At 37.4% G+C, this 113,425-nt stretch overlaps 4 protein-coding genes across 4 annotated transcripts; 3 read left to right on the top strand and 1 right to left on the bottom strand.

The window, feature by feature from the left end:
- Positions 1-4,875: 4,875 nt before the first annotated feature.
- Positions 4,876-82,523, bottom strand: SLX4IP (SLX4 interacting protein). The gene is made up of 9 exons (XM_074150548.1): positions 82,389-82,523; positions 80,980-81,152; positions 76,030-76,078; positions 45,227-45,316; positions 41,693-41,816; positions 25,337-25,414; positions 22,481-22,569; positions 8,191-8,300; positions 4,876-6,697 (listed from the first exon to the last, which is right to left on the bottom strand). Exons 3-9 carry the CDS (start codon positions 76,054-76,056, stop codon positions 5,884-5,886), a joined length of 1,332 nt encoding a protein of 443 aa, XP_074006649.1. The 5' UTR covers positions 76,057-76,078; positions 80,980-81,152; positions 82,389-82,523; the 3' UTR covers positions 4,876-5,883.
- A 176-nt stretch (positions 82,524-82,699) lies between these two features.
- Positions 82,700-90,677, top strand: MKKS (MKKS centrosomal shuttling protein). Its single transcript, XM_074150554.1, has 6 exons — positions 82,700-82,795; positions 83,926-84,155; positions 85,064-86,497; positions 87,026-87,201; positions 87,898-88,008; positions 88,474-90,677. Exons 3-6 carry the CDS (start codon positions 85,507-85,509, stop codon positions 88,912-88,914), a joined length of 1,719 nt encoding a protein of 572 aa, XP_074006655.1. The 5' UTR covers positions 82,700-82,795; positions 83,926-84,155; positions 85,064-85,506; the 3' UTR covers positions 88,915-90,677.
- On the top strand, positions 83,932-84,134 carry LOC141466554 (uncharacterized). Its single transcript, XM_074150555.1, has one exon. It carries the CDS (start codon positions 83,943-83,945, stop codon positions 84,132-84,134), a length of 192 nt encoding a protein of 63 aa, XP_074006656.1. The 5' UTR covers positions 83,932-83,942.
- On the top strand, positions 85,114-85,266 carry LOC141466555 (uncharacterized). The gene has a single exon (XM_074150556.1). It carries the CDS (start codon positions 85,114-85,116, stop codon positions 85,264-85,266), a length of 153 nt encoding a protein of 50 aa, XP_074006657.1.
- Positions 90,678-113,425: the final 22,748 nt, after the last annotated feature.

The following is a 113,425-nucleotide window of genomic DNA, read 5'->3' as shown; positions in this document are numbered from 1 at the left end:
CAGAGGCTTTAAAAAAAATAAAATAAAAATATCTCCCCTTAGTGCCCTCAGCTTTACTCTACCTACAGCTAATGGAACCTGTCGAATCTGTGTTTGGTTCAGCTCGAGCTGAATGCAGCCACATCAAAGCTGCCACACCTCCGCATGGAAAGGGCCCGTCTTACGGAGAGGTAACCAGCAAAAAGATGCTGACGGTGCACCTTACATCAGCCTTAACGCCAATACATTCATGTCACTGGGGGAAGGACGGCCTTGGGAACAGCTATTTCTGCATTGCTAGTAGGAGCAAATGACAGCCGGCCCGCGCTTGTACATCTGCAGCCCGGCAAGGGAGCAACATAAACCAGTTCAGGGCCTAAACACGAGATGGGCATCTTCACGCAATGTTGCTGATGAAGCTATGTTTCTTTCCACAGAAACAGCACTTGTTCTTACACCAGCTGATGCACCTGCACAGCAAGAGTTAATATTATTAATCAGCTCTCTGCCAAGCTAGAAAATGTACAAGGTTACGCTCTCCATTGCTCCTAAAGGACTGCACAGTTGAGCTACTCCTGGGCCAGCCCCCAGTGCAGGCGCTCTGGCCGTCAGCTGAAGGCAGCCCTGGCCTCCTCAGCCATCCAGGGACCCAGAGTCCCTCTGGAGCAAGTCACAAGGCAGGGGCTTAATGTATTAGCATATGCAAAGATGAGAAGTTCTGACAGGGGAAGTACCAAATTCAGCCTTTTTCAACCCAGAAGATGGAAGTGATTGCGCAAGCTCCCCCTCCCCTTTCTAAACAGAGCAAAAATATTAAAGAATATTTAGGAATTTGTCAACTTCCTCTTTTTCAGTATTGACACCAGTGCACACAGAGTTTGCATTTAAAGGTTAGCTATTGTTCCAAAAAGAGGGGGGAAAAAAGAGTAAAACAACTGTGCAATGATTAATTCCAATTTCTGGGGGTGAGGAGGAGGAAAGCGGTGAAGGTTCTGAATGGTCTGTTGGCCACCAGACGGAGGTTCAACAGAGGGCTTACCTAGCAAGCACTGGGGCAGCACTGGAGCCGTGTGGTATCAGACAGGGCGTCAGACCGGAGTTCCAGCCCAGATCTTCCAGCGAGCGCCTTCCCTGTGATGTGCAAATTGTTTCAACCAGCTTCTCTACAGGGTGGAGAAATACATCTCTATTCTTTTCATTCTAGCACTATGAGATCATATTAATATTAAAAAGGTGCATGCCCATCTCTAGAATTATAGCTCAAGACACTTTTCTTTAAAGATCTGATGCATAAATCAAAAAGATAATTATTATGGCATCAAATAAAGCAGTTATGGAGTGGATTACCAATTCCTTCTACTGGGTTACTCTGTCTCATCTACACTAAAGGATCTAACTTTGACAGAACGGGAGCAAATCAGTGAAATTCTCATTCAAAAAAGGTGCATTGTCAGCTCTCACAGGAACGAATTCCCAGCTCTGGAATAATTGAAATGGATAGTAAACGAGGTAGGGTGGTAAAGGTTAATTCCCTGGACAATTTCCAGGTTACAGCTGAAATGCTCTGTGACACTACATCCTTTTCACAAGTCTCTTATGATTTCTCAGCATAAGCCAACACCAAACAAACAAACAGTCCACATCTGAAAATGTCACCTTACTGCCACCGTGGAAAGGTCACACACTACCAGGTTCCATTTAAAGTATCTGGAAAAAAAGAGTGAACGAGAACTGTGTTCAAAAATACTTGAACGAGTTGATGAAAGAATTTGCAGTGGGAGTTCCTTAACCAGCTTGCTTTACCTTGAAGAAATTGCTTACCCTCAGCGCTGCCCCAACTGTCAAAATAAGCATATGCATATTCCTCCCAGGTTCAGCTGCAGAACGCTTTGATATCCCTTTGATGAAAGGCTCCGTGTGCTGCTGTTCCCCCATCCCACATCACCTTGTTCACATAGGGGTTTGGATGCTACTTAATGCTTATTAGAGAAGAAAAAAGCAGAAAGCAAAGAAGTGAGGAGTGCCTTTTATTAAAGCTAATTTCTGAGGCCAACCCACACTTCCCACTGCTGGCTAAAAGACTCTTGATACTATTAACTGTTTGCTCAAGCTTGCATTAGAGTGTTTAATACAGCATGAACCCTTTTATTAGATACTGATATGGGTCAGGAGATAACGGCTCATGACATGCAATCTGGGATATTCTAACTACATTTTACATCTTTCTTGTTCAAATTGCAAACAAAAAAAAAAATATTTCCTACCTCTTTTTCCTTAAAAATAAACCATTTTTTCAGTCAAAAGCCAATGAGATGATAATGTAAAAATGTCAATTACAACTCAGCCAATGCGACCTACATGCAGAGTGGCGAGAGGGAAGGAAGTTCACACTGACAAAATAAACGCCTTCAGATGGCTACTTAACACCTCACTTGGGCAAAACTTTCTGCAGCAAGGGAAGTTTTGGTTCTTAAAATTTTCCTTTTTTGTTAGAAACAGGTACTCTTCAAATTATTGAAGCCAAGCGTAACACAGAAATGCGGCTTTGCAATTGTAATAACATGCTAACATCTGTTCTAGGCCCTGGTATGCCCAGCTACAACCTGACAGATAATATCAGAACTGGCACAAAGCTTATTGCTCAAAATAACTCTTGTGATAGTTAAAACCTTCCTACTGATCAACACTGGGCAAGGGAGATTTGACATCAGCCCGCTTCCTCTTTATAAATAAACATATGAAAGGCAGGTCTAGCTTTTGATATGTGTTTAAACACAAAAGTTAACTAAGCAAATATTTTTTAAGTACTGTGATGTAAAGAATAATGAAAACGATAGCCTGCATACATCAGAAAGTGTTTGGTTAGGAAAGGATTGTTTCACTATCAGTAAACAGCACAGACCAAATCAACCAGATGATTCATTTAAAAAAAAAAAAAAAAGCACCAAAAAACCCACCAAAGCTGCCTGGTTTGGAATAGACAGTTGTTCCTCTTTAAGACAAATATGTATTTTTCAACGTAAACTCTGCATTGCAGGCTTTAGCCAGTCTCAGATCTACACATATTTCATAGGAGTTCAAAGAAGCTCTGTAAAAAAGGAAACCCCAAACCAACACAACAAACAAATCCACATGAAAGAAAAATGAACCAAAGAATTAGTTTCTATGCTTCAATGGCAGTTTCAGAACAGGAGTCTTAAATATTTATTACTTTTAACAGAAAGGTGTGCTAATGCTGTTCTGTAGCAAATTGGTAACAGAAAGCCAAGGCAAAGGCTTGCAAATTGCTAATTCTACTCTAGCTCAGTTTCCAGCCTCTTTCCCTCCCCCCTCCCTGAAACTTGATTTAGGAAATCAGGTTTGTGGTTCAAGAGCATGTCAGAGCACACCTCTCCCAGTGATCTGGGTGCAGGTGGGTTGTAGATAAAGAAAAACACAAAGACTGAGAAGACAACCTTGGGCTTATAGTACAGAGATAACAGAGGCATATGGTAACGATACAGCCTGGATGTCACAGCGTCATGTAAAACACCCAAAAGGTTTGCAAAAGGGAAACTTTTACAGTAGTCCTACTGCACAGACAAAAGAAAGAACAGTTTTGAGCAGCGACACCATCTAAAATCCAGAAATGACCATGAATTCAAAGCTTTTTCCCTGAATAACTGCCTTTCTGAGAGGATCCAGGAGACAACCTTTTCAAGTAACTGAGCTCTAAATACACGGCTACAAAGAGCCAAGGAACCTAACGCATCAGTAATTACACCAAGAACGATGCAACTACGAGCTTTTGAGAAACCCCACTTGTATTTGATCTGACCCTCTGGGCTCTAACAGCTTTAATCAATCTAGCCCTACATTTCTTACTGTTACAAGATCACCATTTTAAAAAAAGGATGTTCCCATGCTATCAGCAAGGCTATGGGAAACAGCATTGTAAGTAACGTAACAAAATATCCTAAAGGAAAAATCAAGTGTTCTTAACTACGTAGACAATGATTTAACCTACCTCAGTTCCCTATGAATGTATAACATTAATTTGTAAGGTGCATGCAGGTATGTTATTCAGTTCAGATTAAAACTAAATTGTAATTATAAGGTTGAACTATATATAATAACAGCATGTGATGATACAAACTACATATGCAGTTGCCCTCTGGTTTCTAATACTCAAGTTAAATGGATCTGGAGAGGAGAGAGGCAAGAAGGGAAGCTTGAGAATCCCAAACTGTTAGTAGTAATAGTTTGGGGCATACTTGCTCAAGACCATCCCCAATTTTCACGCATACAATCAGTGTGATTACCAGTTTGGAAAAGCAAGCATAAGCCATCCAGAAAATACATGCTAAAACTTTAATATAAACTGATAAATACTTAATTAAATGCCCTTATTCCTAAGTCCATCAAAAAGGTGCTTTTTACTCCCTTCCTGGCCCAGTATCTCATGCCCATACCAAAGACAACAGTAAACAGACCTCAGGCTATTCTTCCTCCATACCCAGGTTCATTTGCAGCCTCGGTTTTGCTTGTTATTAGGAAAGACGTTTTTGCAGAGCCTGAAGATTGGTAAGCATTATCTACTGCAAAGCACCGTGAGAAACATCACACAAACAGGCTGAAAGAAAAAAGAGAAAACGGCTTATAGCATGCATGCAGAATCTTTTTGATTTATCGCAAAAGCAGAATTTGTTTATAGCAGAAAGATGCTGCTCCATTGGCAGTGTCTTGCTGTCAACTGCTGAGCTGCTAACTCTCTTAAGGACCTGCATTACACTACCAATCTAATGCTTATGGATGGGAATCCTCTTCTTAACCTAAAAGAGGATACCCACACTCATAAGTGCATGTCAGTAGGATTTTTCAAAATTGCTTCACAAAAGATGTTTTTGAGAGAGTGATGAAAGAAAATTGCTTATAATTTTATTTTAAACATTTTAAAAAGATAAGCATGAAATAAAAAGTTACATTTCCTTAGTACATCGGTATACAAGTTACAAAAGCAGTATTAAAAAGCACTGTACATTTAAAAATTATTTCTATCTTAAAATAAGAAATAACTTGGGTATCGCTAACACCAGAAAAACAGTCATTGCAGACTAAAAGGCCTGATTTTGAAACATGAATGCACGATGATGAACTTTTCCCAACAGCAATATTGCACATCCAGGTGACTACACATATAAAATTAATCTTCTTTTTCCAAGGAGCGAATGCATGATCACTTGTGCCCACAACTTGGTTTAGTTGTTACAGGTTCATATTGTTTGTACTGCATATTATTCGTTTCGTCGTGCATTAAAACTGCACAAGCACAAACTATAGTTATTTCGAAATCTCACTGAAAAGGTGGGCCTCAAATTATCAGCAACATTAAATCCTGGTTAAAGATTTATTTGAAATAACCTCAGTTCGCCTTACTGTTGTAAAGATATATGAATAAACCATGAACTTCCTAACACAGAGAAAGAAAGGATTAATTTTTACTAAAATAAACTACGGGTTCAGAAACAAGCCAAACACTGAATAACTGCAGCTGCTAACAGATCATGAAAGCAGTTTTAACTTTTGCTGTCATCAGCTGCTATGACTTTTTAACGGTACTAAAACATAGATAGATCTAAAGTTTTGCTTAGTAAATATTATAAGAAATTTTTCTTTCTATAAATATTACACCGGTTCATACAATATTTATGACTAATTTCAAAAGACTGGACAGAATTACCTTCATTACAGTTCCAAATGACTAAGATACTCCAGTTGACTACGCTTCCTTAAAAAGTTTTATCTAATTTTGACTTTGTACTTTTATTATTGTTCAATATTTTGAATTGCTCCCTACTTTTTGCATATGCTTTCCAAACACAAATTTGGCTGTCCACCCATGCCATCAAGGTAATATTTCAGACTCTATGACTTCTTAAGCCTTTGCAGTTTTAACTTCCTGAGACCATTTTCAACTTCTTTTTTTCTTTTTTGGGCAAGCTTCTCTGAAGACTCAGGCTGCAGTTCTAAACAAGATGATGGCATCACAGGCAATTCTTGTATGGTTGTGCTTGGCTCAGTTTTGTTTGTCTGTACAATATTGTTCCTCACAGAAAGAGGCCGGGAGAGGATTTTTCCCAAAGTTAGTGACTCCTCATCAGACGTGGTACTCTTTGTCATGTCTTGTTTAGAAAACAATCTTGAATTAAGCGGGGTCTTCTCCTCCAGGAAAGAACCTAAACAATCATCATTGCATTTACTCATTTCTGTATTGCTAGGAATTAAAGAAGCCCCTTCAGAGGACACTTTTTTCCAGAAGTTTCCTTCTGAACCACAGCTCTTTTGTTGAGCCTGTGTTTTGGTCACTTTTTGACTTTGTTTTGGACCTAGCAGTGCTGACTCATAGCTACAAGGGGGGTTCTCGCTTAGAAGACTCGACTTCAACCACTCCACAGAGTGAGGTTTTTGCTGGCTGCTAACATCATCTGGCTGTCTCTGATTAACATGATTTTCCAGCTCTAAAACAGGAAGCTCCAAGCTGCTCACAGCTGTAGTTATGCAGTCCTTTAGCTGTCCTGTACGCCTACATTTCACTTCAGATTGAGGACTGAGAGAAGTTTGACAGTCGTTCTTTCTGTTCCCTGTCTGCGAGTCCACTGAGCCAAGATACGCTTTCTTGGAGTCCTTGGTGATTTGAGGTTTGCTTGTGCTACATTTCCTTGTTTTTGTCCTTTTCACACTGCAATAAAAAATAATTTTGTTTTTAAATTAAAAAAAGAATCTTTAGTGCCTCAATCCTCCCTTTTTATAAACTCTGAAACACCACTAGGGCAACCCTCTTTCTGAATGTGGAAAAAAGCCCTGTATATCATGTTGACAAGCAGTAATGTTTGTCTAGCGTGGGTAATATCAAGTGTTATCCATCTGATTTTCCAGTGCACTAGGGGAACCCTATTTATTAATGACTAAGCCATTAAGGAGTTCTCATTCTATTCCAAGAGGCAGAACTGGATTCATTACAGATGTTAAAGGTCAACACTGCATAAGTATATTGAATTCCTTCCCAAACAGGCTAGATAAAATAGTATTTCATAAGTGCCTAAATGATTTCAAACCATTCCCATATATTCACATGCATAATGTGTATCTAAAGAAGAGAGGGGGGCAGGCACGGAGATGCAGCATGTGTGTGTCTGTGTGAGAGTTTCTAATCTCTATTTTAGAATGTTCCTCTGGAATTTTTCCCAGGACATTTCAAAGCATTACTTTAAAGTTAACCACTACTCATCTAATATCAAGCCCATTCATCTGGGAAAGACTTAGGTAATGCAAATAGATGACATTCTAAAGGAATAGGAATCACAAGGGACATGATGGAGTGTCAGTACATAAACGCTCCTCAGCAGTGTGTTACCTAGAAATCTGGATTTCACATAGGCTGTAAAATGAACTTTATGCACAAGTATTGTAGCTGCCTACATAAGACTTTGAGTCTAAAGATACTGCTATAGATTGTCCCATGCTGAGACCGCTGCTCTGCTGATGCCAAGCAGTTCCCAGGTCAGCATATCTAACTCTTCAGAAAGGGGTCTCCTCCAAAATAGATAGAGGCAGCATACCTCCAAATCTAATCTCATTTCTAAAGACAAAATAGATGAGACAACACAGGTAAAAAGAAAAGTTGCCAGGGCTCACAGCAAATCCCTGATTCCACAGTTGATTTGGGGCTACCGGCAGCTTGCGCAAGTAAGAATGGCATCCTAGTACAGCAGAGGACCAGGAAAATGTTCAGCTGACCAACTAACCCTCTCCATCCACTACATGAGGACACACTTTAATTGTGACCAAAGATCCAGACTAATACAGTGGTACACTGCAGACTCTCAAAATGAACAAAATCTGGTGGTTTTCACCAGATTCTAACATCACGTTTATTTTGGCTCAGAGCTTCATTCAAGGAAAAAACACCCTGTTTTTATTCTGCCTAGTGCTATGCAAGATTTGGATTCTAATATTTTTTTTCATGCTGTACAAAACAATGATGATCATTTTATGTGCTTATCCACACTAGAGTAAATAAGCTCCACTACAATAAATAGTTTCTTAGTAATTTAAAATAATCTTTCATAAAGGAGTTTATAGTATTTGAAGTTTTATTACATGGGCTAGATTCTATTTACCAAAATTTTACCAGATTATAAATTTAACACCTTACAAAGAATAGTGACATACATTTCTTTCAAGATGTCTTGCTTTGTCCGTTCATTCAGACTAATCTTAAGCTTCTTGTTCTCAGCAGACTCCGTAAAATATTCAGACATCCCATTGGAAAGTTCTTCTTTCTGCTCCAAAAGAAAATACAGGTTTAAAACATCAAGCTATGATTATTCAACATAAAACTCCATTTCTAATACTAAGACTTACAGATGTTCTTTATTATTTTGATCTGAGCAGTCTAAGAGAAACAGAATTATTTTTAATCTTTTAATATTTGTTAGTCTAGTCAGTTCCCTCCCCTTTCAGACTCCCAATGAACATATTTCATATGCTAAAATATACCGCAAACAAACAAGACTGCAATGTAAAGGATCTAGCTTTCCAAACCATCTGAGGAAACTGTTGGCAAATATTTGACATCTTTGTGGCTCAAACTGTGACAAATGCCAGGAATCTCTCTTGCAGACAGGAGCATGTTTGTCAGGTTTTTTTCTGAAGAGACTGACTGGCGCAGTGGTCTATACACTTATTCTCAGAAGAATTCCCATAATTTTCCATACTTACAAAAAAATATAGAGAGTGTTATTTGCTCATATAAGAAGGTAAGGGTTAAAACTTTTAATACTAACATTCAAACGCTCACAGCTTGTAGAAGTTGGCTACCACAGGACAACAAGGGAATTCTTTCTGGTCTCAGCTAACAGCAACACCATGGTTTTATATAATACGAGATTGGGGCGAGAGGGAGGGAAGGAAAATGCTCTTTTTCTTCAAGCTGTGAGCATTTCCTTTCACAAGGAAACAATCTCAATGAGAGAAGAGCCATTTACTGACTTCACTATTAACTACCACATACTTAAAAAAAAAGTACTATCTCTGAGGCTACGGAAAGGAGAGAAAAAATGTGGCAAAGTCAAGAAGAGAAGAGACTTTGTGCGTCTCCTTTTATTTGGTAGCATTTTTCTTCATCAGCCTGCATGATGCAACTTCTGATCAAGGCTCATCAAACGCAGGGAGTACTTATTCATACAGTTTCTTGCTCTGCACTATGAAGCCAGCACACTGGAGCTGGGTGGTATGAAAGAACTGAAGAAAGTAGAGAGGGACTGTGGAGGAGCAAGGCCAAAGCGTGTACATGACCGCTGCCTGGAACACCACTCAGGAACCTGTCACCTACAGGGGATTAAGTCCTGTCCATTTTAATTTTTATTCCTATTTTAATGGAGAGGGGGTAAACCTCACCACTCTTTCCAGAAGAATAAGCCAGTGAAAATAATTTCCTATTTTGTAAGCAGAAAGAGGGTAGTCAGGCAAAGAAATAAAGCCATTCCGGCAGTTTAAAAAACTATAGCTGTGTGGAGCCTTCCTTTCAGAGGCAAATTACGCAAACGTGCTTGTGTGTATTGCTAGATGCATGAAGTTCTGTCCACTAAAGGTGCAACATGTGTGTTTATGGCAGGCAGAAGACACGAGACATACATGCAATGTGATTTCAACCTCAGAAATCAAGCCTAACTAGTTTAATCTGAGGGATTAATTGCTCCTTCTATTGTTGTTAGAGGTATGGACTCCCCTAATTTGACTAAATACATTTTCATATTTTGTAAACTATTAAAGAAGGGAATATTATTACTATACTCAAGAGCTTTGCCAATTTTAAGAGAAGACACGTACTCTTAACTGTAAAGTCTGTAGAAACTATTCTGATTTCCAGTAACGCTAACACAACTCAGGCTGGAGGATCTTGCACAATCATGCTGCATGGAAGCAGCTGGAGAGCACTCTTACTTAGCCAGAGAACAGGAGCACAAGCAGAAGCATTTGAATTTCTGCTTTATGGTAACTGGTAAGGCTAATTCTATTAAATCTTCTTCAGTCCTTGACACAGCAGACCGTGACAGGATCACCAGTCCACTACGGCAATCCTTGTAGATATGGTAAGCAATGCATGGAAAGTACCACTTTGTACAAAACCCACAGGAGGGCTGGGGACAGTTCCTGTCCACACGTACTCACTACTGCAGGTAAGCAATAAACCTCAGTTCTAACTTGCATCTGATTATGAACAGTGCATGTTCATTGCCTGGAGTGTACCGTCATGCCACGGTGTGAAGAGCAGACCCCGGAGAGAGGCAAAGATGACGAAGCCATGTCACTTGTGAGTTGAGTCAGACTGGAGTCAATGGTCCAGAGTTGAAGGACTAACACATTCCCTCACTATGCCATCGTCAACCTTTTATTTTATTTTCAAATGACTTATCACATAAAGCAGTGACAGAAAAGGGTTAAGGCATTAAAAAAATTAAAAATCAGAATGATTTATATGTGAAACACTTCTGAACATGCCCTCTAAGTACAGTAGATTTTCCCCTTGGAACCACACCCTGTAAGTGCTGTATTTTGAGAGCTGAACAATTAACATAAGGCATATGAGTCAGTCTTTGAAAGACTCTGTGGGAACCAGAGAGCCTTTTGCTATTAGGAGTGATGTAAACTCCCTAAGGCTGGAATAAGTCCACAATAGAAGGCAGAGAGAGTCATAAATAACAACAATGGGCACTCCATATACTACTAAGACACTCAGCCATTATTGGTGATACTTCCTTTATTTTCTTTATTAGACTTAATAATTTTAGTTTAATTAAAAAAAAATAAAAAACACTGTCTGTTTTGGGAATACTATTTATTTCCTATGGGAACCTCAGGACTTGTTAAAGAAAGAAAAAAAGCTAATCTGCTCTCATCCTGTCTAGTAATCCCAAATTCCTTTTAGGCAGTGAAATAATTAAAGAAAAATATTCCAGGCATAAAAAGGAGGACAGCAGAAGCAGACATCATATAAACAATGACACCATGACAGAGAAAAACGTCAAAGCACCGCCAGACTTGTGACTTGACTCTGAAAGAGCTGCAGGGAGTGGGACTGCTGCTAACAAATTAAAACCACATTTCTTGGCAAATTGTTAAAGACAGACATATTTACATTTGTATGGAGACTGGGTGGGCACAAAAGATTAAAATGCTTCTTTAGCCCTTGAACTGCCAAGTTCTATTAGAAATATGTGCTCTTAAAATCCTAGGATAAGCTCACTCCTTTTTGTCACTAAAACTGGGCAAAGAAGGGCCTGAAGAAATGCAGCTTACAGAGTCTTGCTACCTTACCAGCTCATAATACTGGCCTCTCAAAACTTGATTTTAAGATCCCTAGTATTTATCCAAAGAGATGTCTGGGGAAAAAAAAACACCCTCCATTAAGACCTACAGAGAAACATGACCATTAGGCACGCAATATACTTGCTTTAAGGCTCATCAAATTGAAAATTCTTTCACTCTCTTACTCAACTTACTATCTCACTCAAAATGAAAAAGAAATGCTCAAAAATATAAAAGTGGTGACTGCCATCTGCAGATCTCTCCAGGCAGATGAATTCAGCAATACAGCATTAAATACCTGTAAAAGAACTGCTCATGGATGTGCATTTGTGAAGAATCCTTACAACTCGTTATCCTGAAAAAGAGTGAAAGGTTTGGCCTTTTCAGCCTCACAATAATACTCATACAAATATTGATTTTTTTTCAGTCTAGGGTTTGGAATGCTGGGCTGAAAGAAAGATTTCTCAAGTGAACAACACTGCCCCCCTTCCTGCCTCTCATATGGTTTCATACTTTCTAGTTGTCTCTTACTATGCTCAGGATAACAGTTGCACATGCTTGTGTACCAATGCAGTAACATTAAGGGATAATTAAGTATCGTGTCTGGTTAACAACAAAAAAAACCAAAACAAAACAAAACCCAAAAAAACAGAATAAAAAGCCACACATTATTTCTGAATTGCATTTATCAACGTGGTTCAACTTGCTCATCAAAAAACACTTAATAGAAAACATCAATGGGTCCAATAAATCAAATTTAGCATCAGTGCGCCATACAGAAGGAGACTCTCAATATAATAATGTAGATGAAGAAATGAAATAAAGTATTATAGTAGGCACACACAAGTGACTAAAATTATAGTAACTAGACTATATATACTACAGACCATAGTACATTGACTATATATATACTATATATAGACATACTATACTATATATAGCTATATATATCTATCGATATACTATACTATATATAGACTATATATATACTATATATATATACACACAGTATATATATACTATAAACTAGTAAAAGGAACCAGACAGAAACCGTTATTTAGGGGAGCTTTACGTGAGCTTGCAATTGCATGATTTCTCTTAATGTCACTCTAATCAGTATCATGAGCTCAACCATCTAAGATAACCTTTAGGGCTCAGAACATTTCTAATAGATGATTGGCAGATAAGAGAGGTCAGACAGGACTTTTCCAATCTGATAAACAGAAAAGGGCTCCTAAAGCAAGTGCGGAGGCTTGCCGGTGAAGGATGGATCAGATACTATCATCTAACTGATAGAAAATCGACAGAGACAGGACTTTGGGTCTAGTCTTCTGCGCTCTCCCATCCCACATGAAGGAAAAGCTACCCACAATTTCATGACAGATTTTTCAGCTTTACCAATGTAGTGATGTATCTGTCTTAGCAATTCTACTTATGAACTCCTACCACATCATAAAACATTCACAGAAGTTTTCCAAGTACGGAAATGCATGTTATTCTCAACATGAAATACAGTTCTTTGAGTGGACTTGTAGAACATTGCTCTACATTTTAAAATGGACTGTCCTGCTGTATATGTCAGTAAGTTCCACTAAAAAAACATTAAGGATCATTCCATGTTATGTATGGGAGTACTGATTTTCCATTTGAAATAGGTATTTTTAAGGAATGCTGGTGGTTTTAAAAAATTCATTCTTTCCAAGATTGAAATTGAAGAAAGAACCAGAGAAAACTGCATCTGTCCGGTAAGAAGCAGAACTGTATAACCTGTCTGTGTCCTAGCACAGAAAGCAAAATCTAACTGCTGGATCAGTACAGTCTTCACTATCTGCTACCAAAACTCATTTTGATTTGACATCATGGATTTTTAACTATTATGTTTTTGCTTGTCAAGAGTCCCTATGGTCTGTACTATTTAGTCCAAGAGCTGGCCCAATCTCGTACAAGACCCTGTGATGCACATTCCACTTTCTCAAAATACAAGGTGTGAACTCAGGTTTCTCACTCTATACATAAGTCCTGGCAATTCCAAACTCTCCAAAGGTCCCCAAAGCATCATCAGATTACCTTAACACATATGACTTCTGTGAGGAAAATGCCTTCTTGCTTTTGAAGTCTTTTGTTTGGATTTTAATTGTATTTTACATCTAGCAGGAATCCCAGACTATTCTGAATGTAGGAAAAACAGAGTTATCCAGTTTTGTGTTTGAATGCTTGCTAGGTAATGGAAAATAGAAAAATTACTAATAAGCTGTCAATGGCATAAAACAACTAAGTTACATGGGGGGCGTTTTACAAATTGATACACATCTGTAACAGATAGCAAGAACATACATAACACTTTCTAAAGCCACAGAAGGTTCTTCTGAAACAAACGATTTATTTACATACTTAGAAGCACGTGATACATGCTGTGTGTATGTGCTTGAAGGCAAAAAGCGTTAAAATTAATGTTAAGTAATTGAGCTATTAATCATTCTGATTTTATATACTGATGCTACAAGACTCAGATTCTATCTTCAGAGAAAATGTCCACTGATAAGAAATGGAGGAAAAGACAATAGCTTTTCAACCAAAATAACTTCTCTCAAAGACACTGACAAAAAACGTAAAGCGTACTAATGCTGAATTTTATTTTTTTTAAGAAAACCAATGTCTTAGAAGAATGCATCTTTAGCTAGCCTTTCCCCTCAATTTTAAGGTTCCTGCTTCCAGTAGTTATGAAAGAGGACGTGCATGCAGGATATACTTTAAAGACTTAAAGACTTTTTTTATAAATTAAGAAGATAGCAATTTTATGTGGAACTTGACCCCTTTCACCAACTTACAAACCATGAGGGAAGGAACCTACAACTCAATTGTCACATGAGTATCTGAAATAGCAAGGCACTCCTGGTATCCTGTACTACAGCTTCTAACAGTCTGACATGAGGATCCTCTATCTGCCTACCAAATCTAAATGGGTATCAGAGTCAGCCAGTACAGATGTCTGAATACCTACCAGTAATACTGAAGTAAACTTTCTATTTATCCTTCCAGATACAGCATGGGTTATATGACATAACAGAAGACTACTTAGAGTAGATGATGTATACAACAACGTGATTCATATACTTAAACCTTCAATTCTTGCAGAAAAAAAAATATGGAAAAGAATACGTTAATTTTAAATAACAACTGTTCTCTTTAAACAATTACAACACTGTTTAACAACTGCAGGAGGTCTTGGAAAGAATAACTAATACTCTTGATCTTGCTGGTTATACAGAAGCAAAATATGTAAAATAGGCAAAACTGCACAGCCCAGGAGATAATTACTCTTCAACAATTTAGTCAATGTTTTAGCTTGGTTTCCAAAACAGAGCCCACTACTCCTAAAGCCCCCAAGATTTCTGAGCTCACACTGAGGATGTGTCCCTCCAAATAATTTCATTACAAATTGTTAAAAAATCCTCTTGTGAACTTTGCCATCATATATTTCAGCTTACTGTTCAGTCAAGTTATGAAATTCCTACTAGTCATAACCAATTTCTGCTGAAGGCTGAGGAACTGATTGCTCTTTAAAACAATTAAAAAAAAATAATCCGTCAAATATTCTTTGCCCAACAGCAATACAGACAGTTATTATCAAAACCTGAAGTGATTTAAATATTTTTAATTCCTAGAGTCATCAAAATCTAACAGATGCACAGGAGCTAAATAAAAACTTTAGCTCACTGTAGCTTTAAAGATTATTACTGCCAGCCTTCCACCCTGCACCTTTGCTGGAGGTGCCCGTCCTCTCAAAGTCCGCAGAGAGGAAAGAACATCATTCAGGGCAAATTCCAGAAACTCAGCTCAACTCTGCATTAACCACCAGCATAAGCTGTGACAGCAAGAGGGTGAGAGGGGAGAGGAAAATGAGGGAGGTGAAGGGATGATGACAGATGATAATATCTTAAATAACCACAAGACTTTGACAAATGAGATCTTGTGAACGCTGCTAAGTAGTTACATTTAAATCAACTGGAGCACTCATATAAGAAGCAACTACCAAAATCAGTAAAAGATTACTCAATTTGTCCCTACTTTTTCAAGATTGCTTCACATGGAAACCATTTTATGAGCTTAATCATTTATACTGCAGTTGCAGGACCTTTTGCATTTCTGCTATCCTTCATTTGGGCTTTGCACAATGAGAAGCACATAATCTTTTACTGAAGATGTATTCAACTCACTGGCTTTAAGACAATTTAAGTATTAATTTTTGTTTCATTCCATATATACTCTAATATTCTGTCTGCTCTTCAGATAAATAATGCCTCGGAACAAAGATTTTCAAATCAGTTACTTATAGCAATTTCTCGGCCTTTTTCCAGAGATCGTACAGTTAATTCACTCAGCAGTATGCATGAACACTGTAATTGCTCTTTTCAGTAAAAATGCTGTGCATTTATCAACAGATGATTTTAATTTACAGTCCTAATGCCCCTCTACCCAGCTCTGAGAAGTTTCTCTGAAATTCTCCACAGCCTTCTCTAGTCTTGACTAATTGAAATAATTGTGTCAGATTTCATTTCATCATTTGTCCACTTCTCTGGATCATTAATATAACAAACAGCAGACAGCTATTAAACTTTTGCCATGCAGAAAATAAATCAGTCAGTTTGTAAGCTATAAGAAGAAACTAAGACAAGTTCAGACAAATCTCACTGAGGCAACTCACAGCATTACTGCTCTCGGGTATCCTCCCTCCCCTTTTGCAGGAGGTTCCTACCCCCACTGCAGGGTTGGCAGAAGGGAGCGCACACACCTGCCCCAGCTGCTCCCACCCGCAACTCAAGGCGCTAGCTTAAAAACCAGGAAAGTTTGGTTTGCATGAATCCACAAGACCGTGATATGCAGCAAGATGAGATATAGGCACACAGCCCTTTTGGCAAACTCAGCTATAGGAGTGGTAATCTCCAAGGAGAAGAGGCAGGCAGCTGGGACAAAAGGGAATATTGTAAAACTGCTGAAGCATTCTTCTTTATGACCAAGTCAAAGATGTTAGTATCATTACTTTGCGATGTAGTTTCTCAGAGAAAGCAGTTTTATGATTCAAGCTAATTTAAAGCTATCCTAACATTGAAAGGGAAATCTCACCCTTACCCAACAGATGGTCCTGCCAAGTCTCTGTATCAACACTAGCGTTTATGCAGCCATGCAGTGAGAGCCTGACCTAAGTGATCCAGCTGAAAGCTAACCACACAAACAAAAACCCCCAAAACAAAAAAACCCCAACCTTTGTTTTCAGAGGGATCAATGAATTAACCCAGCTTCCCACACTTGCCAGCACTGTCAGACACTGAGGACAACAATGCATGGCCAAGAAAAGAGAAGAGAAGGTGGGAGGGACTGCATGTTTCAGTACCATCAATCTTACATCAGCTCTAGCAGAATATGAAGGATGAGTAGAAAAAAGCTTTAAGTGTCAAAAGAGAAAACTCACCAAAGAGAAAAGCAGTTCTTTAGTCTTTTCCACTATGAGGTATATAGGGAACTACAGGGTTCATTAGTCTGCAGTTTCTCCTCTCTATCTTTCTGAAAAAAGTAGTGAACACTGTTTGTACAGTTACCAAACTACAGTTTAATATCAAGTTAATATCAAGCTAATAATTAACTTAATATCAATATTAACTTGATATCAAGTTAAAAGAATTAAGCACATTATCTGAAATCACATGAAAACTAGATTTTATGAAATTTAAAAATGATAATGAAATCAAAAACCATCATACAACAAATGTAACATTAAAGTGTTTTGGATGCTGCTTCCAAACCAGGGGAACTATCAGCTGCTACCTAAAGGAGTGGTTCTGCTCTCTTTATCCAAATCCTGGCTGCACGCTCCTGCAACATTTTTTGTGTCACACTTGGCAACTGTGTGGGTACAGGATGAGTTGAATCAGTGAACTGACATGACAGAAAACTAATCCTCTAATAAAAAACAGAGAAACTCCACAAACAAATAGTTTTCTGCTGGATCAAGTCAATGAACTAATTCATTCTCAACTGAAGAATCACTTAGTCCTTTGTAACCAGAAAGGAAAAGAATATATAGCTGGAACTAGAGGGGATGTGGACTGACCTTTTCAGTAGTAGCCCACTATTACAGTAGTTTAACTGTGATCTTTTTTACATACATATTATATACACACACACGCATATATACACACATAGTTCCATGCCAAGATTAGTACTTACACAGTGTGAATTGTGCAATTGTATTTCAGAGCATTTCCTTCTTCCCCTACCCAATCTGATATCACTTAACAATAGTCTTCAAAGTATTTAAGATAACTAAATTCCACACAAAGTCTTCTACTAATATTTACAAATTGCTGCTATCTGAAAAGTTTTCGTTCTACCTCCAATAGACACGCTATTCTAGCAACATATACTCTAATGTTGTCACCTGTTAATTACAGTTAAGTGTATGTTTTCATGAAAGAGCGGGAAGACTCTTCCCAGCATAATCAAAATCCAAGCAAATCTTGTCACTGATGGTCTTACAACACGAGTTTTAAGAAAGAGAACCGTCTAATGTACCTGAAGTATGCTACAATGACACGATTTATAAAATCAGACTTGTATGAAGATGATTAAATAGTTTGCTTTTATTTCTCTGTTGGGGTTTTAATAAGCAGAGGGCATATCTTTAGCGTTTTTCTCCTCCTTGCATACCTACGTAGGTGTTTTTGTTCTTTTTTTTTTTTTTTTTTTCTTTAAGAGACTAATATCCTGTTTGGAAAATAATCTTTTTTTTTTCTGGTAAAATATTCTACGTAACTTCTTAACAAGGCTCAGTGGAAACTTTGAGATCTTTTAAATCAAGATAGGCTCTCCTACTCCCCATTTTCTTTTCTGATTTCATATGATTTGTGATTTCAAATTTCCACTTTAATATCATCATTAGCTTAACTTCCTTCATGCTTTCCCTATAACTGCTTCCTCTCATAGATTCTAGTATAAAGCCAATGCGTTATCAATGAATACTGCATTGTTAGCATATTTTCAAATGCTCGCAAGCCTCCAATAAGCCTTCCACCCATTTCCATTTCCACTGTTTCTTCAGATAACCTGTTTTCAATTTTCCATTTTAACTCTCTACATAATAATCATCAAGAAAATGTCGTCATTGACAAAAGATGACTAATCTCTCCAGAGCTCTTACATATTGCCCTGGGTTTCCTCTTTTGCCATGTTCCCAAAACTGTCCTCTTTTTCAAGATAAAACTATTAAAGATTACAAACATAGTTTGGCAAAAGAGGAAACAATGGTTTTATGTTTAAACTCAGCATTAATCAGCCAAGCTATTCTTCCATCTTTTCCTTGAGACTTCCAATTTGCTTATGTATTTTCAATAACTTGCTGTATTGTTTCTGTAATACAGCAAGTTCTTCAAGAGTGACTTGCAGTTCTTGCAGTGACTAGTGGTGTCCCTCAAGGGTCCGTCCTGGGACCAGTACTGTTTAACATTTTTATCAAAGACATAGACAGAGGGATTGAGAGCACCATCAGCATTTGCAGATGACACCAAGCTGTGTGGTGTTGTCGATACACCAGAGGGACGGGATGTCATCCAGAGGGACCTGGACAGGCTGGAGAGGTGGGCCCAGATGAACCTCATGAGGTTCAACAAAAGCAAGTGCAGGATTCTGCACCTGGGAAGAAACAATCCTCAGTATAAATACAGACTGGGGGATGAGGTATTAGAAAGCAGCCCTGAGGAAAGGGACTTGGGGGTGCTGATTGACAAGAAGCTGGACATGAGCAGGCAATGTGCTCTCGCAGCCCAGAAGGCCAATCACATCCTGGGCTGCATCAAGAGATGTGTTGCCAGCAGATCCAGAGAGGTGATTCTGCCACTTTACTCTGCTCTGGTGAGACCTCACCTGGAGTACTGTGTGCAGGTCTGGAGCCCTCAATATAGAAAGGACATGGACCTGATGGAGCGGGTCCAGAGGAGGGCCACCAAAATGATCAGGGGGCTGGAGCACCTCTCCTATGAGGACAGACTGAGGGAGCTGGGGTTGTTTAGCTTGGAGAAGAGGAGGCTCCGGGGAGACCTAATAGTGGCCTTCCAGTACCTGAGGGGGGCCTACAGGAAGGCTGGGGAGGGTCTGTTTACAAAGGCCTGCAGTGACAGGATGAGGGGGAATGGTTTTAAGTTGGAGAAGGGGAGATTTAGATTGGATATTAGGAAAAAATTCTTTACCATGAGGGTGGTGGAACACTGGAACAGGTTGCCCAGGGAGGTGGTTGAGGCCCTTCCCTTGAGATACTCAAGGTGAAGCTCGACGAGGCCCTGGGCAACCTGGTCTAGTTGGGGGTGTCCCTGCTGACTGCGGGGAGGTCGGACTAGATGACCTTTGGAGGTCCCTTCCGGCCTGGACCAATCTATGAATCTATAAGAGATTCTTTAAGAGACTTCCCTTCTTCCAAAATTATTATTACTGCCTGTAGCCTGATTTTTAGATATGACCACAGGAACACTTGTTTCTAAATAGATTTTAGAACACAGAAAATTACATATCAATAGATTTTCTTTTATTTTATTTTAGAAGTGCTCTCAAATCTTTTATTAGTTTATGCTTAAAGTTAATTTGAGAGACTGCCTAAGCCACCTTTTCCTTGGTCTTACATGATGCATCACAGAAGGCTTCAAATTGCTTCTCTCAGCAATTGATGCTAAGGTTTGTGCTTGTGAATATCTCAAAAGCAATCTAATTATGATCTTTCCTAAGATGTAGGACATAAGTATTTCATTTCATATCTGGCTACATCCCTTGAAACTCTTGGTTCAATCACAGTCTATTTCAGAGATATAGAGAATATCTGTAAAAGGAGGTGAAAATGCAAAGAATAAAGTGCTGAAGATTGGTGAAGAAAGAGAGAGTTGCAACGAATTAAAGAAATGTGTCTGTATCAGGCTGACATAAAACCAGTTCCAAGTAATGGGAAAGAAGGGCATTGAGCCTGACTTGTCTTGACAGAGCCAAGGAATGAAAGCTTGACCCAAACTGTAAAACAACATAAAAGCAGTTAAAAAAAAAAAATAAACCCAACCCAAAAGACTGTTAAGTCTTGACTAAGTCAATCACAGAGACATTAAGCAACACTGAAAAAGTGACAAAGTTACCATTAACATATAGTCAACTACTTCTATAAAACACAGATAGGCCCTCAAAACCAAGGGTGTGAGCTGATTAAACATTTAAAAGAACTTGCATGCAACATTATGAAAATATTCAAACCTAAACAACATACAGAGGAAAACAAAACATATGCCTCATTTTTTGCCCATGACAGAATACACTGGAGTATATCAACAGAAAGGTCTTCTGGGTGGTCTTTTGTAGTCTAGTTTAGAGTTCAAGCATACTTACTGCTAAATTGCCTAGAGAAAAGTACACACACAAAGGCAGAGCCTTAGCCTTTACTTCTGGAGTGCCAAAAACTTGAAATTAGCTCTCAGTGGCAATCAAACACTCCTCTAGTTTGGCAAAGTACTGAGCTGGAGTATATGACAAAGCTGGTACTAACATGCGGTAGAAATTCTGGATCAACAAAAGAGTCTGGAGTGGACCTTTTAAGATAGAGTGGCAAGAATTAAAAAGATACTTCAAAACGCTTCCTGAGAGTCTGTTCACATCCTGCTAGTTCTTCAATTCAGGAAAGATGGCTTAGGGATAACTTTTTCTTATTCTCTCCTACCAACATAGTACACTGACTGTTCCAGACAGTTCTGTGCACATGTATTGCATCTGCAAGCAAAGCAAACTCCCAAAACTTTATTATTGCTTAGGTCATGATCCCAGTAAGAGATTTATTTATTTTAAAATATTAAAATGTTTATACTCCCTTTTTCAACAACAAGTTTCCATAGACAAAGACCAAATTTTGAAATAGTCAAGCTAAAGTCCATAATATTATATTTTTCATTTGCCGCCTTCTTACTATGCAGAATCATGTGAAAGAAACTAAAGAGAACTTCTCATCTCTTATGGAAGATTAAAAATACCAAATGGGGGAATTGGATATCTCATAAGAGATACTTAAGCAAGAAAAAAAAAAAGATAATTATTTCTCAGTCAAAATGCAGAGACAGGATTTTCTACTTAAAGCATCTAAGTAGTTTTCAAGACAAAGCTGAGAAAGTAATGATTTTCAATGTAGTAAAGTACTTCTAAAGCAGTTATTTTTTTTTTCTGAGAGAGAGAAAAACATTTGCTTGATCCTTTGACGTTTAAGGATACTTACTAATGTAGGAATAAAGATAATAAAACTGCACTTACTATAATAAATAAAAACTTGATTGATATTAAAGGAATAATAAGTTGAATGAGTAGAAGAAAAACTTTTTTTTCAAGGGTCAAATGTTCTTTAATACATCTAAAATAAAGTACTAAAATACACATAGACCTCAGCGTGTAATTCTGACTGTGAGCACAGAAGGGACTGCCTGCCATGTAGCAGCCACCTGGGTCAATGTGAGCTCTCCTGAGACAATCAGCAGTTAACTGCAACATAAAATTTATAAGCCTTTGACACTGATAAAGCCTTCAGGATACAATATTTAAGTAGAAATTTTTATGGGATTTTACTACACACCAGTGTCTTTTTCTCCATAAATATCTGTTTCGGATTTTTTTGGGGGGGGGGGGGGTATTTTTGTTGGGTTTTTTTTTTTATCCCCAGCAGGTTTAGCACTTATCTATTTGAGTTGTTTTGCAGAAAAGATGCTAAGAAAATACAGAAGAAACCCGCAGACATTAAAAACTTTGCCACTATAATTTTGGAAAGTAAAACTTCACACAGACAAAATACAAAGGAGAAAAAAGATCCTTAAAACAAGGTGCTAAAATCACACCTAGCTTTCTAAATATGGGATCTTTTTCTATGAGGCTTATATGGTTCAGAAAATGCTGAGCTTCCAAAAATTACCATTTTTGTCTGTTTCAGAGTCACTTAAGGATCTCTTTTTGAATACTTTGGTGCAACTGTTAATGTGACTTTCTGTTTCCAAGACGACAGTCACAAATATGTCAATAACTACATCTGTATACAAACATTCATCTTACTACTATAAAATAAACCAGCAAATTTACAGAACAGTTTTATACATACCAATACACCATTTTCACATGTCCAAGCACTTGGATCACATTCAAGTTTACTGACACAAACTATAAATCTTTCTGGAAACACGCGCAGCTCTACACAAAAAAAATTGAAAAGAAGATTACAAAAATTATATGCATGTTGAAAAACACACACAACAACCTATATACATGTTATTTTAGTAAACAAAATGATTTTATTTTTAAATTGCACACTAACTCACTCCAGACACTCTACTAGTTTCTTACCTACTCTCTTCACCATCACATCCCTCCTTTTGTTTTGCTTTTTTAAACCATCCAAAAAAAAAAAATCAGTAAGTCAGAATAAGTTTAACTCCCAAGAGGATAGTCATGGCTGCAAATTAGTCCACCTGCACCTCTGGACAAATATACCAGACAGAACCACTTAACAACCATTTCTTTTGTGCTATTCTGGTGATGAGTCTTTTCATCACAAAAGCTGTAAATCATGTTTGTAATACAACACATTCAGTCAGGAATTGGCACAAAAACTCAGCATAAGGCTAAGCGTTTCAAACTCTGACTACAGTGATTTTTGAAGTCATTAAAAAAATTAGTTAACTACTACTGAATTACGTATTTTACTCAAGATCACATGGTTTGTTGTGAACATGACAAAGTTTCTATTTACAAAGAATTAAAAATTGAAGGATTTTCAGATTAGAATAGACCAGACAAAGCTTTATTCAGTACTTAGCAATGCTATGAAAAAAGCATAGCTGGGTATTTTGTTATTTTATACATCAGATTATTCCCAGATTAATATCTTCGTATTTTCAGATCAGATTTTTTTGTTGGTTTTTGCTTTGGTTTGGCTTTATAAAAAGAGACTTGCTAATTTTTGAAGTTTGTTATACCTCAAAAACAAGCCATAGCACCCTATTTTCTGGGAAAGAAAGAGGCAAGGCGTGCTGAAAGAACACGAGGTTGATCTCATAGATTTTCTTTGGTTGATCTCATAGATTTTCTTTCGCAGAATAGCTCCTCACAATGAAATTGAGTATAGGCATGATGTGCACAATTTGCCAGTGATGATCAGGTCATCCTTATGGGTTATTACCTCTCTACAACGTACTGCTCCTTCACCAACAGCGTATCTCCATTAGTATGGGACAAATCCCTCTAAGTTTGTACCAGCAGCAACTCTTCTAGGGCCATTACAACGAAAGACTGAGATGTTGAAACAGATTACCTTGCATTTGCCATTGGTCGAAAAAGCATACACAGAGACCTCAGATGCATCTCTACTGGCACAACAGCTTGCTAAGCTACTATAACTTGCTAATGAATATAAGCCTTTCATAATCCTTTCAGAAATGTCAACTCTGTTAGCAAAACTGTGTCCAAAGTAGTATTTCTGCTGTGCCTTATGTGCAGACTATCGTTTCTCTGTTTGAATCCTCAAGACCTGAAAAGCCACCTCCAAAGGTCTAGTACAACGGCTTTCAAACTGCATGTAATCTACGGACATCTTCCAAATGGGCTATAAAAGAAAAGCCGGACAACTGTTACAAGGACTGAATTTGTTATGTGTGGTTCCAGTAATAGCTCTTTGGTAAATTTACTTCAGATATTGAGTGAGCATCACCAATATAAAGTATACAAGATTCTTCTTCTATTGGGCTCAACATCTGGTTTTTGTTTGTGAAATACTAGGTGTATCTTATAGAATAGAAACATTGGTGCAAAATTATTTCTTTTTGATGATATGTGCTTATTTTGCTATTTATTGGAAGCGAAACCCACCAAAATTAAGTTCCTTTCTCATTAGGAACTTCATGGGGAAGCAAAGTTTTGACTGCAGCATCAGAGCCTCTCTTTCCTCTCTTTTTGGCAGCGCTAGTAGGGCAAGTTCATTCCAGTTAGACATTTTTATTGTTACATTTTATAACAATTTCACTTGCTGGCTAACAAAATGAAAGTATCTTTAGGTATTCGTTGATGCTTAAAAAAAGTTCAATTTTAATATACAGAAACCAATATTGAGACACCAATGCAGACACTCCGCTATTCTACTCTAACTGTTCTTCCAGGAGGCTGGGAGAACATCTTTGGTGAAATATTTAAAATCAACACTCCAATCTCTTCAACCAATATGGCCTTAGAAAACAACTAGCTGGTATTTGAAGAGAGATTTAAACATTTATGAATATAAAGAATTCCTATAAAAATAAGAAATTATTTTTAAATATCCATTCGAGTATTCAATATTTTTAAGGGCACTAATTGATTTATTTTGCTTTTTTTAATACGAAAACCTCAACACAAAGGGCAATGATCATTGTAACTTCTTTTTATTGCTGTTGGCGGAACAGGATTGATATCACTTCCTTACAGAGCATCTTGGCTTGAGAAAACATGAAAAAAAGATCTGGTCCAATGACATCAGCTATGTAAAGATTTTATAGCACTGAGGTGAATGAAAGCCTTTTCTTGCATACACTTGTACTGTACAGTTGATGTCACAAGACACTTGAACAATAATGAAGTGATTCATGCTGCAACCTCTGGTTGATTCACGCTGCAGAGACTCAGTAAAATGCTGAGTCTCATCATACTTACAGAATTTGGTGTGGCTTAGCTGATTACCCTGGGGCAAGGCATACACAAATTTAAAATTAAGTTTTAAAAAAAAAAAAAATCCATCATACATTAAGAAAAACTTCTCTTTTTTTTTTTTAGCAAACATCCTCTAGGGAAAAAGAAGAAAAAAAATCAAGCTCTGAAAAAAATTTTGATTAAGTAGACCTAAATCTGACAAAGTATTAGCTTATGTTCCCTTTTTTTCCTCCCAGAAATGCAAAGTTCTAAGTAACACTATAAGAAACTGATTTCTTACCATGATAACGTTTCCCTACAGCACAACGGAGATTAACCCATCTCTTCATAAAGTAGGCAGTAATGTGAAAACTGTTGGCTGCAACATAAAACAAAGGGATAATAGTAACTGCAAGGATATCTTGGGCACTGCAGTCTCAAAGTGTTGCACATCTGCAAAGACAGGACTGAGAGAAAGCAGCAGCTCAAGAATACAAAAGAAAACATAACTTTACAGTAATACATTTAAAAAGAAACTGTTCATACTGAAATCTCAATAAATTGATATCTGAAGCAGGAGAAAAATCTAAACAAATTACTAACCACTGAGTTCTGGTATCCAACCACAGAAATAAATTTAAATCAATTAATTGTTCAGAGATGTAATCCACTTAATAGCCTAATGTCAGGGTGACTAGTCCAACAAGCTAGAGTCCTATTCACTATGATGTTTTCATACATATTTCGACAAGAACACTACAGATCACCAGTTACTTAACTGCCTTGTAGAGAAAGGTGACATACTCAAAGCTGATAGAAAAAATGCTGGCTACAGAAAAAAAAAAAAAAAACAAAACACAAAGGAACATGAAAGGTCTTAATGATCTGCAATTTGAATTAAGTGAGAAATGCATACATTTAAACTCCTCAATATCTACAAGTAGACAGAGCTAGTCTGGCTAACCCAGCAGATACCTGTAACATACACAGAAGTTTCTTCAGTTCCTATTCCTGAGAATGACAGAAATCCTTGTGCAGCAGGAGCATAAGAAAAGGACATAAAGGATTATATTACACCAAAAAGACTATTAGAGTATGGTTAAGGAAATAAGCTTTTACTTTTGTTCTACTTTAATTCCCAAATGAGTAAATCAGTTAGGACTTGATTCATAAAGGTATTTAGCAACCTAACTCCCACTGAAATGGAAAGAAGTTAGCATCTGGGACTCCTCCTCCTTAGTCTCTCTGTACACCTCACTAAAATGAACGTGCAAAAGAGGGTATTTCCCCTAACTCTGATGGGTTTTGCAAGGCTTTAATTATTGCTGCTTCCAAGACCGTCAGATACCCTAGGTGCAATTACCACAGAAAAGTTAGAAAATTAAGTGCTACTGTTGTTCTTCTAATCTAACCATTTAAAAAGAAGAAAAACTTGCTTGTTCCAGTCTCAATCTCTACTGAGCAAACGCCAAGACATGCCTTATTCCTAAGTATAAGACCCAAAATGCATGTCTGCAGAGTCTACAACTCTCCTACTTGTAAAAGGTCTCCCGGAGCTCACCATCAAGTGCTGTTCAGCATCACCTCTCATTAAGAACTATAGTTATTGATCACAATCAATCCCTTTGAAATTTATCAGCCATCTTTTTTCCTTCCCCTCAGGAAGATACCTAAAATTTGACTTCCCTTTAGAGATCAAGTCAAGATGTGACAAGTTGAACCATCCCTTAGAAATGATGAGTGTTAGAGAAAATTTTGGATGTAATCCACCAGCTTTATTAACTGTATATTTACGAGCACAATTAAAGAATATTACTTTTAGCTATTTCCAGTTTGGCATCCACAGTTATTTAGCATTGTTCATAGCGTTAGCCAAATCAAGGAATTTGCCCCGTATATAAATAAGTTATTACTGTGATAATAGCATCTTCCACTGTGACCTCTGTAATGCTGAAAAAGTAACACTCATAAAAGTACAACTTTGCAAACAAATATTCAAACAGAGAATAAATATTATTAAGAGTCTTTCCACCTCCATTTGTCTGGGATATTCCAAATGCATTTGTCTTGAGAAGACCTTAAAATACAAAAGTGTGAATCTTTTGCTTTTCACAAAGCACGATACTTCATTCCTGAAATTCTTTTATGAATCAGTGACATGTACATCTGTTTATTTTTCTTGCTATCCTGGTATTCTCTGAGAGGTTAAATGTTTAATCATATTTGATTGACTAATGGCCTGAACAAAGTTTGAAATTCCTCTTAAAGGCCCTTAATTCAGCTAGCTACTGTTGTGTGGAAGAAAGCACCTACCTCAAATCTAACAAAATAAATAATTATGTAAGAGATCAAGACACCTCTACACTATTTTTGCTGTGTCAGCTCAAGTCTGGAAGTCTTACAAAGCCTTCACAGGGAGTCGCACCTGAGCTAATAAGCTCAGCCCAGAGGGACCAACACTAGAAAATAATTTTTGTTTCGATGACTACTTGACTCTGCTGAAAAAGCCTGAACAGATGATTTACTGTTACTTATTATTAACTGTGAGAAAATGTTAAGATGCATTACAATCAAGATACCTATATTTTGAAAGTATCACACAGCTACGCTCACCAAATGTTTTGAAATCCTCTTGTATGTGACATCTGATCTAATCCAGTCAGCTGGAGTCTGCAGAACTTCCCTAATTTTAAAGTTGCCAGTTACCGCAGAACTATAGAAACTGTGATATCACCTTTCTGCTTCCTTCAAGAGAAATATATTATCCAATTAACCATTTTGATTCATGAAATAAGAAACTAAAAAATAAGCCCTACAAGAAAACCTTCTTATCCAACAACCTCATGCAACTTGCAGCTTTTTAAACTTTCTCCACAGTTACTCAGCATGAGTCTAAGTCTGTTCCCAATTCCAGATTTGTCCACCATCAACACTGGTTATACACTAGCAGAGACTAATGCTGGCTTTGGGCAAGCTGTGGATTACGCTCCACGGAAGGAGCTACTTAGTGTATATTCAGCAAGGACCAAAATCTGCTCTTCACAATATCTGGAAGGATGGACTGATAAGTACCAAATGATCCAGCAGTAACTCCTTTTAAGCACCCTGTAAGTTCTAACCTTGAGCTATGAACACTGTTTTGCAGCCAGTAATACAGAGAGAAATTTCACTGATCTTAGGCTCAGCAAACCCACTCAGCCCAATCTTCAATTTCCTCTTCATCATGCAATGTAGACAAAGATCCATTTGTAGGTTACCAACACAGTGGCAGAAATAAAACGGCTGACAGTGATGTGGAGTTTTGTTTTTCTTATTTCAAAACTGTACCCAGGTACCAAAAATAAACAAGAAAAAAATAAAATAAAAAAAACCCCTGAAACCCAAAATGTGACAGAGTAAAAGTGGTTCTTGAAAAACCACAGTTCAGTTTCAGCTGAAATATGCACCAGTGAGTGCTACCTTCTAAGGGAAGGGTAATTTGCCCTGCTCATTACATTTCATAGCCCCATGACACTGAGAGGACGTATCAGACACTGTCTCTTAGCTGTAAGACTATCCAGCAACACTTGTTTTCCAAAGGAGTCCAAGCCAAGCTGACTTGCGCTTCCAGAAGGCTGCCAAGAAGAGGCTGTGGTACAGTGTGGAGCAGTGGGAAGCCCTCTCCCACGGCTATTACAGACCATTTATCTGGGAGCCTGGGAAAATGCCTATGAGCTGCTGAGTTATCTGGAGCCGCCTGGCAGGTGTTCACTTCCCAGCGCAATCTGGCACCTGCATGGCTCTGAAACTAAATTCAGGCGAGTCTTCTCCAAAGCCACAGTACCAGCCTAAGTAGTCCAGCTGACCTCCAAACATTTCTGTATCTGACAGGCACCTATTTCTCATCGCACAATATTTTTATACCATCTTTTAAAAAACACCAATTTTTCCTCCCAGCCTAGATGTTTCACATTTCTGACAGGTTGTTCTGGATTAGGATCACCTCTACCTTTGGAAAGTAACAACAAAGTAATTCATTGCAACACATAGATATTTAAAAAAAAAAAAAAAAGATGAATTTTTTTATGTTACAATGTAGAAGTAAATAAATAGGTGCATTAGACTTGCTGAAACACTATATTGTACATTAAAAAAAAAAATCTACATTTTGCTTATGCTAGATTAATTATTCCACATAGATGAAGCTATATTAGTAATAATGTTTACAGTATATGGAGCTTTTCATCTTCAAAGTGCTCTACAGACATATAATTACTTTGCTTTTTAGCAGTTATATTTCTCCACTTACAAATTATTCACCACCAAATCCAAATTCCCGATCATTTGTAAACAAAACAAAAAAGAAACATTTTATTTTAAAACTACTGTTAGTCATGCAGCTTTCCTTCATCAAAACTAATGTTCATATCATGTGCTCCATAGTAGGTTACCATTTCTAATTTAGAAGAGATTCAAAACCAAACGTTGGCTTACAAGTTGAAGTCCAAGTCCAGGACAGACCAGGGACAGCAGACACAAGTCAGCAGATACAAGAAACTATCAAGATTTCCTGAGTCTTTTCTAGTTTTCAGAATGGGTACAGAATTTCTGTATCACTATCTCACACCACAAGGAAAAAGTCAACTTCATAGTTAATGGCAACAAGCATCTTCATTTAGTGAAAATTTTTATACACCAAGTAGTGGGTTTAAGCCGAGGATGTCATCCATTCTTTCCATCCAGTCTGCCTTCAGGTCAGAGAAGTTTTAAATTACTTTTAAAATTGTTGTTATTATTTCTAGTGAGAATTACAAGCAAATAGACGGGAAAATGTACACTGATCAATGCAAAATAAAGCCCATAAACTTTTTATAAAATGTTTTATACTTAAGAAAACACATTCTAGCCATTAAATTTACATACCTAAAGTGCGGACAAAAAAAATAAATACAAGATTTTGCAATTTGCCTCTGTAAGGCACCGTGGAAGAAGACAATCAGCTTAAACCACGTATAGACAAAAAAAAGATTACTGATTTTTTTCCTCCTTACTTTTTCACATTTTTATTAGTATTAGAGCTATTCTTCTATCAATTCTTCTATCCACTAAATCTTTGGAACACAGGCCAGTTGCCAGTACAAATAGGTGAGAGATTGGTCCCGTCAAGGATGTTGGGGCAAGATTTAGTTACTATAAGGAACAAGGTCCCTGACTGGAACAAAGACATTAACCTTTAAATGAATCTGATGAGGACAGGATGAGATACGCCCAGCAGAAACCTCCCTGCTATCAGAATATTGATAGCTGGACTAAAACCTTCACGCTGTCTAAAACCTTCAGAATACGACCCATTATCAGTAAAACTGAGCCATTTTATGAAAACCAAGAGGAAGGTTGTAGGGCTCTCCTCTAGCAGGAGAGGTGCAGAATTCACTCTGAAATCAGAACTATACTGGCCAAACTGGATCCAGGGTAAGGCATTTCTTAGGCTGCTTGTCATGGGTATTCTAGAAGAAAGAACTGAGAAGAAAAGCAGATATGAGACCGTCTGGCCACAAGATGAGAAATGCACCTGATGGAGGTCCTGAAAACAGCTCTGAAGGAAAATAACCACCCTGCCCTCACTAATACTTGAGATGGAGAGGCAGGGCTGATCCAGTCCTGGAAAACAGCTCTGAAGATACAGTTTCTCAAAAGCCATTCATAGTGTATAAACTGTAATAGCTGGCACCACCTGCTTATGCTTTCAAGAAGATAAACGTAAAGCAAGGTATTTGACGGCATGACTGGTTCCCCTTATTATTCATTAGAACAACACTATCATGGGTGCCAATACTACCATGCTGAAAGATTTTCAAATAAAGTCCTTTCAGTTAAGTCCTCCACAGGTCTCCAGGCTCTACTTTTTTTTCCTGGTAATAGGAAATAACTTCCGCAAAACTTCCCCAATAGGAAAGCGTTTTAACCCTGTAGCTCCCACAGCTGACAAGACACTAATCTTCTGCCAATAACGAGGTTTCTAGGCAAGAGTCACTAAAAACGTCAGAACTATATTGCATCACATGGTTACAAAATATTATTTGGTGAATAAAGCCCGACAGTCTGCCACTGGACACATGATGGCAGATAGTGAAAAGGAAAGAAAAGCTAGTGGCAGGTATCTTCAGCAGAACTTTAAAAAGATGGCATGAATATGAAAAGGTAGTTTCTTCAAAGCTGATCTTGATATATGGCAGCAATAAATGCTCTTGTCTTTATTTTTTGGGGACTCCTGTTAGGATAGCCCAGTGTGGATGGTCATGACTCCTCTTTTCTTCTACCCTATTAGCTAGAGGACACTTCAAAAGAAAGTGAGTTCTATGAGATGCATGTTGACTTGAACCAGCACACGCTTCACACTGTTCACAGACTCACAGAATGGTAGGTAGGTGTTGTAAGAGACCTCTAGAGATCATCTAGTCCAAACCCTCTGCTAAAGCAGGTTCATCTACAGCAGGTTGCAAAGGATCTTGTCCAGGCAGGTTTTGAGTACCTCCAGAGAAGACGACTTTACAACCTCTCTGGGCAGACTGTTCCAGTGCTCTGTCACCCTCAAAGTAAAGACATTTTTCCTCACATTCAGATGGACTTTCCTGTGTTCCTGTTCATGCCCATTGGCCCTTGTCCTATTGCTGGGAACCACTGAAAAGAGTCTGGCCCCATCCAGAATAAAGCAACTTGTCCCAGAGGTTCATGGGGTTTTGTCTTTTCACACAACAGACTCTTGTTAGGTTTATAAGAACTCAGATTATAAGGAAGCTCTGGAGCACAGCAAATAGGTGGAAAGTCACTACAATGGAGCCCTCTATTTTCTCTTTTTAAATACTAGCAAATAATCAAGTCAGCTGCTGAAAGGCCCTATTTCTAAATAAGTCTCAATCTCTGCTCTCACAAGCTCCGATGCAAAGAGGATACCACCAAAAAGATGAAGAACAACCTGTGATTATGATCCTCTGATCTGTGCCACTCAGCTCTAGCAGTGGAGTAGGTGCTGGTTGCGGTGCAAAGAGACGGAGACTGACTGCAAAATGGTTTGTAACAAACTGCTCATTTTAACTTACTCAGGAACGCAGTATTGTAACGGACCACCTGAATTAAGCAGCTCAGTATCTTGCAGTTTCTCGTATAAGTGTAACAGATAAAAAAAATAACAGTAACAGTGCAAAAAAAAAAAAAAAAAAAACGTACACAGAGCATCCTCTTTCTCAATATTAAATTCGCAATTTAAGGTCTTTTATACAAAAGACCAAAAGCCATGAGCCTTACTTAGGCCATGGTAAGACAACAGAAAAGAACAGAGAGGCACTGCCCATATCCTATGACCAACTTGCGCACACACAAAGAAAAGAAAACTAAATATCTTAAGAATGAGAGAAAGATACTCTGTAAACAAATACAAGACTGTCACCTTCTATCCTCTCTAAAGCAAGCATTGTCATTTAAACAACTTTGTTGTCCGTGGGTTTGGATAGTGAATATTTCACAGGCAGAATGTTTCTCTCTAAATAAATTAATTTGCTCTGCATTATAACAGCTCTTATCATTTTGAAGCTGATGGAATACATCAAGTTCTGTTACTGTGTCCACAATGCATACTCAAGATTGCACTAGACTTCTTTCCTCCTCTTTTCAAGTAAAGTCTTATTGTTTACTGCCATACTAAATTTTCATTTATTTCTATTTGTTTTTAATAAATTAAGGCCCAGATTCTGCTAAACTTTGCTGGTGTAGTTTTGTTTAAGGTATGTCACTCATGCCTTTGCAGTCAATAGAAATATTCAGTGTGTAATAAATACAACATATCCAGTACCTTCAGTGGTGAAGCAAATGCACACAACTGCGCTCACTGAACTACTTATACCAAAGAAAGCATGCACAACTATTTTCAGGAATTGGCCCTCCATCTCTATCTGGGCAGATTTTTGTAAAGCCTTATAAAAGTTTTCCAAATATAAATAAACCCACAAAAATGTTTGCAATTTAAAAAGCTGTATTTTCTCTCTACCTTTGTCATATGATAATGAAACTTAAGAACAAAAGAACAAAGGAGAGTATTATTGTGCAATATGGTAACACGGAAAGTTTAAAAGAAATTCCTATTCATATTTAACCATGAAATTATACCTACAACTATTTCCAGTTATAATAAAAACAGGCAAGACATCAATGTTCAACACATATCCATAACATTTTTTTTTCTTAAAATGTCATGGCAATTTTTGTTTTTCTTGGACTGCTGGTTTGGAGACTTTTATCTTGAGACTTTTAGGGAATGCAGGAGTTAAAGATGTGTAAAACAGATTTTCTCACAGTTTAGAGAGAGCAAAACAACACATTTAGGAAGCCAGAGAGCTAAAAGGTCAAAACGTTACACTTCCAGGTCAAACTTATGGTTGCAATTAAGTAAATTCCTCTAAACATTTCTAGGGAAATCATATTTCTTTTAAGTTATATTTCAAATCCCTATTCTTTCTTGCTTACATCATAATCAAAACAATATTGCTCTCTTTAGAAATGTTTAATAAACAGTACTTACTTTTTTTTTTAAAGGAACCTGACATTTCATCCCAAAATAAAAATCAAATTCTTATTTTTTTCCATCTCATTTAATACACTGTTGAACCAATAAAAAATGGCAAACGAAGCTACCAAACATAGTTAATTTTTTTAAAAATAGATACCCTTTCTTCTCCCCTTAGAAATCATATTTGCCTTTTCATCCACTTTCATTATCTGTATTTTCATAGCAGGGTTTGGTTTGGGGTTTTCTGGGTTTTTTTGTTTTTTTTTTTTAACTAAATCGAGCAATTTTCTTCCTCCCATGCAGTTATATGAAAAGCCCTCAAACCTAAGATGCTGACAATAGTCCTGATGTAAATGCTGACATGCCTGCCTAAATGTACCAGCAATCTGACGACTCCCATCGCTGCCCAACAAGACTACTTAGGTCTAAAAATATAGACTCTCTGCCCCCGTAACACACAGAGATTTTCAGAGGTTTTTTCAGAAGTCCCAAGCACACAGCCACAGCACATGGACAAGCACAACAGGAATGCAGTGTATGTGGGTTTTTATAACACATAAGAGGTAGTCCTGGTATGCATCTAAGCAACGCAGCCCACTAGGTATGTTAGCAAGTGATATGTGCAATCACATGTACTCAAGCTGAAAAAAATGAAATTCTAAAGGCATATTCATACTACACTAAAAATTTAGCCAAACAGAAAAGATATGACCAGATTCAGACATTACTGGCAAACGCTTTACTTCAGTAGAATGTACATATTGTATTAAACTGCCCTCGCTGCTTTATAGAATCATAGAATCATCTAGAATTACTGTTTATTATAGATCTAGAATAATCTAGGTTGGAAGGGACCTTTAAGATCATCGAGTCCAAAATCTGTATCTGTAGCATATTCCAGGCAGCGCTCTTCGAGCTATCCCACACATGTATTTGTAAAGGTCAGACAGCTTAGGAAAGTCAGGTCTATCATACTGACCAGATAATTTCTTCTCTGGTATTTCAGACATTCCAACGCAAGGAATTTGAGCATCCACTAAATGCAGACCCCAGAATCTGTAAAATGCTTCTAGCAGAAATCCTATTTGCCATGTTCAAAAAAAATGGGAGAAGATCATTTAAAGTCAAACATTCTTCAGAAAATTTAAACTAAAACAGTGAGCACTCAAAAACCCCCAAATCTATCTGCTACCTATTTCAGCTGTGCCTAGTGCTTAAACAGGTCCATAGCAGCTGTGCACCGATATCCTATCCTCTGTACTCCTGCTTCCAAATGACTACAGAAGTTTTAAAAAAAAACTATACAGAGCACACAAGAAAGTACCTTCAAGAGGAACAGATGTTGCACAAAAGATTCAGGCAGTCGTATAAGAAATGGCAAGTGCTTAGGGACAGATTTTCAAAATCACTCCATGTGGATTTCAAAAATGTTGAATACCCACTTGGGACAAACAGATGCTAAGGGCTCTTTCAAAAGGTAGTTTTATGTTCCCTGGCCTAGATGAGAGTCACTTTGATATTCTCAAGTGAGTATCAAATCAGAAACTAAAGGTGGGGTTCATCTTGCCTAACTTGCAACATCTGCACAAACTAGTATCCTAAACTTCATTTTAAACTGGTAGAGATTAATTGCCAATCAACTTCTAGCCAGCTTTTATAAACTGAAAGAGGAGACATAATTCTACTTTGTAAATATGCATGATTAATGGATACCAACGTTTTGCCTATGTAATGAAAACTCAAAAAAACCCCAAACCCTTTAAATTTGCATAAATATGTGTCTTTGCATAAACTGAAGTACTAACAGCAAAATTACTATGCAGATCTATGTGGATGCTACAGAAAGACTTATATAGGTATACAAGACAGCTGTCAACATTTGTGCAAACACACATGGGTTTTGCATACACATGTACACAAGAGTAATTTTCATAATATTGTTTTCTTTTCATAAAATGAAAAAATCATATGAAAACATGAGACAGACAAAACATGGAAGCAAGAGAAAGAGAACGAAGGCAGGTATCAATTAAAGGTTAGAAGTCAAGGCTGTTTTCAAAATGAACATCAAGTTCTTTCTGTTCACAAAAATACACCAAATTAAACAACTCTCCTGTTGTTTTAAATAAATTATATTTCTTTTCAATACAATACTAACTATATAAAACACTTTATTATGGGTATCTTTAAAATAAATAGACTATTTCATTTCCTATCCAAGACCATAACTGACTTCACATGGGAGCTGCAACTTAGGGAAGAAGGAGAGCACATTCAACCCACCTGCTGCTGCAGCTGCAAATGTCCCATCTAAGACAGCAATTGCTAAAGTCTCTGCAAAAATCAGTGTAATAAGAGGAAAACAAAGGTAGATCCTTCAATCTAGAAATTTGAGAACTTTTTGCTGACAATTTCTGAAACACACTGAATCTGACATACTAACGAGTTTGCAGTTTATAGTGCAGGCTTTTTCCAGAGAAGTACGATGATAAGAAAGGCCATACTGGGTACGATCAAAGGTCCATAAAGCTAAATGCATGTAAATAGCATGCAAAAGCCGCTATAAATGCCTACAAGGGGAGACTAAATACAAGTGCAAAGTGCACATGGTTATTCCCCCAATACTCTCCCAGACTCCAAACACTCTTAGCTCAGGCCCTTATTGAAACAAAGGAGATTTGTGAATTCCGTACCCTCCCTGGATTATTCTCCCATGTGCTTTACTCTCAATGTAAGCTTTTATCATACCAATTATCCTTTGGCAGAGTTCCACAGTTTGCTAACTACCACAGCACTTCCAATACCTTCATTTGATGCCCATTTTTTCTCAAATGGGAAGAGAATGAGCGAAGAAATGATTTTGTAGATCTCTGTTGCATCCTCCCTATTGCATTTATTTTCCAGGCTGAAGGCTCCTGACACACTTAACCATTCCCTGTATTTCGTATGTTCCCTGTATTGTATTTCCTTATCTTGGGTCATCCTTGTTGCCCTTCTTGGAGTTTTTCCCAATTCTATTGTATTATAATCTAAGGTAAGAAAAAACAAATCAATCACTAAAAAGAAAATACTCAAATAGCGAGTAAGTTTTTTTGTTCTTGTTAGATATCCCCTACCCTGAGAAAAGAACAAAAAAAAATTCAGACATATATCCTTGATCTTCCAGAAGAAAAATGTTTTATTGAAAAAAAGAGATTACTTTATTCCCTATTAGCTGGCTATAAAAAATGGAAAAAAGTGATCTAAAGCAAATACAGGAAATATTAAGTACAAGATACTAATCAAAACATTTTTCATAAGTTATTGCATAAGTTACTGCACACTTCAGGGAGCTATGACGCTCTGTTGTCACAGACAGATGAATCTAAGTTTAAAGTTCACAAAGATCTGCAGGACTTGGCCACAAATCATAAATGAGTCCATTGTAAAGAAGCTGCAATATAATTCTTTTGAGAGACAGAAATTACAATGAGCAACTGCAAACATCAAAGTTAATTTAAAAGACTTCTGTCCTCCTCAGTCCCCTGTGGTAGCTTATCTGCTATAGCTTACTTTCCCTCCAGTTGCACCCATCAAATTTTTGTGGAGTAGCTCTTTAAGCAAGATCGGTGAAATGATTCTATTAAAACCAAACAAAACACTGTTTCACAGCAGAGAAGTAAGAGTTAACAGCTGGGAGGGTGGTAATAAATCAGTTTTGCTGCTACAGGATTGTAATGTGGAACATACCCTATGCACATCTTACACATTTCACATTCTACAGTAATAGTGAACACTCCTAAAGTAAACGAGGGCAGTCTGAAAAGGGTGTTTTCCTTAAAAATACCATAATGTTCAAATTGAAATGCAAGGCCAGAAGAGTTTGGAATATTTACTATCATGATTTACTCTATATTTTCTGTGTGCTTACAGGAGCCAAACATTAATTGAATAAGCAACAGAAGAAATTTATTTCCTTACGAAATTGCATCTTATGCACTTTTAAATATTAAATAAGATGTGAGTTTTGACTCCAGATCTTTGTAAAACTGAACTATTCATAATACTGCTCGCACCTCTTCCAGTTTCTCATTTCAAGAGCTTATCAGAAGTTAATGTCTGCAAATTTAATGTCTGAGACTTCTACCTGTTCATAAAGTTCAATCACACTTGCAAAAAGCAAATGGGGGAAAAGATGGATGGACAAACGGACACACAGAGGAAAAATACGATCACAATAAACCCCATTTCCTCTAGAAAACTAGGTTAAAACATAAAAAAAAAAAATATACACAATCTCAGAGAAAGCAGATAAAATCAAGCTGGGAGCTCTTTGTGCCTTGTGACAGCATGCTCTCTAATTATTTTCACTGTAGAAGAGACTGTACAATAAAAAGATCTGAAATCAGAGCAAAAATGTTCCACCCTCAAGCCAAGAAAAACAACAAGGATGCTAGGGAAGGAATGAGGAAAGATCTGAAAATTACTTGTATGATAAAGATAGTTAACTTTTCCCTACCTCAAGAAGGGGAAGAAGGTCAGTTTACAACATACCTTCTTCCTTCCTTCCTTCCATTTCTAACATGGACATTTCTACCAGCCATGTTTGCTTTCCGCATCCTCCTTTTCGATTCCCCTCTGCCCATGTCAACTTTGCCTTCTTCCTTAATTTTCCACAGTCCTCCTTTTGTCATTCTCCTGTATTAAATACCTCCACTCAGTCCACTTTATAGCCTCTTCTTACTTAATTCTTATGGCTTTTAATCAAAAGCAGCCACCTTCTGTGGAACACAAAAGATCAGGCTCTGCTTTTAGCCTGTTTAAGTCTACAGTAGGTGAGTATTATGACACACTAACTGCTTGACATCATCACTAAAAACCAGTACGTGTTGTTGAGTAGCACAAGCGCTACAAAATGAAAATGTATGGAGTACATATACAAAAACCTAAGTTTACAAATGTACAATCTTTAAAGGTGAAGTGAAGTAGTGGGCTTTTTTAATGAATGAGAGAAGTTCACCAATACATGGGTTTTGTTATTCGATGGCTTACATTCATTGGACTTAAAGTAATGCAAGCAAACCATACCTGACCAATGCCCTTCTTGCATGATTTTGGCCAAGAAAATTTGATGCAGGCGAAATTAAATCTTTGAAAATCTAGCCCATATTAATTTTCTCTTAAAAAAGTAAAACAAACCAAAATCAAACATGTTTGGACATTAATTAAACATAGAAAATTGAGAGTTTATACCAAAGCCTATGTCCAAAGACTAAATTAAAGCTTTCTTTGGCAAATTGTTCATACTGGCCATTTGGGAGGGGTGGGGAAATTGTTCAGACAGAAGGAAGAATAGGAAGAACTTGCTTGTCTTGGCTACTTTCTCTCATTTTTCCATTCTTTCTTTCTTTCTTCTCCTGTGTGTAACACCCACAGATTTCTTAATGAGATGGTATGCGACCCACCACACACTGTTGTGTGGGTGTAACTTAAATGAAAAATAAATGTAAACTAACAAGTAACATGCATGGGTATTTATATTATGTGCCACAAAACTGAAAGGTGGTATTAAATAATATTAACATTAAACATAATATAACATTAATACTAAAAAGAAATTGTGATGGGTGAAAATTTTCTCTTCAAAATAGTTATGGCAGCCAGTTTAACAATAGTCTTCTCTGCTCAACAGATCTACACAGCAGAATGAGATCAGCTCAAAGTAAGGTAGCTTGGCTTCTGTTTCTGAAGAAAACCCTAAATACAACATGCTTCGATATTAGAGGTAGCATAAAATCTTACTGATAATAATTCTGATTCTAATAAATTTTGAATACATTCTGCAATGTGGAGAGCAAACTAATGAAAACTGACCTGAAAAGATGCGAGTTCAAATAGAGGTGGAATGCTGACCTGGGATAATTGGAGTAGTAAATAACCAGCTAATAAGCGTCTTAATGTTCCTTCTATAGATAGGATTCTTTCCTTGCAACAGTGAGGGTTTTACAGCAGTGAAACTCTAGACACCGACTTGCATAACTCCAAGCAAAAGAAACCACAGTTTGAACAGCTCAAAACTTTTAATAACCTCCAAATGCAACAATAGCAGCAAACTTAAACATTTCACCAGCAGCACCTACAGTATGTGCATGTAGTTAGCCACATACCAAGCTTGCGCATTTCTTTGTATACTACAAAACACTGTCAGCCAAGCACTGGCCAGCTATCTTGCACTTCATCTGCTTGGGAAAAAACACAAAAACATATCTTTGTACTCTACAAATAGAAGCTGTGATCCTAGAGAGGAAGGCAAAATACAAAAGGTTTTGTAGCCACATTTGAGTGACGATAACTGCTAAAGACCCTAAAAGGGTCAGTCCCTTAGAGGTAGGTCCCAGTTGCTCTGGCAAACGCCCACCTATTCTGTTATTTCCTTCTCAGGTAAGAACAGACTTGAATGTAACTTGAATAAACTTGATTCTTGGACTTGAACAAAGCACTCCTTTCTTACAAATAACAGCCCTGAGCAAAGCAGGCTGAGAGAAGAGGAAAGAGATTTGGAAATTAAGTTCAACATGAATGTTCGTTATCACAGACTGTTTTCTTCCTTTATTTCTTTAGTGTTACTTAATGACAGTGAGATTAACTGCAGAAAACTGATAGAACAGTAATTCTGCCTCATCCAAAATAAATATTCTTTAATCTAAAACTGTCACAGATCTTACTGATGACCTCCTCAAATACATATCCTTAAGTTCTTCATTTTCAGGAAATAAGGGGAAGAGTCAAGGAGAAGATCAGTTCAGAACCCTAGGACAGCATACAAGTATTTTTACTAGAAAGGTCACGATATCAAAGAAAATATAAGACCCTAAAATCTCATGAACAACCTCAAATTAGTGTTGCATCTGTCTGCATATATAAAAACAATTGTTATGTCTGGCAGTTTTATCTTACAAAATCATTGGTTTTGAAAACCTACTTTTTACTGAGGCAGGAAAGTTTAAAAAATAAATTACAAAAAAATCACTCAGTAAAAGAAAACACAGAAAAACCTCAACAAATCTCAGAAATTCTGATCCCACCCTCTGTAACATCCCTCTGCTTCCAGTGTAAGAGAATTCTATTTGTTCACTCAAACCCAGAAAAGTAGGGGCATCTGAAAGTTCATGTGTTTTACAAACATTAATATATTTTGAAGGGATAAAATGTAGTTACAACTTGCAAGGAAAGAGAGGGCTTCAAAAACCTTTCGTGTCCCGAAGCACTTTTTACTTATGTGGTATTGTGTTCCTGTGGGTGGAAAAAACCCCTCCTGTCATGCCATAACAATCTGGCTCCCATATATGCCTAAAATTTTGCAATATTAAGCCAACCATACAGTATTTAACCTGTTTTCTTTATTAAAAACACTCATTAATATTGATATTAGTGTTTAAAGCTGCAATCATCAACTATAATTCTATAGGAATATACCTTTTCAATAACTGAAAACATTTTGAAAGAATTTTTTCAGAATTAAAATTGTTAATATAATATATATTGAATTCAAAAATTTGTATCAGTATACTGATTGCATATTTTAAGTATGCAATTACATTCATTGCAGAATTCATATTTCAGTAGAGATCTATTACAATATATTTAAGGAAATGTGAGAAACCATAGCCAACACAAGGCTTTACTACTGCAGCCCGTCTTTTCTGTGACAAGTTTATAACATGCTCCAGGCTGGTAATAAAAAAAAAAAAGTCATTATTTCCTAAGAACTATTTAAAAATAAATTGTTTGCGTGATATAACACCAACAGATAAGCCTATCAACTGTAAACCCCACCATGATGACCAGAACAGGCAGTGAAATAATATTAAACAAAAACATTTATTCTTTTTAATTCTAATGATAGGCTCTCATACTAACAGTACAAGTGTTATGTTGATTTTTCAACAACAGAAAATAAAAAGCCACTTTATTTTTTCAATAACATAACTAAAGTCATTTCAGACCCAAACACCAGCTATTTCAGGCTTACTGGCTTTCCTGATGGCAAATTTCTCATGGAAAAAATAAAGAACAGCAGTTTCCACCATACCTTATCTTACTATATTTTACAGTAAGTTAAATAATTTATTTTACCGGTAAGAAACAAAGGACCAGATGGTGCGTGTTGCATTGATTTCACTTGACCACGTCGTTTAGGCGCTTCCAAGTAGTGTTTGACCCTTGAAGCAACAACTTCTTCTAGCAGCATGCAGACCTCCTGAAAGAGTAACCATTGGCATATTTAGATCTAAATTTATATGTGCTCACAGACATGCAACAGAAATCAATGCAAAATCACTCATTTTCACATAGAAACTAAAAACATCACCTGCAATTAAGTACTGAGGTATTGCATAGAGGTAAGAAACACATAATTTAGGAAACGAATGGGAACAAGAGAGGAGGAAATCAAACAATTTTGCTATAAAACAGGAAAGGAAGTACGTTATGAAGTCTCACTTAGCAGATCAAATACATTGTATTACAATACTAATTTCTGAACAGCAAATTAGTTTCATTTGTATGCAAAGTAGGAAAAAAAACATGCTAAAAATGTATCATAACATTAGATATTTAAGCAGAATATTAGTAAAAATCCTCCAGAAATTGTCAACAAACTATTTCTCTGCAAGAATCTTTATAAGCTGCAACAGATATTTTGGTTCAATTCAGTGTAATTTTGAGGGGGGAAGACTCGGAGCTAATTAGGTCACAGCAACCTTATTTCTTTAGTTCATTTTGATTTTTCTGCTCCTAAACATAACCATTCATATCTTTCATATTTCCCTCAGCAAAAGCAGAATAAAAACCACACACAACTCAAGAAGAACGAACCCTTCAGCCAGAATAACTATAGAAAAAAACTAGAAAAATAACTATAGAAAAAAAAGCAAAAAGTTAATCTCTTGAATACCAGAATAAATTTTCAGATCAATTCATACACACATATTTGAGACTTTTCCCTCAGTATTCTCATTTTCCATTGTGCATAACTGTGTGCTCACAGAAATGATACTTTGTGGCACACAAAAATATCATTTTACCTTTTTTCAGTGTTTGGACAATAGACAAAATTATATTAGTACCAACTAAAATATCTTGGCTTGAAATTTACTTTTGATTAATCTAGAAAGTATGCAGAGCAACACATTTTTAAAGTATTTCTCTAAATGAAAGCAATGCACATATATTGGTCTACCATAAACAGTATTTTCTTCTTACAGTAAGAAATACATTTTCCTTTCTGCTTGAAGAGTACAATTATAAAATACTATATCTACTTATTCTTCTGCTTAACTCATTAAAGTGATCTCGTTACACATTCCTTCACAGGACTATGCATTCAGGTTAGAATGAAAAGGTCTAGAAAGCAGCGGAAACACAGTGTGCATTTGGTTTCTTCTGCAACAATAAAGATTAGCATGCACTTCCTTAATTTACATGGAAAATATTTCAGTTGTTATGCTTACAGAAATATTATTTAAGTGGTTCTCCACAAAGGCCTATACAGATCTGTATTTAAGAAAGCATAAACAAGAGCAGGCTTCAAGAGAACCACCCTTGTGTACTTTCCACTCCTAAAAAGAACTTGCAACTGAGATCTATATACATATGGAGAGATCATAGCAATGACCTGAATAGAATCAGTTTTAAAAATGTTTCTCAAAGTACAGATAAAACTTTCACTTTGCTATTCCAAGGGAAAATGAGATAGGACAGAAATGGCAGGAAAATTTGAAGGGTGGAAAGAAAGAAAAGCTCCCAAATGCCTCAGTTTGCATCTCGCAGCAATCCCAAGATGACTCTATACAACACGTGACAGCAGTGCACAAACTGGGGCCTTTACAATGCCCCGCTGGACAATATGCACTGTATTTTCTTACACCAGACTCAAGTTTATTGGTACACATTTAGCTCCAAGCCTGCTCTAGGGAATCCAGAAGGGGCTGGCAGCTGACAGGCCAGCACTGGGATGTCACTGCCAGTGGAGGCACTGACAAGCGGCTCCATTACATGCATCCCTTTTCCACAGTAGTATCCAGGCCCAGGCACCCACCTCACATCCTTCCAGGCTCCATGTGCTACAAACAGCCGTCACTGACTTTCATCCAGGGTAAACAGGGGATCAACAGAAACCATGTTTGTGTTACAAGGGGTGTAAGAGGTATCTGCTTTTCTCGCAGACAAGCAAAGAGGGCTGTACCACCATTAGTATTTTCCAGAATTTGGAAACAACAAAAATGTAGAAAGCTGCTTGTGATGAATATGTAAAGGCTCTCAAAAAAACCCCCAAATGTAGGCATAATTTGCTTATAATACCTTACTGATCTTTCTCTTACCACTTTAACAAAGATTCTGCATAGGACTTTCAGGAAGCAAATTGTAAAGCTATTGGAATCACACTTCTCAGTTGTTGAAAATATGCAACCTTTGTACTTCACTCAAAATGTGTGGTCACAGAAATGTAATGAATGCTGCCCTGTCATGCCTCTTTATTAAATCAATCATGATCTAATTTCCTGAAATTCATATCTTTTGTTTTGGCAGTCTTACAAAATACATTTTGAAAACCCTTAAAAGTCAGATAACTGAGATAGTAAAACTGGTTATAAATAGAAGTGGTAATGAGTATTCATTTAGTCAGAAAAAAAGAAGTCTAAGAGATTTCCCCTATTTTCTTCTTTCTCTGCTTAATAAAGCACAAATCGGACGAACCACAGGCTGTTAAATATTCTGCTTTCACTCCCTTGGGATATTAATTTATTGTTTCTTTTAATTTTATTTAAATGTATTACTTTGAGACATACGGGATGCTCTGCAGTGACAAGTTAATTATGCCATTATTAGGAAAGCTATCTGCTGAAAATTACCGTAACAGAGACTTGCGGGAAAGTCCACAGGCATTTGAAACATGTCCTGCGTTCATTTTCAATAGGGAACTTCTCAAGTTCCCACACAGACTGAAATAGGGGAAAACTCCCACCAGCAACTCATCAAAAGACTGTAGCAGAAATCACACAGGATCTGATGGAAGTTACATTCATCATTTTGCTGGTCACTGATGCACTGATTTTCCAAAATTTCATCTCTTGTCAGGATATACAAATGATACACTGAAGAATAAAGACTGGGAGTTTCTTTTTATAAGATACAATGGTTTTACTATAGTTTATAATGCATACTTATTATGTTTTCTTGCGCTCTCTAAATATATCATAATTCACACTTCTCGGAATAAGAAAAAACAATTAATAGAAAGATATTTCAGCAACACGCTCTGCAAAAATGATACCTGTCACAATCTGGCTTACATCACTCAGGATAGTTTACAAACATTCACGAGAGATATGTTTTTAAAATTAAAACTTAAGGCAGATGAATCAAACCAGCTCGCACACGTGCACGTATGCACACACACAGAGTTTAAAAATTTAAAGACGAATTGAAAGCAGTCATTAGTGACCCAAAAAGCACATATGGTTGACTTAGGGGTCCCAAAGCAACCACTGATGGTTAGGTATAACTAATGATATTCTCATAACACTGAAAAATTCTGAACAGTTCAGGGCAATCCAACTTTTTCCCTGCAGCCACATGTTTTTGAAGTAGAACTAATATTTGTTGTACCTCTTTCTCATGATCTGAAAACCAGCTGGTGTCTTTACTGGAGCCTTCAGGCAAAATATGAACATCCACCAAAACAGCAAAGTTCCCACACTGAAAAAAAAAAAAAACAAAAAACAAAAAACAAAGAATTAAAAAACCATTCAACTGTAGCTGCCAGGAAGTACATGTCAAGCAGACAAGGAGGTAAACAATCAGGTAAGCATATGAATCTGATTCAGAGATACAGCAGGCATAACATACAACTGTGGAAAATTATGAAGTACAGAATTACAAATTTACGATTTTTTGTGGGCTTAATGAGAAACAAGAGCACCAGAGCTCTCTTGGGTAGCTCACCGAAAAGTTTAAACAATAACAACACGCACAAGTACATGGAATTTTCTTCTGCTATCTATATGTCACTTAAATCTGAGTTCAAGAAAATTTTAGTATGTAAAAAATTAGCAATTCCTCCACCAAACTGAGAATGTAGTACCATATTAGTTCTCTAGTTTGCATTTTAAATTTATTAAGTCCTTAAAAACTCAGCCTCTTTAGAAGTCTTTTCCTCTCTCCAAACTACCTAATGTAAAGAACAGCAAATTTGAAGAATGTGTGGTAACTACCTAATATTCACTGACATCTGTCATTTAGCCAATACTATATTTGAATGGTTAAATGATAATAAGGCTAACCTATTAACAAACACTACATATAGTTATTAGGATGATACAGGCTACATCCCAAGACACATCAACTATTTCTGAAATTCCTTGATAGGCTTTAACTGAGGACAGTGAGACATATGTGGTTTAATTATTATCTTTCATCAGTACATCAGTCATTGATGACCTTCTAATATAAGGAGTGAACGGCACAAACACAACTCCTTAGTTCTTCTGTGCAATAACTCACCTCTAGCAAGAGAATACTGCCTCTTTTGATGTGCAGAGGTATGGTGCACTGCAAGCTAATGCTTTCCTTTTCTCCTAATGTAACACAGCACAAAATCTCACTCAGATATACTTTAACAAAACAACTTGTAAGGTAAAAGCCAATTTCATCATTCTGTTTTGGCTGCTTATGCTGTGCTTGTGATGCAATAAACTCACTCTTTGAGAAGACTGGACATGTGCGGTCATGGCAACTGCACATCCAGAATGTCTGATGGAATAGAAACAACATCCTGATTCCAGATAAATATCAAATATGTATGTGCAATCCAGTGTTAGATTGGTCTCTTTTCAAGTGGATGTTGCAGCACACACTTCCTGTCCTAACTCTCTCTCTCTCTCTCCATATTTGCTCTTCACTGCCAAACATCTGCAAATCCCAGGCCAGAATTCCAATTGTTAACAGAATGAGTTCTAGAAATAGTATGATACATATTTTTACACTATAGCTGTATGTTATCTACAGTCTAAGAGGTACATCTGTATCTTAGGCTTATGGTATAGCAGCAGTACAATTTTTGAGTACCCTTACCTGTACAGTTAGTACAAAGGACAAGATTTAGCATCGATTTTATTAATCATGACAGCTTATTTGGTAAATTAGAAAACTCTGGGATTGAAAAACACTTAGATCTATAAGTTATCCATGAACAAAAGTATTTAAATAATTATTTAAATATAATGAAAATGTAATTCATGACTAATATTGTATTGTAACTAGAACGCAAAAGCTTGGCAAATGAGACAGGCATTGTGAAATCATTTTGAGAAACTTCTAAGTTACTTATAGGTATCAGTCACTGAAAGAGCAGAATGCTTTGATCTATTTTATCAAAAGACTGCTCTTTCCTCCAGAGAACCAAGAATTACCAGATGGCTGCAACAGCAAACCTCTCCAAGCTTTAAATTGATGACAAAATATCTCTCAAAAATCTCTGGTGAATCATTAGTCAGTTCCAGCAAACTTTAAAGTTGACTACTGAACTTCAAAGTTAGCAGACACTGCATATTATAAAGAGAAAGCCAGTAAATTATTCATGGTTCAGCACTTATAACAACGAACAAGTATTTGATACATCAAGAAAATTCAAATTATCAAATGTTATATGTTAACTTGCATTGTTTTCTATCGACTGCAGAAACTTTATATATAGATACAGATGCAAAGTATAGGCCTGTTTTTCAAGCAGAAATAACGTTTAATCATTTTATTTTGAATGGCAATATTTGTCTCATTTGCCAATCTTGAAACAACTGGAAAAAAGAAAATAACAAATCATATTTGAAACTATATAATGAAACAGTTCAAAATTATCTTAAAAATATTACTAGCAGACCAAACATTTGTAGTACTTAAAAGAAAAATAAATATATACGAATAATGCATAATTCTTTGTAACAGACAAGCTTTCCCAATGGAAGATTTCTATCCCTCTGAGTTTTGAAGCACTCTTCTTGTAGAGAGCATACCTGGAATTATTTCAACATCAAAAAGCCAACAGTTTTGCCACTTAATTAGTATAGCTTTAGGACAGGACACAAGGAAGCATAACTGTCACAGACAAAGAGAAATAAAAGGAGTAAAAGAATATAAGCACAGCATCTTTCCGGGTCTCGTTACCTTCTATTTTTCCTAAGTCCTAAACATGATATAAGCAACAGCTCCCATGCAGGCTCCTTTGCACTCTGGAATTATACAATACACTGTATACCCTACACATCTATTTATACTTTATATGCCTTCACATGGTACAGCTTTATGCATGATATTTACAATGAGAAGCTCAATAGAGCTTTGGCTGCTCCAACAGCAAAGGAAGAGTTCTCTGTAGAGACTAAACTCCAATACCAGTAATTGCAGGGAACAGAAGGAAGTGGAAGAAAAACATACTCTGATTATATTAACAGATTTGATAATCTTATCAAAATTTCTAGATATTTTTTTTATTTTTATTATGAAGACATGCAATTCTGTGAAAATACTAGCTATTATTTTAGAGGAAATGAAGTGTTTCCAGTCATTGTAACTGCAAGAAGCAACTTGTGCCTCCTAAGTACCGTAACTGAAAGGCAAACGAACAGAAATTTTTAATTTTATGTTTTCAAACTCAATCTCAAAATTTGCACTGGAAATTGTTTTCAGAGGTGCAATTGCTAAAACTGAAACCCAAATGCCTGATTTGATGGGACACACTTCTGTCAAGAATCAATACAAAAACCATTTCACTGAAAAATTAAAGACAGAAACAGATGCGCCAATTTTATATATCCTCCATAATTCTAGAATTCAAAACCTCTTCATTTTTTACAAGCTGGTTTTTAATGTTAATGTACTTAGTGTAACAGTCTAATAACATTCACTGTGCTATTAAACAAAGGGCTTTAAATGATCTCAGAATGTTGTTAGTGTATTGTTGTACAGTAATGGCATCTAATTCAGAACATATTTTCAGGAATCAAAACTGTTTACACAAATACATCAAACACTCCATAGATTCTGGAAATGGAAAAGATAACCAGACGTAACATAAACAGAATGAATACCACAGCAAAGTGGTAAATCAGTCAAGGAAAGTAATCTGTTCATAACCTGTTAAAACCTTGGCCCAGGATAAGCACATATTAGATGGCGGATTATCATCTCAAATCCCTCAATGAGTAGATAAATCCAAACAAACAGTTTTTATCACTATACTCATTTTTACAATCTGGGGGCTCCTGCAGGGGTACTCTCATTTCTTAAAATGCATCACTTCAGATAGCATAAAAACATTTATCATAAACAAAAATACTTGGGATGCTGGGGATAAGCATGGTGAGTTTGTATTCAGTTACATCACTCCAAATGTGTTGTATCATTAAACCAGACAGGACTGGAGAGCCAGCCTCCCAAGACACGTATTAGTATTTCTCTTTTCTGTGATTATTCTATGGACGCGGGCTGTAGGGTTAGAATTAATTGAAGCTTAATTGAAAAGGAAACATATGATAGTTTGGCTGGCTTTTGGGGTGGGCGGGAAGGAGGCAAGCTGCAACTGTCACACAGTCTTGCACTTTCCAGAAGGATCGCTGCAAACACAGGTGAAACATCAGTGTAATAGTAGCGTACTTGAAGTTTACTGTCTCTGCTTCAGATCAGAATGGTCTTTGTAGTACTAAAAGCTTGGGAAGTTTGTTACATTAATCAGCCTACAGAAAGACAATACCTTTCCCTATAAGCCTTGCTTTATTTATAATAATTTTTAATTAAAGATTATTTTGAAACTTTTTTCTCAGTTCCACTGGGAGAGAAGCATGCCCTACACTGTAAAACTTTTGTTCTCCAGGCTAAGCATATAGGGACTGTTTCTTTATAATGTTACCTCTTCCCTTGAAGTTGTGGTATTTAGCTACAGTAATAATTTTATTCCACTCTCAGATGACGTTAATTGTCATCTAAAAAAATATAGACTTGATCCTGATGACCACTCAAAAATGTCATGATGCTGAAAAGGGCTTCCAAAGTCATAATAGGAGGTATCATCAGTCTGCAGGTGCCAAAAGCATGGATAAGAGATTTAGTGGAAAAAATAAAATAAAATAAAATATATAAATAAGGAGCTTATGTGAAATATATTGTCCTATAATAAACAGGAAAATTTTAGTATATTCTAATCTTCCCAAGTTCTTTCTAAAAATCAGTAAATGTTCTACATTCATTTATGCAAGTTCAAACATCTACAGCATTAAGTACAATTACGTAGTCATTGACCTGTACCCTGTGCCAACTATATTATGATAATATATAGAGGCTATCTTCACTTTTCCCAGGCTTTTTAGAAGCAAAAATTTGTTCTTCTCCTTTATCTTTCTGACCCCAGAGAAAAATTATTTTGCTTTTTTTAGGAGTATAGCCCATGTATGAGAAATTTCTTAAGGGAGGAATGTTCAATTTTCTGGTGTTTCAGCATAAGGACAGAAGTAATATCTGAAAATTCAATCAATGAGCTATAAGAGCATTCAGATCACATTCAGGAGGTCTCATGCCAAGCCAAGAGGTGCAAGCAGAGAACAAGCCTTTAGAACAAACTTCTGAGAAAAGCAGTCTGAGAACAGAACAACAAACTAAGATGCATCATCAAGGCGGTATGTTAAGACTATCAGAAGATGCAGATAGACAGGATATTAAATGTAAGAAATAATGGGGAAAAGAAAACAAGAAATACATGTGAATGATTCAACTACTAGGAAACCTAAAGAAATCTAAGTAGTTTCAAATCTGATGGAGCTGCATAAAATGGAGACTTTCAAATTAAGAACTAATACACTGTTGGTAAAGCACGTCATTGTGAGAGAGCTACCCAAATCAACAGATTAAAATAAATTAATCAAGACAACTCCTTCAAGAACACCCTAATTATCTGCCACGGTAAAGGATCTGCATGTTTTTAAGCAACATAAGAACGCTTCAGTGCAAACAGAGCCCTTCAGTTCATCACTCACAGCCAGGCTAAGGAGTAATTACTTAATCTAAACATCTGAACTGGTCTCGGAGAACTGCTCTATCAGGTACAATGTTGAAAAAGAAGCCTAAATTGCATGAGAGAATTAAGCTTAATTTAGGTTGTCAATCTATGCTGGTCTGGTCCCAATTCCGTAGGAGGTTCTGTAGCCTACATACTGAAAGAAGTCACGAAGCTGGAGCTCAAACAATTGCAAAAAGCAAGTTTTTCCTGAGGGCAAAGTCTCCAAGTAACAGTGCAATCTCAACATTGTTTTTAAAGGATATATACCATGCCCCTGCCTGTGTCAGAACTGATCCAGAAAACCAGAAATAGCAGCACAGTATTTGTTCAAATAATAAAGAGATAATTTGAGATTCCAACAAAGTGCTTTCACACTTTTTTTTGTAATATTTTTATAAAAACTACAGTATTTTTTTAAATCATAGCTAGCAAGCCATGAAGAAATACTAATCTCTGCAGCAACCTACATTTATGACACTTTGGGTTGGGGAGGGTGAGAGGCCATATTAACTGGGGAACTGATCATATTCACAATCTATCTAAATGCAATTAATTCTTAATCACAAAATTTAAGGACGTTTCCTAGGGCTTTGACACAGCAATGCAGTGCCACAGGATAACATATTATTGTGTATCACCTGATCTTTGGTAAGTGGGTGCAAATAAAGGTTAGAGCTACCTTACCTAGCTCTCACCCTAAACTACCATCAATAAAAGTTTGGCATAATGAAAGTGATTCATGACGAGAAGAATGGTCTTGTCACTGCTGTACTAAACTGGAATTGGGGATGTCCTCTGTGGTTCTAGAAAGTCAGTGTTGGGATTTAGTTTCTTACCTAGGTGAGAAAACAAAGGAACTATTTATGCACCCTGTACAAAAAGCTCGGCAATTCTGAATCATTCATTTTGTAATGATCAGATACTACAATAATAGGTATCATCATATTAAGTATTGAGAACTGGTAACCCTAACAACGATCGTTACTTCTTTTGATTTCTGCACTTAGATCAGATAAACATCTAGTTCCCTATCAGCCTTTTCAATACTTCCGCATAAACTAAACCGAATTTCAAATTTAGCTTTTTCTAACTGTCACAGGTCTAGCAAGTGGTTAAAACAACTAGAATGAGTAGAGATTTCTAATACATAAAATGGCTTGCTTATTAAAGTCCTGCTAAGTGACAATGTATTTTTCTGAAGCAATTACAGCCATTAACAAAAAGACTTAAGGGCCTTTTTCAGACCTTTCGCTTGTTAAATAATTTTCACAGGGTTTCACATATATCCTCTACATGCTGTATTTTAATATTAATCAGCCAGACTTTAACAAAAGATTACCAAGTACTTACTGGCAAGCTACTGATGCATTTGTGGACAGCTAAGGAACTAAGTTATGTACCACGTGATTTTATGTGTTTCTGCATATGCTAGTCATGACTAGAAAATTAAGTGCAATAAATTAAGGTAAAAGACACCACCCTCAGTATCTTTTGATGTAAACTCTGTCAGATGAAATAAATCTAACCATTGGACAGCATGGAAAACATGATTTACAAAATTATTGTAAGCTGAAGAGGAGAGAAACTACGATGTTTGTTCGGTGAGTTAATGTGCACATTACTAAGCTGAAGGGAGCAGCAGTTCCCAGGCATATGATGCATCCAGTAACATATTTCTTGACTTTATTGTACAACAGCTGCAGGGCTGGGTCCACTTCCCTCTCACAAAAACAGAACGGGGAAGTGAGGGCAGGTCCCACGCAGGAAATTGTTCCCCAACTTTGCAATTATTTCACAAAGCTTCTGATTCCTTTTTGTATTAAGAGAGAAGGTCTCACCTGCCCTAAAATTTACTTCCTTCTCTCCCTCTCACGAAGATGTTACCTACCGCAGCATGCAGCTACTTAAGTGGGAAGCAGGAGGCAACAGAAAACCAAACCAAGCATCTGCAGTCCACGTTTCAATATAAAATATTTGCAGATGTTAAAACTTTATGCCAAAATAATTTAACAGATTAAAGATACATTGATTGCAGATGCTCAGACTTTAAGACAAAAACATAAAGCAAAATTATTTTTTAAATGCAAAAAAAAAAGAAATAGCAAGGCAAATTTCTTAATATTGCTAAATTTGCTTCAGTGGTTGAAAAGTTACATTTTCCAAGTGCGTAAAAGTACTATTTAACTCTGCGTTTTGACTAATTTGTTTTTGAAACAAAGCTAAGCCAGGAAAGTTTCAGGACTGCTTGAAAGCTCTTGCAAAAATAACGTAAGAAAAAAGTGATTCATTTCTGAAAAAGGCATATTACAAAAGTGACACCCTTTGGACAAAATCCTTCTACTAAGTGGTAGCATATTTAGTCAACATAAAGTAGAGGAAAGCTCAACAAAATAATCAATGCTTTATCTACAAAGGCAGAAGGGAAGAAACAAGTGAAGCCCTTCGAGCAAACAAGTGATGCTCTAAATCTTACTACTGAAAAAGCAGAATCAAATGGGTGGAGAATACATGGTATTTCAAAATGGAAATAGATCAGCAAAAACCTCAAGGAATTACCAGCTGGAAAGCAAAAGAATGTAATTTTTTTTTTTTAATGTCCAAGAGAAAAAAATGTTTTCATCTCACATCGAACAGAGTATAGAGTATATAATAAATAGACTTTGTACTTAAACAAAAAGGGATAAAAAAAGGAATAGAAGCAACATCTAATTTATAAAAATATGTAAAATATTAACATAGTTGAACACTGAAAAGTGAGCGACAAGCAAGAACAAGTTGTGAAATGTACCACTGATTCCTGGTGGAGGTGTTTGTCAGCAGAAATGCTGCTCAGACTAAAACTTAACCTGAGAAGGAAGCTATTTCCCTATTTGTCTGTCCTTATCCATTCTGGTTCCATCTTACTTCTTCCAGACATTACCACTTCCAGAACTGAACAGGTACAACTGTCCCCTAACTAAACCAGTTTTGATACATCTGTTTCAAAAGCCATACTAAAAACTGCTGAGTTTGATAGAAATAAATAGAGAGTGACTATTCATATGTCTCTCCTAGCAAACTTAAGAAGTGGTAACCTCTGGTAGGAGAATAGGGCAATGAAAAGCAGGTGGTAGATGACTCGGATCTTAACTTAAATCAGATGCTGCTGAAAAAGTACACCTGACTGTTCTTACATCAGGCCTTCAGGAGGCATCCAGTAACACATCACCTACCTATATAAGGAAGGCAGGTGTGTACAGCATTAGATCATACACATGTAAATAATTATTTACATGCATCTAACAAGCACATCAAAAATTTGTAACAAAAAAAAGAAGTGAATCCGTCTGCAAAAAAAAAGTGAATCCCTCTTTCTACAACTCAGTTTCTGAGGTTGGGGTACGTACCATTTTTCTTTTAAAGATTTGTAAAAATAAGTTAATCAACTCGAGTCTCTTCCAATAGAGGAAAAGAAGATCCAGGCTAAGTGTGATTGTTTTTAACACAAACACTGAATGGCCATAGAAAGAAACAAACTCAGTACTTTACTCAAGTATAGTTTAATCTATAACTGGTTTTGTCAGTTTCTATAATTCTTTTTTCTGGTCAATCGAGTAATGAAAACCCAATGGAAAACACTTGTTTTTAATACAATGTACAGACAGTATGGGTAACACATAGCTCATTTTCACCTATTATGAAGTCTAACAGAAACAACATGCTTCCAAGATTTCAGAGGAGTCCTATTTTAAAGCTGGGGAGAGGGGGGGATCACAAAAAGGACTGATTTATTCTCAAAAAATATTTATCTATTTCACTGAGATCAAAAAACCGTTGCCTCAAAGAAAAAAAAGACATAATTTCAGTAATGTTAAAAAGGACTATCAGTACCTAGGATTTCAACTGATATTTGGGAACGCATTTAAAAAAAAGTTGAAGCTTTAAATTTCAAAGGCAATTTTTTAAATTTCCCATGGATTATGTTACTAATTGGGAATATGTGGGAAATATTTCCCACAATTATGTTTACAAAAGTCAAGTTCCAGTGACAATTAACAGCAATCCTAACACACGTGGGAAACATTAAAACCACTTAAAATGATAAATAGTGATGATTTTATGTAACAAAATATACACTTTAAATACATAGTTATATTGGGTCAATCCAAACGTCCACAATGACCCGTATAATCTGACAGTGACTGGCAGTAGATGTCTACAGCAACAGGTTAAAAAAGATAAGCAAATAATGATACTTTCCTCAGTAGATGTATTAGACATTCGGCAACGTGAGATTCCAGGGCTTTATATCTCATAGGCTGTGAATGTAATCCAAAGTCATTGGTGACTGTATTCTCCCAGAATTTGTTGAACTGGTTTATAAAACTGTGTGAATTTTTGCATCCACAAAATCCTGTGGCAAGCAGTCCCACAAACCGATCACATGCGCATGAGGAATCGTATCTTCTAGTTCATTTAAAATTATCATGTTGGTTTAATTAAATACCTTCGGTTGTTAAATTAGAACAAACAGTCATTTTTTATTTATCTCTTCCCGCCATCCATGATTTAATAGACCACTATTATTCCCCACCCACCCACCTCCAGCTTTCTCTCTTCTAGGCTCAAGAGTGTTAAATTGTTCCTTAAACTGAAGAAGTTCCACACCTCTCACTAATTCTCTTAGTTCCACTAAGGAGAACTATAAGCATACGTAGTGTTTAAAAAGTAGATGTGCACCCAATTTGTACCATAGTGATGTATTACTTATGTTTTCTTCATTCTGTTCCTACTAGTTCCCCAAATTGACTTTACTTTTTAAAATGCTGCTGTGAATAGAGCTGACGCTTTCAGAAAATGTTATAAACTTTAAGAAGTCATTCCTGTGTGTTGGTCTTGTGCCCAGGACCCACCATTTACATCTCTAAGTTTGAAGCTATTCTCCCTCACTCCCTACATTTACCTGTTCATCTGTCATTTAATTGTACAGCCACTCAATACTCTGAGATTTTACGCAATACTTCATTGCAAGCCTTTGTTATTCAGCTCCCTTCTCGAGTCATTTGCAAATACAAAGACCGTCCCGCCCTGTCCTACTCCAATATTGCCTCCATCCACCTTTATCCTGTAGCCAGGTAATCTATGTAAGGACCTTCTTTTTCAGCTCACTTAAAGAGACTTTGGTGAGGCACTTGTCAATCACTTTTGGAGAATCTAAAAGGGTTATAGCAACCAGATTTCCTTGTTTCTTACACTCACCAGTTCCTGTAAACAAGCCAGAAACTTGCAATGCATGACTTCTCTTTACAATGGGTGTTTTGACTTTTTCCCCAATGTACTCCACAAATCTGTATATCCATTCATTCTGCCTTAATGGAGTTTGTGCTAATTTGCCTGCTACAGATGTTAGACATTGATCTGACAACTCTCTGGTCCTATCATACGAGGCACTCTCAAATACATGGGACTAGGGCAGTTTAAAAAGAACATGATCAGCCACAGTTTATTATTCATGCACATGCTATAATCTCGCTTTCCAGGTACTTATTCCAGTGCAGAGTACCAATTAACTAAAATAGACAAGTATATTAAAACTCATTGTTTCTTTTTCAGCTAAGAACATTAGGAAACTGGAAAATCAGTTTTTAAAGTTAATGTGTTTGTTTCAAAATGTTGGCAGTTTAACATCTTTGGAAATAGCAAAGCTCTACAAACGCATCTTAGTACCCTCTCGGGTTGTTTGCAAACACACAGAGAGAATCATGCTCAAGGCAAGTGCCTTCTCCCTCACGAGACTAATTCTGCTTCACTCGTCTCCCAAAATCCCCCTATACTGAACCAAACTGCTGAAATAAACCCCTCACCTTCTGTATAGAAGATAATCTTGCGTAAAACAGCCTCTTAACTTTTTTTAATTTTCATCGTTTTCTAGCCAAATATACATATATTTCTACATTTATCAGATTCTTTTTCTCCTTGCTCTATCAGTAAGCCTACCACAAAAAACTGCCATAGGTCTCCTAATGCTTCATGACATTTTTCATGAATTTAAGTTCATCATTCAAGACTTTCTCCAGGCCTGCCAATTCCTGTCACAATTCCTCCTTAGTGCACCTTCTAAACAGGCGAGTGCTACACTAAAACCAATAGAAGAAAGCAGCTCAGTAAAGTAAGGTACGCCTTCTAATAATGAGCATCTAAGATGTCACCTAGCTGAATTAAATCTTGCTAAATTGCAGTGTTTATGTCTATCCAGCAATATGTTAAAATGGAAAACTAAAACTGAATTACTTAACATGTCTGCAGTACACCCAATTTTCCATAACCTGTATTTACCTGCTCTGTAAGGGGGAAAGAAATACAGTTTACACGCAACAAACATCCCTACCTGCTGCATTGCAATTTAATGCCCATAATCAATAAAAACAAGACAATCATCACTGTCAACTGCTTCGTATCACACAAGGGGTAAATCATTTTCATCAGTTTTGATTTTGCTCCTCTGAAAAACAAAATTCTGAGAGTGATACAGCATTTCGCATTAATAAAAACAGAGCATTTTTCTTTAAAAAAAGTCTATGGTCAGTTGCCAGAGCTGTAAAAACTGGGCCCAGTTTACACAACATGTCAACAAAAACAACTGTTTCTTAACTTGCTATTTCTTTTAATTTATTACCATATCAAGGAGATATAACTCAAATTTGTAATCAACAAAAAAAAAAATAAATTATTGGTGCATCAGCCTAAGAGAAGACTTTTTCCCCCTGCGTGCTGGAGTAGAGTTCTGGTCTATATCACTCTCAGTTCCCAAGCATCTTTCCACCTCTCCTTATCTCAGTCTTCATTTTCCCACTGTCAAAGCCTGTTTTTCCAGGAAGGAAAGTTATGGTGAAGATGAGGAATATTGTTCAGCACCTCTTTGCCCTTTGGCACTGCTATCAAACACTGGGATTTTATCTGCCACATTAGCAGAGATCTTACAAAAAACACATTCCTTTTTGTATAATGTACATGGTGGTCACTCAAACAATAACCAGTAACAGATGTCTGAAGTGAGGAGAATGGACTATTTAAATAGAACTTTATAAATTCTGATGATATTTTCCCAGATTTCAAACCTTGACACTTAATTTATAACTATCAGTATGCCCATATACTTTCCTTTGTGTGTTTATTTCTAGTTCCAACCTCAGTAAGTATAGTTTGTCCATCATGCTTTAAGTTTCACTATGACCTTGCAGATAATCTTACCCTCAACTTGCATTCATTTAATAGCGTGAAGATAGCTGTAAAAAATGAAAAACCCTTTGCAAAGAATCCAATACCCAAATAAGGAATTCTGACAGGGGCTATGAACTTGAATGCTTACATAAAATTACTGGTCACATTCAGTACCCTGCAATGACCATCTGGGAAAGTTTTTCTTTCAAAAGAAACACAGAAGTATGAAAGAAATGTAACCTGCCAGAGTCTTTTCCATTGAAGTTTTAACATTACAAGATTTGTATTTAGGTCTGCTTTCCAGGGATTTTTAAAAAGTGCTCTCACTCAATATGCATGGGAAATTAAATAATAACTGCTTTAAATACCCTTACAGTTCAGCATTAAAAGAAAATGTTGGAGGTTTTAGAATAAAATTCTCCATGAATCTACATATGTAACCCATATCAGCCAATAGCACTTCTACTCATATAGAAACAGTAGAACTAAAGATCAATTTGGAATAACACAGAAGCAGTTTTATAAGTCTAGAGTCTTTACACTGCTGTATTACGTTTAATTTCCTTGTTTTCACAATCCCTTTGAACAAATTAAGTTTCCTGTATGTATTTGTGGTTACAGCTGCTTAAGAAAAAAAGTAGTTTTTTAAAATATCATTAAAAAAAAAATCCATCTCAGCTACAGAAACAAAGGATACCAACAATAGTAGCAGCAACGGAAGAGAATAGATCTTAAAAGACAAGGTCAAATTCTACAATTGTAATATCTCTGCATAGATGCCCAAGAGGTTCAGTGACACCCATCTAGAGACAATTTGTACTTGAGGACAAAACGTATCCTTCAGGATCTTTAAACCTGCCAATATGTAAAAACAAGCAGATCCAGGAAACGTCTCACATTCCTGATTAAATTTTTACAACAGTGGAATAAGACAAATAATCATCCCAGAAAACATGCAACCTTTTAAAGCTTTGCAATCAGCTTCAATAGCATAAATCCACTTGTATTTTGGTCATGACATTCAGCCATGAATTTCAGGGTCATTTTTAGGGAATACATATCCCCTTTCTTCTACAGGCAGTGCAACAGTAGTATCCTGTGTAAAGGTTTTACCCTCCGTGGGCAGTAGATAAACAGATCTATGAAGCGTTCTTCCAATAGACAGATCATATTCCAGGTCAGAAAGGTTTTCTTCCTGTTACAATATTCACCTGTACCCGTGTTACTGGAAACCCAAAAAGTTCAAACAGACAAGATGGAAAAGGCTGTTTGCATACAGCAATAACATTTCTGATAGAACTTAAGCAATGCCTACCAGTAGTCACAAATTTTAATTAAAGTACATGACAATAGATACTACCAATATAATGCCATTTCAGTGGTTTGGAAAAAGCTACAGCTGTCATACAATTGTAAGTGTGAAAATCATAGAAGCAAAACCAAAGGATGAACTCTCACATGCTGCAAAAACCACCTGCCAAAGACAGTGGCTGATAAGACTATGCCAACTAAGGATCTTCAACAGTATCTGCAAAGCTAAATTGCTATGGCTAAGTTTTCACTCCTATATGTCTGCACCTTTTTAAAGAGCAAACATAGGAAAGTGTACACTTTATAAATTGAGAAAAAAACCCTATTTTTTCCCATAGATTTCAACAGAATTAAACCCTACATTACAGATTGAGAGGGAATTACCCCTTGGAAAGCAACAGCTCATTTTTTAACTAAAAAAATGGATAGTATGCTAGCCTCACTACTGTCTTTATTAAAACGAATGAAGAAACAGAGATGACAGCACATGACCAATTACATGTGTTCCTGGATGTCAGGCACGCAGAGTACCACAGAGAGAGGAACAAGTAAACGCACTCTCCATTTTCTCTGATTCACATTAGTAAGAAGACGACCAAAAAAAAAGAACTTTGCTTTAACATGTCCGAGAACATTGTTAAGTTTCATTATACTTTATATATAGCCATGTATTTGTATCTTTGTATTACTTTTTGCTTAAACAAAAGGTCAACTCAGAGCTTTTTAAACAGACAGAAAACACAAGCATTTGTTTATAACCACAGCGAAAATACATGTTATTATTCAACTAATAAGGCCTACTATCTTGCTAAAAGACACAGTTAAATGAAGATGAAATATTTCCTTACCCGTCTGACACCAAGAATGAATATGTGATCTGCTGTAAAGTAATTAACATCAAAGAGAACACTAGATCAGGGTGTGTAAACATTTTAATTCATTAATATTAATGATTATAACATGATAAAAGTGCTAGATGCTCCAAATCTTGCTGGCTTTAAAGTTTTTCAATATGGCCTTCAACTTTCCTTCGTTAGGCTGAAGACTATTCTGAAATAGTTGCACTAAAAATTAATAGATAAAAAGTCACCCCGAGCTTAACAAAAGTTACATCTTCTTGAAATTATACAATAGGTCATGAATAGCCAAATAAGCATAAGTAGCAAAAGAAAAATTATTAATTTATAGTATTCAGTGAAAAGACTTCCAGAGACTAAATGTTTTTATTTGATGCTTCAGAACAACAGTGAAAAATAACAACCTACAAAAAATCTGGAACTTTATCAACCAAGTATTTTTGAAACATTCAGACAAGTATACAAGTGTTTAAAAGCCATTAAGAGAAATATACACTTTTTGGATAAAATGTTAGATTTTTATATAACTGTGGATGACAAAAACAGAATAAAATCAACATTTAAAAATATTCATACAGATTTTCTATTTTAAAAGGGGTTTGATTTGTTCTTTAAAGAAGCAGTCTCTTTCTATACTACTGAGGGTGTGGAGATTATTCAAATTTATTTTATCCTCCATTAACTGATTAAAAGTAGGAATAGCTAGGAGACAAATGTTCAAAAAGTCTTGAAAAATGGACTCCTAGAATAGCTCACCTTGAATGCCAATTCAGTACACCTTTAAAGACTTGCTCCTGTAAGAATACTACGCAGAAGTGAACTTTATTTTTTCACAGATACTGTTCACCTCTTAGTAAGAAAAATGCACACAGTGAAGCAGTGATATAATAAAACCACAATGACAATATACTACAGAAAGACTTCAAAAAGGCCAAGGGCATCAGACATGCTCCTAGATGACTGCAGGTAGATTTGTTAAGTTAAACAGTTTCTGAGTACAACCTTAGTAGGGGCAGGTGAAAAACTGATTAAGTAAAATCTACCATATGGTGACACGTTGACTCCCACAGGGAAATTAGCAGGATTGGAAGCATCACACCAATCTCTGCCAATTGAATCAATACAATTAACCATCATCCTTTCTTTGGATTAGTACTGGAGAAGGATAAAACATTTTACAACTTTGTTCCACTTCAGGGACCTTAGGTTCTCCTTCCAGGGTGGAAAGGAGAGCACTATAAAGCAGACAATTGTGCCCATCATCCCCCAAAAATGATACTTTCTGGCATCTGGAAATTCCTAATCTTTTCCCTATTTCAAGCTGCCAAAATCAGTCTTTTGACCAGCTCATCTTGCCGCTCAAGATTTTCCACCAGTTTGAATATCGTTCACTGCTCCAAATCCTCATCTCATTATTGAGCCATTACCAATTTCTATTTTACTCCCCTCATTCCATACCTTGGGAAAAAAAAAAAAAGGCAAGCAGAAGACTATTGCCTAACTTTGTTCCATCAACCATTTAGTTCAGCTTTCAGTTTGACACTACCTGTGCATCCATGCTACAGTGCTGATGTCCGACATTAATTTTCTCCTCATTCCTTCTCCATTGCTCTCGTAACAGTCAGTCTCTGTTCCTCACCCAAACTACTGAATCCCTGTAGCCCATTCTCATGCCAGCCACTCCCAGTCTCTGCCCCATAAATAAGGATCTTCAGCAAGTTTTGGTTTGTTTGCCTTTTGTTGTTGTTGGTTTTTTTTTGTTTTGTTTTGTTTAAGTCTTCTTTACTTTCAAATTAGGCAGACTCCATCTTCACCCTTCTAATCTCCAGTCCAGTAGGAGCCACTAAGATTCACTCTTAGTAGGGAGTTTTCTTAATTAAAAATGGAATCTACTGAATGAATTTAAAATTATTTTCCCAGATGTGTGTAACTTGGTGGGGAGACTTCCAAACCAATGGCAAAGGGCTCATCACAAAACTCGACTTACAATTACTGTCACTTCTTAAAGCCTGTGATTTCTTACCATTCAAAAGACTACAATAGATAGCCAGTAGGTATGTCCACAATTTACCATTTGCAGGGAAAAAACAAGTAAAAAAATAACTTTTTTAAAAATACATGCATTTATATATACATTAATATAGAAACATTATATAAACACTATACAGCATGTATGTACGTTAAAGAGGCCAAACATATTTTCAGTTGACATTGGTGGGGAAAAAAACCCACCAAAATGGTTAGGAACAGTTTTAAATGAGCTCCTTTCTGTGCCATAACTTGCAGCTAGAAGGTGGTCTACTGGTTCTGGAAAAAATATTCTGTTCCAATTACCGTGCTAATCAAATTCTCTGTCCAAAATTCACAATTTCAGTTAAATGTTTAAAATCTTGGAAAGAAAAACTGGTATGAACAATTTAGTTTTAACAGATAAAGATCATGTGCTACCTCACTTTTTAATTTATATTTATCATTTTTCCATCAAAGGAAATGAAACTGGGCCAGACAGCTGAACAGGAATGATGAAACACATAGATTCTCTTTGTTCCTATGCTGTTTGGGAGAATGGCATGTTTGGATTTTACCAGGCAAAAAAATCATTCAAACTTTAGCACTTACAAAACATCTGGTCCAAGCAGTCTTCAGTAATGGTAACAGAATTTAAGCAGCAAGGAGCACTTAAGTCTTAAAAATGAAGAGATGGTGATCTGCAAACTGAAAGTTTTAGTAACCTCCTATAATAATAGTAACACATTTATTAAATACTTTTTAATAGTGACTTTAAACATACAGGTTTGCCTTTTAAGAGTTTCATACAATAGCTTATTCTATCAGCTAACTATTCCTAAAACTGAATTTCCCCCCAATAATTTAGCTCATCCCTGTTGCAATTCTGCCTGTATTTTTAGATTTCTAAAGTGGCAGTGTTATGGATTGGTGTGCTTTCTACACTATGCTGTTATTTCACCTCTTAAATAAAATACTTGTAGGAAAACAAATACTTTAGACTTGTACAAACTTGTAAGAAAAGCTCAGATGAAATAGTATAATAAAGTGCCCCTGAGATCATGGAATTAATTAATGGCAACCTTCTCAGAAGCAGTGGCAAGTTTTAGTTAGTGATTATACAGCCTACTTTTAAACAAAGCAAAAAATCCTTACCAAAGTTTGACAGATATGACTAGTAAGTTTCGGAGTTTGTTGTTAAAACCTCAAAGATATGCTGAAACTAAATTCATAAATATATTAACGAAGACTTTGAGAATAGAGATAAATTACACTATATAAAAACAAATATTGATTGTTTGACTAGATATGACATCCATAAAAATGCTTCTATGTCATCTTACTCTTATTAGCTCCATACTATAAACAAGTGAAGAACAGTCTGTCAGAACTTGTAGTCTTCGCAATTCTTTGTGATGAAGATAATATGAAGCTTAGATAATATTGCACATGACCACTGCACTTGCACTTCCTAATGGTAATAATAATGCTGAAAACATGCATTAATTACAAAAAAAAGAAATAAACAAAAAGGCTTAGCCATGTTGAAGCCATGCCAGGACTCACGATAACCAAGGCCGGAAAGAGATGTACGTTCCTGTCTCTATAGCTAAATTAATGTCAAATAGTAGTTACAGAATCTTATTTAATGTATTGTACCTGTGCCTACTAACATCAAACAGGTATAAGAACAATATTTATGAAATATATTGCTCTAATGTCCCTTTAAAAAGCCTAAAGCTAGCTGAAAAAAACCTAACTCCTTTGTTTTACTAAAACCAGAGTGATGATGCAAAATAATTCTTTGATCTATTATCTATTTGAAAGTACTAAGTTAAATGCAGACAGTAATTGCTGACAAATCCCAGTAGTAAACAAACCAGTTTCACATTTTACATATTATCAAGAGGCAACAGAATTAATGGTTACAGCCAAAGAAATGTTGACACAGTTGCAGATTGAGCCTTAACATGCTGATCATGTTAAAATACTGCACAAGAAATATTTTTCCACTTTGTAAAAAGCCAGACTGTTTACATGCGTAAGTGGCTAGAGACCGTGTTGTCTGTGTGTGGTCTTAACATTTCAGTATCATAACCATGAATATAAAGAGAAGCAGCATGAAATAACCTATTATACTTACAATGAATGCCAGACTTTCAATATTAGAAGCATCGAGATTTAAGTTTCTTAAAATGAGCATTACAACATACATGTAACAACATCTTTATCCCCTTTTATAGAATTAATAAATAAATTGAAACAAAGCTTTTCTAAAAGTAAACAGAGGACTCATATTTCACAAAAGTTATTTTTTCTTCCCTTTACATCGTTTAGAATGGAAAAGTTGGAAAAAAAAAAAATCAAGAAATTAAAAGTAACAAACATCGCCATCATTAAAAACCAAGACATTCTGAAACTATGGTAACTTCAGTTGTACTCTCTTAGCACACAATATGTATTAAATTATTCTAATTTTTATTATAACTATAGCTATTCTATCACAGCTGTACTACATGAATGTCTTAAATCTCTAATTTGCTGATTTTTAGTAAATTTTTGCTGCAAAAAAATTACAGCAAATTTTTGCTGTAAATTGCCACTGCTAATTTACTTAGAAATCACTGGAAATTCTTCTGCAATTACTCATAACTTTGGGGGTTTTTTTAAATTAAAAACAAAGCCCTGCTGCTCTCATGGTTTACTAAAGAGAGCTCTGTGAAACCATTAGGGAAAAGAAGATGCAAGCTATCTGCAACACAGGGAGATCAATCAGTAGCTTTACCAACTACACACTTATATCTAAAGACTGCCATAGCTAAAGCATGTCAACCTGTCCCATCTTCCCATTCTATGTATAGCAATAAAACATACCATTTTAAAAGGCAAGTATGCAGTATAAATAAAAAAAAAATTTCTTCAATCACTGAATACAAGAATTCTCAGTATTTTTCACACTAATTGAGATTTCCTCCTACAGCCAGCAATAAAAGGCATAGGCCGTCATCTTTCCAGCATCTGTGAACTCCACTACCATGGAGTTCACCATGGCTGAAATTTTTAAGATCTCTTGGAAGAAAAAGACAGATTGAAAGTACAAGGTTGTTATCAAGAATGTGGGTGTAAAAAGGTCAGATGCAGATTTCTGGTTCTATTTGCCCCCCTCTCCCCCATGTTCATTTGCATATGTGGGAAGGTGAAGGGGGAAGTAGAAATTGCCTATATGAAGTTTTCCATATGCTTATACCCTATTGATATGTGTGTGGAAAGCAAGGTTCTTCAACATAGTTTCTTCTCTAAAATTACAGGATTAATGTTTGAAGAGAAAAAATCGGAGATACAATAATAGAGGAACAGAATTAACACTGTGGAACCATTCTAATTCCATTTGGGACACACATGCCTCATAAGGTTGTGTTTCTGTTCCATAAGCATTTAAGAAAAATAAACATGTCACCGAAAGTCTTTAAAAGTATACTTCCCAAATTAGAGAAATGATCAAGAAGTCATTAGAAAAGAAATATGTATGAAGGGTAATTCACTATAAAAACAAACTGTAGATGATCCTTGGAAAGAGTTCTTCTGAGTTTCCTCAAAGGAAGCGGTAGGGCTCTGTAACTAGGCAGAACTGAAATAAACTAACACCGCTTTCATTTTCTGTGTCTTTGAAGAGGGGGACTAGTTAGCTAAACTATGCCAGGGAGGAACAAACCAAGCAGCATTACTCGATTTTCACGTCTATACCGGCCAGTCAGGCTGCGGGACGAGGTCTAGACTGCGGGCAGGCCTCCCCACGTTTGAGGAGCCCACCCTTCTGCCGGAGGCCGGTGGGGCTCGGGGAGCCGCTGTCCGAGCCGGGGCTGGTGCTGAAGCCGCCCCCCGCCCCTGCCCTCCCCAGCGGGGGTCCCCGGCTGCTGTGCTGAAGGCCTGCGAGCAGCTTCCTCCCTCACCAACGTTATCACCACCATAATCATTCCAATCCCATTACCTGTTTGCATGCAATCTATTCCGTAAAATATGGATGGTACATCATTGCATTCTCATGCTTATAATCTGCACTTGATCCACAACGTCGGAAGTTAAACATAGACCCCTGCTACTCACCAGCATTTCCACCAGTGAAAGCTTATCCCAAATTTGGTCCCCTCACTGACCTGCCACAGCCTGTTCCACAACCCTGCCACTTCTCATTTTACTCTCTTTCCCTAGTTCTGTCTGATTTGTAAGTCCCTATAATGTGTTGTTATAAACATGAGAATAAAAGCAAGGGAGATCTTCACTGCTGAGAATGAGATCTCTCAGAACAAAATTTTCATAGTCTTTTCACTTCGTGGAAAAACCTGGAATCTTCACCTTAAATACATGGGAAACTATCACACAGCCCACAACAGAACTACCATTTGAAAAAAACCTTGCTGTTTTTCACCACACTAGTAAGATAATAGATAGCATCGCATTTAAACTACATTATATTTTAATACTTTTGGAGTAACGTCTTAGTATTTTAACATTTAAACCTGTATCATAACGACATTTTGAAGAGGTCCAAACTACTACTGAAAAGACAAGGGAACTAATCAAAACATTGTGAGGATCACTAAACTAATTTACAGACATTCAAATTAAAGAAATAAGCACACCACTTGCTGATCAAGGTCTAGCTACTAAAGCTGTGTGGCAATCCAAAGAGAAAGAAGCAGTATTTCAAAATCAAGTACCAATATGATGACAGCCAGCAGCAGCAGACTTTCATGTGGGCATTACTATAAAGTAGATGTTCATGGTGGATGAGCTTACCCTCTTAAATACCATTATGTCGCCAATTCTGAAATTACCATTTGCATCAATTTAAAGTCACTAGTATCTATGTAGATAAAGTCTGGTGTTAAGGACACAACCACTTCTTATATGGTATACAAATACTGAGAAGGAGGATACAAGCTGAAGTTATTTCAGGAACACCTGGACTCTCTGAAGAGTAGGCACAGCTTTGTATTACTACTCGGGCATTATTTCAAGAAGTTCCATGTAACAGAGCCCACAGCTAATGAGAGTAATGATGATACTGAAGTTCTTCACTTTTTGCCTCTTAATAAAAAAAAGCTGAGGCTCTTGACAATCTATTATTCCTAATATCTCCGTGTAAAGTAGGAATAGCAAATTGGCAGAGCAACAGAATGTGAAGTGAGTCTCTGCTTACACGTGGGTCTCCAAGGAGCAATGCTGCTGGTAATTCCAGAAGTACTTTCTCCTTCTAAAGTAGTTTTGAATTTGTTGTCCACTGTGAAGATCAAACTTGCTATTATGTTTTAACAGTCTTTGATCATCAGTGGTATCCATAACACTTTGTTACAGATCCAGTGGCCTGGCCAAATTACAGATCTGGTAATTGTATTTTGCCATCTTCATTTTCTCTGCTCAGAGTAGGAATGCTGTCTCATAACTGTACATGGATAATGGTTGCCTCACCTTGCCACAATGCTGGCTATCAACAACAGAGCTTTCAGTGATTGTCTAGGTGTACAGCTTGAAGTACTCTGAGATTTCTTAATGCTTGCAAAAGATACTCAAACAAAAAGGTAGGTTCTAACGATATCTGAATATCCTTTCACTTCTGAACTGACAGTATTTTTTATTGTCTTCTTCATCGCTAGATTTTTCCCTCCCAAAATTTGTATGATAGCTCAAGTAGGAATTTATAAAACCGGATTAAATCCCAACAGTTCCTACACGCGTAATAATGCAGGCCTCTATAAAACAACAATGACATAAGAACCATCTCTAATAATCCTACGGAAAATGGCTTCAAATTAGCCAAGAGTTTCCTGAACTATATAGAATATGCTGGGCATCTGCAATTAAATCTCTTTTCAGTTCATAATCAGCAAGTACCCCTAACTGTATCCTCCAAACATTCTGCAAATCAAAACACAATTGCTGCCAATTATCAGGGTGAAGAAGAAATATAAGCAAAGAAACATTTTCCTTAGCATTTTTTTTGAAGTCTTTTAAGGTCATCTCTAAACACCACCCTCTGTTTTCACCAAACAATAAAAGCAAAATAAAATATTTACTAAATTTTCTGAAAGATGCATAAATTGACATGTAAAGATTTAAAATTAATGATAACTTCTAACAATTTTTCTGAAGAAATCTAGAAACCAATGTTGTTGTTTTATTCCAAATCCTCCTGTAAGATTTCCCTCTGCTGGGACGCCCATGCCAGCCAATAGCACCAGTCGCTGCTATTCAGTCTACTTCATACTATACTATAAACACCCGGTACTCAGCACTTGTTTGAGGCAAGAATGTTTTTGCTTGTTTGTTTTTTCTTAAATTGTGAATTTCATTTTCAACTTCTGACATGTCAGACTTACTCTTATCATCTAAATTGTTTGTAAATTCCCTGAGACACAGATTGTGACTATGTGACAGTTTAACAGCAAAATAAGAACCAGAGACTTACAGACAATACCACAAAGGGAATAATTCTTTATAAGTTTGTTTTCGGCTACTGAAGATTACCTTATTATGGCAAGGCAACACACTATGGTAGTGCTACTTATATTACTCTCCTTCCTATTTTTGTACTACAGAAATGTCAAAATAAAGAAGGGAAAGTTATATACTGCATGACTAGCGACTGTCAAATCCGAGGATCTTGGCATTGAACAGATCCTCTTTAATGGCCAAAGACTTAGCTCTTTCCCAACTCTTTAGCTCAGCAAATATTTTATGTTCAGAGCTATACACTTCTATCAGCCTTTATCTCTATGATACAAAGCAGAGTAAACCTCAACCACATATATTTGGTTAATTATGAGTGCTATTAAATCACTGGTATATTCAATGAACAAAGACAACCCTCTGAGTTTAAAATAGGAGAATATTGGCTTGAACTTGAAAGGCTGTATTTAACTGGATCTTAAATAAACTATTGTTTCACCAGCTGAGTGGTGTCAGATATGCCAGGCACCTTACTACTTTCTGGAAACTAAGCAGGGCTGTGCAAAGTGAACCTTGCACGTGGGATAGACCTTAGTCTAGTTACTTCACATGGTTTTATAGCAAAATGAGCACAGCGTCACTAACAATATGAAAATGCTGAGAAAGTGTTCTGTGGCCGTGTGACATTTTGTTGCGTGGAAACCAGTGATATTATGACATTTGTCCTTACCTCTGTTCTTTTCTTCACTCTTCCTCAAGACTAACAACTAACTATTCTTCAACATGCATTTGATGCAACATCTTTATAGTGAATCTCCATTTGAATGCTACTTAATATGTACATGGCAAGTGACATAGAAAAAGAAACAAAATCTTTGTTTTGCTGAAGCTTGTAGATTCAGGACTTCATGCAAAAGGATCTGTCTGTAAAACACACAGTAGAAATGGCAAAAACGCCACAATGAAAGAAGTTACAAAGACATGAAAGTGCAAACATTATAAACAGACAGCATTTTAAAAGGACAGAAAATTGAACTGAGGAAGGCTGCTGATGAAATAAATTAATATGTCCTTAGTTAAGCTACAGTGTGCTGCCAATATACTCCTACAGGCTCTGATCCAAACCCCATTGACTTCAGTGAGGTTTGGGTCAGATCCACTATAAAAAGAACTTAATTCAGTAGTGGTAAGTGAAATCTAAGATGTATAATTTGATTAGAAAACACTCCAAGTAACATTGCAAATAATATTGGTAACTTCTTCACAGCTCATGCAGATTTTTTGTTCCTTAAACTATTATTAAAAAAGTCTGGAATTCATAGTTTTTGCAAACCACATTGTCACAGCTTAATTGAGCAGCTGTCAACTGTTAGAAAATAACTGCACCGTCATCCCTTTTAGGAGAACTAGTGTGGGAAGTGAAACACTTACATGGGATCTAAAGTCCCTGGAGTCATGGTAATGAATCTGTTTTCATCAGGTGACAATGAGTCATCATTTTATCAGCAGTTTAAAGGGTTTTCACAATCGTTGAGCGTCATCAGTGCTCATGCTTAGCAATGACTGCAGCAGAATACTGAAATAGGGTGCCATGTACCATTATTTGAGAAGAAGTTTGGCTATTGAGTCAAGAAAAATACTGCAAAGTCATGGTTGAATAAGAGCTGCAGTGAACACAAAATGTCCAGAAACTAAGCTTTTATTTGAGAATTGAAACCAAGCAATAATTTTGCTTTTAAAAACAGACTCCTTTTAAGGAAGCTGTGGACCACATGGATGAAACATAAGGAAAGAATAAAAACATGTTGCCAGTCTCTCTTCTCCTTTTTACTCCATAGTCCAGTAAGACATACTGATACATCACATACTGAGATGACTTCCACATACCAGAATCCATCTACATTGTCCAGAGTGGGGAGAGGATACATGAAACAATATGAAAATTTTTATATTGTTTTCATGATATTAACATGAAGAGCAAAACCTGCATTACTGCATCATTAAATTGTTTGTACATGACATTAGCAGGTACCATACGAAACATGGATCCCTTTAACTCCCAGCCTACTAACCTCCATCTGAACTCACTGGAAAGAATTGTAGAATTTCACCTACAGCGCAAGCTGAAGCCTCTCCCAGGACCTCAAGACATCCAGTGACCCCATGCAGCATCTCTGCTAAGCCCTGATGTTTTGCTGGACTCAGAGAGATTTAAGTCTGCTTCTAAGCTTCCCATCCCTTCCGCCTTAACTGCTGGACTCCAGGGTTAAGCAGGCAGTACCACAAAGATCTCTGAGAAGCGGAACAGTAGAGGTGTAAAATATGGTAGTGCTGGTCATAAATAAGGCATATGGCAATTACCACGGTGATTACACCTTTGAATTAATTACATCTAAAAAAACCACATTAGTATCACTGGCATGGTGTGTATTTAGAATCCCATACCACTGTCACAGTAGTATAGTGCTCACAATTAGCAAAAGCCTAATTTTCTGCCACAACTGGAACTTTTAGAACTAATCAGTTTAATTTATTTTAATTACCAAAAAAAAAGTAATGCAAGTTGAACCATTCTTTTATTCCTTATTCGAAGTAATCGCCGGGAAAGCAGTGTTTCCACTATTGATGTTTATCCCTCTGGCTTCCTATTCCTTTCTCCTTCTGCTAACGCTTTAATCTCTCACTCATCATTTCCCTAGGCTTGAAAATTAATCCTCTGAGGTCAGTGAGGAAACTTCCATTGACTCCAGGAGGTTTATAACTAGACCGTACACTTAATTTTCCTCCCCCCCTCCACCTCCCAATTTCCCCTTTTCTTTCTTCTGGAACTTATTTACTCATCACTTTAGTCATTCCATATCTGGTCCCATGAAATTGGGAATTAAATGGAGAGTTAAGAAAGAGAACTAAATAGATGTCCTTCCATCCATTATTACTGCTTTCTACTTCCTATTTTAAATCAAATTTTCCCTGCAGGTCCCTTGTTATCTTCTTGAGACATTTAGACACCCTTTTAGACAGCTATTGTATTTTATCCATTCGGCTAGAAACAAACATCACAGCTAGTGAAGTGTATGATGCTACTTGATAACAAAAAATCTAACCACCTGCATTTATAGTCGTTGTGAGCAATGTTGCTTTAGGAGAACACCATCCCTAGAAAACCACCATTAAATGGTTAATATAGCTATTTTTTAATTTTTAAAGACCGAAAAAGCAAATATAAGAACATTCAGGACACATTTAAAAAAAAAAAAAAATCAACAACCTTTAATCAGTTTGGAGAACTTCTACAAATTCTATCTGATAGTAGAAAAATTAATCTTAGCGTATTTCTATTGAAACATTTGTAAATACTCCAACTACAGGAATTTCACATATAAACGTCTTAGTTCTGCAATGGGGAAAAAGAATATCATATCTACTAGTTATTTTAACTAAACACTCCAAAAAAACCTAGCTCTCAAACTAGAAACCGGTATGCTAAACAGTTCAAAACTATGTATGGTAAAAAAAAGCACCTGTGCTATCAGTCTAGTAACCCTAACTAGTCATAACATACAAAAAAAATCACTTTAGACCCAAAGTGTTCCTTATTCTCACGCTCCGCTTGGGAGCACTGCATTCATGCATCTATGGACTTAATATAGCAGTAAAATGCATTTACTATCCTCCATTACTCATTATAAGGAATCAGAGAAAAATTTAAAAATTAGATAAGAGAACATACTCAACTCCCTAGTTTTTTCTCCTCTCCAAACAACTTGCAAGCAGCAGCAAACACACCACTTCCTCACAGAGCAAAATACTTACAGAAGTATTGATTAGCTAATTCAACGGACACACTTCACAGAAATGTGAACTTTAATCCGTCTTGGCCACTTAGATATCACCCAAGAATCAGCCAAACAGATGTATCTGATACAGAAATCTTCATCAACATACTATCACTGTACTACATTTCAACTGGTAACAACAACAACAAAAAAAAAGCAAGCACTGGAAAGGCCAGAGTTATGGTGAAGCTTTAGCATTAGAAATCTATTAACATATTTAAACATGCATGAGAATATCAGAAAAGGCCCCTTCAAAATAAATGGCTCATTTTCTTATTCCAGACCAGAGACAGTAATACCTTCTACAAGCCTGTGAGCAGACCCTAAAATGACCTGTACAGCACTGTAAGCATATACTAACATACTGTCTGACAGGAAGATATCTTTCCATTTCCATCTACCTACTGTTAGGGCCTATAAGCAACATTCCTTCTATGCACACTTTCTCTCATGGAGCACTTCTAAGACATGCAAAGACAAATGTTAAGATGCCTTTGATTATCAACTGGTGTCTTAATGATTACATTAAGATACATCAACATAAAAAAAGGATACATACACACACAAAATGAAGGGGAAAACTGACCTAATTTTTCCACCCAATTATTTCCAGTACTTCCATCTTTGTTCCCACTATAAAACAGAAAATTATGTCACTGTTTCAAAGGAACTTGCAATTTAAAGCAAGCAATAAGTTTGAGGTAGGAAGTATAAAAAGTTTCATATATACTTCCAGCATGCAATAATTTCAATCGATAACAAGCAACATTGCTGAAAAATCGATTGTGGAGTGTACTGGATGACCAGAAGGAACACTGAAACTATAATTATCTTTCTTAATCTAAGATATGTTCTAGCAACAGCTTATAAATCTGAGACAGAACAGAGCTCTTAATTTGTGAAAGTAGGAAATAAAGTAAAAAAAAGCTTCCCTTTGTATTGAGCTATTGAAATGTAGTAACAATTTTAAGTCTTCAGTGTTTGGCAAATGAAGGAGTTGGAGAAAACATTAAATGAAATTTTTTCTATTACAGCAATAAAAATTACTATATTTAGTTCTGCAGTTTGGCATGAATAAAGTCAATTTACACAATTCTGGAAAAGAAATTCTTTCTACTTTGTCCAAAGTTTTAAACAAGGCCCTAGTGATATTATTTTTCACATCCATATAGCATTCATGATTTTGCTTTAAGCCTCACCAATTAAAGTTAAGATTTATTTGTCAGAACAGCAGTAAAATATTTTAGCAACACACAGAGAAAGCTTAATTAAATTCATATGTCTTATTTTCCAGAATTGGGGCTATTTTACCATGCAGCGTTTTATGAAGTATCAATATTTCCTAAAATTGAAAATTGCTTATCAAATTTAACTTTCATAAACTATCTATTGCACATCACAACACTACGGCATCCAGCCACTGGGCAAGTGAAGAAAGTGTGTTTAAGACTTAACTGTACTTTTTGTATTAAGTTTTAAAGCTATTTTACAGCATCAATTATTTTATTTCAATCGCTCTTAATTGCCCATAAAACCAAGCTTAGGCTCACCTTCCAAAAACAGGCCAACTACTCCCTCTACTGAAAGTAATTGACCATTACATTGGATGTACAGAGATTCTCATATAAAATATATGTAGTTAAGAAGCAAAGCCATTAAACATATCATGGGTGTCTTTCTCTTAATTGCATTCCAGTCAGCTAAGACTTGAAAGACTGATAAGCTGTAATTTTCAGTCTCTTACCAAAAAGATTAACGTACACACGCTTACAAAATCTAAAAGGTAGAGAATGTAGAACATGAGGCAGCATGAAACATTTTCAGACTCAAAATACCCGTATCAGTTTAAACATGAGGAACCTAAAAGTAAGAACATAGTATTTCCTATACTCTCCCTGCAGAGAGAAGTGGGAATATTTTCCACTTTTTAATGGAAGATCTTCTGCACAGGGATCTTCCTTGAAAAAATTACATGAAAGTTGAACAGTCTTTAAAAAGAGAATATTCACATTAAATACAACTCCATTGAATGTAAAGAAGCAAAAATTCACACACGAAATCCCCAATCTAAGTAGTAAAGCATTACGCATCTCTGCACAAAGTAAATTCCAATCAGCTTTTCACATATTTATATTTGCTACATTTTAGTCAAGGCAAAGTTAATTTTCAGCATTCAGTACATGCAAAAAACTTATCCTCATTTCTCAAATACCATCTATCAGAAAGAAAATAAAGTTGTATCTCGTTGGCACTCTCAAAAGTTGTATCGGTGATACCGCTTACCAAGAAACACATGCTCAATGATAACCTAACCATTTGCTCAGATAGTCAGTGATGTTAAACTACTTAGTGATTGTCAGGGTACGTGCTGAATACCAGCAAAATGTCTATGCTGAATCAGCAAGCTGTAATAATGCAAGTCAGTAATGAAATGTCTTAAGACTTTATCTGGTGAAGATATTTCAACTCACACCATTGTTTTCTTGGGCACTTGCATTAACATTGATGACATCAAGAGTTCTCAGCTGAGAAAAACAATGCCTTCAGCCTCAGCTCCTATTGTTACTGCCACCAGGGTCATATAGACTCAGAATATCAGCTAAAAAGTGCTCAAAATCAAAGATATTTCTCCTAACTCCTAGCTCACTTCAGAAGCAGTGAATAGCATAGACATGACACTGTTAAGGTTTATAATCAAGTTAAACAGTGAAAAAAAAGTAATAAAGCAAGTGTCCCAGTAAATGACAGCAGTTTTCTTTGAAAAGAAGACACAGAACACAAAAATTAAGTGTTTGGTCTGCTTGTTGAACAGGTTGGTTACCCACAAAACCAAGCTTCAACAGCTCCCACGGCCTGATCAGTCAGGAAGGTTTTTGTAGCTGCCCTCCAAAAAACCCAAGCTTACCCACAGAGGAAAAAGTCTCTTCTGTTAAGAAAATTTCTGGAAAAAACATTTCCAAGAGAATAATATATTGCGCTAATCACTTTGAAATGTATGCATTACCTAAACTACCCTAGACATACAGGAACACACAAACAAGACAGAAGGTCCAAAAGAGAAGGTTTCACAATTTTAACTGAACAAATAGGTTTTTTTATTGATAAGCTTATATAATTACAGTAGAAGAATTATGAAGTGCTATGCTTATTATAGAATGTTTTGAAAAGTGTTCAGATACGTAACCAAAAGTCAGAGCCTGTTTGCAAAGTAAACTGCAATAGCATTTTACTGGATGTAAGACAACTAATCCTTGAAAATGGGAAAAGAGGGGAAAAAAGATTCAGATAAAAAAAATCAAGCGTGATAAATAGTTTAAGAACATTGTTATGCCTTAAAGCAGGAACTCTTAGATTATCTGGGAAGTGCACAAATAATATTGCAAGATAACAGTAAGAGAAGAATCAACCTTAAATTCTATTTCAAGTAGCAAATACTGTTTTACTGAGAATTCATGCAGTTTCTAATTCTAATTACACAACTAATCACTTTTACTTATATGATTTTAATCTTCCTGCTCAGATATGATACAGCACTGATTCAAGAAGGTTGCTTCCAAAGAGAAAGAAAAGCTGATACAAAACATGATACTATGACCAGAAGTCTGAAGGATGCACATCTTCATCATTAACTTGTAAAATCGATGTACACACATTCTAGGAAGTATTACAGATTTTCTTTTTAAATTAAAGCTATGACATTCTACTTACCTTAATGACAAATTTGTTGGATGCCATGATAGGTCAATGTAAGCCGGTCCTATAAAAACATCAATTAAAAGTGATCAGCACTAGGGAAAAACTCAGATCTCTGCACCGAAAAGTATTTTTAAAATCTATTACTCGTTTTTTTTCATTACTGCTGTTCTTCAAACCCTATACACTGCTTTAAGAAACCCAAGGAAAGCTCATATCTTAATTACTTAGCTACCTGCACTGGTTTCTTTTAGTGAACCTCATAACTGTTCAGGCACTTAGCATCCAACACACAAAATACAAAATTATAACTTTTTTTCAGACCAGTATGAAGAAAGAGACAAACCCACATAATTTATCCTCAAGAAGCTTTTCAGAGTAGCAAACTAAACCTGCAATACTCCTTCACTACTGTCTCAACCACTGGTCCTTATGTATACAGCCCTGGCCTCGTTTCTCTTTCAAATTAATAGCTTCACATAAAATCCCTTCGCATAGCTTAAAGAAAGAATGGAGATGAAAAGAGGGAAGAAAACACACAAAAGTTTAAAAGGTATTGTTTTCAAGAAAAAACAATCTTAATAAATAATACCTTCTCTAGTCAAGAGAGTCCTCAAACCTCTCTACGTAAAATTCGTCCCTCCCTATCCTCTGGATACTCCATTTCTACTTAGCTAGGGAGACCACAACACGTTGCATAAACCAATGGCCCTACAGAAATAATATCCCCCATCACGTTCTCTTAACAGGGGCTCACCAACACTAAGCAAATTTCAAAATTTGCTTTCAGACCAAGCAGTGGTAAGCAAATTCAGAATTGAGACACCAATTCACTACTTGCAGTTCCGCTAATCAGTAATATCAGAGTTTAAACCAGTTCAAAAACAAAGCACAGTCACTTTTTTCTTTTTTTTTTTTTTTTAGATAAGAAACTCTGGCTTCTGGTGCACCTAGTATGCATATATATATCCACACATTATGCACATTTAAAACTCTAGACTACCACACGCATAAAGCAATGTGACACAAGCATTATTGTGGTTGCACACAAGTACAGTGAACTTTGGATATCCTCTTCTCTTGCTTATGCCAAACAAGACTTAGATTGCTTAATTTGGGATATTGAGTGAAGTACATTTAGCTGCACAAACGCTGACCCTGCCTCAGACCATTCCAAGTCACCCAGGAAACATTAGTTCATGCTGAAAGTTAAATGCACGCTCTCTTGGGTGCAAGAATAAACCTTCAGTTAGTTGCTAAGATTCCCCTCCCATCGCCTCAGAAGAACACTATCTCACTAAAATGACTACAAGCTTCAAGTTGGCTTGCAAGTCAAACCACAACTCACCTTCCACACCGATTTCAGGTTTTTAACTGGGTGGTTTTTTTTCCAAACTGACAACTGTTATAGTCACAGCACTGAAACCACTGGGGAAGTTCATCCTCCACATAAACGGGAGCTAAACATTCACTTGTCAAAAGGTAGAAGATCAGGTTAAATTAAAGACATGAAAGCCTTTCCAGCTAACTCCACAATACTGGGATTCAGAAGAGACATGGAATGGACCCTATGATACCAAAATTAACATCTACAAAACCCCAGGAATAAAAAACTTACGATACATTCTATTTTCACACAGGATAGGAACAGAAGCAACAGACAAGGAAGAGATTTGGATTGGACAGAAAACTGGGTGAACAAGGGTCACGGTATATACTGGCAGAAGATAGAGTACCCAAACAATACAGTTCAAGCTTCAAAATCAAGAAAGAAAACAAATGTTAGTAGCTGCTGCCTGCAGCAGATGAACTGCAACAGAAACTACAATGAGAATAGAGCTGCCTTTTACACTCTAAAGTTTCCTGAAGGATTAGTCTCTTAAATAAGATAGACAAATCTGGTCAATTTTCTCAGAGACAGTATAGGAAAATAGTAAGAACGCAGAAAACATACCCGCTTCTCACTGCATACTTCGAGTTATTGTAAAGCACTGGGATAGAGCTGTCAAAATTTCAGGATACAAGTCAAGCTGGTGACAGGTGTCTCTGTCAGGCACTACACTTACACATTTCAAAATGCAGTTGTTATCCTTATTTAACTTCAAAAAAGTGCAAAACAAGATAAAGACCCACTTTACAACTACATAACAGATATTTTTTATTTTAAGATTCAACAGTAATCATTTTGAACTAAATAAATACTTCTATGCAGTGCTTCCATTTCAAATATCCAAATGCTGAGACCCAAGATTTCAAAGCAACTATGAGAAAACGTGAAAGTAACATGGGCACAATTCCATACACGGGCTCAAAGAAAACTCCCAATTACTTAAAAGATTTTTTTCCTATATAACATATCAATACCCAAGCAGTAAAAAACAGAAACAGTAAAAGGATTGTAAAAAGTGAGAAGTTAAATGGTTGTTACTGCAACCAGGTTAAAATGAGTTTGAACTGAGAACCAGTCTGCAAGTAACTACTGAATAAAAACTTTAATATAGTTAATAAAAATGTTTCATCTACGTTCTGAAAAAGCTCAAAGTTAGAGCTTTTATCAGCTGCACAGTAATAGTGAACAAAAAGATACATAGAGAGGAAACTTAATTTTCAAATAACAGCCATGCAGACAAAAGCTGGAATAACATGCCTTGTGCCACTCAACTATCATTCTTCCTAGCACAAAACATAGAACTGTTTTGGTTGGAAGAGACCTTTAAGATCATCAAGTCCAGCTGTTAACCCATCACTGCCAAGTTACCGCTAAACCATGTTCCTCAGCACCGCATCTACCTGAAAGGAGGCTGTAGAGAGGTGGGGTCAGTCTCTTCTCCCACGTAACAGGTGATAGGGCAAGAGGAAACAACCTCAAATTGCTCCAGGGGAGGTTTAGATTGGATATTAGGAGAAATTTCTTCACTGAAAGGGTTGTCAAACATTGGAACAGGCTGCCCAGGGAAGCAGTTGAGTTGCCATCCCTGGAGGTATTTAAAGACACGACCTAGAAACTCTTCTGTCTTATCGGAGTCTGTCAACTTTACCGATAGCAATTTCGAGAAACACACCATAATGAACAGTGCTCTGGACCAGTTGGAACAAAGTATTTCAATTCAGTCAGGTAGTAGGTGCTACTTTATAGAAGTAAACATAGTCGAATGACTATAAGAAGAATCTTAGTAGGAGATAAAACTCAGAAATTCTTGAAACAGCAGTGCTAGAACTGGGTCAGAAGAGATGCTAAAGGGAAATGGCAGCCACCAAATGAAAACCAACTGCGCTTCTCAATTCCTTGTAAAGGTGTACAAGATTGTATTTGTGGTGTTCAAGAGCTCCAAGGACTACCCACTTCATCATGAAAAAAGCAAATAATAAGTTATATCACAGTCTTTTCAAAACACCACAAAACTTGGGCACGGATGACTCATCACTTTCTCTTAAAAAGAAAAGTCTCAGCAGCACTTCAAGATTGGGTTTTTAATTTTAATGAAAGGCTAGTATCTGGAGCTTCACTGATGATTCCTACCTCCTCCTCCCAACCAAAAATAATAATAAAAAAAAAAAATAGGAAAAACAGTAGGCAAGAACAGCAAAAAGTAGGATAGTGTTAAATGCTATAGTCTCTCCTCCAAGCAGCTAGAATATTAACCTGAAGTTAGGAAATGTGTAATTACAAACAAAATTTGCTGTGGGGTACACTATCAACTAAGAACTCCTACAACAGCAATGGCAATATTGAACAAACCTAACATTTACATGGAATTACCTGTACCTTGGGATACAGTAGAACAGGAGGTACTTTGCCTCATGCTTCCAAGCACGTAGTTTACCTAGATCTTATGTAATTTTTTGCTGCATGTAATTCACAATGGTGCTGCAGGCCTGTGATCTGAAGAACAATATTTGGACTGCTCGTGTTTTATAATTAATCCTTACAGTAGCAATAATCCGAAGAATTGCAACAAAACATGACAGAGCATCATCTCTTTTTCCAAATGCTCGTGTCCTGCTTGAGAACAAACCAACATGTGGATGAATCACCAATCTTTTTTGTAACAATTTGCCATCTAGAACACCACTGTTGCAACAAGTCTGCTACTACTGATGTGAAAAGGATTGCTAGTGGGCAGAAAACCTCTCCAAATCCAATCTAAAAAAGAAAAAAGAAAAGTAAAGGAAAGAAAAAAAAAAAAAAAAAAGGATGTGCAAGAAAAGTTACCTTTGGTTCAATTTGCTTTTCATGGGAGTAAGCTGACTTTTGGAGTTTGCCAACTACCCCGTTCTTTGCATTAACCATACACATAAGGCAAAGGAAATATAGCAGACAAAATAAATGTAAGCAAATCCTTAGAAAACCAAAAAGAATGCAGCTAATGTGTAAACCACCAGGAAAGTTGCTGAACTGTCACAGACAAAAAAATTCCCAATGCTAAGACATCAGAAAATGAGGCAAAACACCCATCAATTGTACAAGAAAAAAAAGCCAACATGCCCCAAATTACTTTGCCATTTTCTGTGTTTAAAAAAAACCCACAAGAAACACAGATATGTTACAATTGCTCTATTTGGTAACAAGACTCTGTTTCATGGAATACTGTACATGTTGCAAATTAATGCAAACCTCTAAAGGAAACCGTACATAAGGAAATGTGATGATAAGCAAATAAGGCAGAAAAAACTCCTCTCAGAAACAATGTTTTAAATATTTTTTTTTAAAGTCTTGATATTGTATTTGTAGTATTTTGACATCTAGATTTTTAACAGCCTGTACAAAAAAACATGATCTAGAATTAAACACACAGGTCCCCTGTAGCTAGAGTGAGATGCTCTTCAAAAATAATGCAGCAGAATATCTTTCTTTCCTAAATTTGACATTAAGCGGAGTAGCAGACACACAAGGGAAGCCAGAAAACATGGCCTCCCAGGGAGCAAGCTAAAGTGTTTGCTGCCAGCTGATGAACAGCATCTTACCTTAGTAGCTTCCTGTGGTGAGGGAAGTTGGAACTCAGCGGGAATGAGGACTTGAAAACTCCTGCCACACGTGCCCACTTAAAGATACAGCAGCTTCTAACACAACAGCTGCAAACCCTTCACACTCTGCCCATCTTTGGGTGCCTTTACCATGTGTGGGGAGAGGTGGACACCTGAAAAATGCAGAAACAAAACCACAAATGCTAACTAAGGAACTCTCTAGAATAAGTTAACTATCTTTATAGTTCAAAATTAACTCTCACAATACAAGACAATTTTCCTGAACTTTCCAGTCCCTAGATACCAGACACTGTTCAGCCCAGGCCCAGCACTCATCAGTTTCTGAGAGTGGATCCGAAGCTTGGGATGAGCAGCGTAATACTCAGCAATTCACAGATTTAGTAAAGTTTTTGTAGTTCTGGAAAGACATACCAGAATCTTCATGTTTTGCAGTCTCAGGATTTTTAGTTGCACTGTTCCCAATTTTTCCACTTAACCTTTGGAAACTCCCAACAAGTTAGCATGGTTTTAGCTCATTGTTATCTACACTCCTTCATTCATGAACTGCCGATTCACTTTTAAAGTTCCACAATTCACTTTCAAAAATGTTACCCATTCACCACACCACTGCATAGAACTAGAGAAATGAGTATCTTTGAGGAACATCAGTGTGCTCATTACAGACAGGTGCTGGCTATCATCTTTTTGCATTTCTGAATGCTATTTTTTAGAAAGTTTTGTGAAACAGCTGAATGCAGTGTTCATAAAAACAGAATTGTTCTACTCATTTCTGTATGAACTTAGGCATTAAAAACTTGTCTTTTGGCTACAGTTGTAAACTCTGCAACTATGCACAAAATTAAACCCATCTATTAACACAGGAATATAATACAAGATATTCTTGACAGCGACTGCAGAGGTAAGGCAAGTGAGGAGAAGAGTGAGTATAGAAAAGGTGTAGAATAGAACAAGAAGCAAGAAAAATTTTTAGAAGATGTCAGGCAACAAAGTTTTCTTGAACTTGTTCTGGTCAGGGTAACAGTGTCCGCCTGCAGGAAGGCTCAGACACTTCTTCACGTGAAGAAGTGAAGCAGAGTAACTGCAACAGGAGTCAAGCGAGGAAGAAAAATCAGAGAGATATCCACATTTTTAAGCCCGGCCGGTGCTCTGAAGGCTCGCACCTGTCCGGGCCGGGAGGGGGCGGCGCAGGAGGGAACCAGCCGAGGCAGAGCCTGACGGAGGCGCGGCAGGAGCCGGCGGGTACCCTCACGGCAGCAGCTCCCCCAGGACATCACCTCACGTATTTATCTAGGGAGGAAAGTGAGACTGAAGAGCAAGGCGCGGCCTCTCCCCCCAAAAGCCTCCTGGCCAAGGGTCCCGGCGGGGATGCCGCCATAGTCAGGCCGTACCTCCTCCCTGCACCGGTGTCTGCCTCCAACGGTTCTAACGGCTCCTCTGCCCCCAAGCAAGATGGCTGCCGAGTCCGAGCTTCTTCTCCCCTATCCAAAATGGCCGCTGGCTGTAGCCGCCGCCCGCCCTGCCTTGCCCGAACGCAAAATGGCCGCCGGGGCGGCCGCGCGCGGCGTGCCACGTGACGTGAGGCTTGGCCAATGGCAGGCGAAAGGAGGAAGGGCGCCGCGCTCGTCTCAGCGCTGTGCCGGCAGGGAGGCGGGGCTAAGGCCTTGCACTTCCGGGCTGCGCCGTGCGGCCGGCTTCCGTTGGGAGGGTTCCAGCGTGGAGGGGAGGGCACTGAGGCGTTGGCGGTCGGGCAGCTGGGTACCCCCCCCGCCCTGGGGAGGCTCCCCCTCGGGGTGAGGTGAGAGCCAGGAGGGCTGCTGGGGGTGGCCCCGTAGCCTCTTGCTGCGTGAGGAAAGGGGAGGGAGGCCTGGGCTGCGCGGTCCCCCTCCCTCACCCCGGTCCTCAGCTGTCTGAGGGGAGCCGCTTCCCTCTTCAGGCGCCCGCGCCGCAAGGTCGCTGGGATATGGGGATGGAGAGAGGAGGGTCGACTGGCGACATGTCGCAGCGTGACCGAGGGCAGGGGAGTCCCTGCAGTCGGCCCTCAGCGGGTTGTGGCCGGCGTGCGGCCGCCTCGCTCGTACCGGCCGGCTGGGTGGTTTTTTGAGTCTGCTTTGCCTTGTGTGCCAAGTGGTGTGAAGCTGTGGAATCCGACAGCGTGATGGGAGGGGTTTTAGTTGGACACGTTACTTCTGTCAGGTGGATGAAGTCGGGCAGTTGTAGGAACGTTTAGTCTCTGAGTTGTACCTTTGTAGCTGTTTAAACCAAGAAGTTATTTTGATGTAAAACCTGAGTATACTTATATTTTTTTTTCGCGTATTTAGTAATTCTTGATGAAATCTCATGGGAAGTAGAGGTTTATGTAGCCTTTTTAGACAAGGATGTATTTATTATGCTTGTACTCTGTAGTTTCTGAAGATCAAGGGCAAAGCAGGCTAAGGTAGGCATAACTGCTACTCTGGGCAACTTAAAGAGATGTTAGAAGCATTGCAGCTTCCTTGACCTGCAGGTTAAAAGTTTCATATTCTTTTAGGAGCTTGGTTAGTCATTTAATTTTATTAACTACAGGGGGAAAAAAATGGGGTATTTTGAAACTGCTTTGTTTTAGACTTCAGATATTTATCATCTGAAGCATTAACATTAGTAATTAGATAAACATAACAAAGTAGCAAAGCTTTAAGATTTAGCATGCCAAAGCTCGAAGCAACTGCAGCAATTAACATTTCAAGATGTCTGAATTGAGGTTATTTTTATAGCTTTTTTTTTTGAAGTTCACAAAGTAAGACTTTCTTGTGTCATTTTGTGTTTTAATCATCAGCTGCACTGTAATTAAAGATATTAACTTTCAGGTTTATCTGTTCTGTGCTATTATTATAGAGTAAAAAAAGAATTTCTAGAATATATTTAAAATAATAAATTATCTTTACCTAGGTAGATGCCAGTTTGCAATGGGTCTTAAAACCATCTGGAAGGACTACAAAGTTCTGATTGTTATGGGAACTAGCCTTGGGCTGGTGCACTGGGGGTGGTTTTACATCAAGTCCAGTCCTATTTTCCAAGTGAAGACAGAGGACATTGTTCCAGAACCTGGGATTGTGGCATACGTGATGCAAAGGGATCACAAAAATAAAGAAAAATAGCGTTAGTGCTATGTATTGTGGGTAAGTTACCTAATTAGTTGTATCTATATCTTTGAGGCAGGAGATGAGTCAATTAAATGAGAATTTTCTAACAGATGCAGTCTTGCTGCTCTAACTTTAGTCTTCCAGAATTTTGCTTTGCAAATGAGTTAATCGGGTAGTTACACGGACCCAAAAAACACATCATACATTTCAAACTACTGCTAAATCCGAATTGATAGGATCAATTAAGTGATGGTGTTATTGGTCTTAAAGATATTTAAAAATAAGGCAATAGTCAAACTTTTGTGACTGGGTGTGCAGAAGTGTCCGTTCAGGTTCAAAACTGCCCAGAAGTAATGGTGACTTTAAGTAGTAACACAGTATATGTTGTTAGTAGGGATGGTGCTTACAATAGAAAAGAAACTCAAATATGAGAGAAGCCTAAATACTGTGCATTTGCAGAGAAATGTAAATAAATACACATTTAATTTTTGAAGTGTTTAAGAACTGAAAGAAATGGTAGGCATCTTGAAGTAAAAAACATTTCTTTCAAAGGGAGAGATTTCTTAGTTATTTGAATGATAAAAGGTTTTGTTTCTGAAGTGGTTGCCTGGGAAGCAGTGCTGGATAGTTCAGTTCTTTTGCTCTCGAGTGAAAACGGCTTTAACATCGCTACAGTTTTGATGTATTCATACATTAAGTGCAGTTTATAGTGGCCTGTTATTTATGGACCTACAGGTAAAACAGTATATAAACTGGTGGTCAGAATTGAAGTTATTGACAAATATATATGCTTGTATTATATATAATATTAATAGGTTTTCTCAGTTAAAAAAGCATTATAGTTTGGAATTTGTCCTTATTTTTTTGTGAAAAATACAATAGCAGTTCAAGCTATGCAATATTGTCATAAGATTATCCTAATACCTTTCTGATTTTTATTGTAGGTATAATTGGCTTTGGAGCTTTTCTTCTGTGAGTGTTGCTGGAAGAAGAGATGAGGAGAACTAGCTGGAGTAGAAAGAACTTTCTGCTTCTGGCAGGACTGTCAGTCATAGGTGTCCATTTTGGAAGCATGCTCGTAAACTTTGTTGCAAAAAAGTCTGTTCGATCACATTCAGAAGCTAAAAAGGAAGATCGTCGTGAATGAAATAGCTTAGTGCTGTCATTATGTATCATTTTCATAGTAGGATTTAAGCCTCAATTTAAGAGGTAGATCATAGTCACAGGAATGTCGTTATCATACTGTATGTACTGTTTCACATTTAAAATAATCCTTAGCTGCAAAGAATTAAAATGTACTACTTTAAATTTTTAAAGTGCTATGAATTATGGATCCAAGTAAAATGAAATCTGTTTTTTTGGCCATAATTAAAATCTTACTTTGAAAATGTCTCATCTTGAAGCCAAAAAGCCTCCGTTATTTGTTAGCGAACCTTTAACTAAAGATACAGTTAGTCAGTCGCTGTCTCTGCTAAGTGGAATATTAAAATCTTGCTATGGTCCTGCTGGTAGACTCAAACAGCTCCATAATGGTGTGGGAGGCTATGTTTGTACAACTTCACAATCTTCAGCCATATTCAGTCGCCTTTCTGTCAGTCATCCTATATTAAGGGTTTTGATGGCCTCTGTACAGAACCATGTGTCACGCTTCAGTGATTGTGGCTTGTTTACTGCCATTCTTTGCTGTAGTTTGATTGAAAACTTTAGCAGCCTAAACATTGCATCTTGCACTGTCATTGAAATAAGCAAACATCTTTTGAGTTTATGTATGGACTACCTCAAATCTGAGGCCTGTGGTTGCCGGGTGTCTGTGGATTTTAGCAGTCTTGAGACTCTTCTTTGTTTGGTACGTAGTGTATTAACAAGCAAACCTGCTTGCATGCTTAACAAACAAGAAGTTGGTCATCTCGCCACACTCATTTTAAAGGCTTTTATGTTTACTGTTCCATCTCATGTTGAGACTAATGCTGTTTTAGGGAAGTGTATAATAGTACCTGTGAAAGGTAAAAGAGTTGTGGATTCTACAGTTCTTCCTGGACTACTCATAGAAACACCAGAAATTCAATTGGCAAAGCCACTTACTGTCAAAAGAAGTTGTTCGAACATGATCAAGATAGCACTTTTCTGTGTGTCCATGTCAGGAGACCTCTTCAGCCCTGAAGAAGGAACTATAACAGTCCATCATGGAATTTCTCTAGAAATGTCAGAGCTGAATCAGTTGCTTAATGTAGGAAAGCAGCTGGTTAATGATGAGATTGGCCTTGTCGTGTGCCAGAAAGTTATCCATCCATCCTTGAAGCAGTATCTGAAAGAGAACCACATCATCGCTGTGGACAGAGCTGGGCTATCTCTGATGGAACCCCTGAGTCGGATGACAGGTAACAAGCTGGTTTTCTGTACTAAACCATTGTCCTTAGTGTTCATCTTATAATGAAAGCCGGTCTAGGTTGGTGTCATTGCAAAGTAAGGATTGTGTTATTTCTGTCTGTATGCTATCTTAGCAGCTGAGCAAGAGTTGTTCTTTTCCAGTCTGAAAACCATTTTAAAAGTGAGATTGGTCTTTTTCAGGCTCTAATGATGATATACTGCACATGTGATTACCAGTTGCTGCAGGAGGAATATCCAATTATAACTGTTTGCAAATGCAGATTATTTTCAAACTCTTATCTAGTGAGAATAAAACAATTGTTTTTTTTTTTATCTTAAACTATCACTAAGTCCCGTACTTTGAAAACTTACTGGTTTCTGTTTGTGATTTCCTGCGTAGATTGAAATGTTAGGTATTGAAGAATATATATAATTTAAAAAGCCAAGAGGAAAAAAGTTCATGCTTTATGAAATGCAGCAGATGGCTGTTCTGATGAGAGTAATATATACTGTTCTCTGCTTTTTTTTTAATTGGACAGGTTCAAAGCCTATAGCTTCCATACATTTGTTGACTCCCAGTTGTTACGGCAGTTTGAAAGATGTGCGCATTGAGAGTTTTGCTTCAAAACACTTTGTGCATGTAATTCCTAATGACACAGTTGTCTGCAGCTTGATACTCTGTAACAGAAATGAAACAGCATGGGATGAATTGAAGGTACGCAAATTTTCGTGAAATCTTTCTTGAAAAGTTATGTTTGTAATGAAAAAAATAAAGTTATGAGAAACATATACAGTGAGTTTAGAAAAGTGATTTTTTCAGTACATAAATGGAGCTTAGTTTGGGTTTAGGTATACAATTTCAAGAAAGCAATTCAGAAATGCCCTTATTTCCAGAATTTAAAAATTCCTGAAGTGCTCATGTTCATTTTATGCTTCTGTTTTAATATGGGAAGTTGTTTAGGGACAGAAACATTTTTCACTTGTTCTTGTCCTGGATAAACATTTTCAGTCTCATTACTTGGTCTATGAGAGCGTAGAGGAAAAAATTGCCCAGCAAAAGGCCAGCAGCAGTACCTGCAATGGTAGTCAAGCATAGTTTTGCATTGAATAGTTGCTCTAGAAATGTCATTGATACTGATGGGCTTTTTATATATAACCCTGTTTTGCAAAAAGAAGGAATAAAATATAGCACTTTTTAGTTCTGCTTTTCCATACCAAGTGTGGACAAATAAAGACAACTTCTCATTGAGTGCAGTTTTGGAAATCACTCAGCAGCTTTATATCCACATGTAATTCAAGTTTATGAAGTCTGTACTAGAAACTACTGAAAAATTTATTCTAGTAGCTTTTTCAATGGGGGCAAATTCTACTAATCCTCATATGTCTAATGACAAATTCATATGGTTTTCAGCGTGCCTGTGAAACTGCAGAACATGTGCTACAGTTAACAATCAAGGAGCCTTTGGCATTGTTAGGAGGTGGCTGTACAGAAACTCACTTGGCTTCGTACATAAGACACAAGGTATTTAAGACAAGGGTTTTTTAAAGCTGCTTGGTATACTTAGGAAACAAGAATTTATGTTAAAACACTTGTCTTTTATAGATTAATGTTGCATTTTTGCTGCCTAACTACTAATATAAAACAAAGGGGTCTATTTGAAGCACTCTGCTAATTACATCTTTCAGACTTGTTAATACTGTATTTGTACTTGTTAGTCTTTTGGTATTTATTATAGTAAGTGCTTATTTTTTAAATGTTAAAAAAAATGTGTAGAATTTTTATACTGAGAAAAGCATGCAGAGCTCAGCTTTGACTCGTCTAGAATGTTCTTCTATTGTGGAACAATCGTCACAAACAATTTTTTTAGTTAAGACTGAACCATCTGTTTTAAAAAAAAAAAGGCGATAGTATGATGTAGGTTTGATTTAAAATTATTTCTGTAAAATAGTGTTCTAATTTTCTGTTTTCCTGTGTTTGTTTTTTTAGAGTTGTAGTCTGTCCACCAGCAATTTTAAAGATATAGATTGTTCTCGGACACAATACCAATTGGTTGCTGATGGTTTTTGCCGTTCCCTGGAGTCTGTAGCTTGCTCCCTGAATCATGATGATGGAGAAATTCTTACAGACTTGGTTTATGGGCACTGTTGGTTTGTTCCATCAGGTTTTCCCTCTGTCTCTAGTTGGTCAGATATAGTTTCAAAATGTGGCTGTGGGATTAATGGTAATGCTGAGAATCTCAGCTGGAGGCTTTTGCAGGGCCAGTGTGGCTCTCCTGTGATACAGGGCTGCCCTAAAGAGCCCTCAGTAAAGGTTGCTGACTTTCTGACATTGGACTGTTTTGCTGCAAAGTGTAATGGTCTACAAGTAGCTCTGGAGACAGCCAATCTGATCTTGGATCTCTCATACATAATTGAAGATCAAAATTAGCTCTGATCTTATGTGAATTGTGTTGCAAAGCAAGGTACTTAATTGAAAGCAGAGTACTACATAATGTGTTAAGATACTTTAAATGGTTAGAATGTGGACGACAAATTTTAAATCAAACAGTTGGACGTTGCATACTCTTCTGATTGTTAATCTACTGTGCCCTTAAGCATTTTCAAATGTTTAACTTTTTCTTAGGAACTGTTAAATGATTAACCAAATATACAGTGAATCATAGTAACATATGACTTACAAGTGTTCAAATTAGCATATTCAAAAGAGTGAATGACACTTCAAAAAATTGAGTTTCTTGTGTCCTTCTGGGAGGTTTGAATGTTCTCCTTCAGTAAATAAGTGCTGAATTTAAGGAGGCCTGTATGATATTCCCTCTGCATTAAGCAAAATTTTCGATGTTTCTGTTAGCTCTGTGGCATCTCCAAAGGAAGGGGAAAATGAATCCACTTGCTGAGAAAACACATGTTAAATTTTAGAATTTATGTGGTCTCAGCAAAAGCTTTACACATTCAAACAGGCTCTTGTATTGCAACAGAACTTTATCCCTGGTATTTTTAATTTTGTAGGTAAAAAAGAAGGCTTTCCTTAATAAATACCTTGAGCCACTTTGTTTCAAATTTTGTTCTTAAGATCTTGTCACCATATACTATATTGCACTTTCTTTCTCTAAATGACTGGAAAATTTTAATTCCTGTGTAATTTATTTAGCAAATTATTAAAACTCACCCTGGAGATCTTAAGGTAGCAGGTAGATAATGGAAGATAAGATTTGAAAGGAAATGGCAGACTGTGTGGAAAAAACACTTGTAAAGTGCACCTTGATCGTCTTCTGTGGAGTACAGGACTGTATAAATAATGTTTCTATCATTTAAGCAAAGCTGCAAGAAAGAACGTCCCACTTACCGTTCAATTAACTCTTTGATTGTGCATAGCTTCTTTTCCTTTAATGAAGTAAGGCTTTAAGCTGCTCAGGCTTGTTTTGATCTTTAAATAAGGCCGTAGAATGAATGATCGAAACTTTTTTTCTCATTTTCAGTTTGCATGCAAGATCAAAAGGGGTGTTAGAGTTTCTTGCCTAAACTCATTCTCTTTTCCCCTTTTCCCTTTTCATTTTCAGTCACAAGGGACAAATTGTTCATTACATGCTTTTCCAGAAAACAGCCAAGTTAGTTATAGAGTAGTCTGCTTATTTGTTTTCTTGTCTCTTTAAGTTTTTAATATATTTACTGAGTATAAGCAGTAGAATTGTTTTATATAACACAGTTTTGAAATATGTAATTAAAAACAGATCTTTCCAGACCTTTTGTAGAAAGTCCTTTTCATTTCAAGAGCATAAATAATCACTTTCTCACTGGAAAAAATGAGAAGTTATTTAAAGTTCTTTATCTTTTTATGACCTGAAATGATTGCTTCAGTGCTATAAGGCATCCTTTGGGAATTCGTGGAAGAATGTTACAAGGGTTGAGATGGAGGCTGTTGAAAGTTGGTTACTAAAAAGGCTGCTTTAGTATCTTGATCCTACCATATACCATAAACCAAATGAAAACATCAGGAATAATGAAGCCAAATGATGGTGTATATCTTAAAGCACAGAATAATCTTGGTAATACTTCATCTAATTATGAGTCTCTAACTCAAAGTGTCAAATTAGAGTATTTTGCTTCCTATAATATCAGCTTGTTATGCAGTGCAAAAATGTTGAATTTAGTGACTACAGCTGTGAAGTGAAAATTAAAACAATATTTAAGCAGAAGTAGTTGCTAGTGTTCTTTTGTCTTGGTGTCTGAAAGTTGGTTCACAGCTCCTATAAAACCATTGTTAGATCTGACTCTGTTCTGGTTTTTTCTCTGCCCCCCTCAGTTTTAAGAAAATCACACATTGGAAAATTATAAAAAAATACAACTAATTTTTGGTGAGTGGTTCAGATATAAATGAATTTTTACCTGAAAATTATTTCATATATAGATAGTTTTAATAACAATTAATTTTTGTCTCCTAATGTGACTGAAAAGGATTAATGAGCAGCTGGCACTGCTGCTTATGGGCAGGTGAGGTTCAGTTCTCAGTTGTGCTACGGTCTTCCCAAACCTTTGGTGGTTAGTGTTACCCTACCTTTAGTGGGTAACATAGGAGGCATGCAACTTTGGATACTGTTTAAAATGCAAGTAATTAGAATTTTGACTCCCAGTGCAAGAGCAGCAAAAATAACTTTGCTGAACTCCCATGTTTTCTCATAAAACTTAGGTGCAAAAATAGTGGTTCTTTTTTATGGCAGTGTGTTTTTTAAATTGACAAAATGAAATATCTCCAGTTGTAAGTCCTCTGAGAAGCGACTCTGGTTTTATTCCTGCTCCCCTTGGAATTTAAAGTTTATTCAGTGGGAAAAATTAGCATTACACAAGTATTATTAAGAGACAAGTGTTTTCTGATCATGACCTCAGTCATGTCAGTTGACTTCCACAGATTGCTCAGAGGCTATTAATTTAAATTTTAATAATTCCACTGGTAATGCACAAAGAGTAAGAACATTCATCTCCAGTATTCTTAGCTGTGTTAATGCTCCAGGCCTAGCAGGAGTGAAAAGAAGTGCTGTATTATAATCACTCAAGTCAGCATATTTAAGTAAGATGCCAGTTTAATATAGTTGCTCCGCAGTTAAGTATTTCAGTTTTCATTTGGTGTTTCAGTTCAGTTTGGTATTTAAAACTTCAAAGTGAAAAAGATCTGCAAATGCTGATTAATTTAGGGATCTTTAGTATTTCTATTATTGCGTCCTATTCCAAGTAGACATACTATTCAACATTACTGTTTTGGCATTGGCAAAGAATGGAGAACATCTCTTTTTCACTGATTTCTGCTGCTGATTGTGAATTTGTAGTCACTCTGAGCCATCTGTGAAGGCTTTTTCTATCTATGTGCCTATCTATAAAATGGGAACAAAGATAACCCTTCTTAAGGCGTGGAGCTTTGTGGGCGAAGAGATCCAAGAAAGATCCAGATGTAAAGTGAAGAACTACTTGCTGCACAGGAACAAAGACATAGATAGTTCAAAACAAACTCAAATCCTTCCTAAAATATCATAGGGAACTTTGGCCAGGATTTACATAGGCTCCTTAAACTAGTCTGCTAGGTAAAACTCCCCTGTTCTGCCTGTATATTGAACCTGGCTGCATTTTACTTTTCTCTGAAATTTCAGCAGCAGTATATTACTGTTGCTAACGGTAACCTAATGTATTGCCTTAGATCTTCAGTTCACATACCCAGAGAAATGTGACCTTAAAACCCTGTGGAGGAATGGCTGAACTTCAAGACGAGCCTTGCCAGACACCTTAGCAATCCTTACTGTATCTTGTATGTCTTCAGAGTCTGTGCTCTGCATGTGTTTAAGACCAGATGTTCATATGATGCTAATCCTTTAAGATGGGAAAAACAGATTTATGAGTTTGGGAAACATAACCTTACTGTATATTACTGATATTTTTTTATTTATTTAGAAGTGTTTGGGCATTTTCAGGCTAATCAGCCATTATAATATTAGATCTGTCCCAGTAAGGGAAGAGATTATTTGTTGTTGTCAAAGCTTGTAAGAAAAACGTTGCTTGGAATTTCACAAGCACAGTAGGGCATGTACAAAACAAATCACCTTGCCCTAAAATGGAATTTTTGAATTTTACTGGTGCCCTTATTTTGCTGTTGATGAGTAGCAAAATGTAGTAGTTGTCACATTTTCAGCAGTGCCATGTGAAGTGACTCATGTAAGTACTATACTGTTCAGTCTCAGAAAAATCAATATCCATGAGTCAGTCAGTGTCATAGGAAGAACTTTTTAAACTGGATTTGCATTTACTACTGTTCTGAAGAGGCAGAAACAGTCTGGTTTTTATTGCAAAGAGGCTGCCTCCAGCATGCTTATAATCTGTGCAGACAGGCTTTTTGAGAACTCAGTTGCTTGTCACATTACAATGTTTACTTTGAGAATTTTAGTACCTTTTATCCAGTAATGTAAATACAAATTATTTCTACCTGCTTGTCAGCAGAGACAAATTTCTCAGTACTAATAAATAACGTCTTGATAACACTGTGATCTTAAATTCTCAGTTAAGAAATACCTTTACTTTTTGCCTGTATACATTGCACTGTATAAATTAGTCATGCACACTGTAAGCTGAAAAGTATATACAGATTTATTCTTTATGCTGGAAGCAGAAATGTGGTCACAGCATATGTAGATAGAGCCACCATGTCATTAGTCCAGAGACCAATAAAATTAATTGTAGAATAGGTTCCAGGATTGGGCTGGGCACTTTGTATCTTTAACTGCGTTGGCTTCCATTATTCTTGACCTAGATTTACATTAAACATAAATATCTTGTAGACATACCTCCTGCAGAATTTTATTTTCATACCTTACAACAAACATCTTCATAAACTTGAACTTTCAAATCTGCTTGCACATGAAAACCTTTTATTCAAGCTTTCATCATGTACCTTGAAGGCCACAGCTGTGTACCGTCTGGCTTTTGCAAGCTGATTACTGGTGTCTTGGTTATTTTCTGTCCTGACAACATCAGCTCTCTTCAGGTATACATTAACCACATGTTAAATACTAGCTGCTTATTATTATAACACGATTACATGTTTTCTGCTAAGCATTTGTGTGGGAGCATACCACAACATCAACAGCTATTCCTTATCAATATCTTTCTTTTTATGAACCTTCGAGTCTTTTTACACGTGGAGAAGCTGAATCACCTCTTCTTCATATTTAAAAGCCATCCTTAGTATCTTCTCCCTTAAGGCTTATGATATTGTTAGTCTGATCTGTTACTGATGGTGAGTAGTGGGTAAAAAAAAAAAGGGAGCTTGGGGTGAAAAAAGGAGTTCCCTGGTCTGTAGCGATGACTCAGCAATGCTGATTCTGAGTCATCCCTTTTGTGTGGGGTGTGCAGGATCCTCTGCTGATGGATGGTGTACGCGAGGGTGAAGAACGAGTGATTTTCAGGGGATTGTAGGGACTGTGGTAATTCCAGTTCTTGAAAGACTTTGTGACTCTGAGAGGCAGAAGCAGAACTCTTACACCCTCACTTATTACTCCTTGTGCACATGCCAGCTGACCCTAAGCCCTAGCAGGGTTTGTCCTAGGGCTTCTGGTACATTTGATTTGATTACAAGTGCACTTTTCCAGGTGAATCTCATGGGTTGTCCATGGCCAGGTGCCAGGTGCCCACCCAGCCACTCCCTCACTCCCCACCTCAACAGGACAGAGAGAGAAAATGGGATGAAAACCCTCCTGGGTCGAGATAAACCGCCGCCTGTTGTCTTTCTCTCACTTTTACCCCCTCACTCCTCGCTGCTAAGTGGCATTTTGCCCTTTCTTAAACCTACTTATGCGGAGATGGGGCTGGTCTGTGCCCTGCAGTGCAGCAGCTGGAACAGGCCTCTCCCCTCATAGGCCACGCAGCCCCTCCTGCTGAAATACCTCCCAGGGTGCCATTTTGTGAGCCCTCCCTTAATCTTCCTTGGAGGATGTGGAAAAAATCACTCATTTTAAAGAAACTTGGAGAGGGGGGGAAAGAGCCAAGGAAGAGCCCTAGAGATGTTAGCAAAGCCTAATCCTGGAGGAGGCACTTGGTAAAAGAGATTTTGTTTGTGTGGTGAGCGCTTCAGGAGGGACACGTGCCCCTCCTGGAGATCAACCAGCCAAAAGGGCTGATCTCAAAAAAACAGCAGAGAGGCAAAGAAAACTCCAACTTCTATTACATGTGGGTGGTGTAAAGGTGTAGTTGCTGATGACTGTTATCTAGGGCAGGTGTGACAGGGTGCTATGCTCCCCAAAGAGGCAGATCACTGGGGCCTGCCTGTGGAGAAACAAGGGTTCAAAGCTGTGCTTAAGGCCTGAGGAGCTTCATGAAATGGGCGCTTTCTGGGAAGGCCACGATGGCTTCCCACTATTTTGAGAAGGGGAATGGCCCAAGAGCAACATCATGTCAGAGTTCAGATGGGAAGGCCACCTACCTGCAGCCATAAAAGCCTCTTTAAGCCTGGCCTGAGGATACAAGCGCATATATGTTACAGACAGAGGATCGACCCATGACCCTTTTCTCATTGCACGAGTGTTGCAATCCACAAGGTGACTCCAAAAGGTGAGTTTTTCTATATTTACTTTGCACCAGCACGGTGCCTGCTAAACAGGGGTGTGTGGCATGGCTGCCTGTCTCTGCCAGCCTTTTTTCTCTTTGTTGCTTTCCATTGCTTCAGTTTTAAGCAAGCAAGGAAATATTTTTTCTGTAACTAAAAAAGGTAGGACGCGTTCTTCACTTCGTTTATATGCCTTGACCCTGGCCTGCTGTTTTCCTTTTTTGCTGGGGCCAGTGAATGGAGGTGAGAAAAGGAAAAATTAGATTTTTAGTTTGTACCTGAGTTCTTTTTGGATGTTTTAAAATCATGATCGTAGAAAGCATCTCCTGAAACTATCTGTCCCTGTGTTTCTTAAGTTTTACGTAGTTCTGTGATCAGCATTGCACCAACTTCCATGCTTTGTGTTTGGCCCAGATATCTTCGCTAAATCAGATCTTGAACTGTCCTGTCATGATGCTTTACTTGTAAACATGAATTTGTCTATAAATTATCCTTTTCCAGTATTAGACAAAGGCACTGAAGTGTGTGGCCTGGCCACTCAAATGTGGTAACGTTTCCCAGATGGGAACATTTATAAAGTTGCTTTCAGCTGAAACATGATTAATCAGGCAGTAGCTAAGACAGTTGAAGATGTCCCTACTGTTTCTTACCTTTGAAATTAACTGTTTTATATGTGTTGGTAATTAGAAGAATATAATATAAAATGCTAAGAAAGTGGAATACTTGAACCCTGCATTGCATAATCCAGTCTTTTTTTGTTGTTGTTGTTTTGGTTTTTTTTATTGGTTGCTGCGGGCCTTTCCAAATAAAGTATTCATCTCGAAAGCAAAGCAGCAGAGAAATTAGTTTAGATTTTTAATAATGAAAATTGCTGTGTAAAATCCTCCTTTGAGTACTGAAATACTATAGCATCAAATAAGAAAAGCCATATGCACTTGATGTCTTTGTGAATGTAAAATCTCTTCAATGAATTCCTTATACTTGTGTTCAACAAAATGACAGCATTCTGAGAGGAGCATAAGTGAGTGCGTGTGTGTCCTGCTTTTAGGTGTTAAGAAGATCCATTGCATCTGTTTAATCAAAATGGCTGCTAAATGAAAAAATCTCGTTCCTAAACTGCATGCGAAACAGTAGATGTCACTCCAGTCTGTCTCTCTGGGCCAGAGAAGAATTTGCTTCTGTACAAGAGTAACTCATGTGTGACATCATTGCTTATGTTTAATATAGGGTATGTTAAGGAATAGATGCAGTACATTACAGAATTTCTGAGGTTAATCGTGAATTGCTCTTTTACCTTCTAGAGAAATGCTGTTTCTTGGGCTGTCTCCATTTGGATCTGTGTATGCTGGCATGAGGTGGAACCAATTTATGAAGAGATGTGGGCCATGAGTAGCGAAACATACCTTTCTCTAATTAATGGCCTATGTTTAAGACATTGGAGTTATTTATTAACTGAGAAAAATATACATTTGCATGGCTGAATTGTTCTAAGCAATTGCTTTATTATTGTATTACTACAGTCCTTAAATTCAGGATTAAGTTAATATTTTAAGCAAATAGTTTGAATGAGCAGTTTATTTCAGTGTTCCCAGTTTGGTCATTACAATTGCTAACTTTATAATAAATTTGTATGTATAAATTAGAAGCCCAGAAAGAAAGTCTTAAGTTTCTTGAGGTAGTGCTGATATAAAGTCATACAATATGTGCATACTTATATGTAGTACATGCTGCAAAATATAGGCCAACAATCTCATGATGAGGTGGCAAAATTAAGTTTTCTGCATGACAAAGAGGGTCATAAGCATCTGCAAACTCCATAGTAGAGGCTGTGAGTACTCAGTGTAATCTTGACGATGTGGTTTTCAGTGTGTGACTGGTGTTGATAGTTTTGGTTTTCTAAGCTGATAGGGATCTAAATCCTACTTTGCTGTTGTCTCTAAGGCCGCTGGAATAGAAAGCAAGATTCTTCTGTTTTTATAGGTCTGTCTTAGTTGCTTAAAACTCTCACTTTTAGGCATAAAGTCACCCAGGACTACATCTGAATCTAGTGGCTGAGTTAAGGGAGGGAAGATGGAGTTGTTCTTACTCTGGGGGAAGGGAAAAAAAAAAGTTTTACAATATCAAGATGCACTTCACAGGAAAATAATGGTGGTGGTTTGGTTTGGTTTTGGGTGTTGTTTTGTTTTTAAATTAAAAGAACAGTATAGCCCCACATCATTCTGTTTTAAGAACGTTAGACTTAAGGAGCCTGTGTTGTTACCGAAGACAAAAGCTGGGGAATTGAAGATATCTTTGGCACTACACGAAAGTATAATTTTTTTATGTTTACCTGTAAGTTCAATCCTCAATTATTAGTTTTTCTCCTGAGTCCTGGATCCTAGTAATATTAAAAGATCTGCTGTTTAAAAGCTTTGCAAGCATGTATGGCCTCTGCTCCAGTAAATGCACAATCTGTTACTAGGTGTTGGTATTTTAAATAACTGATTTTCCCTTCCACCCTTAAGCCCTATTTTTTTTAATCTTGTGATTATTTTCGAAGAGGGATGGGAAGCAAAGAACTCAGTTGCATTTTCCCTTTTTTGTTTCCTCTTTTAAATCCACACCACCATTAAGTGATTGAAAAGACCTGAACTTACCATTTTAAAAAAAGTTATTGCAAGAAAATTAGTTTTGGGCATTAGACATTGGGGGGGGGGGGGAAGGGGACAGAGTTCCTTGAGTGGTTCTTGACAGTTGCTTAAAGTGCCTGTGAACAATATCTGAAAATTTTGCAAACATAATTGCCCAGTCTCCAAGAGAGGTGTCTATGTGAACTGGGGAAAAAAAACACAAAACAAAACCAACCTAAAACCAAAGCTCAAGGCTTAACTAGGAATAGTTTCACCTCTGAGATAAAGCAGAGGTGAGTTTACATTTTTCTGTCAGATATTTTGCTTGAAGCTTTGCATACTGAAAGATGTTGCAGGTAGTTACCTTTTTAACAGGTTAATATTAACCTCTCTTGAATATGCCTACCAACCTTAGAAGGACTGCTTGTATTATTAGGACATAGGAGTTTATTTGCCACAATGATTTGGTGATCCACAGCAGTTATTGCAAGGTGCCAGGAAGGTGATATTAAAGGATTCAAAATAATAAATGTGCAAACCTGCTTTGGAAGTCATATATTTCTTTGTTCTGCCATGAGACCTTGTAGCAAGGCTGCCTGGCTTACTATGAGTTTTGCCTTCAATTCATCACTGGCTTGCCGTTGCTAGAATTGCGAGTCTTTCTTGTCTGTGTTAATATTTATAGCTCCAGATAGAGAATATTTGCCAGCCTAAACGATGACCAGGCATAGTGAGTGGCAAACCCAGTAGTAGTTGTAAGGCACAAAATCAATTTCATAATTGTAATAAATATAATTTTAGAAACAGCCAAAGTGTGCAGAGGAGCCAGTGGATTTGCAGCCAGAGGCCAAAAGACTGTTTCTGTACAAGGGGGAAAGAAAACACTCAATTTGATCATAATTGTGTAGAAAGGCTCCTTGAATAGAGAATTAGATTGATATTTCCAGGTAATAAAAGCATAGAATAGTTTGTGTGGTAAGTGCACTGTCATGGTCTGTAGTGTGCGTTTAATGGAAAGAAAACCTGAACAGAAAATCAGTGCATTGCATATATGAGCTTAAACTTTAATTGGTAAAGATCAGCAAACTATGTCCAATATGCTTGTCCCTTACATTCAGTAATGTTTAATCAAGAATTGGTCTAAATTCCTACACAGACATACTCTTTATAGGTCTCAACATTAAGGAGAAGGATTGGGTCCTGCCCGGGGATCTGGCTATCAGTAGAAGTCCAGCTGAAAGTGATGTTTATCTTTGTTGTGGGCAAGTCGCTTAGATATAAACCTTTTGCCCTAAGGAGACATCCAGAAGCTGAACTCTGTGCTTCAGCCTCTTTCTGGCAGAATCCTTGGGGGCAGGTTGATAATAAATCGTGTTTAAGAAATTATCTCAACAGAATGTTCTTTGTGTGGTGAATTTGAAGGCAGTTGTAGTTCTGTGTGGTTCTGGTTTACCATCAGAGTACAGCAGGCTGTGCTCTGTGTGTAGACCTTGCTGGGGAACCGAGACATTTTTCTTTTGAAGAGTGTCTTCCAAAGAGATTCTCAGTTTCAGCCAAGACAGTAAGTGCAGGAACTGCTGCGGTCCCAGAGCTCACACAAACACTTACTGGTTTCTTTTGGCCTTAAACAATATGCCAGGAGGGTGTTGTCGAGGTGCAGTGCACTCAGTTTGCAAGAGTTGGAGCCGCTGAGATTCCAGCCCTTTGGAAAACTGGCATGTTTGTTTTTCTTTTGATTGTCTGATGTGTGTTAAGCTTCTTTTGCATCCTTTATTTAATGGGGGGGATTAGTGACTTGTATGGTAAGAAAAAAATGTTAGTCTGGTTTCGTTCCAATTTTTAAAAAAGGAAATATTTTAAATTTGGAGATGATCTTACGAATGTCAAGGAGTTCTTTGTTCTGGGACTGTGGAAAAGTCTGTTGTTTCACCACCACCATGTTGAGAATTTGGTGCGTTTCTTGATGCTGTTTAAAGGCACAGAGCAAGGTACAGACCAAAAAGATGGTCCCTGTCCTTGAAAGATATGACTACTGATGAGGCAGAGTAAGCGCGCTCCCAGATGAGATACAATTATCTTTATTCTCTACAGTGGCATTTAAGTGCTGAGGGAGGAACAGCAGGAACTCTTCTGGACTGCTGTCAGCAGTTTAAGGACTTTCTGGGTCAGGCTGTATCTGGATTGTCGGTTTTAATAGGTGCTGTTAGGACTATTTCTCAGTTATGCCCAAATGTGTGTTTCTTTAGGTATGTCCATATTCAGAGCAACAATAAAATCTCGTTCAAAAGCAAATGCGTGCTGAATTGACACTTCAGATATGTGAAGGAGCATGTCTTTAGGGCTGAGCCTTGCTTGGGCTAGTTCTAACACCAGTACCTAAAAGCTACAGTGAAAATACTGAAATGGCAGGATGAGATATAGAATTGTTTATATGGACTGTCTCTAGGACGCTAGACCATGTTTTAGAGAGATTTTCAGGCTCTGCTTTGGTCATAAGGATCATGACATCCTGGAGGTCATTTTTATCTGCTTCGGGGACAGAACAAGAAGGCTGAGCTTGAGATCCAAACTCTTACCATGTGAGGGAAAGAAATCTGAAAGATGTGCATGTCCTATTCTTGAATTCTCTAGGTGTCCCTGTTCTTCTGCACACCGTCTCTTCTATAGCTCACAGAATCGGAGGGTAACAATCATAGTGCTGAATACAAAAGATTTACAGGTGAAGTTGCCTAGGGAACTTAATTTATAGTAAATGTGTATCAGACTGGCTAGCTATGCTGTAATAGCAAGTATTTAAAATGGTTTAGGTTCCTGATGCCTAAATAGTCACGTTACTCTGTGTAAACCAATGTGCTAAGTTGTTACAAGCATGTAAAACAGCAAAACACAGCTTCAAGCATACACCTCCAAAGCACAGTGTGGGCTGGACAAACCACCCTGATGTGGGGTACTGTCCTCTGCGGCAGGAGTGGCCTCGAATTATTCAGAATGTAAGTGCTAGTAGTAAGAGACCACAAGGGGCATTTAACACATCTTTTAGCATACACTAGGACTTAACTTTGGACTTGTTGCCTGTTGTGATAATAAATACAGTAAAATAAGCACCTTTTTTTTAATTATTAAATAGGGATGAAGGAAGTTAGGAGAGAACCACTTCGGTGTAGCTGACATTCTACTGATTAGGGCATTCATGTGAGAATCTAGTTAAAATCCTTGTGCTGTGTGGCAGCATCCCACAGCCCATGGGAGTGCTGTAACTAGCAGGCTGTGTCTTTTGAGAGGAAAAAAAACCATGTATGTTTCCTGTTTTAATTTTAAAACCAAAAAAAGTTGTTCTTCAGTCAAAACTGTCTGCACGTAAAATAAAGGGCAGAGTCAGGCTCACTTTGTTAGATAATCCTTACAACAGAGCAAGTGGAGAGAGATGTGGCTTCCAGACAGATGATCAGAAGAGGTCCAATCTAAGATGCTGTAGGTCATACTTCAGGTGAGAAGAGATGGGATTTGATTTTTTTTTTTTTTTTTTTTGTCTCATAAGTCCTAAACTTGGGTCTTGTCTACAGAGGACCTTAGATCTTCTGCTTTACATCCACATGCTTATAAATTATAGTGTGTTCATTTGATTTGGACATTTGGGATTTTGCAGCTTTGTATGTATCAGTTCTCCTATACCTGTTTATAAAGTTAATACTGAAGTTCATGTTGTGTTAAGGGTTGAAACCTTTGAGATGCCCTTGGTATCAAGGATGAGAATCCCTGTTTTTCTAGAAGTAGCTTTATAGCAAATTGTTCATCTAGGGAAACAAGCATGAGAGAGGAAATCTGTGCTTTTGCTGAATTTTTGTCTGGAGTAACTATGCAAATCAAAGAAAAGATCTGCTTCTCTGCTTTTGCTGCTTTTCTTCCCTCTGCTATTTGTATGCTTTAACACTTGTCAGCTGCAGATGGGCAATAAGTGAAGGACAGAGAAAGTGGCAGGTGTCCAATCCTTCCAAACCCAATCTCGTTTTAGCAAAATAAAAAAATAAAAAAAGAATTGGTTGCTATGATAAGACTAAGTCATCGGTTACTCTGGCTTGCTGCAACACTGTCGTGGGGCTGCAGTCAGGCTGCTGTGGTAAGGCAGACACCTTACTCTCAAGACTTTGGTTTAATTTCCACAAAATTCTTGTAAAATTTGGAATGATGATAAAGTTGAATTGCAAATGTACTTTTTACGTTTTTCTTGGTATTGGACATACCTATTTCCGGAGCAGCTCAGGCCTTAGCAGTATTTGTCCCCGACCCCCAATAAACCAGTGAAACACTGCAGTGTTGCTTATGTTGGTTCACAAAACTGGCAAGTGAAATATGCAAGACTCATGGCAAATCTTTTAAAGAACAAGCTGTTGAACTTGGATTATTTTTATGTTTTGGTTCTGGCTGATGGATGGGAATAGCAATACCAAGGAGGTCAAATCCCCCAGTGATCTGGCCAGCCCCTGTGCTGTCGTTGCTGAACTGCAGCAGTTCAATGCACTGCAAATCAGTCGTGACTGACACTAGAACAGTGCTGTGCTATAAATTGAAGATTTCAACAGCTAATTTGTAGATGTTTCAGTCCGTTTTATAGTAGGTGTGGGTCAACCAGTTGGGGTTGCTAACCTTGGCCACTGTGCCAAGGTCTGTGTCTGGAAAAGGGAGCCAAAGCAGATAGCAATAGGGGAATGTGCAAAGTTGGTTTTAAGCTAATAATAATGGTGCTCCATAATGATCTGCATTCACCCATTAGCTGTGTGGTATATAGTGCTCTAAGGAAGAGGTAGCCTGGGTAAACCAAGGAGCTAAAGCTGGAGGTTTTTTTCACATTGAAAGCTGTTTATTTGTATCTATATTTATAACCATTTTCTTTAATAAATACCTCTGCTTAGGAGGTATTGTGATGCCGTATGTTTCAACAAATCTAGTATCAAACAAGTCCTGATGGCTGGAAAGCGTTTATGAAATGTCTAGTGGGTTTTTTTGCCTTTTCAGTGGGTAAAAGCAATATATGAAGTCATGCACAGTGTATCCAGATGCTACTGTTCTTCTGAAATCTATCTTAAAAAAAACATTCTTCTGTGGCTTTAAAAGCAGAAAAGCTAGAGATCCAGGATGGTTTGAATTTTCCATTTTACCAGTGTGGCCGAGATGAATGCAACTAGTTCCTTCCATTATGACTGAGTGAGGTATGAATTTCAGCTTGCTTGCTTTTTTTCTTAAGTTCAAGCTAGTGTATTGCTTTAGGCTGCCAGGCCCTATTTCTTTCCATCTAGACAGTAAGTTTTATGTTAAAAATGAATACCTAATCTAATAGGTTCAACTTTTTTTAAAATTCAATATATAAAGCAACTTCCACCAAACACATCAGTTTCCCCCTCATATCTGGCCATCACTCTGTCTCAGGATTTCTGGTTTTTTTGCTTATAGAAGCAAATGCATCCTGGACTATGTCTGAAAATGTTCTGATCCAATTATTTTGTTTTCTAATATATTTTCTAGATTCACCTCTTAGTCTGTCCTAATTTTGTCAGGGAGTGGGGGGAATGACTTTTTTTCCCCCATGAGATAACAGGAGTGATCTCCAGCAGCAAAAAGGCAGGGAAGTGGTTTGTGTACTTGGAGAAATTGAGAAACCTTTTTTTTGTTTTTTATGCTTCCCTCTTGGTACTTAGTTGAACTGCACAGTCAGAAGCATCGTGGCATCCAGAAGACTAAGTTACATGGGAGTTCAATGCTTCTGTCATGTGAAAGATAATCATATAGTCTTGGAGCAGTACCATGTAATGTGCAGCAAGCAGGGTCTCGCTACATGGCATTCTCGTGGCTCAGGCAAATCCCCTCCATATAACTCATCGTTTGTTCTGTTTTAAAAAAATGTCTCTTTCCATACTAGAAAAAGTCTGGGGTCACTTCAATAGGTGCTTGTTACTGTAGTTCAATGCTTAAATTTGCATATTTATTACAAAGGAAGTAGCTAGTCATGAGCTGCAAGTCCTGTTAATACATCTCATCTTGACCTTCTGTATTTCATGGGTAAAGCAACTGTGACTTCTTAGTCACCTGCAATAACCAAAGGGACCTGATCTCCAAAAGGTGCCACGCATTATTTCTTAAAAAGAAATGGCAGCATTCAGATTTTTGCACTGGTCACTTACAGACTGTTTTATAGCAGAAATCACTAGTTGTCTCTGAAAATCATTATCCTGTTGGTGGGTTTGTGGTTTTCTAACTGCTTCACACCTACTCAGAACTCCCAGTTGCTGTGACTCAGCAGCAGGAGTGTTTCTGCACTTCTGTGGCTGGCCTAGAGCTACGCTAGTCATTGTGTTTTTTTCAATTCACATCTAGGCAGTCCTCTTGGTTCTGATATGTTTTCATCACTTGATGTGAGCTCTGAGCACTGCACAGGCTGGTACTTGTCCTGAGCTTACTGTGAAGGGTAAGGTGTTGGCTGTTAAGCGGTTAGTGGGCTTCCTGTGTACTCCCAGCCTCTTTGCTTGCTGACAGGCTGCCCTGGCTGCTTTTTGTCAGTTCTCTTTACAGCTAGCAAGGCCAGACAACAGAGAGTTTCCTCTGGAGAACATAAGCACTCTTACTCTCCAATTTCTTGTATGTTTTTTCTGTATGCACTTCTCCTTCACCAGTGATCCCAGGGTGTCTTACCACTATAGCTGATCCAGTGCTTGGATGTTTCCTGTATCATTGTATTGTGTAAGCAGAATTTCTTTACAGAAGAAAAGAGGTGTCTTTACATTTTACCTGAATATCTCATTCTACCAACATCGTTAATTGAATGTGGGAATCTTAAGGGCAGGTAAACTGCCCTTAATAGAGGTAAACTTATAGAGATAAACTATTCAACCAGCTTTCAGAATTCAATGCTATAGTGTATAATTTCTTTGCTAAAAGAAAGCGTTCTTGGGAATAAAATGTATTTTTGTTACTGAAGAGTTCTTGTAATAAAAATATGGGAGTTGCACATGAGGAAGAAAAGAAAAAGTAAAACAAAATACCAAAGTGCTTTTTGCTGTTGTTGTTTTAGTAGCACAGAGCAAATAAATGTTTAACATGAAAGGAAATATGGATAGGATTAAAGTAATCATTAACTAAACTAGTTTCACTGCAGGAACTTGATTGAATCCATTTGAGACTATTGCTTTGTGATCTCTTTTCAGAGTGTGTTTTAGGTTAAAATACAATGAAACATTACTTGATCACCCAAGGATGTGATGAAAATAGGATTACTGCAGGGTTTTTGAGGAAAAGAACTGGTGCTCTGTAATTTGAGTGTTCAGACACTTGAAATGGGCTCATTAAAGTAAAGGTTACTCAATAAGGGTGAGTATTAAGTGGTTGCTTTAAGTTATTATATAGCAATTACAAGGAATTTTTTTTTTTTCAGAAAAGATATTTCATAGGTGTATTTGAAGTTAAGGGGAAATCTTGCTGTAATTCTGTTTAGAAGTCAAGCAAGGAACTTGTGGGGAACAGAATTGTACAGGAATAGAAGGAATAGTCAGAGATCACAGGACAGAGAATTGTCTTAGTTTTGCCATTCACAGGACTCCTTACTGTGCTTGGTGCAGTAGTTGATCAAGAAATTTCTAGGCTTAGCAAGCCAAAGCAAGAATGTTTTTTTTTGCTGGAGACATTTTAACAAAGTAATTTGTGCCACAGTTTATGTCACTAGCTTTCTTTGTGTTCTTGCATCTCAAAACAGCAAATAAAAGGAATAAGCACTCTCTTACAAACACAAAGGGGATTCTTTGTTCTGGCTGCTATGCACAAAGACCCCAAAATTCCTTGGCTCACATCCCCAGGAACATAAAAGCTCATGGACAATCACAGAATAAATTACCAGGATTTCTGGCCCATTGATTTGTTGTAGAAATGGCTGTCAAGTATTCTTCAGTCTTTATTTCTTACAACTGGTTTCCTATGTTGCTGCTTCTTTCTATTCAGATTAAACTAAGCTTTTCAAGTAAAATTTTCCAAAATACTCCTCTTTGTCAGTGACCCTGTGAACTTAGAATTTTTAAATGCTACATTTTCTTCTCTAAAGTGACTAAGGTGTTTTGTCTGTATTTCAGGACCTTGGTAGCTCGTATCTTGAATCCAAAGTCAGTGTCATACTTTTTCTCCTTGCATTATTCTGACTTTGTGAAAGACACTCAGCACTATAGAAAGCCTGAAAAATTTGTTAGAGCTCTCTGAAGATCTGATTCACTTCATCCCAGTAGTGGATTGACTATTATTAGTCCAAGCCCTGATGTTCTGATCTTTATGTCCCTTGATCTTTTTAGGGAACTGCTTCAAGTGATGTTCAGTCTATCTGGATTCTCAGACACCCATCGTGCATGTATATTGTTGCTCCTAGGAAGGCTGCCTCTTAACCATTGTAGTGGCAAATGCAGTAGAAAGTTGCTGAAAAAGTCTGGTAGAAAGGGAAGTATCACGCAGGCGGTTTTCGTTTTATGCATAGCAACATTTGAGGCAGTAAACGACTTTTCACAACTGCGACTGTAGAGTGTGGCCCACCAGAAAGCCTCTGAACGTAAGACTGCCCTGAGAGTTAGGATGGAGGATGAACAATGAGTCTCTGAGATCTGTATCAGGAAATTGGGAAATTTGTGAGTTTGGATGAGATATTTTATGATTCTTTAAGAATGTTCCCTTTTGGAATCAAACAAACAAACAATCATAGTTGCTGTACTGAGGTAAAAAAAAAAAAAAAAAAGCCTGGTTGCTTAAGTGCTAGGAACTAGTGGTAAAGATCCAAATCAACCTGCAAGAAGTAACAAATGAATTAATTCAGATTCTTTTCAGTTAGGAGGGTTCCCTCTGTTTCAGTTGAGACTGCTTTACTTTAGCCTTGTTTTCATCTTGTCCTGTCAGTTTTCACAACGTCAGGCAAATGCATTCCTAGGAAGTCATCCACTGCAGTGGCCTTCCTAATTTTTATGTTTTAATACGCTTTCATATATGTGCATGTATATGCATGTATATAAATGCTTTTTGCTTGGAGCTCTAGTCAAGAGAAGCGGCCATCATGAAGTGTTAATCTCAAGTTGTGTCCAAATCATTTCTACAGAAGTACAGTGGAAAATCAAGTAAGTACCCTTTCATTAATCTAGTAAAAAATGTGATTTTTTGAACATATTTGTATCATAAATAAGGCCTAGCTCTTCCTTTACATATGTGCTTGTGCAGCTAATAGAATTATAGTGAGGATATTGTATGTGTAACAGAGGGCAAATGCAGGCATCATACAAGCAAGAAACCTGTCCCAAATCCCTAGTTTTGGGCTGATCTGTAACCTTAATTTCTGCTAAAATACTCTTACATTCATGCCCATTCATACTGATCTTGAGTTTCCTCTGGGGTTTTAGAGCATGCATAAACAGCCACAAGCAGATCCACCCTTTGGCAGCAGGACTTTTATTGTGTATCTGGTTAATTCCTCATAAATCATGGTGCAAGTGTCCACTCTTATTGTCTAGAAAGACTGGAGTACTCCTCTACTGCAGTGTTAAATAATAAAATATAATGATTTAACTTGGCAGATACAGAAATCTCAGGAGCTAAATTTTGTGTCTTGAAGCAGTGGAAGCAGGCATACCTGCACTTCCTACAAAAAATTCTGTGAGCTTGGCTTCTTTCTGCAGTTACAAGCACTTGGAGTCCCAGTTTTTTGGTTTTAAAAAAAAAAAAAAAAATCCACGTGTACTGATTGCAGTAAGAGAAGCTTAAAAATATGAATTTGACTATTTGCAAACAGGTGAAAAACTGTAACTATAAACCAAATATTTTGGTCTACCTTATAAATGGAGGGGGGGCATTGGAGGGGGTTTAAAGGTTTCACATGACTAATAAGGGTTTTAAAAATGTGGGTTAGATTAGTGTATTAGCTAGGGGACTCAAGTGGGAGGTCATGATGGATTTTGTCCCAGAGATGCATAAGGGGCACGTTTGCTTTCTTCACTGATGTGTGCAGTGAGGCATACTTTCCCATAGCACAGTCAGTCATGTCTATTAGCTCTGTAGCTGCTGTGCGGGGGTTAATTTTTTTTAATTTTCTTTTTCCACCCCCAACCCTCACACTTTCCAACTTTGCCATGTCCATCCCAGCTTGAGGAATTGGACAAGTCACTGTTCCTCTTTCCCGTGGGCAGCGAGTGCAATTCTTCCTGGAAGCATGAGCCATAGGAAGCCTAAGGAACAGCCTGTTCTCCTCCACTGTTGTGTTATATAAATAATGGGCTCCTGAGACCTCTGCCATCTCTGCAATGAGAGGACCAGCTGACTGACACGCAGCCAAAGCAATAAGGGGGGGGTACGGGGGCAGAAGAGGACCCTGCTGTTTTGGAGGGGATGGCAAATGCCATCGTTGTCCTGATGGTGTCAGACAAGATTTTTTTTTGTTGTTGTTGTTGTTGTGGCCTCATCAAATAATAGGCATGTGTAAATTTATTTGGCAGTTAACCAAGTAAATTCTCTCATAGTCTTTCACGTTTTCTTCAGGACATGTGGAGATTAAAAATGTAAGAATGAAGAAGGAAAACAGCCAGATCTCAATAGCTGCCCACTGTCAATCCTTGGTGCTTTTCCACATCATCTGTGTGGTAAGGGTAGAAAGCAAAATACAGGACAGTACTGAAATCTGCTCTGGGTTTTATTTCTTTTTTTTTTTTTCTTTTGAGGGAGAAGTTGCTAGTCGTTGAAGGCATAAATGGGTCACGTAGCTGCTGCATCTTAAAAATAAAATTGTTGGCAGGCTTCCCTGCCTGCAACATAGTGCGCAGAATTTCAATGAAAATCACCCAAATGTACAGAGCTCTTAGGCAGCTCAGAATGCTGCAATATAAAATGCTGCAGCATACATTTCTAGGCAACTTCCGTGCCATTTGATTTTCTTGTTCATAAATCTTTTCTCAATCAACGTACTATTATTTTTATTTTTTCAGATGAATATCTAGATTCTGAGTTGAGCAGCATTAATAATACTTTATTTCCTCTTCCATAACCATGCAGGGGATGACTGTTACTTTGAAAATATAAAAGACATTGTTCAGAAAACAGACAATTTAAAAAACAAAAAAATAAATCTAAACCCTGTCGTTTTTGAAGGAGTGGAAAAAATAGAAGTTTATTGTAACAATGTATTTTAACAGATATGAAGACTTTGTCTTGCTCAGACTGTTGAGCATTTTCTTTTCCCTTTGATTTATCTTTTTTTTTTTTTTTGAGTTTCACACTTGCCAAAACTATCACAGATGTGAGTTGGCAATATAGGATTATTGGATTATTGCTGTTTAACCAGCCTCCTGGCTGGTTAACAACTGCTGTGTTGATGCTGGCATTGTTCCCATGCTAGTTAGCCATTAGTTCGTTTCTACCACATTACACTTCTATCGTAGTACTGTGCCAGGTAATGTGTATAAACATACTGCAAAGTATGTGTGATAAAGTCTAAATCATCAGCTGGGATGGGATGAAACCTCTAGAGCCTCCCTTGGATTTTCCACTGATTGGCATTCCCATTGGCATAAAATGCAGACTGAACAAAGCAAGCCTCAAGTCTTTCTATTTCGCTATTCCTCATATTTTGGCTGTTCTTCATCCACAAACTGATCTTAGCTAAACAATTAGCATTAGTAGTAAATTGTGTTATGTGAAGGAATAGAAGAATGATGTGTGCATATGGAGTGCTGGCAGTGGAATCTCATCTCTGTGTCTCATCCAGTGGCTGAATCTAAGTGCTGAGAGAGCAGGAACAGATTTGATTCTGGTGTGATCAGTAAGTGAATTTCTTAGCGGAGAGCATGCATCCTTTTCACGGGGAGGAATGCCTCTCCAGAAGGGCTAGAACCATTTCAGTGCATTCCTATAGAGCCGTGCTGCTTACGTCTGGCAAACATGCAGCAGGTTCTCACTTTTCTTGCTGCTGGATGGTGGAGCAGCATCACAGAAGATGAAGCTGGGTGTCCATCTTCTCTCCTTTGACAACACATCATGCACACGTAATATTAATGTATTTTCAGTTTTGTGTCTCAGCCTCAGACAGTGGCAGACCTAAAGTCTAAGCTTTAGAGAAACTGGTGGCTGTGGTTTGGCAAGATACTTCATGATGTTGCTTAGGAATGGAAATCTTGGTAGTGGTAAGCAACTGGGGAGCTCCCTGTGACTGTCTAGCAAAACTGTCAGTGGAAGGGAAAGGGCCTTCTCTGAATGAACAGTTAAATCACATAATTTTACCTTTGCTGACTGTACAGAGTATCTAGCTGCCTTTGCCGTTCTATCTAGTCACTGCAGACAAATTATTCCTCATGTAGTTTTACATCAGTTAGCACTTGCTCGTGTGAAGTTTGCCTGTGGTAAGCGATGTCTGATATTGCTGGACTGGGGTTCATATTCTCCAAATATTAACGTTTCTGTGTGCAATATCTAAAGGGGATGTTGACCACATTTCAATCTAAATTAATCTCATTTATGTTTGTTTTGAAAACATTAGCTGTCTTGTCTTTCCTTCTTCCCGCTGGTTAATTTTCCCATATTTATTCTTACTGGCTGATGAATGTCTGCGCTGGTTGTTTAATTGGCAGTTGGGTTCATTTAAGTTGATAGAAGACCTATCTCTGAAGGGAAGCATGTTATCAAAATGCATAGACTAATCTTATTACATGAAAGCATTTTTGTTTAAATGGAAAATTATTAGACTCTATCTTCAGTATCTCTTCAAGAGTGGTTGCTGTTCCTGGAGGCTCATATGGTGTTTCCTGAGTCATACAACTGTGAACAGAGAGGCAAAGGAACATGATTTCCTCTAATGTCAGTGGTGAACTCTGTCTTGCTTCCTATGCTGAAATCGCTGCATTGGTTTGTTTTCAAATATCCTTAGAATAAGCAATATGATACAGTGCATGTTGGGAAATATATGAAATCCTTTGCTGGTTTTGGTTTGGGTTTTTTTATATCTTTTTATTCTCCTCCTAACAGAATCCACTCTGTTTTATTCCTAGCTGTGCCTGCAGCTGAAGTCATGTGGTAGTACATCTGCTTTACACCAACAGGACCTTTTTACATAATTCATTGTGTGCAGCCACAATGTCAGATGCTAATCCGGGCTAATCTAGCACTTCACTGAAGAGCTGCATTAACAAATCTTGCTTCAGCATTTTCAGCTCAGCCCTTAATGGCTCGCTGGTCAACTGGACGGCATGTGGTGCAAGGAGCTTGGAGGAGGTCCAGCCAGGGTGTGCAGAGCCACCGGTCTCCATTCATTCCTGATGACTGCAGCCCTGCAGAGCACAGCTGTGGCAGCAAGCCATGGGGTGCACTTCTGGACTTGCTCCTCATCCCTCTGTCTGCAGTGGTCACGGTGACACAAGTAGATATGGTTCCTGGGAGAGCCAGCCCTGAAAGCAAAAAGCTGATGTGCCAGACAGGCAGAGCCCCTAGCCTGCATCAGTGACTTCTAAAACAAATCTCGACGAGCATATCTCTGAGGGAGCACAGATTGTGTTGTGCTGTGCGTCCTTGCACCCCTGCGTGGCCAAATCCAATGTCTATGCAGGGATTCTATTTGTTTACCTGAGGGTGAGTGGGGGGTCACAGTAATTTCTGCAAATTCAGAGAGTATAGTTGGGGGGGGGGGGGGGGGTGAAGGTTGAGGAGATTTTTGTTTGCTTTTTGTTGTTGGGGTTTTTTTATATTTTTGTATACTTGTGCTGTCAGGAGATGCTTCCTGGCATTTGGGGAAAAGGAGCTCTTCTGAATGGCAGTGAACACCTGAACATATACTCCTCGAGTAGAGCCAGCAAGAGCTACGAGCTCAGGCTATACTCCCACAGGAACTGCTGAATTTCAGACTGCTGCTTCAGAGCCCCTTCTTCCACTACTATGGGTCTTAGCACCTCTTTGCTGAAAATGACAGACTTGAAGCTGTTTTCTTTTTTTAATTTACTCTTGAGTTGCTATTCCTGACAATTTTTTTTTCTACTTATGCATTTATATAGCCCTACTTTCCTGGCATAGGCTATACACATCTTGACCCTGCCTGAAAAGAAAAATGGAGCTTATTTAATTCTAATTTCTCTCTCTGGTTGTTTTTTTTTTTTTTTTTTGGCAAATATAGATGTTTAGGTCTGATTTTTGTCCTGAGGTTGCTCTGGTAGAGATGATGGGACAATCTTATGTGTCGAGGGCACACCCTGGTATAAAGCCATGCCACGGGTATGGCTGTGCAGAAGCAATCACTACCCTACACTATCTGCTGTCATGAGCACCTCCAGGTCACATTTGGTGCATTTTTGAATAGCATTTGGCCAAGAGACATAGGGATCTCCCAAAGGTGTCCCCTGTCTGGGCACCTAAGTCCCTTGGAGCGAGATTAGATGGAATATCCTGAAGCGTTTTCTTAGTGTTGCTGCTAGCTATCCTTAGTATGGTTGTGAAATCCTGTAGCGTGTGGGGGTCAACATCAGAAGTCCATCGACAGCCAGAGTGTTTGTGCTCTGTTTAACACTAAGTACCGCTCGTACCACCATGCTAATTTTAGTAGGGCTGCTTGAGACTTGGGGGGAGCAATGTTCTGTCCTCTCTGAAGTATTTGTTCAAAAACCAGCAACAACAAACAACCCAAACTGCAAGCTGTGGAAGCATGACTTCATCTTCTCGGTTTTCTCCACGCTGTGCTGGGCAGAAGAGCAGCTAAGGCGTTTGCAGATGCAAAACTATACTTCTGGGACTTCTCCCTGTGGGAAACCATTGCTGCACAGAGGAATGATTTAAACAGCTGTAGTTTGTCTTGACAGCATATTTTCTTTGCTCTGAGCTATAAAATAACCTTTTTGCCACAGTTACTCTGAGCTGTGAAAATCGGATGCTGCAGTTACATGCCTTTGCAGGTGTTGGGTGTTTCTTGAAAGAGACAGAGATAGTTGAAAAATGGAGGGGCACTTTGAAAAAAATTATTCCCTGCCAAAAATCCAAAAATGTGAATTTCAAAGAAAAAAAAAAAAAAGTGTAGTTCACCTGGAAGCCAAGATAAAATTTACAGGGGGGGGAAAAAACCAAAACCACAGCAGTGTTTGATCCAGAAATGCTGCTGTTTCTTTCCATGGAAGTTGCTGTCCAGGTCTTTTGAGCACTTTCTGGTTTGGGGGGTTTGTTAGGGGCTTGTTTCTGCGGTTTTGGGGTGGTTTGTTGTATTTTTTTATTCCTCACACCACCACCGCTACCATGCTCCCACCCCCACCACCCACCAGGCATAATCTTCCTTGTCCCACAGTACTTCCTATTACTTATGACTGCACCACTACTACTTTACCTGTCAACATGGAAATTCAGCTCATTCAAATGACCAAGATCCAGTGGTAGTACTTTCAAGTTTTGAAATCACTAGACTTTGTTTAAGGCCTGCCTAAACAAAGTGTTGAGTTTAGCTTTTTTTTTTTTTTTAATAATAGAACAATGAAAATTCTTCATGAGGAAACACTTTTTACAAGAAAAAAAAAATGCTCAAAAGACTTCATTTCCTTAGCGTAAAGATGGATTTAATGTGTCTGGTCATTCAAGTAAGTAGAGTTGTTATGGAAAGTACACCCATAGAGGAGAAAAAAATATCTGCAAGGATATTGTGTAAGAGATGGGACAAAACCAAAGATAATACCAGACCCAAAAGGTTTGACGTTTTTGTGTTGTCTCTTAAGCGTTCAATTCAGACTGAAGTT

The sequence above is a fragment of the Numenius arquata genome, chromosome 7, assembly GCF_964106895.1.
Source record: "Numenius arquata chromosome 7, bNumArq3.hap1.1, whole genome shotgun sequence".
Lineage (NCBI taxonomy): Eukaryota > Metazoa > Chordata > Aves > Charadriiformes > Scolopacidae > Numenius > Numenius arquata.
This window is presented reverse-complemented; position numbering and strand designations above follow the sequence as displayed.

Excerpts from the sequence above, each read along its gene's own strand:
- MKKS (XM_074150554.1), top strand. The coding sequence starts at position 85,507 with ATGTCTCATCTTGAAGCCAAAAAGCCTCCGTTATTTGTTAGCGAACCT. Across the intron at positions 87,202-87,897 it reads CAGCATGGGATGAATTGAAG|CGTGCCTGTGAAACTGCAGA; the intron begins GTACGCAAATTT and ends TATGGTTTTCAG. Across the intron at positions 88,009-88,473 it reads CTTCGTACATAAGACACAAG|AGTTGTAGTCTGTCCACCAG; the intron begins GTATTTAAGACA and ends TTGTTTTTTTAG.
- LOC141466554 (XM_074150555.1), top strand. The coding sequence starts at position 83,943 with ATGGGTCTTAAAACCATCTGGAAGGACTACAAAGTTCTGATTGTTATG.
- SLX4IP (XM_074150548.1), bottom strand. The coding sequence starts at position 76,056 with ATGGCATCCAACAAATTTGTCATTAAG. Across the intron at positions 45,317-76,029 it reads CCAACAAATTTGTCATTAAG|TGTGGGAACTTTGCTGTTTT; the intron begins GTAAGTAGAATG and ends TTTTTTTTTCAG. Across the intron at positions 8,301-22,480 it reads CATGTGAAAATGGTGTATTG|AAAGAAGAACTTTCCAATGG; the intron begins GTATGTATAAAA and ends CTTTTGGAGCAG.
- LOC141466555 (XM_074150556.1), top strand. The coding sequence starts at position 85,114 with ATGAGGAGAACTAGCTGGAGTAGAAAGAACTTTCTGCTTCTGGCAGGA.